The sequence below is a fragment of the Scyliorhinus torazame genome, chromosome 8 (assembly GCF_047496885.1).
Source record: "Scyliorhinus torazame isolate Kashiwa2021f chromosome 8, sScyTor2.1, whole genome shotgun sequence".
In the NCBI taxonomy this organism is placed as follows: Eukaryota; Metazoa; Chordata; class Chondrichthyes; order Carcharhiniformes; family Scyliorhinidae; genus Scyliorhinus; species Scyliorhinus torazame.
This window is the reverse complement of record NC_092714.1, coordinates 187,013,723-187,157,901: the sequence shown is the minus strand read 5'-3', so window position 1 is coordinate 187,157,901 and position 144,179 is coordinate 187,013,723. Positions and strand designations below refer to the sequence as shown.

The 144,179-nt window shown below is 45.4% G+C and overlaps 2 protein-coding genes and 1 long non-coding RNA gene across 12 annotated transcripts; 1 reads left to right on the top strand and 2 right to left on the bottom strand.

Moving 5' to 3' along the window:
• Positions 1-33,720: 33,720 nt before the first annotated feature.
• LOC140428302 (uncharacterized) lies at positions 33,721-45,606 on the bottom strand. Its single transcript, XR_011948747.1, has 3 exons — positions 45,458-45,606; positions 42,803-43,031; positions 33,721-35,704 (listed from the first exon to the last, which is right to left on the bottom strand). It is a non-coding gene; the product is annotated as an uncharacterized lncRNA (long non-coding RNA).
• Positions 45,452-101,338, top strand: snx21 (sorting nexin family member 21). 7 transcript variants are annotated; one of them, XM_072514619.1, is made up of 5 exons: positions 45,452-45,579; positions 53,606-53,870; positions 73,048-73,199; positions 75,124-75,309; positions 93,008-101,338. In XM_072514619.1, exons 1-5 carry the CDS (start codon positions 45,466-45,468, stop codon positions 93,677-93,679), a joined length of 1,389 nt encoding a protein of 462 aa, XP_072370720.1. In that variant the 5' UTR covers positions 45,452-45,465; the 3' UTR covers positions 93,680-101,338. The 7 variants fall into 7 exon arrangements, with proteins under 7 accessions (XP_072370720.1, XP_072370727.1, XP_072370721.1 ...); XM_072514620.1 differs by lacking the exon at positions 45,452-45,579 and adding an exon at positions 45,929-46,385; XM_072514625.1 differs by lacking the exon at positions 45,452-45,579 and adding an exon at positions 45,930-46,274.
• Positions 100,929-137,483, bottom strand: acot8 (acyl-CoA thioesterase 8). 4 transcript variants are annotated; one of them, XM_072514629.1, is made up of 7 exons: positions 137,235-137,483; positions 132,436-132,572; positions 127,535-127,760; positions 126,205-126,362; positions 105,400-105,591; positions 104,501-104,656; positions 100,929-103,125 (listed from the first exon to the last, which is right to left on the bottom strand). In XM_072514629.1, exons 1-6 carry the CDS (start codon positions 137,465-137,467, stop codon positions 104,538-104,540), a joined length of 1,065 nt encoding a protein of 354 aa, XP_072370730.1. In that variant the 5' UTR covers positions 137,468-137,483; the 3' UTR covers positions 100,929-103,125; positions 104,501-104,537. The 4 variants fall into 4 exon arrangements, with proteins under 4 accessions (XP_072370730.1, XP_072370729.1, XP_072370731.1 ...); XM_072514628.1 differs by having other exon boundaries at positions 100,929-101,551; XM_072514630.1 differs by having other exon boundaries at positions 100,929-101,247.
• Between the last annotated feature and the right edge of the window lie 6,696 nt (positions 137,484-144,179).

The window sequence follows — 144,179 nt, the reverse complement described above, 5'->3', positions numbered from 1 at the left end:
CAAATTGGGAACAACACCAAATTAGCAACATTTACTGGCGACATCTGACGGGACCAGATTTAGAAGTGGCCTAACCACTCCGAGAGAACCCAAATTTGAATTGAGAATCCAATTGGAAACAGAAAAACCACAAGCGTAAGAACAGTACTGATTCAGCCTCTGAGATTCGGAAGTGTGTTAATGTATGCGTACTAACAGGCATATAATTGGGGCAGCACGGTAGCATTGTGGATAGCACAAATGCTTCACAGCTCCAGGGTCCCAGGTTCGTTTTGGCTTGGGTCACTGTCTGTGTGGAGTCTGCACATCCTCCCCGTGTGTGCGTGGGTTTCCTCCGGGTGCTCTGGTTTCCTCCCACAGTCCAAAGATGTACAGGTTAGGTGGATTGGCCATGATAAATTGCCCTTACTGTCCAAAATTGCCCTTAGTGTTGGGTGAGGTTACTGGGTTATGGGGATAGAATGGAGGTGTTGACCTTGGGTAGGGTGCTCTTTCCAAGAGCCGGTGCAGACTCGATGGGCCGAATGGCCTCCTTCTGCACTGTAAATTCTATGAAATTCTATGATTCTATGATAATGTAAACCTGAGAGATTTTGTTGCGTAAAACTGTCGGGAGTTTTGTAGGCCGGAAATTAGCGTAAGCCGTACCCGTGTTTACATCACCACTTTATCACCCACTGTTCCAAATTCAGTCGAGAACCTGGACAGAGAAAATGGCAATGAAGGCAATGGAACGCCTTATGAACCCCCAGGAATTCGAGGTCGCAGCGACCAATAGAGTAGGAGAGTGTCCCGTTTGGGAAGATGAGATCAGGAAGTATCTCAAAGGGAAAGGACGGCCCCTTTGGAGTGAATTCTGCGCTAATGAGGAAACAGGTCCCGGGAGTATAGGACATACTTGGTGGGAGAACCTGTCAGAGATCCACAAGAAGAGCTTAGGGAAAGCTTGCAAGCCAATGGCAATCATGTCCTGTTTGGCACAATTGCGAGGCACAGAGGAGGTCGTTAGGATGCTCCGTAGAGAGATACAGGAGAGAGACAGAAGTAGTGAGGTAGACGTGAGCGAGGTAGAGAAGGAGAATCGAGATTTCAAAGAGCAGTTAGCAGCAAGGGACAGAGAGGTGGATGATGCCAAGAGGGGCACATCAGTCTTGTCTTGCGCAGTTGAACAGTTTTCAGACGCAATATGATAAGGCAGACCAGGACACGCAACGTGCGGTCTTGGTAAGACAAGAGACAGAACAGCAAGTGGTGAAATTGCAGAAACAGTGCAATGATCTGATAGCAGCCCTACGAGCACTCCATACTTCCACGACGGAACAAAGGTAGAGCTCAGTAGACCACCCAAAGTGCCGGAAGCAAATTGCAGAATTGCAATCTCTGCTTTCCGTTCAAAATGGGTTTCAAAGCACATTTGGACCACAGTTAGATCAAGAAAATGATCAAGAAGATTGGCAGGAATTGAACGAGACTGCCCATAGATACGTACATGGGACATGTATGCAGGAACAACCCCAGAAAATGAAAGCACCCCAACCGAACAGGCAGAACACACCCCCATGAACCATGTAACCACACACCGCAGGGCCACAGCAGAAGGAGAAGCAGATTTCCTTTACCCAATTACGGGACGCGTGTGGACAAATTACACCGTTCCTTCCCACTTCAGACCCCCACCAATTTTTCGCTAAAGTTAAACAGCAGGCTACCATGTACGGCCTGGATGAAAAGGAGCAAGTTAAGCTCACAGCTTTAAGCCTCGACCCTTCAGTCGTGGCAGCCCTTCCCGACCCACAGAATGTAGGAGGAGGCACACTCCAAAAGCTGCACACAGTGATCCTTGATGCGATCGGCTTTAACAGAAGAGACCCCGTAGAAGGCCTAAATAAATGTAGGCAAAACAAGACAGAGCACCCCACAGCGTTTGCTGGACGCTTGTGGATTCACTTCACAGCAGTCTTTGGAGAGTTAGCCCGCGCCCATTTGTCCCCAGATAATATGGCCAAATGGACCCGAATTCTAGTCTCCCACGCCACAGAAGCAGGACGAAAAGCTTGCGCAAATTATGACCCCTCAGATGAGGCCCACAATGAACAATGGGTTTTGAAGAGATTGTCCCGTCTTGGGAGCAATCAATAGCAGGAAAAACCGGATTTATAACACCCGGTGAAGAGCAGGCAGAGATGAACCCAGTTAAAGCGCACCAGAAACCCGCATGGGTAAATGAGGGCAGGACAGCCCACCCCAGCCCAAAGCTCAGGAATGCTACCACTGTGGACAGCTAGGATACTTTGCACGAGAGTGCAACGCTCCCCAGAAGCAGCAAAGAAGTCACCAGACAGGCACCTTAAACAGGAATAGGGCAAAGCCGATCCATAGCATTAGCGCCCATTCAGGGAATGCAGAAATGAACGGCACCGACTGACGGTGTTCGGGCTCCCCAACTTGGGTCTGCGCCACCCTTTGGGACAAGTCCGGTACACCGGTAGTGGCAGGCAAAGTTCGGGGACAACTCGTAGAATTTCTTTGGGACACAGGAGGGTCCCGCACCACACTCAATTCCTCCACAATGTTTCAGCGAGACACGTGGCCCACAACAGACACCATCACACTCAGCGGTTTACAACAGGGACACATCACAGCCCCTGTAGCGATACAAATAGGGAACATTACAACTAAGCACCCCGTAGTTTTGGTTGATCTGCCCCAGACAGCAGAACATATCCTTGGGATCGATTTCATGAGCTCCCATAACCTTTCTTTTGACCCAGATAACAACTGTGTTTGGAAAATGGCAAAGGCAGCACGTGCCCCCGCCACGCTCACAGTAGGAGAGTACGTAAACAGGATTAGCTCAGTAGGAGACTTCTGGTTCGCCCCTCGAGCCATTAGTGCCGACAAGCAAGTTAGGGCAGTCCTGCAGGAACATAAAGCAGCATTCGCACAGCACAAGAACGACTGTGGCAATTTGGCTGGCTTTGTGAACATTACAGGTCCCGACCCCAAACCCCAGAAGCAGTACGGATTTCCCCAGAAAGCAAAGAGAACAAAGAACGAAGAAAATTACACCACAGGAACAGGCCCTTCGGCCCTCCCAGCCTGCGCCGATCCAGATCCTTTATCTAAACCTGTCACCTACTTTCCAAGGATCTACTTCCCTCTGTTCCCCGCCCGTTCATATATCAGTCTAGATGCATCTTAAATTATGCTATTGTGCCCGCCTCTACCATCTCCGTTGGCAAAGCATTCCAGGCACCCACCATCCTCTGTGTAAAAAACTTTCCACGCACATCTCCCTTAAACTTTCCCCCTCTCACCTTGAAATCGTGACCCATTGTGATTGACACCCTCACTCTTGGGAAAAGCTTGTTGCTATCAACCTGTCCATACCTCTCATAATTTTGTAGATCTCAATCAGGTCCCCCCTCGACCTCCGTCTTTCCAACAAAAACAATCCTAATCTACTCAACCCTTCTTCATAGCTATCACCCTCCATACCAGGCAACATCCTGGTGAACCTCCTCTGCACCCTCTCTAAAGCATCCACATCCTTCTGGTAATGTGGCAATCAGAACTGCACGCAGTATTCCAAATGTGGCCTAACCAAAGTCCTATACAACTGTAACATGACCTGCCGACTCCTGTACTCAATACCCGGTCTGATGAAGGCAAGCATGCTGTATGCCTTCTTGACCACTCTGTCGACCTGCGTTGCCACCTTCAGGGTACAATGGACCTGAACTCACAGATCTCTCTGTACATCAATTTTCCCAGGACTCTTCCATTGACCGTATAGTCTGCTCTTGAATTAGATCTTCCAAAATGCATCACCTCGCATTTGCCTGGATTGAACTCCATCTGCCATTTCCCTGCCCATCTCTCCAATCTATTTATATTTTGCTGTATTCTCTGACAGTCCTCCTCGCTATCTGCAACTCCACCAATCTTAGTATCATCTGCAAACTTGCTAATCAGACCACCTATACCTTCGTCCAGATCATTTATGTATATCACAAACAACAGTGGTCCGAGCACAGATCCCTGTGGAACAACTAGTCACCTTTCTCCATTTTGAGGCACTCCCTTCCACCACTACTCTCTGTCTCCTGTTGCCCAGCCAGTTCTTTATCCATCTAGCTAGTACACCCTGAACCCCATACGACTTCACTTTTTCCATCAACCTGCCATGGGAAACTTTATCAAAAGCCTTACTCAAGTCCATGTATATGACATCTACAGCCCTTCCCTCATCAATTAACGTTGTCATTTCCTCAAAGAATTCTATTAGGTTAGTAAGACATGACCTTCCCTGCACAAAACCATGCTGCCTATCACTGATAAGTCTATTTTCTTCCAAATGTGAATAGATCCTATCCCTCAGTATCTTCTCCAACAGTTTGCCTACCACTGACGTCAAGCTCACAGGTCTATAATTCCCTGGATTATCCCTGCTACCCTTCTTAAACAAAGGGACAACATTAGCAATTCTCCAGTCCTCCGGGACCTCACCCGTGCTCAAGGATTCTGCAAAGATATCTGTTAAGGCCCCAGCTATTTCTTCCCTCGCTTCCCTCAATAACCTGGGATAGATCCCATCCGGACCTGGGGACTTGTCCACCTTAATGCCTTTTAGAATACCCAAAACCTCCCCCTTCCTTATGCCGACTTGACCTAGAGTATTTAAACATCCATCCCTAGCCTCAACATCCGTCATGTCCCTCTCCTTGGTGAATACTGATGCAAAGTACTCATTACGAATCTCACCCATTTCCTCTGACTCCATGCATAAATTCCCTCTTTTGTCTTTGAGTGGGCCAATCCTTTCTCTACTTACCCTCTTGCTCCTTATATACGAATAAAAGGCTTTGGGATTTTCCTTAACCCTGTTAGCCAAGGATATTTCATGACCCCTTTTAGCCCTCTTTATTGCGCGTTTGAGATTTGTCCTACTTTCCCGATATTCCTCCAAAGCTTCATCAGATGTAAGTCGCTTAGATCTTATGTATGCTTCCTTTTTCATCTTAGCTAGTCTCACAATTCCACCCGTCATCCATGGTTCCCTAATCTTGCCATTTCTATCCCTCATTTTCACAGGGACATGTCTGTCCTGCACTCTAATCAACCTTTCCTTAAAAGACTCCCACATTTGAAATGTGGATTTACCCTTAAAAAGCTGCTCCCAATCCACGTTCCCTAGCTCCTGCCGAATCTTGTTATACTTGGCCTTTCCCCAATTTAACACTCTTTCTTTAAGACCACTCTCGTCTTTGTCCATGAGTATTCTAAAACTTACGGAATTGTGATCGCTATTCGCAAAGTAATCACCGACTGAAACTTTAACCACCTGGCCGGGATCATTCCCCAATACCAGGTCCAGTATGGCCCCTTCCCGAGTTGGACTATTTACATACTGCTCTAAAAAACTCTCCTGGATGCTCCTGACAAATTCTGCTCCATCTACGCCTCCAACAGTACATGAGTCCCATTCAATGTTGGGGAAGTTAAAATCTCCCATCACGACCACCCTATTGCTCCTACATCTTTCTATAATCTGTCTACATATTTGTACCTCTACTTCACGCTCGCTTTTGGGAGGCCTGTAGTAAAGTCCCAACAATGTCAGTGCACCCTTCCTATTTCTTAGCTCTACCCATATTGCCTCGGTGCTCGAATCCTCCATCGTGTCCTCCTTAATCATAGCTGTGATATAATCTCTGACCAGTAATGCAACTCCTCCACCCCTTTTACCTTCCTCTCTATCCCTCCTGAAGGATCTATACCCTGGGATATTTAGTTGTCAGTCTTGCCCTTCCCTCAACCAAGTCTCTGTAATACCAATAACATCATATTCCCAGGTACATTCCCAAGCCCTAAGTTCATCTGCCTCACATGCTACACTTCTCGCATTGAAACAAATGCACCTCAGACCACCTGTCCCTTTGCGTTCATCATCTCTTCCCTGTCTACTCTTCCCCTTAGTCACATTGAGTTTAGTATCTAGTACCTTACTGGCTTTAGTTGCTGCCTCTTTACTGACCTCTGACTTCCTAATCTTGTTTCCATCCCCCTGCCACATTTGTTTAAAACCTCTCCAACAGTGTTAGCAAAAGTACCCCCTAGGACATTGGTTCCAGTCCTGCCCAGGTGGAGATCATCCGATTTGTAATGGTCCCACCGCCCACAGAACCGGTTCCAATATCCCCAAAATCTGAAGGAGAATTCTCCAAAGTCATAGAGAGTTTGTTGGATCAAGGCATACTCAGATCAGTAGCATCCACAAACAACGAACCAATCTGGCCCGTCAGGAAACCGGATGGAGCATGGTGACTGACCATTGATTACAGGGAACTGAACAAAGTAACTCCAGCAGCAACTCCCACTGTAGCCACGAGTCCCGAGACCATGCTCAAACAAGGGCTCCAGTCAAAAGAATTTCCGGTTTTGGACATTATTAACGGCTTTTGGTAATCAATGGTCAGTCGCCATGATCCATCGGGTTTCCTGATGGGTCAAATTGGTGCATTATTCATGGAGGGTACTGATTGGTGTATGCCTTGGTCAAGCAAACTCTGTATCACTTTTGAGATTTCTCCCTTTGCTTCTTGGGGAAAACCGTACTGCTTTTGGGGTCTGGGGTCGGGACCTGTATTATTTACCAAGCCAGCGATCTTGCCACAGTCGTGCTTGTGCTGTGCAAATGCTGCTGTGTGTTGCTGCAGGATTGCCCTAACTTGTTTGTCCTGACTAATGGCTCGGGTGTCGAACCAGAGGTCTCCTACTGCACTGATCCTATTTTCATACTCTCCAACTGTGAGCGTGGCGGGGGCTCATGCTGCCTTTGCCATTCTCCACACACATTTATTGACTGGATCAAATGAGAGATTATGGGAGCTCATAAAGTCAATTCCTAAGATGTGTTCGGCTGTCTGGAGTAGATCGACCAGAACTATGGGGTGTTTGGTTTTAATGTTCCCTATCTGGATTGCTACAGGGGCTGTGATGTGTCCCTGCTGTAAATGCCCTGTAAAACCGCTGAGTGTAAAGGCATCTGTCGTGGGCCACGTGTCTCGCTGAAACATCATGGAGGAATTGAGCGTGGTGCAGGACCCTCCTGTGTCCCAAAGGAATTCTACGGGGTGTCCCGGACTGTGCCTGCCACTACCGGTCTACCGGTCCCAAAGGGTGTCGCAGACCCAAGTTGGGGAGCCCGAACACCGTCAGTCGGTGCCGTTCATATCTGTGCTGTCCGCACGGGAGCTAATACTGTGAATTAGGTTTGCCCTATTCTTATTTAGGGTGCCTGTCTGCTGGTTTCTCTGCTGCTTCTGGGGCGCATTGCATTCTCGTGCATAGTGTCCTAATTGTCCACAATTATAACACTCCTGGGATTTGGTTTGCCATAGGCTGTTTCTTCCCTCATTTACCCATGCGAGGTTCTGGTGTGTCCTAACTGGATGCATGTCTGCCTGCTCTTCCTCTGCTTTAATAAATGCGGTTTTGCCTTGGATGGACTGTTCCCAAGCACGGGACAATCTGTTCAAAACCCATTTCTTGTTGTGGGCCTCGTCTGAGGGATCGTAATTTGTGCAAGCTCTCTGACCTGCCTCTGTCGCATGAGAGACTAAGATGCGGGTCCATTTGGCCATATTATCTGGGGACAAATGAGCGCGGGCTACCTCTCCAAACACTGCAGTAAAATGTATCCACAAGTGTCCTGCAAACACTGTGGGGTGCTCTGTTTTCTTTTGCCTACACTTATTTAGGCCTTCTACGGGGTCTCCTTTGTTATAGCCGATCACATCTAGGATCGCTGTATGCATTTCTTGGAGTGTGCCTCCTCCTACATTTTGTTGGTCGGAAAGGGCTGCCACGACTGAAGGGTCGAGGCTTAAAACTGTGAGCTTCACTTGCTCCTTTTCATCCAGGCCGTACATGGTCGCCTGCTGTTTTGCCCTTGTAAAGAACTGGTGGGAGTCCTATGTGGGGAGGAATGGTGTTATTTTATCACATGCGTCCCGTAATTGAGTGACGGCTAATGGGGTAGTGTATAGGAAATCTGGGTCTCCTTCTGTTGTGGCCCTGCGCTGTGTGGTTACAGGATTCATGGAGGGGTGTTCTGCCTGTGCGGTCGGGGGTTGAGACGCTTTTCGTTTCTGGGGTCTGTCCTGTGTACATGTCCCATGTACATATCTGTGGGCAGTCTCATTTAACTCCTGCCAATCGGGGCCATTTTCTTGGTCTAACTGGGGTCCAAACGTGCTCTGAAACCCATTCTGAACAGAAAGCAGAGATTGCAATTCTGCAATTTGCTTCCGGTACTTTGCATGATCTACCGAACTCTGCCTTTGTTCCATTGTGGAAGTGTGGAGTGCTCGTAGGGCTGCCTTTAAGTTGTTGCACTGTTTCTGCAACTGCTCGACCTGTTGTTCTGTTTCCTGTCTTACCAACACCGCGCGTTGCGTGTCTTGGTAGGCTTTGTCATATTGGGACTGAAAGCTGCTCAAATGGGCGAGACAAGATTGGTGTGCCTGCTTGGCATCAGCCATCTCCTTGTCCCTCACCGCTAACTGCTCTCTCAGCTCCCTGTTCTCTCTCTCATATCCACTCACATCTCCTTCACTACTCTTGTCTCTCTCCTCAACCTCTCTATGGAGCGTCCTCACGACCTCCTCTGTGCCTCGCAATTGTGCCAAGCAGGACACGATTGCCATCGGCTTGCGAGCTTTCCCGAAGCACTTCTTATGGATCTCTGACAGGTTCTCCCACCAAGTATTCCCTATACTCCCGGGACCTGTTTCTTCATACGCGCAGAATTCACTCCAAAGGGGCCAACCTTTCCCTTTGAAATATTTTCTGATCTCTTCTTCCCATACGGGACACTGTCCTACTCTACTGGTCGCTGCAACCTCGAATTCTTGGGGGTTCATAAGGCGTTCCATTGCCTTAATTGCCATTTTTCTCGATATCGCTGTGGTCTCTAACGAATTTGGAACAGGGGTGCTAATTTCCGGCCTACAAAACTCCCGACAGTTTTACGCAACAAAATCTCTCAGGTTTACCTTATATCCCTGTTAGTACGCATGCAGATAACACACTTCCGAATCTTGGAGGTTTGATCAGTATTGTTCTTACACTTGTGGTTTTTCTGTTTCCAATTGGATTCCAATTCAAATTTGGGTTCTCTCTGAGTGACTAGGCCACTTCTAGGTCAAGTCCCATCAGATGTCGCCAGTAAATGTTGCTCTCTTTATTTGGTTCTAAATATGGCGGTCAATATGGTCGCCTTCCTTAATCCTAATTAGGTTTGCTTTGGAGTCGCCAGGTATCTTTCGATACCGCCACAAGGTTCAAATCCGAATACTGATCAAAGAGCCGATACACCAGTTAGTTAGTTCAAAGTCAATACTATTTATTTACACACACAGTAATATCTACTAATGCACAAAATACTACAAACTAAACGATCTCTAACGCTAACGCCTATACTTAGCTTCGGGTGCCGACTCAGTCAGAGGAACAATGGCCGTTGTTCGGATCTGAGGCTGCTGGGGTCAAAGTGGTACAGGAGAACAGCTAAGGTCATCCATCTGGTAGCGAGCATTGACCTTGGACTTACTTGCTTCTGGTGTAACTGGTGGAAGGGTCTCTCCGCTTTGAGAGCCGATTCCAAGAGAGTGATTCCCTTTCGGGGCCTTCTTCTTCTTATACCCGAAGGTGTTTCGCGCGCTTTTGGGCGGGCCTTGAACTTGGCCCCAATCAATTGGGCCGTATCTTGATCACTCGTATTGATCTTGACCAATAAAGGGTAGGTGCCCTGATGGCTGGGCGTGTCCTAGGTGGCCGTTGGCCTGGCTTTGTTTGTGCTTTCGGTTTGGGGAACTGGCGCCGCGAGGCCTGGAGCCAGATCGGTTACTTGAGTATCTCCCCTTTGTTCCCGGAGATGGGCCATCAATATGCTAATAGACCTACAGTTTCAGTCTCGTCTGGGAGCTGCGGTCCCAATACACGTACAGGCTCTGTGCCTGCTTGTTTTCTTAGCATTGTCTATAGTTCCCTGCAATCTTTGCAAACATCCATTTTGTATTCTGGAAGTGGCCATCCCAGATGGCTACACTCCCACAATCTAAAAATATGTGCAGGGTAGGTGGATTGGCATGCTAAATTTCCCCTTAATTGGAAAAAAGAATTGGGTACTCTAAATTTATATTAACAGAAATAAAACCCTAGTAAGAAATAACTTTTACAGACAGACCTGGCTCCTCCCCTTAATTATATCATCTGTACCCAAAGCATGAGATGCTCTTCCATTTCCTCCCACTAAATGTCCCATGCCCTTTTTACTCAGGACCAAACACAATACCCCTCAACAATTATCTACATCCTGGTTGTCATTTAAATGTAAATAATATTTCATGCGCTATCTGCAAATAAGTAAATGGTTCTCAAATCTATTAGCAGAACAAAACTTCACATGCAAAATCAATAATTACAGCACTCACAACCCTTTAGTTACAGCTTTAGCAGACATATTGCCTGTATGCAACTTAACCCAGGTTTTAATAACATTACTGAAAAAAATATATAAATATGACAGTTTCTTACATTCATCACAATCTGTACCAGCCCACTCAACTACACACCCCTAAATTATTCCTCAAAACGTAACCAATAGTTTTCCCAATTATACTTTACAATTTCTTCATCATTGCTGTCCTGCATTCCAAGGAAATTTAACATTCTTTGTCCCAGGGCCATCTTTCCTCATGGACAAAATCACCATACATACCCATAATCTCATTTCTCAGGGCTCAGACACATTTAGGCTCAATATTCAAAAGTCCATTTAAAAAGTGAAATTGTGTGCCCAGTAAACCAACAGCACTGACCTATAATGATGTTCTCTCCCCCTGTACCTCATTGTAGGTGTTGGCAATTCCATGTTTGTTCAGATCCCCTATTCAACGGTCCTCTGACTGGATAGTAGCCTAAACTTGCACAATCTTCTATTTGTTTTATTCTGCAAATAGCATAATTCTGTGGTTATGTCCCTGGCAGCACGGTAGCATTGTGGATAGCACAAATGCTTCACAGCTCCAGGGTCCCAGGTTCGATTCCGGCTTGGGTCACTGTCTGTGCGGAGTCTGCACATCCTCCCCGTGTGTGTGTGGGTTTCCTCCGGGTGCTCCGGTTTCCTCCCACAGTCCAAAGATGTGCAGGTTAGGTGGATTGGCCATGCTAAATTGCCCATAGTGTCCAAAATTGCCCTTAGTGTTGGGTGGGGTTACTGGGTTATGGGGATAGGGTGGAGGTGTGGACCTTGGGTAGGGTGCTCTTTCCAAGAGCCGGTGCAGACTCGATGGGCCGAATAGCCTCCTTCTGCACTGTAAATTCTATGATTCTTAACGGATCTCTCCCTGGCTTTAACAGGTCTCTCCTTGGTTCTCATGGATCTGTCCCTGGCTCTCACGGATCGGCTCCAAATTTAGTTTTTGTTCACTGGAAATAGTAGAATTTGCAGATCATTAAAGAGAAAGGAAATAGCTGAAAAAGATTTGTGAGTAACAGAAACATGTATGTATAGGAAGGAGTAGCCAGTAACAAGGCTGGGTAAGGAACTAGAGCAGTTCTTTATGAGGGGCCCAACCTCTTGGCATGGTCATATATTCAGAGTGACTCAAGTCAAAGGAATGGTGACCTCTCCTCCAATCTTCCATTATTCCTGGGCCCAAAGCACAAACTGCTCCTGAGCAGTGCCAATAGAACAACGTTAGTAAAACCAATCTGACATCAGCTTATCAGTCCTGAGAGTCACCCACTCAGTCTCAGGCTTCCATTGAATGATAAGCACCTGCATAGCATTGATAAGAAATAAAGCAATATAATTAGCTGACTCTAGGTAATGTGTAGAATTTTGCCTTCATGTGAATACACACTAAAGTAAATCATTGTACTTGCCATTGCTTTTGCTCTGAACCTTTTGCAGGCACTTCCCAAACTGTGGGTCACAGCCCGCATTGGGGACACAAGAAGAAATGTTGTGGCTGTGAGCTCCAAGGCAGCAATGACTGCCTACCACCCAGTGTTAACAACTGCGAGGCCTCGTTAAATTTTTGTGTTCTATTCAATGATGGGTGCAACCTAACAGATCCTGTTCCAAAATTCCAGTGAAAAGGTAGGTGTTCTTACTTAAAAAGCCTGCAGTTTAAACAAACCCCTGCCCTCACAACACCTGACCACCCCCTCACTTTCACAGCTCTTCACCTCCTCCGCTGCTCGCACAGCTCTCCATCCCTCCCCTCACAGCTCTGCCCCCTCCCCCCACATGGCTCAGTTATAGCAATTGTCAAGCTTCAAAATGGGGTCACAGTGGGAAAGAATGGGAAGCACTGACTTATCATAAGTTAGAGCGCCAGAATATTGCTGCACCTTCTGTAGAAGATTTGCAACCAGTGTCAACAGAGCACACATCTGTGTAACCAATCAGACTGAAGACACGTGAATAAGCAGCATACAGCATGCACCAGGTGTCAGCTAGAAATTGTATTCAATGTCAATTCAGGTATGGAAAGCAAAATAAAGAAAATGAAAATCGGACTAAGAGAAATGATACAAAAAGGAAAAATAAGAAACTAAAAAAAAATCTTCAACAATAATCAAATGTTAAGAAATGAGCCTCCACACTTGTAAAAATAATATTCACTGCCAGAAAGATTGTTTGTCAGTCATGGAAAATTAAAAATATTTACACTGGAATGGACAACTCCTAAGATCTTCAGGTGAATGTATGTGATATTATTACAGCAACATGACACTGTTTCATATATTTGAATTATGAGTTGGTTGCTCAGTGAGCCACAATTAAAGCACATATTCTGGAAGAGCATTTCATCTCGGACTCTCCCGTTCTGATTTCCGTCCATGTAAGTATAGAAACATCTGCCCTTTTAACACTTTAAAAATAGTGAACACAGGCCAGCACAGTGGCACAGTGGTTAGCACTGCTGCCTCATGGGGCCGAGGACCCAGGTTCAATCCTGGCCCGGGTCACTGTCTGTGTGGAGTTTGCACATTCTACCCATGTCTGTATGCGCCTCACCCCCACAACCCAAAAGATGTGCCGGGTAGGTGGATTGGCCACGCTAAATTGCCCCTTAATTAGAAAAAATAAGATTGGCTACTCTAAATTTATAGAAAAAAAAACTGAACACAATTAGCCACGCCATTAATGCTGCAGAAGAATCTGGCCTAATATGCAAAGAAATTAGTAAATCTTATGCCTTGTCTCCCACAGCAGTTGTTGTGGGTGGGATGAACAATTTCACGGACCATTGAAAGATGCATTGACCTCAGCTGGGAATTTTCAGTCCGGGGCAGTTCAGTTGGCTCAGTTGGCTGGACAGCTGGTTCATGATGCAGAGTGACACTAACAGCATTCGTTCAATTCCCCTACCGACTGAGCCTATGCATAAAGTCCCAGCCTTATCAACCTTAACTTTTGCCTTAGGTGATCCTCAGGTTAAATCCCCACCAGTTAGCACTCTTTCGTTCTCAACAAAGGGAGCCTAAGCTATAGTCCTCTCGACCACGGTGACTTCCACTCGCTTTATTGGCAATGTTGCTGGCTTCATTAATGATGCCTTCATCCTCAGAATGAGTTTGAAGAGACTATAATTCAAGGTTATGGCCGATTGCATCAAATTTCCCTGTACTTAAAATTATACAATATAAACTGATTATACCAGTGACACTTCAAAAATGCCTTATTGGGATCTCGGGATCCTGAAAATTGCAAGTTTCTTTGATGATCATGAATATTTTTGAAGTCGTGCCAATTTTATAAGTCCTCCTCCAACATCTGGAATCACTGCATTTTATGTTTGTTTTAGTCTTTTAAGGACTCATATACCAAGCTGTAAGCTGTGGCTGAGTTGTAGCACTCTTACCCTCAAAGCCTCTTGCACCCACTGTGGGAGAATCTGCCGGCCAGGGATAGGCCTGAGAGTCTGCACCTGATGAGAAGAAAAATGCAACTTTCCAAACAAATTTTTGTCTGTGAAGGAATGAGATGAAGGAAAGTGAAGGGAGATTTAAGAAACCTATAAGTCAGAGGATTACAGGTTCAAATAACTCAGCAGATAAATAAGATCAGCTGGGGGCTTTAAGCTGAGGCTTTCTACCCTCCCTCATGGGTTTAAAATATCCATGGCATGAATGGAAGAGATCATGGATTGGCCATGCTAAATTGCAATTTAGTGTCCAAAGATGTGCAGGTTAGGTGGGGTTATGGTGCTAGAGCAGGGGAGTGGGCCTCGCTAAGGTGCTCTTTCAGAGGGTCGGTGCAGATACAATGGACTGAATGGCTTCTTTCTGCACTGTAGGTATTCTACGAATTCTCCTGACTGTGCTGGCTAATATCTACCCCTCAACTAATATAATTGAAACACATTATCAGGGCATTATGTTATTGTGTGCAAATTTCTTTTTCTCTACATTTGAAATATATTTGCCTGTTAAGTGTTTTTGGGATGTCCTGAACATTTCTGATCGACTATCGTTGACCTAAAACGCCTTTCTCTCCCCACACATAATGCCTGGCGTGTTGGCTCTTTCCGCACTTCCAGCATCATTTACTGTTAATATGCCTTGCATTTCTGTATATGTTTCCTGTGTGTTCTCACCTTTACTCTTTTGTCATAAATATAAATGAAAATCAATAAAAATTAACTTTTTAAAAAATTCCAGCATTGGCATGCATTTTGCTTTTGCGAAAATAATGAGTTTACTTGGTGGTATTTATTTCAGCAATACCCTGGAGCCAAATCCATGACAGGGAACTGTGAATTGTTAGGTTTACTCCGCTACAGAGGGCAGCACGGTGGCGCAGTCGCTAGCACTGCTGCCTCACTGCGCCGAGGTCCCAGGTTCGATTCTGGGTCACTGTCTGTGGGGAGTTTGCACATTCTCCCCAGTGTTTGCGTGGGTTTCGCCTCCACAACCCAAAAGATGTGCAGGATAGCTGGATTGGCCACACTGAATTGCCCCTTAATTGGAAAAATGAATTGGGTACTCAAAATTTTTTTTAAAAAAGTGTACTCCGCTACAGAGTCAGATTGCGAGACGCTTAATTTCCGAACACGTGAGCTTCCCTGAATTGTTGAATGCCGCCTGGACGAGTTTCTGCATCAGTGCTGATTGAATTGGTGGAGAGGAATTGTTTACTCCACTGTAACCAACACTGCCCCTCCCCCACCCCAACCCCTTCCAATTTTACTCTGTCGCCGTCCTTGTTCAGTGAAACATTCAGTGAAAGTCAAGACCAGCATCAAAGCTCATTTAACCTCCTTTCGTGGGAGGACATTTCACTTGATCACTGGAACCCTTTTCGGTGGAGTTTCTATGGGTAACGTTTGTTAACATTTGTTTCACACGAACAACGTTATTTGTTTTTTTTAAACAACATGTTCACGCAAGAGAAGGTGCTGCCTAAGCAGAAACGACATATGCAGCTTATTTATTTTTAACTGAAGGTCCTCCTGCGTTACCATTTAGGGAGGCAGGCCGAGGGCAATGACATCTGCAGACACCGATCCTGAGATACTATGTAACATTCGAGCCTCCTGCAGACGCCTTCAAGATCCACAAATCTCATCTTACACATTCCCAAATAGGAAGACATCTGCACTAGTGGCTTAAGACGCAGTGATCCTTTGCAATTCGGGCCCCACTGCTGGAACTTCGCCTTCTTGAGATGCATCTAATTGGACTAATTCTAACTCGAGGCACACCTATTCCGATAATTAGAACAGGAAGAAGTCTTACAACACCAGTTTAAAGTCCAACAGGTTTGTTTCAAACACTAGCTTCCGGAGCACTGCTCCTTCCTCAGGTGAATGAAGAGGTGGGTTCCAGAAACATATATATAGACAAAGTCAATGATGCAAGACAATGCTTAGAATGCGAGCATTTGCAGGTAATTAAGTCTTTACAGATCCAGAGATAGGGGTAACCCCAGGTTAAAGAGGTGTGAATTGTCTCAAGACAGGACAGTTGATAGGATTTTGCAAGCCTAGGTCAGATGGTGGGGGATGAATATAATGCAACATGAATCCCAGTCCCGGTTGAGGTTCATGTCTGGTCCCTCCCCCCGCCCCCATTGTTTGAACCACTCACCTTTTAATTGTCTCTTTAAACACCTCCTTTACAACAGCTACTGCCCTAAAAAGAGACCGTTTCTTACCTCTTTGCGCCCCAGTTACTCCACACCAGTGCAGCCAGGTGCACGCTTCCCTTCTCCTGTCTCACCCAGGAAGGTTCGTTGAGCCAGGGGCTTCAGAATCCCAGTGAAGCTAAGTCCATCAAAGTGGAACTCCACTGGAGATTGCCTTTCTGCGGAGGTTACGGTGTGTTCAAAATCCTGTGTACTTGCTTTGTTCTTAAGCTAATATGTGCTCCCACGCACTGTGTGCACAGGTTTATTCTACAAAATGAAAGCTGAGCAGATATTTTATTAACTTATTACACTTATTACATTAAAATAACATTTTGGAGACATATTATTCACAGCATCCCTGAAACATCATGGTGGGGCGGCGGGGGGGGGGGGGGGAGCACCACATATTCCTTTTCCAAGGACACCATGGATGAGGGGCAGACAGATGGGTCTACTGTCTCTTTATATATGCTAAAGGAATTAACTAATGACTGCCACCACCCCCCCCCCCCCCCAACCCCACCCAACCTGTGCACACTTAACCTTAGGTATGCATATTTGTAAATGTTAATTTGCGCAAGGTTGGTGCAAAATTAAGTTTGTCCATACACACTTTGTAGATATGCCAAATTCCACAGATGGAACTTGACGCCTGGGTGTTGAATGATATTAGACCATGTTTTCATACTGGGACTCGATGAAATTTCATCTGCAGTCAGATGCTTTTAACAGACATCCTACCAATTACATGATTGGCATATTAACTGTGACCTTTATGATCGATCTCCTTCTTAAAACAGGTTTAAAGAGACTTTACATTTAAATCAAACTTAGCAACAGTGCATCCAGTTCCTTCTTCCAGATCATTAATGTATATTGTGATCTGTGATCCCAGCACAGACCCATGAGGCACACCACTAGTCACCAGCTTCCATCTTGAAAGAGACCCCTTTATCTCCACTCTCTGCCTTCTGCCAGTCAGCCAATCCTCTATCCATGCCAGGATCTTACCCTTAACACCATAGGCTCTTAACTTATTTAACAATCTCATATGTGGCAACTTGTCAAAGTCCTTCTGGAAATCTAAATAAATCACGTCCACTGGTTCTCCTTTAATCTAACCTCCTTGATACCTCCTCAAAGAACTCCACCAGATTTGTCAGACATGACCTCCCTTTGACAAGGCCGTGTGACTCAGTCCTATTTTACATGCACTTCCAAGGACTCCGCGATCTCATCTTTAATAACATCTAAAATCTTAACAATGACCGAAGTCAGGCGAACCGGCCTATAATTCCCCATCTTCTGCCTCCCTCCCGTCTTAAACAGTTGTGTTACATTAGCCACTTTCCAGTCCTCTGGGACCCTTCCTGCCTCCAGTGATTCCTGAAAGATCATCACCAATGCCTCCACAATCTCCTCAGCTATCTCTTTTAGGACCCCAAGGTGTAGTCCATCTGGTCCAGGTGACTTATCCACCTTCAGACCTTTCAGTTTCCCCAGAATCTTGTACTTAGTGATCGCCACTGCACTCACCTCTGCCCCCTGATTCTCCTGGAACTCTGACGTCCCACTGGTGTCTTCCACCGAGAAAACTGATGCAAACTAACTATCCAGTTCATCTGCCATTTCTTTGTTTCCTATCATTACTTCTCCAGCCACGTTTTCCAGTGGTCCAATGTCTATTTTTGCCTCTCTCCTACCTTTTGTATATTGAAAGAAACTCTTCCTATCTTATCTTATATTACTAGCTAGCTTGCACTCATATTTCATCTTCTCTCCCCTTATTGATTTTTTAGTTGTCCCCTGCTCACTTTTGAAGGACTCACAATCCTCTGGCTTCCCACTAATCCTTGCCACTTTGTCTGCTTTTTCTTTAGCTTTTATGCTATCTTTGACTTCCCTCATCAACCATGGATGCCTTGTCCTCCCCTTAGCATATTTCCTCCTCCTTGGGATGAATTTCTGCTGTGCCTCCCGAATAACCCCAATAAACCCTGTCATTGCTGTTCCACTGTCTTCCCTGCTAGGCTCCTTTTCCAATCAACTCTGGCCAGCTCCACCCTCATGTCTTTGTAGTCACCTTTATTTAATTGTAATACCGTTACATCTGACTCCAGCTTCTCCCTCTCAAACTGCAGGGTAAATTCTATCATATTGTGGTCACTGCTCCCTAAGGTTTCCTTCACCTTAAGATCCCTAATCAAGGTTGCCTCATTACACATCGCATCACATTCCTTCCTTCCTTCTTCCCTTCCTCCCCTTAGTGGTGTGAGTTTCCTCTCTGCCACTTTAAACCTGATCTCAAATCAAAGAGATGTCTTGGCTTGGTGCAACAGAACTATCAGCCAGCAGGTAATCAACCAATCAAGTTGAAGTATTCATGCATATCTAAGCAGGAGTTAAAAGCACTTGATATCCTTCACTTTTAGATTATATTTATTTCGTTCTGAAATTTTATTGATAAGAAGATTCAGAGGCTGAATGATGGTGAATTCTGACATTAATACAATAACTGCTGAGCCAATATTTTAATGTGTGTGTGTGGGGTAGGGGGGAGCACAATTCTTCATTTAAAAATTTCTTGAACATCAGATTTTCAGAGTGAATCACCTAGTCACTCTCATCCACTTCCTAGTGGTAGGTTATGAAATGTTCTGGGCAAGAGCAATGAGAGCAAATATCAGAAAGAAAGACTTGTAAAATGCAGCCAGTTATATCTGCAGAACGTTTTTCTTTAAATGATGAAGTACATTGTAGAGGGAATTTGGATTCTGGGTCCAGACAAATATGTCTCAATTTTTCCCAGCATTTCACATACTGATGCATTCATGCTGAGTGAAATAATATCTTTGACTGGAAGAATGATCCATATATTACTCGAAGATATTTCTATTTCTGCTCAGCCATTCTTTACGCACTTATGTGAAAAAGTATCCACCTGGAGAACTTTCATCAGCTATAGTTCATTGGTAACACTCTTGCCTCTGAGTCAGAAGGTGTAGGTTCAAATCCTACACCATGGACTGCAGAACTTCAAGAAGGCGGCTCAGCACCACCTTCTCAAGGACAATTGGGCATGTGCGACAAATGCTGGCCTAGCTAATGATGCCTACATTCCATGAATTAATATATATATAAGGTAAGAGTTCTTCCTGTTTATTTCCTTTGTTCCCATTACTTTTATGTTATTTTATTATTTTGGGCTGTGGACCCATAATCGGAGTGTGCCTTTAAGCAGGAGACTCAAGGTTGAAGCAGCCTGCTTGTCAGGGCACTGTGTTCACAGGTTTTGTTTTTAGCCAGACTCCTCAGCACTGAGTGGATCTCAGGAAACAGGTTTGGAGGGAGTCGGATCAATTGGTTGGCTGGCAACCAGTGGGTTGGCCAGGGACAATGTTCAGTCTGACAACAGTTAGCGAATGATTCCCGCATGATGCTTCTGAGAGAACTGGGCAGAATTGTTAGACCTTGGAAGTAAAAGGTACTCTCTCTCTCTCTCTCTCTCCTGCGTGCTGAGGTGAAAGAGCTGCTTTATTGTTCTGAAAGAAATGTGTGCCTGGCACATCTTTGCTGTAAACTTGGAATGATGCTCAGTCTGCAAAGGAAGCAGACAACCTTGCCAGAGAAAACCATCTCAAACCAAGAAGGAAGAAGTATCGAAACGAAAGCTGAACTTCAGAAAGACACTGATTAGAAGTTATCCCAGTGCATCAAAGGTCTTTATCCTTTCATTTTTATTCATATGTGTGAATAGAGAGTGGGGGTAGTCAGGAAGGGTGGAGGGGGGTTTGGAAAGGGGTAGTAGATAGTCAGTTACATTTTCTCTTTGCCAGAGTCATCCAGACTCGAAATATTAGCTCCCTTCTCTCTCGACAGATGCTGTCAGACCTGCTGAGATTGTGTGGTATTTTCTGTTTTCGTTTTGCATTCCAACATCCGCAGTAATTTGCTTTTTTCGTAGTTACATTTTTTGTCCGTTCAGTTATAATACTGTACATAATAAAAGGTGTTAAAGCTAAAAGCCTGGTGACTGCAGTTTATTGGGATTAACCAAGGACATCGGGTATTTAAAATAAAATCTTATTTCCCCTGTGGTGCAACTGTGTGTCAAGTGGGACTGTGCACAAGCCCAGGGTGGTCATGACAGTAAAAACTAGAGGCTCCAGCACAAAATCTACCCTGACACTTCAGTGGAACACTAAAGGAATTGCTGTCTGTCAGTTGAGGCATCAAATTGAAACCTGGCCTACCCTCTCTAGTGGCTATAAAATATCTCATGACCCTATTTTGAAGTAGAATGGGGCAGCTTTACCCCGGTGTTGATGCCAATGTTTATACCTCATTGAACACAGTGAAGATTATCTGGTCACTTTAAAAGTACTTCTGTGGCTGCAAAATGGTTTGGGGTGTCCTGAGGTGGTGGAAGATGCTATAGAAATGTAAGTCTATTTTGGTGATTGAGTCGCATGCCCCAATTTTGGTATAAAACACCTGACATACTCGAACACAATATAGGTAAATGTACTTCACACATGTATTAACTTCATCAATAGTTTAATTCCGAACTGGTCCGAGGAGACAGAAGAGCTCTTACGTGACTGCTTAGAGACAGTGGACTGGTCCATGTTTAAGAACTCAGCGACCAACTTAAATGAGTATGCCGCCACCGTCATAGACTTCATCAGCAAATGTGTGGAAGACTGCGTGCCAAAGAAAGCAGTACGTGCGTTCACCAACCGGAATCCATGGCTCAATCGCGAGATTGACTCCCTACTGAAGGACAGATCTGAGGCGTTCAAGGCAGATGACCCTGACCTATACAAGAAATCCAGGTACGACCTCCGCAAAGCCATCCGGAATGCCAAGAGAGAATATCAAACCAAGCTAGAGTCACAGACAGACTCTCGGCGGTTGTGGCAAGGACTAAACAACATAACGGGCTACAAAGCGAAGCCGAACAGTATCACTGGCAGCAGCGCACCCCTCCCCGATTAACTCAATGCATTCTATGCTCGGTTTGAGCAGGTAACCAACAATCCGCTGGCGAGTGCCCCAGCAACCCATAATTCACCCATACCCACCATCACAGCTTCCGAAGTCAGATTGGCCTTCCTGAAAGTGAACCCTCGGAAGGCGACGGGCTCAGACGGGATCCCTGGTTGTGCACTCAGAGCCTGCGCGGACCAGCTGGCAGAGGTATTCACGGACATCTTTAACCTGTCCCTACTCCACTCCGAGGTCCCCACCTGCTTCAAGAAGACCACCATCATACCGGTACCAAAGAAGAACCAGGCAACGTGCCTCAATGACTACCGACCAGTGGCCCTGACTTCAGTCGTAATGAAGTGCTTCGAGAGGTTGATCATGAAGCGCATCACCTCCATACTCCCAGAACGCCTTGATCCACTACAATTCGCATACCGCTGCAACCGGTCCACATCAGACACCATTTCCCTGGCCCTACACTCATCCCTAGAGCATCTCGAAAACAAGGACTCCTACATTAGACCCCTATTTATTGACTACAGCTCCGCCTTCAACACCATAATCCCAGCCAAGCTCATATCAAAGCTCCAAAACCTAGGACTTGGCTCCCCACTCTGCAACTGGATCCTCGATTTTCTGACCAACAGACCACAATCAGTAAGAATGCACAACAACACCTCCTCCACAATAGTCCTCAACACCGGCGCCCCGCAAGGCTGCGTAATTAGCCCCCTACTCTAATCCCTGTACACACACGACTGTGTGGCAAAACTTGGTTCCAACTCCATCTACAAGTTTGCTGACGATACGACCATAGTGGGCCGGATCTCGAATAACGATGCGTCCGAATACAGGAGGGAGATAGAGAACCTAGTGGAGTGGTGTAGCGACAACAATCTCTCCCTCAATGCCAGCAAAACTAAAGAGCTGGTCATTGACTTCAGGAAGCAAAGTACTGTACACACCTATGTCAGCATTAACGGGGCGGAGGTGGAGATGGTTAGCAGTTTCAAATTCCTAGGGGTGCACATCTCCAAAAATCTGTCCTGGTCCACCCACGTCGACGCTACCACCAAGAAAGCACAACAGCGCCTATACTTCCTCAGGAAACTAAGGAAATTCGGCATGTCCACATTGACTCTTACCAACTTTTACAGATGCACCATAGAAAGCATCCTATCAGGCTGCATCACAACCTGGTATGGCAACTGCTCGGCCCAGGACCGCAAGAAACTTCAGAGAGTCGTGAACACCGCCCAGTCCATTACACGAACCTGCCTCCCATCCATTGACTCCATCTACACCTCCCGCTGCCTGGGGAAAGCGGGCAGTATAATCAAAGATCCCTCCCACCCGGCTCACTCACTCTTCCAACTTCTTCCATCGGGCAGGAGATACAGAAGTCTGAGAACCCGCACGAACAGACTCAAAAACAGCTTCTTCCCCACTGTCACCAGACTCCTAAATGACCCTCTTATGGACTGATTTCATTAACACTACACCCTGTATGCTTCATCCGATGCCAGTGCTTATGTAGTTACATTGTATATGTTGTGTTGCCCTATTATGTATTTTCTTTTATTCCATTTTCTTCTCATGTACTTAATGATCTGTTGAGCTGCTCGCAGAAAAATACTTTTCACTGTACCTCGGTACACGTGACAATAAACAAATCCAATCCAATCCAACCCAATCCATTCAGTCGTCAAGGAATTAATGCTCACACAATGAGCAAAATGCACTCAATTTTTTTTATCTTACCGTGCAACAAGGGTGAAAGTTCACACAGGCCTCGTGAATGTAAATATTAACATGCCCAAGGACAGGGTCTAGTGCTCAGTTTTAATTCATTGAAAAACAAATGCAATATCCACATCTGGATTCCCAGTCCCCGAAATGTGGCTGAGGTGGGGTTGGGGGGGGGGGGGGGGGGGGGGAATAATAATCTATTGGACAATCCATAAGGTGGGGCAACAAAATAATTGGCTACAAGTTAGAACCACCACTAGATGGCAGCAATAACATTTATTTTGTGAGAAAGGTTGGGTGTAATGAGCAACACAAGTATTTGTAACCAATCACATAACTGCGTCACCTCGATCCTCATTGTGCAAAACTACGAATAAAAACACGTTTGGCCACTTATCGAGGTTTTGTACCGGTCGACGGCAATTCTGCTTTCAGCTTAACACAAAATATGCAACATGACACCGATATGCATTTACTGAGCTGGCGGTACCTTGCATTCTAGTGAGTGTTGGGAGATTGATCACCTTGAGGAGATAATTGCACACCATTGTACACAGATACTTAGCTGCTTAAAGGCGACTGCCAACCAGGCACAAACTGCGCTCAAAATTGTGCTGGGATTTAGAACAAAGAAGCATGCAGCACAGGAAAAGGCCCTTCGGCCCTCCAAGCCTGCACCGACCATGCTGCCCGTCTAACCTAAAGCCTTTTACACTTTGGAGCCCGTATTCCTATATTCCCATCCTATTCATGTATTTGTCAAGACGCCCCTTAGATGTCACTATTGTCCCTGCTTCCACCACCTCCTCTGGCAGCGAGTTCCAGGCTACCACCACCCTTGTGTAAAAAACTTTCCTCGCACGTCTCCTCTAAACTTTGCCCCTCGACCTTAAACCTATGTCCCCTAATAATTGACTCTTCCTCCCTGGGAAAAAGCTTCTGACTATCCACTCTGTCATTGCCCCTCATAATCCTGTAGACTTCTATCAGGTCGCACTCATACGCCGTCGTTCCAGTGAGAACAAACCAGTTTCTCCAACCTCTCCATACCAGGCAGTATTCTGGTAAACCTCTTCTGTACCCTCTCCAAAGCCTCCACATCCTTCTGGGGATTTTCACAGTAACTTCATTGGGCAGCACGGTAGCACAGTGGTTAGCACTGTGGCTTCACAGCGCCAGGGTCCCAGGTTCGATTGGCCGCTGGGTCACTGTCTGTGCGGAGTCTGCATGTTCTCCCCGTGTCTGTGTCGGTTTCCTCCAGGTGCTCTGGTTTCCTCCCACAGTCCAAAGACGTGCAGATTGGACATGCAAAATTGCCTTAGTGTCCAAAAAAGGTTAGGAGGGGTTATTGGGTTACGGGGGTAGGGTGGAAGTGAGGGTTTAAAGTGGGTGCAGACTCGATGGGCCAAATGGCCACCTTCTGCACTGTATGCTCTATGTTCTGGTAGTGTGGCAAAACAGAATTGAACACATATTCCAACTGTGGCATAACTAAGGTTCTATACAGCTGCAGCATGACTTGGCAATTTTTATACTCAATGCCCCTTGTGATGAAGGCAAGCATGCTGTATGCCCTCTTGACTATCTTCTCCAGCGGCATTGCCACTTTCAGTGACCTGTGGACCTGTACAGCCAGATCCCTCTGCCTGTCAATACTCATAAGGGTTCTGCCATTTACTGTATATTTCCCACTTTATATTAGACCTTCCAAAATGCATTACCTCACATTTGTCCGAATTAAACTCCGTTGCCATCTCCTCGCCCGAGTCTCTAAATGATCTAAATCCTGCTGTATCCTCTGACAACCACCAACCTTTGTGTTGTCCACAAACTTACTGGATATTTTCACAGTAACTTCATTGCAGTGTTAATGTAATCCTACTTTCCCAGGTTCGATTCCCACTTGGGTCACTGTCTGTGAGGAGTCTGCACATTCTCCCCGTGATTTTGTTGGTTTTCTCCGGGTGCTCCGGTTTCCTCCCACAAATCCCTAAAGATGTGCTGTTAGATGAATTGAACATTCTGAATTCTCCCTTTGTGTACCTGAACAGGCGCCAGCGTGTGGTGACTAGAGGATTTTCACAGTAACTTCATTGAAGTGTTAATGTAAGCCTACTTGTGACAATTATAAAGATTCTTATTATTGTTTTGACACTAATAAAGATTATTATTATTAATCAGACCAGTTACATTTTCCTCCAAATCATTTGTATGGACTACAAACAGCAAAGGTCCCAGGACTGATCCTTGTGGATCCATTAGTCACAGCCCTTTTAAGAAATGACTTTTTTTCTCTCATTGTTTATGCCCCAACTCATTTGCCTGTCATCGAACATTCAAGTTGCCCCGAATGAGTGCAATCGAGCCGCATTTTAGAACATCATTTTTTTTTTACACTTGCCAAAATGACTGGTAACCCGTTACCATCTGATTCAAATTTTGCATATTGAATCAGTCCCAATTTTAAATAGCTGAAAATTACAGAACTTTTTACGGGTTATATCAATGTGCAGCAGTCAATTGCTTAGTAAATTTGTATATATATATATGTTTTCAAATGAGCCAATTCATCTCTTTTTGCCTGAGTAGTTATTTTAAGACATCTGCGAACGGACTTGATCATCTGGATTCGAAATGTTAGCTCTGTTGTCTCACCACAGATGCTGTCAGACCTGTTGAAATTTCCCAGCATTTTCTGTTTCCTCGATCTGTCCTGTAAGTTATTTATGCTATTAGGAAAAAATATGCCATATTTTTGCACTGGCTTTGCTGGTTTCTGGTGAAATGTGCTGAGAAAACCAACTAAGCCTTCAGTTTAAGCACAGAGGAATGGGTACTTCGGGAGGGAGGGCTGTAGGTGTCAGGGAAGCGATACACTAACTGAAGCCAATTGCAATGACGAATAACATTCCTTCAGCTGTACCAAAAGGTCAAGGAAATTGTCAATAACATCAAAATCGTTTAAAAAGCCATCTATTTTCCAAATGGGGCACTATACCGGCGTTAAGTGACAGATTTTGTTCAATGGTAACACTCTTGCCTCTGGGTCAGAAGACTTTGGGTTCAAAGCGAATTCAAGAAATGTAGTATAATCAGTGCTGAGGGAGCGCTGCAATGTCAGAGATACTGGGCACGGTTTAACCACAGCATTGCGCCTGGTGTGGATCTGGGCATGCCGGTTAAATAATGGGAAAGGCCAAAATCGAGATTCGCGTGAACAGGCCGGCTGCCAATGGCGAGTTCCAGGCCTCACCCAAACATGGCAAGAGTGACGATAACTCTCTGTAGCCATCTGGGATGGCCACTTCCAGAATACAAAATGGACGTTCACAAAGAATGTAGGGAAATGTGGACAATGCTAAACAAGCAGGCACAGAGCCTGAATGTATATTTGGGAAGCAGTTACCAGATGGAATCAAAACTCTGGGTCGATTAGCAAATTGATGGCCCATCTCTGAGGAACAAAGGACTAACTACTCAGGTAGTTGATACTGTTACAGACATCCTGGCGCCAGAAAGACACAAACAAAGCAAGGCCAATGGCCACCTAAGACACGCCCAGCCATCAGGGCACCGTACCCTTTATTAGTAAGATCGATAACAATGATCGAGAAGCGGCCCAATTAACTGGGACCAAGTTTAAGGCCTGCCTAAAAGCGCACAAAGCCCCTCCAAGTATAAGAAGGAACCCCCATGAGAGATTCGCTCTCTTGGATTCGGCTCTCAAAGCAGAGAGACCCATCCACCAGCATCACCAGAAGCAAGTAAGTTCAAGGTCAACACTTGCTACCAGACGGACAACCTTAGCTGTTCTCCTGTATCTCTTCGAACCCAACAGCCTCAGATCCGAACAACGGCCATTGTTCCTCTGACTAAGTGGGCACCCGAAGCTAAGTGTAGGCGTTAGCGTTAGAGATAGTTTAGTTTGTAGTACTGTTGTGCATGAGTAGATCTTACTGTGTGAGTAAATAAATAGTATTGACTTTGAACTAACTAACTGGTGTATTGGCTCTTTGACCGGTATTCGGGTTGAACCTTGTGGCGGTATCGAGAGACACCGGGCGACTCTGAAAGTAGAAACATAATTAGGATTAAGGAAGGCGACCATATTGAACGCCATATTTATAACCAGATAAACAGAGCAACATTACAGGCGATATCTGACGGGACTCGACCTAGAAGTGGCTTTGTTACTCCGAGAGAACCCAAATTTGAATTAGAAATCCAATTGGAAAAAGAAAGACCACAAGCGTAAGACCAATACCGATCAAACTTCCAAGATTCGGAAGTGTGTTATTTGCATGCGTACTAACAGGGATATAAGGTAAACCTGAGAGATTTTGTTGCGTAAAACTGTCGGGAGTTTTATAGGCCGGAAAATAGCGTAAGCCGTACCCGTGTTTACATCACCACTTTATTTCCCCCCTGTTCCAAATTTGGTAGAAACCCCAGAGATAGCGATAGAAATGGCAATGAAGGCAATGGAACACCTTATGAACCCCCAGGAATTTGAGGTCGCAGCGACCAGTATGGGAAGAGAAAATCAGAAAATATCTCAAAGGGAAAGGATGGCCCCCTTGGAGTGAATTTTGTGCGAACGATGAAACAGATCGCGGAGGTATAGGGCATACCTGGTGGGAGAACCTGACAGAGATCCATAAGAAGAGCTTAGGGAAAGCTCGTAAGCCGATGGCAATAGGGTCCTGCTTGGCACAATTGTGAGGCACAGAGGAGGTCGTGAGGACGCTCCGCAGAGAGATTGAAGAGAGAGATAAGAATAGTGAGGGAGACGTGAGTGAGTACGAGAAAGTTAACAGGGAACTAAGAGAGCAGTTAGCAGCAAGGAGATGGCAGGCACAGTCTGGGGACACCCCATAGAATTTCTTTGGGACACAGGAGGCCCCCGCACCACGCTCAACTCCTGCACAATGTTTCAACGAGACACATGGCCCACCACAGACACCATTACTCTCAGTGGTTTTACAGGGTACTTGCAGCAGGGACACATCATAGCCCCTGTAGCGATTCAAATAGGGAACATTAAAACTAAACACCCCGTAGTTCTAGTCGATCTACCCCAGTCAGCCGGACACCTTTTAGGTATAGATTTTATGAGCTCCCACAATCTATCGTTCGACCCCGTAAAGAAATGTGTGTGGAGAATGGCAAAGGCAGCACGAGCCCCCGGCTCATTCACAGCTGGAGACCACGCACACAGAATTAGCGCAGTAGGAGACTTCTGGTTGGACCCTCGATCCATTAGTCAGGACAGAGAGGTTAGAGACGTTTTGCAGCGACACAAAGCAGCTTTTGCCCAGCACAAGCATGACTGTGGCAAGATCACTGGCTTAGTAAACATTACAGGTCCCGACCCCAAACCCCAAAAGCAGTACGGTTTTCCCCAAGAAGCAGAGGGAGAAATCTCAAAGGTTATCCAGAGTCTGCTTGAGTAGCCTCAAGCACGGTAGCCTCAGTAGCCTCAACGAACAATGCCCCAATTTGGCCCGTCAGGAAACCTGATGGATCATGGCGACTGACCATCGATTACCGGGAACTAAACATAAGTAACCCCAGTAGCAGCCCCCACTGTAGCCACGGGTCCAGAGACAATGCTAAAACAGGGACTCCAGTCAATTTTTTTTCTCGGTTTTGGACATTAGCAATGGCTTTTGGTCCATTCCATTGGATAAAGCGTGCCAATACAAATTTGCTTTCACCTTCCAGGGACAGCAATATAGATGGACTTGCCTTCCACAACTCCATTTTCCACCGACAGCTGGCAAATGGTTTAGTCAAATTTTCCCGACCCGATTGCCTTGTCCAGTATGTAGGTGACTTGCTTCTACAGACAGACACGAAGGGAGAGCACATTTCGCTTCTCGCCGAACTATTAGGACTCCTTCAATAAATTGGATGTAAAGTGAACCCCAAAAAGGCCTAAATTCTACAAGAAAAAGTAATTTATTTAGGAACAGTCATCACCCATGGCAAACGCGAGATCGAGCAGAAACGCATCGACTCCATTGTCAAATTACCCCTGCCCCATAATGTCACAGCCCTCCGGTCATTCCTAGGACTGGCTGGCTACTGTAGGAATCACATCAACGGTTTTGCCACAAAGGCAGCGCCCCTTTCCGAACTCCTAAAGAAGCAAGCACCATGGGAACGGCTTCCACAGCACACGGATGCCGTGGATGCATTAAAACGAGCCCTCAGCACAGCACCCGCATTACAGGTCCCAGATCCACTCTCCCCATACACAATTGAGGTTGCAACCACCGACCGAACCCTTTCCGCCGTGCTCCTCCAAGAAAGTCATGATCGTTTAGGCCCCATAGCATACGCCTCACGAGTACTTGATCCAGTCGAGCTAGGATTTTCTGCCTGCGAAAGGCACCTGCTCACAGTTTTTTGGGCAGTTCAATACTTTGCCTACATAACAGGACTCAACCCCATCACCATTTTAACTGAGCACACCCAACACAACTTCTCCTGGATGGTCGACTAAAGGACGACACAGTCAGCCAAATTCGCGCCGCCCGATGGACCCTTATCTTATAGGGACGGGACATAACAATGAAGAGGACAAAAACACACACTTTCCTCGCAGACAATTTACACTATGCCGGCACTCCACATGAATGTGAAATCATCTCCACCAAACACAACACTGTACCAAAGTCAGCTGCCCCGAAACCAGGTACTCCACCCTGGAGACACCAGCCCACAGACATAGGCGCACCCCTAAAGATTTATGTGAATAGCTCCTCCACAGTTTTGAACAGTAAAAGGATTACCGGTTGCGGTATATATGTAGAGGACGCGCAGGGACACGCGTTAGAGGAGATATCTTTGAAATTGCCCGGACATTTAGGCTCACAGGCAACAGAACTAGCAGCCGTAGCGTCTATTGTAGAACACCCCGACTCGTTCCCGACTCCAGCCGACATATATTCCGACAGTCTATATGTCTGTAATAGTTCAACAGAATTCCTACCCCTGTGGGAATCTAGAGGTTTTGTCTCCGCAGATGGAAAACCCCTACCCTCAGCTCCATTACTCCAGCATATTCTAAGGACAGCTAAAGATCGGAAATATGGTATTATTAAAGTTCGTAGCCACCATCGTTCTTCCCCCCCGGTAACGTTAAGGCAGACGCCCTAGCAAAGGCAGGTTCCAGATACGGTCACTTTTGGAATCCTCCCGAGAGTGCCCCAGTACACACGGTTCTGGTCTCACAGGCCAACATTCAGGATTTAGCGCAGGCCCAAAAAGAAGATGAACAGCTTAGGAAAATTTTAAAAGGCAACTTCCCAGCCCCCTACGATAAATACAAGAACAAGTTGACGACACATGGCGGTATAATTTTAAAAGAAGGTATTTATGTGGTCCCCACTCAGGACAGAAACCAAATTATTTGTCAATTCCATGACAAACATGGACATCAAGGCATAGAAGCAACCGTCGCCCACCTCAGACCTCTCTGCTGGTGGCCCAATTTAAAATCCAATGTAACGCACTACATTGAAAACTGTTTAATCTGCGCCCAGAATAATCCGGACAGATATGTAAGGAAAGGTCAGCTTAGTCACACCTGCCCCGTTAATGGCCCCTGGACGAATTTGCAGATTGATTATATAGGACCCCTACCCCCCCCTGCAAGAATGGTTTTAAATATGTGTTGGTGGTCATCGACACCTTCACAAAATGGGTGGAAGCTTTTCCATCCAGAATGAACACGGCTAAAGCGTCAGCGACAGCCAAGATCCTCACTTAGCACATCTTTACAAGATGGGGTCTTCCCCGCAGCATAGAGTCCGACCAAGGCTCACATTTTACAGGACAAGTGATGAAAAACGTCCTCACAATTTTCGGAATCAAACAAAAATTCCACATTGCATATCACCCCCAATCAAGCGGAATAGTAGAGAGAATGAATAGGACTCTCAAAGCAACCCTAAGGAAAATGGTGCAACAGCACAATAGCACCTGGGACACAGTTCTCCCCTTTGCACTAATGTTCATAAGGAACACGATATCGACATGATACACCCCCCACACCTTCATGACCGGACGACCCATGAAGGGGACAGAATATTTGTTAAGACTCGATTTGGCCAGCCCCACAGTCACCGCCCTCACCCATGAGAAAGCAGTTCAGCAGATTGTCGAGAAAAGCAACCCAGCTCGCAGCAGCTGTTAGGCTTGGGACACGGAAGAAGCAAAGTAAAGTTTGCTTCGACAAAACAGTACACGCCACAGAATTTGTAGTAGGGCAGCAGGTCATGCTATCCCTATACAACCCCAGCTCATTCCTCTCTGCCAAACTTGCAGGACCGTACTCCATTTCTGATAAAGTCAGCCCCTCCGTATATAAAATCACTTATCCCAATGGCAAGTCTGCATGGTTTCACATAAACCAGCTTAAGGCTTATGGCACACAGAACCATTCACACCACATCTCACTTGCAGCAGCAGATGAACACGTCCCACCCACGGACGACCTATTCCTACCCTCCCCCAACCAGTCCAGCCCATCCTCAGACACTACTTCGACTCCACCCCCAGAGGCACGACTCCGCCTCTCCCTTCATTCAACCAGCAGCGACAGCGACAACCCATAGCACCGCGACACGATTACACCCCTGCACCGGCCCCACTCCCAGCGACTCCGAACAAGATTCCAGCGACCCCTTTGAGACCACGTACATTAAAGCCCCTGATCCAGACCCACCGCCCGACGACTATGGATTGCCCCCTACCACCTCCAACCTCGACACGAAACACTGGCACCGAGACAATTCGTACAGACTCATCCGGAATGATGAGATGGACCCCAATTCGCCCCAAGCAGCTTTGGCACAACTACTCCAGTCACGGGTATGGCAACCGGGAGAAGATGATGACTTAGAGTCTGACTCCCACCAGACAAACCCCTTTGCGACTCTGTTTGCTATAGAGCAATGAGGTATCCAGATGATGGTAAAAAGGAACCGATGGAGATTTACGGTGTCCTTCCTGATGGAACCTGCACGATTTTTGTTATGCTAGTTTGTTGCTTTAAATGTTTGTTACTGTACATGTTGAATGTTGTTTGTTCACTTAAAGTTTTCATGGCCCCACGCCACCACTCTTTTAACGCCCACTGGCAGTTAAAGGAACTAGTTTGTCGGCAGACAACTGATCATTGCTACTCTTCTGCTTCGAAGGTAATCACAAGAGGCAACATCCACGGCGAACACAAATTCTTTCCGTTCTTGTCCAGTTGCTCAGGTAGTGGAGAAACAGCACTGGTCCCTGCCCTGCCTGAGGACCCCCATCTGGTCAGCTACACTCGGGTAGTGCACATACGGCACTGGTCAATGTCCTACCCGGGGATTCCACCCATTCTTGCCCCGCCGCGGCCCATACGCACCCCATTCGGAACTTTTGGTTCAAAACTCTGTTGTATGTTTTCCAGCGACCCTTAGGTTGCTCTCCATATGCTATTTACATCCTCAAACACTGGGATGGTACACTCACTGCATCGATCGCACAGGCTGCGAGACTGCTCGTACTGTGACAGTATTTTCTTCTTGGATCTCTTGTCGCAAAATATTTGGTTTAAAAAAAAATGAGGGAGTCACAGATGGTGACCAATTACAATGGGTAATTGGTAATAAAAGGACAGACAGACATATGAGATCTTAAGCAAGATAATTACAGATATTATGCTTGTGTCTACAGAAATCCAGAACCACAGAAGCCACAGGAAGACGACGGAAGAGAACATGAAGACAGACATCATTGTCTACATTTGGATCTTCGCGGGATCCCTACAGTTGCGCGCGGACGCGACCCCCCCTGACCCTTACCTCACAGGCCGTGAATGTTTCCCATCCCTGCCATACATTACACCCAGAGACAGCAACTGATACACCAACCTGGTGTGACAAGTTCATCACCTGGTATTCCCTGTCCTACATTGTAGAAGCACTGTTAGTCATTGCAATACTCTGTAGTGTCATCCAGGCACTGAGACTTAGGAAATGGCGACGGAAAGCCTCCCGCACTCTGGTATATACCTTCAGACCCCCTATTTTCAGACTTCAGCAAACCCCCCACTCTCTTTAAGTGAATTAAAGTGCAACGACTTTTTTTGTTTGTTTGTTCTAATAAAAAGATGTAAAACTCTGTACTTGACAGCCAAGCTACAGAGACTGTATTGCTGCTACTGTATAGTTTATACTGTTGTAAATTCTTTTTAAGTGACTAAGGATAGTTTAGATAAGAATAGTTAGAGGCCCCGTGTTTAAGTGTGATACATGCCTGAATGTCATACGCCACGTAGAATTTTATAATAATGTGTGCATATAAAACAATTTAGGTAAAGTTCCAATCCATAGGACAGAGTAGAGTAGAGCCGGTCCTTGATTGTGGGTGCTCGACTTAGGCAGAGAACAAAGAAGATGCAGTAATATGATCCTTCACGCTTCGCATTGATGATCACAAGGAGGGAGTGTAGCCATCTGGGATGGCCACTTCCAGAATACAAAATGGACACTCACAAAGAACATAGGGAAATGTGAACAATGCTAGACAACAAGCAGGCACAGTGCCTGAATGTATATTTGGGAAGCAGTTACCAGACGGAATTGAAACTCTGGGTCAATTAGCATATTGATGTCCCATCTCCGAGGAACAAAGCACTAACACTCAGGTAGTTGATACTGTTACAGCAAGGCCAATGGCCACCTAAGACACGTCAGCCATCAGGGCACTCACCCCTTTATTGGTTAAGATCGATAACAATGATCGCGAAGCGGCCCAATTAATTGGGACCAAGTTTAAGGCCCGCCTAAAAGCGCGCAAAGCCCCTCCAAGTATAAGCAGGAACCCGCACGAGAGATTCGTTCTCTTGGATTTGGCTCTCAGGCAGAGACCCATCCACCAGCACCACCAGGAGCAAGTAAGTTCAAGGTCAACGCTCGCTACCAGGCGACGACTTTAGCTGTTCTCCTGTATCTCTTCGAACCCAACAGCCTCAGATCCGAACAACGGCCATTGTTCCTCTGACTAAGTGGGCACCCGAAGTTAAGTATAGGTGTTAGCGTTAGAGATAGTTTAGTTTGTAGTACTATTGTGCATGAGTAGATCTTACTGTGTGTGTAAATAAATAGTATTGACTTTGAACTAACTAACTGGTGTATTGGCTCTTTGATCAGTATTCGGGTTGAACCTTGTGGCGGTACGGAGAGATATCTGGTGACTCTGAAAGTAGAAACATAATTAGGAGTAAGGAAGGTGACCATATTGACCGCCATAGTTATAACCAGATAAACAGAGCAACACCTCAGTTTATGCCAAAGTCTGACTCCTGTCTTTCTGCTGGCAGTGTGCTCACACCCATCCTCTGAAAAGGGTCCACATCGGGGCCGTTGGATCCTGGACCGCTATGCCCAAGGAGCAGGGGTTGGGGGGAGCAGAGGGCAATGGGGTGAGGATGCTGGTAGGCTTGCTGTGAAGATTAACATGACAGAGGTTTCACATGTATCAGGTGTGACATGTTTTAATAGTGAACATTGGACATTCCCTCTAGCAACAGATTGTGACCCCCCAATCAGTGAACCTCAATCTTCTTGATCTTAGGTGGTCAACTGCTACATCTAAGTGTGTCCCCAGGATGCACATGAATGATGCAGGCAGCCTGCTGCTATTCACGTCCTGTAGCCTTAGTGGAGGACCTCTGGAGGGCCTGGAACCGAAGGGCCCCACAGCATCGCTGAACCACCCTGTTCTGCCTGCTGTCCTTGAGATGTGCTGCTGTCAGGAGGGGGGGATTCTGAAGAACTGGAGACTGCCGTAGCCGCCTTGTTGGCAGGCCCCAGGTTGACCTGCAGTACTTTGTCCTCCCTGACGATGCTCATAGAGCCCTGGGTGTCTCCCTGGGATGGAGGGGCAGCTGTAGTGAGCTCCAGAGGTGTCTGTGTCTTCTGGCTCTGCCAGTCCTGGCATCTTCCCATTGTCTGCACCATGGTGTTGACGCCCTCAGCTGTGCTCCTCAGTGACTGGGCCACGTTCTGCAGAGCCCCGGCAATGCTCACTCGCATCTGGGATACTTTCATCAGTGACTGGGTCATGCTCTGGATTGCCTCAGCAATATCCACCTGCATCTGGAACACCTCCCGTAGCGACTGGGACATGATGTCGAGGCCCGCAGCCATGGCCATCACAGACTGAGCCATACGTTGGACACCACCACTCAAAACACTGACATCATGCTCCAGGCTTTTCACTGCGGTCGCCACCCTAGCAGTGCTAGCCTCAGTGCCACGCATTGTCGGCATCAACTCCTGCGCTCATAGCCTTTGGGACTCCTCCAATCATCTATGCAATCTCGTTAACATCCCTTCCTTCATCTCATGGCCGTGTCCAAGCATCTGCATCTTTTCTGGGATAACCTTGTCCAGATGCTCGGCATCTGACAGGGGCTCAGGGAGCTCTGGGATCCAGCACACCTCCGACTGTTGACTCCGTTGGATATTCCTTCCTCTGCCTGGTGTGCATCAGCAACTGAGTGGTGCTCACCAGATTGTGCCCCAGCAGCCTGTCCACGAATGTTGCCCAGCAAGGTGTGTGTCTCTGTGCTGGTGGAAGGTGGGGGTGATAGCTGTGACACATAGCCGGTGGTCTCCTCGGAGCTCTCCTCTGAGGTGGTCTCTTGGGTGGTGGGTAGGGGAATGACTCCAGATGGTCCAGCCCCATCAGATGGAGATCCTGCGAAAGAACGGAGATGTGCTCAGTGAGAGGGAAGAATCATTTTGTCTGACACGAACAACTCACTTAAGGCAGGTTATCTGGGTGAAGGAGCAGTGGATCCTCACCACTGCGATGCCAACCTTGCTGTCAATGACAGCTCTCTCCAGTCAACCTCGCAATCTTCAGAGCCCGTTTCGCGTAGGGGGTGAGGACTTGGATCTCTGGTAATCCCCCCCTTGTCTTGGCCCTTTCCCACTCATTATGGGATATCTCCTCCTGTGGGGACAAAGAGAGGGCTTAGAAAGTTGCGTGCTTGATGGATCAGAGGCTCTATAGCAGATGGTATGTGTGGGCACCACAAGTGGACATGAAGGAGCTGTGCTAGTGGGTGCCAGGGGGTACTGAGAAGCAAGCACAAAGATCAAATGTGTGGAGGGTGCAAGGTGTCAGCCAGTGATTTGGATGGGAAAGGCTGGGGATTGAGATTTTGAGGGATGCCAGGCAGAACTGATGCGAGGAGTGAGGTGATAACTTATCCATGCAGCTCATTTGTCTTCTTCCTGTATTGGATGATGGTCCTCCTGGTCATGCTGCCTGCACTGACAGCCACTGCCACTGACTCCCAGACAGTATTGATTACCCTGCCGCTGGCCCTCTGACCCCCTCGGGGGTGCAGGATGTCCCGCCTCGCATCCACAACATCAAGAAGCCTGACCAGGTTGGCATACCCAAAATGAGGAGCAGGTTTACGCCCTGCTATGCTTGTGTGTTGACTGGAGTGAGTGATGAGGGAGCCTTTCAAAGCAGCAATCCCTTGTTAGTGATGAGATACTGAGGCGCGAGTCTGGCGAATCAGGTGGTGAGACAGCCAGCAATGACGAGAGGCACGTGGGGTTCATTTTTGGTACTCACTGTTAACCATGGGCCATGATCTTGCCAATGCTGCCATTGAGAAACACTCGCCAAATAACACTTAGAAATGTTCCTGTTAAATCGTGCCCACTGTCTTTCAGATCAAGATAAAAGCTGTCCTCTTGGGCGGATGCAAAAGATTCCACTGCACTATTTGAAGAAGGGCAGTGTCAAATTGGTATATATTTGCCCATTAACCAACACCCAGTAGCACAATTGCTCTGACTGCTGATACTGGGCTAAATTCTCTGCCCCTCAACACCAGAAACGCTAGCCGCGACTGGGCAGAGAATTGAGCATTCGGCCGAAATTGAGGTTCACGCCCAGTGCCAAACCATTCGCAATGCTCCGGTCCCTCGCTGATGGCAATAGTGAGGACCACGGCCATCACCAGCACTCCTCAGTTCACTAACAGAAGTGTTGCCACACTGCATGGGGATAGCTGAGCTCACCATAAATAAAGGGACATGGCCACGTACCGTGGCCTTTAACACTCTCCCTGGCACACTTCCCTTCTCAGGGCAGAGGCCTCACCAGTCACACTATCAGCTAGCCCACTCCACTGGACCACCAGCTTTCTCCAAGCCCTGCCTGTCCATTACGCTCCTGCTCCCATCCATCCTGCCCCCGGTCAGGTTGTCATAACCTGTGTCACACCCAGGACCCACATCACACAGTAGTTAAACTCTCAACAGACGCACACCTCCCTGCCTCACCCCCATCTTTATGACTGGCACACACACAAGCCTCTAAACATGGAAGCGATTGGTGGGGCACCATGACCCCCTCCACCACACAACCAGGTGCGAACCTGCTGTTGGGATAACACACAGTCCACCCAATGAGGACACCCACAGTAGACCCCACTAGGAAGACAGGATAAGGGCCACAGAGGCCATTGCAGTGACTGGTTGCAGCAGCCACCGGTATCTATGCTGCACAGGTGTGCAGTGTGGACGGCCATATATTGGGGGGAAACGGCTGAGAAGTGGGGGCTGGTTTAGGGCGGACATGTTGGATTTTGATGGGCAAAGGAATACTCATCTTGCTAATATGTCTTCTCTTCCCCCCCCCCCCCCCCCCCGCCCCCCCCGCAGTGAATGAATTTCAGAGTTCAACACAGAATGCTAGCCATTTACTTTGCCGCAGCCGTGTTCGCGGATGCAAAGAGGCTAGAGGCACAGGCCTGCTCTGGGAGGACCCTGCACAGGAAGAGCCTACCCCAAGAGAGCTGGAGAGGCGGCCATCCAACAGACCGAGGAGGAGTTGCTGTTTGTACATCCACATCTGTCATTCGAGCACCTGCTGGACCGTGCGTGCTGTTAGATAGCTGTCAGGCTAACCAGGGAGACTGTGTGCCATCTGTGCCAGATGGTGGCGCATCTGGTCCTGCAGGGGTATGGAGGAGGATATCCACTTCCTGTGGCCGTCAAGTTGACGGTCGCCCTGAACCACTTTGCCTCGGGGTCTTTCCAGGGGCCAAGCGGGGTCCTGGCTGGAATATCTGTCATGGATGCCCCATTTGACCGGGCAGCGGACTATATCACTGCCAGCCCGGACCAAGCTCACCAGGATGTCCAGGCAACAGGACTCACCAGCATTGCTGGCATGCTCCAGGTCCAAGAAGTGAGGGCAGCTCGGTAGCACAAGTGGATAGCACCGTGGCTTCACAGCGCTAGGGTCCCAGGTTCGATTCCCCGCTGGGTCACTGTCTGTGTGGAGTCTGCATGTTCTCCCTGTGTCTGCATGGGTTTCCTCCGGGTGCTCCGGTTTCCTCCCAAGGTCTAAAGACGTGCAGGTTAGGTGGATTGGCCATGATAAATTGCCCTTAGTGACCAAAAAGATTAGGAGGGGGTTTTGGGTTACGGGGATAGGGTGGAAGTGAGGGCTTAAGCGGGTGGGTGCAGACTCGATGGGCTGAATGGCCTCCTTCTGCACTGTATGTTCTATGTTCTATGATAGATGGGACACATGTCCCCCTACGGGCACCCCATGATGGGCACCGGCTCATCATGGGGTGCCCTTCATAAATAGGAAGGGGTTCCACTCCCTCAATGTGCAATTAGTGTTCAACCATCATCCATGTCTGCACTCAATACCCAGGAAGCACCTACGACTCGTGCATCCTGATGCCATCGTCAGTTCCCGCCACCTTCGAGGCATTCCCTCAGGTGATGGCTTGGCTGTTGGCTGACAAGGCTTACCCGCTGAAGTCATGGCTAATAACACCTGTCTGGATTCCATCTCATAGGCCCATATATATTGGCGGGGAGGGAGCGTTGGGAGGGGGTGGGGGTGGGGGTTATGGAGATGGTGAGCGGTGATGGGTCACTCACTGGATAAACTGTCCTACAAGGCGGCCTCACACCTCTGACCCCCATCCCCTGCCATCTCTGAGAGTCACCCCAGGTGGACCATCCAATTGTCCTGGGGGCCCTGTCCTGTCCATCCTCCAGCACCCCCGCCCATGCACCCTCTCCACCCAGTTCATCCCTCCCACCCTTTAGACAGAGAATTGAGGCGGGTTATAATTTTGGTGCAAATGTGTTTAACAGTGACTACTTACAGTATTGCACCTTGACTCCATTCTCTAACCTATGTGCTTAACTCAACAACTTAACTGGTGTCTAACCTTTTTATCTTATGTGGCCTACCACTCCTTTGAGGGGTGAAGCCCAGACAGCACATCAGACATAGAGACAACCTGCAGCATATCCTGTCCTGTGGTGCCTTTGGTGGCCTGGACCTGGATGGTCCGGACGACTTTTGGTTAAAGGTTACGAAGTGTCACCCTGTTCTGCCTGCTGCCCATCAGATGTGCCAGTGTAACGTGAGGGGGATTCAGAAGCGCTGAGGTGTTCCAGCGCCTCCCCTGTAAGAGGCACCGGCACAAAGGTGCACGATGGCCCCAGGCTACTCCATGGGATGGAGGTGAGGCTGGAGTGAGGTCTGGAGGTTCCACCGTCACCTGGCACTGACAGTCCAGGAGGCCCACTCTGGTCTCAACCAGGGTCTCGATGCCCTCAGCCATGGAGCACTGGGACATGTCCCTCAGCGAGCGAGAAATGTGACTCACTGCCTTGGTCATGTCCCTCTGGCCCCATGGCAGGACTACCTGTGCCTGGCCCAGTTCAGTCAGTGCCCGGCCAATGCTCTTGATGCTCTCAGCCATGACTCTTTATGACTGGGCCTAGCTCTGGAAATCCCCAGCAATGGCCATGTAAGCCTGGTACATGTCTGCCTGTGACTATGCTCCTCTGTCCTGTGCTTCAGCCATCTACTGCACAGTGGGCCCCAACACTTGGACGTCTTGATCCTTGGCTGTGATTTTTTTCAGCTAAGGTTTTCACCGCGGTTGCAACCCGTTCAGTGTTTGCCTAGGTGCCACGCATTGTTGGCACTGTCTCCTGCACCTGGAGGCGGTTGGACTCCTTCAACTGCATTTGCAGGTGCTGAAAGATTGCTGACACCCCCTTCTGTAGGTACCGGTTCTGTGTCTGCATCTCCACCAGTGATGGGATCACTCTTTCCAGAAGCACGATACCTGTCTGGACTACAGCTGGTTCCTGTGGTCAGGCAGCCCTCCAACTGTCCGCTCCCTCACCTGATGAGTTGGAGGACAAATACCGGCCATTAATTGGGACCGAATGGCCAGTCAAGATAACAGCCACAGTCACGGGAAAAGAAGGTACAGCCAATTTTGTTACAATACCACCACATTTATGGCCACAGTCAGCTTCTGTAGGCCCTCATGTTACACGTCAGGTCCACGACCAGTACCATGCCAAGGATCTGGGGCCTATGGTAAGGAGGGCAGTGGATCATAGAATTACATAGAATTAACAGTGCAAAAGGAGGCCATGCGGCCCATCGATTCTGCACTGGCTCTTGGAAAGAGCACCCTACCCAAGTCCACACCTCCATCCTATCCCCATAACCCAGTAACCACACCCAGAACTAAGGGCAATTTTGGACACTAAGGGCAATTTAGCTTGGCCAATCCACCTAACCTGCACATCTTTGGACTGTGGGAGGAAACCGGAGCACCCAGAGGAAACCCACACAGACACGAGAAGAACGTGCAGACTCCGCACAGACAGTGACCCAGCGGGGAATCGAACCTGGGACCCTGGCCCTGTGAAGTAATTGTGCTAACCACCATGCTGCCCAGTGTCCAGTGATCATTCAGACCCAACAGAGTACGCACTTCAAGTCATGCCAGACGGCACTTCCATAAAATATTTTGAGGCCCTGAAATGATTAACACTCGACTTCAGCATCACCTCGGACGTGATGTTTTGGGATATGTCAACCCACAGCTCTGGAAGAATAGGGGATTCCTTACCTCGGCCGGCACGGAAATATCCCACCGGGGTTTAGTTAATGACCTACTGCAGGCCCTCCTTATACCCGCGCAGATTTCCATCATTAAATGCGCTGCCCATACAAACGGTAAGACCCCAGTTGACGTTGGTAATGAATGAGCAGATTGTGCAGCGCGGACAGCTGTGCAAATTCAGCAAGTGATGGTGCCTCAAATGTTAAGTCAGACTAAACGTTCTGCAATAAATAGGTCTGCCTCTGACAAGCCAATGCCAACCATCCAAGACATCATAAGGTTACAGGAGGACGCTCCTGAGAGTGATAAACAAATGTGGAAATGGTTAGGTTGTACATATGATTCTGTTTCCTCTTTATGGACCACGCCAGCACATCAGACTTGTATGTCTGAGGTACTGGCTTTATGGGTCATCGAATGTGTACACTTTGCAACTCATTGTGGGGCTCGGGGGACTAGTGATTTGTTGCTGGACACTTGGTGGCACCCTAACATGCAGGGGCAGGCCCGAGTATCAGTAATCGGTGTTTGATTTGTCAGCAATATAACACCGGCAAAGGTATCCCTTGTGGTATGGGGCAAACCCTGTTGCCCAGTGGTCCCTTTGAGACGCGCTAAATGGATTACATTGAATTGGAAAGGTGTCAATGTTATAAATATGTTTTGGTCATTGTGGATGTGTTCAGCAGATGGGTTGAGGCATTTCCGACTCCCGGTATGGCATAGCAGCTCAGTTAAGTTCTGATAATGGGCCTCATTTTATTGGACAGATTAACCTGCCTCCTTCCCCAGCGCTGTTTTACAGGTGTGGAGCATGATGGGGTGGCTATGCACCACCTGTGTAATCTTAGGCTTCGCCTCGCTTGGAGTGACATAGGCGACGGAAATGGAAAAGGGAAAATATCATCTACATCTGTAACCCCAACCAAACTACAAGCACATTTCACTTATGCAGAGGTGACGTCCCCATATACGAGGACATGGTATCGACTCATGGACGGTCATTAGGTTAACGGACAATGCAGGATTCATGAAGCAATTGCACCGGTCCCGGCGATAGGAAGGGAACATTGCAGGGACATTGCCTTGTTTTTGGAGTAGATGTAAATTTGATTTTGGGTGTGTTAAGATTGGTGCAATAACGGTAAATTCAGACCGTGAGGAGAGGGTAGGAAGAGGTTGTGAGAGAGAGAGCGGGACTAGAGAGAGGATGGAGCGTGTGAGAAGGGGAGTACAACTAGAATGTAGGTTATCAGGAGATATACTTAATTCATTTAGGACTGACGGAAACTTGGGTAAAATGCAGGGTGCACTGGAACAGATAGACGCCCCTAGAATCTTGGCTGTTTGGATCCACGAGGGTGCAGCGGATGACGGTGTGCTGCAACAGGAATTGGAAATGCAGCGACAAATCTTCTTAGCTGAGGGGCCGTAGCTACGGGTTGGACAGATAGGTTATCATGAAATGATAAAAGGGGGGAATGAGGAATTGAACAAACAAATGTGATATAAAATAGTTAGTTCAAATATTAGTTACAGGAATGTAGATAATAGTGAGTTCACAAAGGACAAAGGAATTCAGAAAGCATGGCAAGGAGGATGGGGAAAAGGATGCTGGGTAACAAGAGGCCCAGGGTTAAGGAATGCGAAGTGAGCCAATCAGGATATATGGCCAGGTCAGGAGGTGTATAGGATGACCTATGGGAATCTTGTATGTGAAACTTGATGCCATTTGAATGTATTTGCAGAGATTTCTTTGTCTCCGACCTCACTCGGTTCTGTGGTTCCTGGAGACAGCTTCTGTGTTCTGAATCTCTGTGGAGCAAGCCTGCCTTGCAAGTTGGTTAAAATAAATAATACTATACCTACAAATCCATCTTGAGTTTTATTGAGGCCAGACTGACGGGTAAAGAGTTCAATATTGTCATCTTCACTAAAATGTCGCACTGAGGTGATAGTCTCTGCGATGGCGGAGGGTGTAGGTTAAAGCAGTGCCGGGAAGCCAGTGTTGTCCCTGGACTGGCCATCAGAGGTGTACTGGGGCTGTGGCTGGGCGGTGGAAGCCAGATGTGGCCGTTTCTTCTGATGGTGATCCTGCAAGGCAAAATACAAGACACATAATGGTGGACTCACTTGATCTAGGGCCATCGCCTTGCATTAGTAGCTCACTTGGTTATCCCATTCTGATCTCCACCTGGGAGGTACCCCTCTCTTCTCCAGCTACCTCCATCGCCCTCTGCTCAGTTTCCATTCAAAGAATGGCCCATGTGGACTCAAAGGGGTTAAAGTTAGAGGTGTGAAACAATAAACAATAGATGGTTCTCCACTAGTTGCAAAATAGAACCAAGGGGTGTGGTAAGATTGCCATTTGCCCCTTTAGTGGTATAAGTTAAGGTTGCAAAGCAACTGGTAAACAAAGGAAGGTCTTCACATATCTGTATACTTTTCTAACAAAGGACAGGTTTGGGAATTGTGGATCATTTGCTTGAATTGCTACCTGTGCATCCCAGGTATGCCTCATTACCAAGGGATAGATTGCAGGCAGGAATTTTGAATTTTTGGTTGAATTTTATGGGCCTGTTTTCTCATAGAAGCAGGCAGTTTTATGCTTGGAGCAGGAACAGTGTGGAAATAGACAGAAAATATAGTTGCCCGGTGTAACTACAAATTTGGAGGCAGCGAAACTCATGCTTGATCTGGGGTATCCACAATCATGAGGTGATTGAGAAGATTTGGCAGGTCACCTCCTTCCCAATAAATCTCAGACCTCAGAGAATAGCAGGAACTTTGATGAGAATCAAAGTGAATTCCAGAAAACTATGGTACACCTTAGTTTGTTCACAGGATAAGTGAAGAAACCCTCAAGACCCTCAAGAAAGTATAGGGGAACCAGTGGGTGGAAATATAAATAGAACATGGAGTGACCCATTGAGATTTCAAAGCTTAAAGAATACGGTTTGATGAAATACAATGTTAAGTTAATAGCGCCTTATTTAATTCATGTAATTTCCCCCCTTTAAAACCTGAAACATCTTGGCATAATTCTTTCAATTAATAACTGGGAGTTAAATTTTCATTTAAAAAAAGTTAATGGTCTCCCTAAAGATCAAAATAACACTGTAGATTTTCTGCTGTGGTAGCCTCTCGCGCCTTGTGCATTACTACAAATATAATCCCTACTTCACCCTCAAACAAATGAACTCCTTGGAGTAGTGGAAAAAATAGATAAAATGCTTGGGCCAAATATTGGTTAAGAAACTTCCTTCTCGACCACGATTGAGGATCCAAAGTAGTCCAGGAAGCCTCAGGCCCTGATAATTGTTATTATGGAATACTTATACTTACTTATCCCCATGCAACAAAGATTCCAGCTCCCACTTGAAGGAATCTAGTGAATCAAGGTCCACACACAAGAAGACAATCTGTACAAGAATCCCATTATTCTCCGGGGGTAAGAAGAACCTCTTGACATTTAACCTAGATCTGGTCTTGCACAACTTAGAATTAGGATCCCTGGTTCTCTCTAATCTGTTTAAATTGAACAGACTGCCAATTGGAACACAACCTATTTGTGGCATCATTTTGTGCAGCTCATTCAGATCATCCATAAATCTACACTTGGTAAAGTGTGATCCCAATTCTGTTAGCCTATCTTGATAACTAATATCGTTTATACTGGGCATTATTTTAGCACCCCTCCTCCCACCCGTTCCCAAGCCTCCATATCAGCCACAATGCGAGGAGGATCAAGCGCGGGCACACTGCAATACTCTAATTCAGGGCAATCATCAAAGTCCACTTTTTATTTCAAAAGAACACTTATTGGATCATTTTAAAGAACATGGACACAAAGGATGTTCCTGAAGACCTGCATTTTGATCAGCGAAAAATGATTCATCAAGTTTACCCTTCTTACTATTGAGCAGGGTAATAATAATAATCTTTATTGTCACAAGTAGGCTTACATTAACACTGCAATGAAGTTACTGTGAAAAGCCCCTAGTCGCCACATTCCAGTGCCTGTTCGGGTACACAGAGAGAGAATTCAGAATGTCCAAATGACCTAACAGCACGTCTTTCGGGACTTGTGGGTGAAACCGGAGCACCTGGAGGAAACCCACGCAGACACAGGGAGAACATGGAAACTCCGCACAGACAGTAATCCAAGCCAAGAATCGAACCTGGGATCCTGGGGCTGTGAAGCAACAGTGTTACCCACTGTACTACCGGATAAAATAATGCCACGGCACGAAGGACTAACACATATCCACAGCTTGGAATCTGTGCTTCAGAGATTTTGCTAGTCAGGCTCTGCTTATCCTTCTGTTTGTTTTATTCCAATTGCCATATTATTCTACAGTTATTTGAAACGTTTTAGTAGTTCTGATTGGTTTGGGAAAGCTAATTTCCAAATCCTTTCCTTCCTTCCTTTCCCACCATCGAGAGTCGAAGAAAAATTCCCGCAAACGTGTCAAGAGCAAGCCCAGTCACAGAGCACGTCCATTAAACGGCATCCTTACTTGTATACATGCATTTCACCATTAATAATCCGAGTTGGCACCAGACTTTACCAGCCCACACAAACTGCGGGGCTGGTCCACACAACGCTCGGGCGGATCTGTCAGCGAACTTCAGACACAAGGTAAAAGGAACACCATTTGAACTATTTTTTGCTTCTTCATATTGGAACGAGTGGTATATAATCTACAGCCCCCCCCCCCCAGTTTATTGTTAATAAACTCGCTCTGCACTAGACACTTGCACTTCACCCCGATTTCCATCACTGTTTGATTACAATTGCGGATTGATTTTTCCTCCACGTTAAATTATCTTCCCCGGTGAGCTCTCTCTCTCGCTCCTGTTTTCCAGTCCTCCCGTCTTTCCCCCCTTTTCTGGGTGGGTTGTACTCAGTTCCATTCCTGCCCTGCCACCCGGGGGTGAGTGGGTGTCAGCGCAAGGGGAGGGAGAGAGAGAGAGAGAGAGGAGAGGAGAGTGAGTAAGAGAGAGCAGCGGGAAGAGGGAACAGCCCCGTCCCGGGGACCGAGAGTCACAGCAACACCCGCCGAAAGTTGTGTTGGAAAACACCCTGCCGTGTCTGCCCAGCGCCGCCAGACCAGCCAAAAGTTACTTGCCGCCACTTTCAAATGTTTTCGCTGGCCAGTGGGAAGGATTAGTTGCTCTCTCTCGCTCCCCCTCTGCAAATCTCTGCTGATTTTTGGCGGAGCTGACACTGAACACTGAACCGCTTTGTAGTTTTGTGCAGTGCGAGCGGGCCCGGGAACCTGGGAAAGGCGCCGTCGAGCCGCAGCAGCGGTGATTCCCCCGCAGGAGCTCCAGGTTGGGCTCGGCTTCACCAAACTCAGGCTCCTCCAACCCTTACCGTCCGAGGGCCTCACTATTCTCATGGATGTTGGGCAACCTGTCATGTATGTGGAGAGCCAACGCCATGTCAGTAAACCCGGCGCACTGATTGTTTATTTACAACTTCAGGTCAAAGGACACAGCAGCGTCTTGACGGAATGTGTGTGGGTGTGTGTGTGTGGGGGGTCGGTTGGAGAGAGGAGTTTGTGTCATGTTTACTGTTCCAATCTGTTAGCCTGGGGATTTGGCTCACTTGTACTCACACCTGTGAATGACAAATATCAACAGGCTTTCTGGCAGCTCCTCTCCGCCCCTCAAAGTCGTGTTTTTATTTTTGAAAGTAAGATTTCGCGGCTCCATGACCGAGGATTTGGTTCTCCGAATGCGTCGGTGAGGGAAGGGCTGATCTCAACCGGGCCAGTGTCCATTGACATTGGACACGGAAATGGTTCTCAGCCCTGATTGATCACCAGGCTACCTGATTTGATGTGCATGTCCCCAGGGTAGTGTTATGCTACTGTAGAACCTCCTCCCCGCCCATCAAGTGCAGTGCGGTTTTAAAAACATTCACAGGCTGTGGGTGTGCTGGCTAGGTCAGCATTTATTGCCCATCCCTAATTGCTCTTGCGAAGGTAATGTAGAACGCTGCAGGCTGTGAAGTGGAGTTGCACCCACAGTGCTGTCAGGGAGGAAGTTCCAGGATTTTGACCCAGCGACAGTGAAGGCAAAGCGATATGGTTCCAAGTCAGGATGGTGAGTAACTTGGAGGCAGTCCTGTTCCCACACATCTGCTGCCCTTGTCTTTGATATGGAGATGCCGTTGGACTGGGGTGAGCACAGTAAGAAGTCTGACAACACCAGGTTAAAGTCCCACAGGTTTGTTTCGAATCACTAGCTTTCGGAGCGCAGTTCCTTCCTCAGATGAGGAAGGAGTAGTGTTCCGAAAGCTAGTGATTTGAAACAAACCTGTTGGACTTTAACTTGGTGTTGTCAGACTTCTTCCTGTGCCCTTGTCTTTCTCAGTGGTAGAGGTTGCAGGTTTGGAAGGTGGTGCTGAAGGATATTTTACTATGATTCTGAGCACCCCGCACAACTCCATCCCAGGGTAGCAGGGTGACAATGTGTTACTGTGATTTCTTCCTCCCCCCCCCCCCCCCCAAGCTAGTACAATAGGTTATTGTTAGTGACCCCCATATTTGAGGGATGTGGGCATCACTGGTTATACCAGCATTTATTGCCCATTCCGAGTTGCCCTACAGAAGCTGGTGGCGAGTTGCCTTCTTGAACTGTTGCATTCTCTATGGTATAGGTGCACCCACATGTGCTGTTAGGGAGAAAATTCCAGGATTTTGACCCAGCGACAGTGAAGGAATGGCAGAGTTTTCCAAGTTGGGGTGGTGAGAACTTGGAGGGGAATCTCCATGTCGTGGGGTCCCAGGTATCTGCTGCTCTTGTCCTTCTAGATGGTAGTGGCCGTGTGTTTGGAAGGTGCTGCCTAAGGAACGTTGGTGAGTTACTGCAGTGCATCTGGTAGATTATACACACGGCTGCCACTTTATGTCGGTGGTGGAGGGACTGAATGTTTGTGGAAGGGGGAGCATTCAGGCGGGTTGCTTCGTCCTGGATGGTGTTGAGCGCCTTGAGTGTTGTTGGAGCTGCACTCAACCAGGCAAGTGGAGCGTATTCCATTACACTCTTGACTTGTGCCTTGTAGATGGTGGACAGTCTTTGGGGGATCAGGAAGTGAGTTACTCGCTGCAGTATTCCTAGTATTTGACCCGCTCTGGTAACCACAATATTAATATGGCTGGTCCAGTTCAGTTTCTGATCAATGGTATCTGATTGTGGGGGATTCAGTGATGGTAATGCCATTGAATGTCAAGGGGTGATTGTTAAATCCTGTCTTGTAGGAGATGGTCATTGCATGGCACTTGAGTGGCATGAATGTCACTTGTACTGTATATTACTGTGATTCCTCTCGCACATTCCAGGGTTTTATGATATGCAGCTGTGCCCCAAAGGTAGTATTGTATGTGCCGGTTAGCTCAGTTGGCTGGACACCTGGTTTGCGATACAGAGCGAGGCCAACATTGTAGGTCCAATTCCCTTACTGGCTGAGGTTATTCATGGAAGGCCCAGCTTCTCAACCTTGCCCCCTGTCTGAGGTGTGGTGATCCTCAGGTTAAAATCACCACCAGCCAGCTCTCCCTCTCAAGGGGGAAAGCAGCCTATGATCATCTGGGACTATGGCGATTTTACTGTTTACTTTATGGTATGACAATATGATTCCCCACGATACTACGTATGTTAGTGTGATTCATCCCAGGGTAGTGTGGTATGTTACTGAGATTCCCTACGGTGATAAATATGTTATTCTGATTCTCAAGGATAGTGGGGTATGTGCCTGTGATAAACCAAGGTAGAATGGTATGTTGTAATTCTCCCAGCGTAGTACGGTATGTTACTGTGATTCACTAAGGTAGTATGGTATGTTACTGTGATTCCCCAGGGTTGTGCAGTATGTTACTGTGAGGTTATTCATGAAGGTCTGCCTTGTTAACCTTGCTCCTCGCTTGATACGTGCTGATCCTCAGATTAAATCACCACCAGTCAACTCTCCCCTCTAAGGGAAAAAGCAGCCTATGGTCATCTGGGACTACGGCGACTTTACCTTACCTTATGGTATGTCATTGCAATTCATCCCAGGGTATCATGCTATATTCTTGTGACTCCCCAGGGAAGTACAAAATGCTTCATTGATTCTCCAAAGTAGTACTGTTTGTTACCGTGATTGTCCAGATTAGTAAGGTATACGACTATGATACTCAAGAATATTATATGTTGCTAGGGTGGTATCTTACTGTCATTCAATCCCACCTTTATATGTTTCCCCAGGTTAATACCTTATGTCACTGTGATTCTCCAGGGTAGTATGGTATGTTACTGCGATTCCCCAAGGTAGTACAGTCTGTTACTTTAATCTCCCAGGTAGTATGTTATGTCACAGTGATCCCCCAAGGTAATAAGGTTTGTTCCTGTGATTGTCCAGGTTAATAACATATGTTACTATGATTCTCCCGGATAGTACAGTATGTTACTCTGATTCCCCCAGGGTAGATGGTATGTAACATTGATTCCCCCCAGGGTATAACAGAATGTTACTGTCATTTCCCCCTAGGGTAGTACGGTCATTTCCCCCCATGGTAGTACGGTATGTTACTGTGATCCCCAAGGTAGTATGGTATGTTACGGGGATTCCCCACAGTAATATGGTACGTTACAGTGATTGAACCCGGGTAGAACTGCAGGTTATCATGATTCCCCAGGGTAATGGGGTCTGTTGATGTGATGCCCTGGGTATTATTGTATGTTGCTGCAAATCTGCCCAGGGTAGTAAGGTATGCTACTGTGATTCTCTAGTGTAGTATGGTATATTACTGTGATTCACCCCATGTTCGTATGGTATGTTGCTGTTAATCTCCCCAGGATAGTATGGCATGTTACTGTGATTCACCCCATGATAGTACGGTATGTTACTATGATGCCTCCGAGCAATATATGTTACTGTGATTCTCGGGATAATACGGTATGTTGCTGTGAAACTGCATGGCAGTACAGTTTGTTACTGTGATTCTGCAGGGTAGTACGGTATGTTACTGTGATTCCCCAGGTTAATACAGTCACTTAACTGTGATTCGCCAGAGTAGTAAGGTTTTTCCTGTGATTCTCTGGGGAAGTACAGTATGTTACTGTGATTCTGCAGGGTAGTAAGGTATGTTACTGTGATGCCCCAGGATATTACTATATGTTACTGTGATTCCTCAGGGCAGTACAGTATGTTACCATGATTCCTCAGGGTAATATGGAATGTTACTGTGTTTCCCCAGGGTTCTCTGGTATGCTACTGTGATTCCTCAGGATAGTACAGTATGTTACTGTGATTCTGCATGGTAGTACAGTATGTTACTGTGATTCTGCATTGTAGTATGGTATGTTACTGTGATACCCCAGGGTAGTAAGGCATGTTGCTGTGATACCCCAGGGTAGTAAGGCATGTTGCTGTGATTCCCCAGGGTAGCACAATATGTTACTGTGATACCCCAGAGTAGTACTATATATTACTGTGATTCCTCGGGGTACTACGGTATATTTATGTGATTACCCAGGGTAGTATGGCATGTTACTGTGATTCCTCGGGGTACTCTGGTCTCTTGCTGTGATTTCCTTGGATAGTATCATATGTTATTGTGATTCTGAATTGTAGTATGATACGTTACTGTTATTCTGCTGGGTAGTAAGGTACGTTACTGTGATTCCCCAGGGTAGTACGGTGTGTTCCTGTGATTCTGCAGGATAAAGTGTTATGTTACTGTGATTCTGCAACATAGTATGGCAAATTCCTGTGATCCCCCAGGGTTGTATGGTATGTTGCTGTTTTTCTGCATGGTAGTACAGTATGTCGCAAGATTCTGCAGAGCAATACAATATGTGTACATAAGGTCTAAGCAACTAAAAACAGACAAAGCTTTTGAAGAATATACGGAAAGTAGGAACAAACACAATCGGTGAGTCAGGAGGGCTACAAGAGGCCATGAAATGTCATTGAAAAGCAAGGTCAAAGAAAATCCAAAGGCCTTTTATACATATATAAGGAGCAAAAGGGTAGCTAGGGAAAGAGGGCCCACTCAAGGACAAAGGAGGGAAGTTATGCATGGAGTCCGAGAAGTGGGTGAGATCCTTAATGAGTACTTTGCATCGGTATTCACCAAGGAGAGGGACATGACGGATGTTGAGGTTGGGGATGGGTGTGTGAATACTCTAGGATATGTCAGAATAATGAAGGAGGAAGTGTTGGATATCTTAAAATGCATTAAGGTAGACAAGTCCCCTGGGCCGAATGGGATATATCCCAGGTTACTGTGGGAGGCAAATGAGGAAATAGGTGGGGGCTTAACAGATATTTTTGCATCTTCTTGGTGAGGTTCCAGATGACTGGAGAAGAGCCAATGTTGTCCCTTTGTTTAAGAAGGGAAGCGGGTTAATCCAAGTGATTATAGGCCAGTGAGCCTGAAATCAGTGGTGGAGAAGATACTGAGGGGTAGGATTTATTCACATTTGGAAGTGAATGGACTTGTTAGTGATGGGCAACATGGTTTTGTGCGAGGAAGGTCATGTCTTACCAACTTGATAGAATTTTCTGAGGAGGTGACAAAATTGATTGATGAGGGAAAGGCTGTGGATGTCGTCCACATGAACTTTAATAAGCCGTTTGACAAGGTCTCTTATGGCAGACTGGTGCAAAAGGTGAAGACGCATGGGATTCGGGGTGTGCTAGCTAGATGGATAAAGAACTGGCTTGGCAACAGGAGACGGGGCAACAGGAGACGGAGTAACAGGGGAAGGGAGTTTATCAGAATGGAGATCTGTAACTAGTGGTGTTCCACGGGGATCAGTGCTGGGACTACTGTTGTTTGTAATATATATAAATGATCTGGAGGAAAATGTAGATGGTCTGATTATCAAGTTTGCAGATGCCACTATGATAGGTGGAGTTGCAGATAAAGAAGAGGACTGTCAGAGAATATAGCAGAATATAGATAAAATTGGAGAGTTGGGCAGAGAAATGGCAGATGGAGTTCAATCCGGAAAAATGCGAGGTGATGCATTTTGGAAGATCAAATGCAGGTGTGAATTATACAGAAAATGGCACAACCCTTAGGAGCGTTGACATACAGAGGGACCTGGGCGTTCAGGCCTATAGTTCCATGAAAGTGGCAATGCAAGTGGATAAGGTGGTCAAGAAGGCAAACGGAATGCTTGCCTTCATCGGCCAGGACATTGAGTACAAGAGTCGGCAGGTCATGTTACAGCTGTATAAAACTTCAGTTAGGCCACATTTGGAATATTGTGGGCAGTTCTGGTCCCCACACTACCAGAAGGAGTGAATGCTTTGGAGAGAATGCAAAGAAGGTTTACAGGATGTTGCCTGGTCTGGCGGCACTAACTGAGGAGAGCTTGAATAAACTCGGATTGTTTTCATTGGAAAGACGAAGCCTGAAGGGAGACCTGATTGAGATCTACAAAATTACGAGAGGTATAGACAGGGTGACCGGTCAGAAGATTTTCCCAGGGTGGAAGACTCAATTGCAAGGGGGCACAGGTTCAAGGTGAGAGGGGGAAAGTTTTTCACGCAAAGAGTGGTGGGTGCCTGGAACGCGTTGCCAAAGGTGGAGGCAGGCACGATAGCAACATTTAAGATGTACTTTGATGGACGCATGAACGGGCGGGGAATGGAGGGATACAGATCATTTGGGCAAAAAGTAGTATGTCTAAATAAAGAATCTGGATCGGCACTGGGCCAAAGAGTCTGTTCCTGTGCTATAATGTTCTTTGCAGGATAGTACGATCTGTTATATGATTCTCCAGGGTAATATGTATGTTACTGTGATTTTGCATTGTGGTACAGTATGTTACTGTGATTTACCCCCAGGGTAATGTGGTATGTTCTGTGATTTACTGCTAGGGTAGTTTGGTAGATCCCCCCCCCACCAAGGTTAGCATGGTCCATTACTGTTATTCCGCAGGGTGTGTGGTATGTTTGTGTGATTCGCCAGGGTAATATGATATTTTGCTGTAATTCACCCCCAGGATAGTACGGCATGTTACTCTGATTCCCCAAGGTGATGTGGTATGTTACTGTGATTTCCTTGGGTAGTACGGTCTCTTACTTTGATTCTCCAGAGTAGTATGCTATGTTACTATGATTCCTCAGGCTAGTGCAGTATGTTACTGTGATTCCCCAGGGTCGTACGGTATGTTACTGTGATTCCGCAGGGTAGCACAGTATGTTTCTGGGAGTCCCTAGGGTAGTATCGTATGGTTGCCCCGTGTAGTACAGTGTACTACGTGATTCCCCAGGGTAGTATGATATGTTACTGTGATTCCCCAGGTTAGTACGGCATGTTACTGTGATTCTGCATGGTAGTATGGTTTGTTACTGTGATTCCCCCAGGTTAGTAAGGCATGTTGCTGTGATTCCCCAGGGTAGCACAATATGTTAGTGTGATGCCCCCAGGGTATTACAGTTTTGTTCTATTTGCCCACATGTTTTTACAATGTCGTTATCCAGTCATCGAAGCTTATCATATTCTCACTGAGTTCCATGTTACAATATACCTTCTCATGGGTCAGTGCTTTTCCTGTTTACTCTCCATTGTTGATTTAATTGACTTCACCTTTAATGTACTGCGATGCTTTGTAACCTGTCGGCTGGAGATTGTTGCTTTTCTTTTTAATGTACCTTACAGAGTGTGGTGTCTGGCATGGCGTCAAAAATCATACGCAAGCTTCGAACGACGGTTAGAAAAGTCAACACAACTGAGGAATCAGTGGAAGACTTCCCTGAAAGATCAGAACTTGATGATGACACAGAGGGATTCTCTGCACGCCTGAGTGGGACCCTGAGTTTTGGAGACGCAGGTTTGGCAGATGAGGACTGTTGTGAAACAGCTGCAATGAACAGTGGCCCTGAGTTTTTACAAAGTTTTGAGAGTGATGGGATTGATTATACAGGTAAATGTTCCTTTTAAAAATGTAGGCATAAGTTCTTAAAATTCCAATTTTTCATGCCGCTATTATGGTTACTATGAAAGAATATGACCACATACGCTGTTCACATCAAGATTTTATTACTTGCATTTAAACTTAGCACTGTGAACCAAAGTACTACTGGATGGTATTATTACTTAAAAAAAAGTTTCATAAATTTAGTGGGCCTACTAGGTCTCAAATGGGGACAAATTTTGAAAGTATCTATTCAACTTTTTAAAAATTGAATGACATCGCATCTTCATATGGTGGAACTGATCTGAATGGCAGATTGGAACATTATTTTTTGCAATGGGAACAATGCTGAAGCCCTTATATGGAGTAATATATGGAGTAATATGGAGTAAATCAGTAAGCAGCCTCTAGCATTTGCACAAAAGTAGTTAAATCAAGAAGTTGCTGCCCAAATTGTTCTATGCCTCCACAAGCTTTGTTACTCTGGAACCTCGCTGAAAGAGTCAGCATGAAAATGTTTATCCTCATCCGCCTTCATGTTTTTTTGCTAGTTATGAACATTTATGTTTTCATTCACCTTTTCAAAAATGTTTAAAGGAAACAGCTGCAGAAATTGAAATCTAGCATTTGGAAAATGTGCATTAAAATGTGAACAGAAATAACATATTTGGTGTAAATATAAAGTTTTAAAAAATAAATTTAGAGTACCCAATTCTTTTTTTTTCAATTAAGGGGCAACTTAGCCTGGCCAATTCACCTACCCTGCACATCTTTTGCTTGCGGGGGTGAGACCCACGCAGACACGGGGAGAATGTGCAAACTCTACACGGACAGTGACCTGGGGCCGAACCGAGGTCCGCATCGCCGTGAGGCAGCAGTGCTAACCACCGCGCTGCCCGGTAGATACAAAGTTAGATACTTGTTTCCAGGAACGTCACAAACAAAGTTGACAATCCATGCTCATGACTGTCACCATATCAGAATGGTACACATGCTGCACTTTCACATCATGCAAGGCCAGAGTGAAGCACAATTCAACAAACACACCTTGAGGAAAATGGGGAAATGATTCAATGAGGGATCAATCCCGCATGAACATCCCAGTTGAATATTTCATCCAAATTTCAAGACTTATGCCTTAGAAACACAGCCTACCACAGCTGAGCTAACACACTGTTCACTGCTTACTTCACCCTGATCTACCCAACAGCAGAATACTCTCTTCCTCTTCACTCCCTTCTTAACCAAGCCCTTTTTATTAGCTCACCTCATGCTGTGTATTCATGATATCCTTTGATCTTCCAAGCTCTCATTTTGTACGTCCTCTTCCATTACATTCACCTTGATGCTCATGTATTTTGTCAGGATATATATTATTGTTCATCACTGTACAGCTAGCTTCTACCACCTTCCCAAGATCCATAAACAGGCCTGCCCTGGTAGACCTATAATGTCAGGCGGCAGCAGCGTCGCGCAGGCTGGAGGCGGCACCCCATGTACAGCGCCACCCATCAGGCTTAGGAGGAACCCAAAGGAGGAGGCCTGCGACAGCCCAAGGTGTACAGGCATCGTTGGTCTTTCAATGAAATGACCGACAGCATGTGCCGCAGGAGACAGTGCGGCACCTGTGCCCCTTTCTCATGGACTTGGAACTCCCTGGAGGAGAAGGAAACCTGCTCCCACTGGCCATGAATGTTACTGCAGCCCTGCACTTTTATGCAACCGGATCATTCTAGGTCTCAAGCGGGGGTTGTGTGCCATTTCCAAAGCTACAGCCCACGAGTGCATTTGTGAGATCACGGATGCTCTATATGCCCGGGTATCAGACTGTATCAACTTTGAGCTGGACCAGGCCCAACAAGCTGCCTGGGCTGCAGGATTCTCCGCCATCGCCGGGATACCTCCGGTCCAGGGGGCAATAAGTGGTACCCATGTTGCCCTGCGTGCACCAGGGCAGGAAGAGGTTCTACTCCCTGAATGCTCAACTCGTGTGTGGCCTCTGCCTCCGGATCATGCACGGATATGCACTCTTCCCAGGAGGGTGCGTGGCAGCCAAATTCTGGGGCACGTGGAGATCCCTGGTGTCTTCGAGGACCACCCCAGGATGACGGGTCGACTCTTGGGGGAAATGGGTACCTGCTGAGGTCCTGGCTGATGATGCCAGTGCGGAGGCCGGAGACCAAGACAGAGACCCGATAAAATGAGGTCCATGTTGCCACCCGTGCTGTCATTGAGCAGTGCATCAGACTGCTCAAAATGCAGTTCTGTTGATTGGACCACTCTGGTGGTGCACGGCAGTACACCCCACAAAGGGTCTCCAGCTTTGTGGTGATCTGCTGTGCCCTCCACAATCTGGCACAGCAGCAGGGCGACATGCTGGAGGAGGAGGAACATGCACCCGGGGGAGGGGGTGTTAGGCCTGCTGTGAAGATTAACTTGACGGAGGCTTGTCATATATCAGGTGTAACATGATTTAGTAGTGCATATTTGACATTTCCATTCCCCCGAGCTACAGATAGTAACAACCATGCCCACTGTGATCCTCTCTCTTCTTCATCTTTGTGATCTCGTGTTACGTCTAGGTGTGACCCCAGGATGCACATTAGAGTTGGGGGCAGCCTGCTGCTTTCCTCACCCTGAGTCCCTTAATGCCTTTGGCAGACATCCTCTGGAAGGCCTGGAGCAGGGATGGCCTGGCTGACGTACTTGTGTGGCAGGCGTCGCCGTGACACTCTGCTCTGCCCGCTGCCCTTGAGATCTGCAGGTGTTAGAGTGGGGGATTCGGAAGAACTGGAGGCTGTTGTTGTTTCCTTGATGGCAGGTCCCAGGTTGGCCTCCAGAACTTTCTCCTCCCTGATGGTGCCTGTGTGGCCCTGGGGTCTCCATGGGACGGAGTGGGAAGGGGGCAGCTGGAGTGAGCTCCAGAGGCCTCTGAGTCATCTGGCTCTGCCAGTCCTGGAAGCTCCCCATTGTCTGAACACATGATGATGATAGCACACAGCCGTGAGAATCAGGACACCCTCAGCAATGCTCCTTCTCTGCAGTGCATCGGCAATGTCCACTTGCATCTGTGACATTACCCTTGGTGACTGGTTCATGATGTTGAGGCCCTCAGCCATGGTCATTACAGACTGAGCCATGCCTTGGACACCACCACTCAAGATTCAGACGTTGTTCTCCAGGCTTTCCACTGCAGTTGCCACCCTAGCAGTGTTGGCCTGGGTGCCACGCATTGTCGGCATCATCTCCAGTGCCCGGAGCCTTTGGGACTCCCCAATCGGCTATGCACTCGCTGGAATGTTGCTGACATCCCCTCCTGAATCTCAGAGCTGTGTGCTATCATCTGCATCAACTCTGTGGTAACCTTGTCCTGATGCTCGGCACCAGAATCCAGCAGACCTCCAACAGTTGTCTCCCTTGGATGTTCCTTCCTTCAGCTGTTGTGCGTCAGCAATTGTGTGGTGTTCACCAGATTTGCCCCAGAAGCCTAACCACCGATGTCGCCCACCGAGGTGTAGCCACTTAAAATGGCCAACTCCCAATTCAAAATGGCGAACGGCAAAGGCTGATGGGAAAGTCAGCCAACAAGACAAAAACCAGCAGCTGCAGGTTGGCTGCGTATTTACCTCTGGAAAGGCCAGACAATATTGATACCAGCAACCATCAGCATAACAAAACAACAGCCATCTGCATACTAATGAGCAATCCCTGGGAACAATAAGCAACATTTAGACACACAAAGCAAAACCAGACTCTTCGGCGCCAGCAGGAGCCTACACAAAAGGAGGTGGACGAGCACCTCAAGACCGCCCATCGATCAGGGAACCGCTCCAGCATTGGAGAAAATCGAACCAAGCGATTGGGACAAAGTCCAATCACTTGGGACCAGGTACAGGGTCTGCCCCGAAAGGCGCGAAGCCCCTGGGGACTATAAGAATTGAGCCCCAAGTTCAAATCGCTCTTCTTCTCCACCTCTTCGCGCTCTTTGTCCTGCCCGGGTCACCCAGCAACAACGAACCAACATTGACCGTGACCGGTGCAGTGACTCCAGTGATCATCAAACTCCTAAGTCTTAATTCAACGCTCACTACGAGATAGGCGCTCCTAGCTATCCATCTGTACCAACTTCGAATCCTGCAGGCTCAGAACCCGAACGAAAGGCCATTTGTTTCCCTGACCTGGTGGGCCAGTTCCAAGTTAAGTATAGGCCTGTTAGTTGTAGAAGTAGCTTAAACATAGAATTTGTGCATGAGTAGTGATCACTGTGTATAATAAATGTGCTTTGATTTAAATCTTACTAATCGATGTATTGGATTATTGATCATTACTCGGACTTGAACAACGTGGCGGTATCATAAAGATACCTAGCGACTCAAGAGCAAAGGGGACAAAACAGAGAAATTAAACCAAGGAGAAAATTAGCAACAAAGGTGTGTGTCTCAATGCTGGTGGAAGGGGGGATGATGGCTGTGATGCATCGATCGTGGTCTCTTCGGACCTCTCCTCCTCGGATCTCTTGAGGGTGGGGGTGGCAGTAGGGAGAGGGAAACCGACACCGGATGGCCTGGCCCCATCAGATGGATAGGCGGTCAGTGAGGGGGAAGGATCATTTTGTCTGACATGAACAACTCACTTGAGACAGGTCATCTGAGTGAAGGGGCAGTGGATCCTCGCCTTGGTGGCGCAGCACAACTCGATGTCAGTGACTGCTCTCTCCTCGGACAACCCCTCGATCTCCTGGGTCCATTCCTCATGGGTGTGAGGACTTGAATCTCTGGTGTTTTGCTCCCCTGTTTTGCCCTTTCTGGCTTATGATGGGCTATCTTCTTCTGCAGGAACAAAGAGAGGGCATTGTGAGCCACATACTTGATGGGTGGGGGGTCTATAGCAGGTGGCATGTTTGGGCACTATACCATACATGAAGGGGCTGTGCTTTTTGGTGCCAGGGGGTTCTGTGGAGCTGGCATGAAGATTGGATTGGGGAGGGTGCGAGGTGTCAGCCAGTGATTTGTGGGGGAGGGGGGTTGGGAATTTGAGGAGTAGCAGGCAGAAGTGATGCCAGGAGAGAGGTGGTAACTTACCCTGTGATATTCTTTGCTCTGTTGGTGTGGGATCAGACCTGGATTAAATCCCGATGTCAGGGTCCCGGCCGGAAGTGGAAAATCTTGCCCGGGGGATTAGGGGCGGTGTTGGCGGTGGTGGTCAGGAGGACAATAATCTCTTGGGTTCATCTTCTATCTAATTTCGAGTTGAGCTGCTTTTAAAATTTGTTTGGAATCCAGAAGTTCTGTTGGTTTCTGTAGCTCAGGGGCAGACTACATAAATCAGATTTAACATGGTAAAGCAACTGACCCATGCAGAATCTCAATAAAAGAAAGACCAACGGAGACCTGTTGATACTGAGAGCAGCATTCTTCTTTCCGCACTTGATCTACAAGGGTCTAAAATCTGCTAGGTTCTTAGTCAAAGAGATTGAAAGGATTTTTAATGGCTTCCTGTTTTTTGTAGTTTGAAAGTGAATATTAATGTGTTCACTGAGTCAGTTTTACATCCTCCTATTACCTAATACAAACGTTGCCAGAGATTGGTTAATGACATGAATCCTTGGATACAGTACGTAGGCGTGCCAAAAGAATGATTGCATAGGGATGTACAAAAAATTGTTAGAAGCAGAATGTAATTCAGAATATTTATGGTCCATTGTTTACATCATTGTGACACATGTTCATTTTTCCCCCCCTCAAGCAAGGAATGGTGCTACCAGTTGTAACTTGCTTAACGTTCATTGTCAATGTGCATTCAGCATATCTGATGTTGATAAGACATTGCCAGAGCTCGATGGAAGAAATAATCTGTAGATGATAATCATACACAGAGACCCCTGATAAATACGAGTGATCTCACCGAGGCTCATGTGAGGTTATCAATCATGTGAGTTAATCGGACATGAACCACGTGGCAGTATCATAAAGATACCTGGCGACTCGAGCAAAGGGGACAAAACAGAGAAATTAAACCAAGGAGAAAATTAGCAACAAAGATGTGTGTCTCAATGCTGGTGGAAGGGGAGATGATGGCTGTGATGGCATCGATCGTGGTCTCTTCGGACCTCTCCTCCTCAGATCTCTTGAGGGTGGGGGTGGCAGTAGGGAGAGGGAAACCGACACCGGATGGCCTGGCCCCATCAGATGGATAGGCGGTCAGTGAGGGGGGGAAGGATCATTTTGTCTGACATGAACAACTCACTTGAGACAGGTCATCTGAGTGAAGGGGCAGTGGATCCTCGCCTTGGTGGCGCAGCACAACTCGATGTCAGTGACTGCTCTTTCCTCGGACAACCCCTCGATCTCCTGGGTCCATTCCTCATGGGTGTGAGGACTTGAATCTCTGGTGTTTTGCTCCCCTGTTTTGCCCTCCTGTTTTGCCCTTTCTGGCTTATGATGGGCTATCTTCTCCTGCAGGAACAAAAAGAGGGCATTGTGAGCCACATACTTGATGGGTGGGGGGTCTATAGCAGGTGGCATGTGTGGGCACTACACCATACATGAAGGGGCTGTGCTTTTTGGTGCCAGGGGTTTCTGTGGAGCTGGCATGAAGATTGGATTGGGGAGGGTGCGAGGTGTCAGCCAGTGATTTGTGGGGGAGGGGGGTTGGGAATTTGAGGAGTAGCAGGCAGAAGTGATGCCAGGAGAGAGGTGGTAACTTACCCTTGCAGCTCGGTGGAGATCGCTGGTCATCTTCCAATATTGGACGACAATCCTCCTGGGCATGATGCCCAAAGTGAAAGCTGCTGCCAGCAATGAAGCTCGTTGGGGCTAATTTCCGGCACTAAGTGTGGTTGAATATGGGCTGCGATCTCAGCAATGTGGCTGTTGAGAAACACCCCACCAATGGTGCCCAAAATTACACTGGGATATTTTACAGTTAAATCGTTCCTATTATTGTGGACTCTTTTCCAAAGAAGATTTTGAGTTCAAGGAGTAATAATGTGCCATAAAAATAATTTATTGTTGCTTTAACAAGGTTGGGAGCCATTTGACTTAACAGCAGTCAGCATACATTAACTTCAAAGCCAATAATTAACACATTGCAACGTTATGTGGATGTAACCACAAAACAACTCTGCTTTGTATTTGAATGTTACATGTTAAATGATGACTTTTTAACAATTTTTAATTAAACTTTTGGTTTTTATTTCTTTGTCCCCAATTCTATATTTCAGCCTCCTGTGCTTGGTACACAATGCTGTTTCTTCCCGTGTTCAGTGAATCATTCCAAAGGAATTGCCTTGTGTTTAAACTCCATTTTGTCATTCTCGAGTATGTTTTGGATGATTGTGGTTTTTAAAATTATATTAGATTTGCAATGGAAATGAGGGCGGGCAACAAAATTACTCTGAATCACCTCCAATCGAGGGTTTTCGCCTCTGAATACTAGATCAATGCATTGATTTACAATTCTGAGTTTAGACCAGTATGGCTTGTATATGGTCTGGCATGATTCAGTTAATTGTTAACAACGTCCTGGGGCTAACTTTTTCTTTGCTTCATTGATTATACCAGTTAAACCAGTTTCCTGTGTTTTATTAAATAAATTGCATAGAATACAAGAGGAACAAGGAGGTTATGCTGAACTTATACATGGCACTAGTTAGCTGGGGTATTGTGCACAGTTGTGGGCGCCACTCTAGGAAGGATGTGAACACCTAGAGTGCAGAAGACGTCAGAATGGTTCCAGGCATGAGAAACTTAAGTTGTGAGGGTAGATTGGAAAGATTTGGACTGTTCTATAGAACATAGAAAAATACAGCACAGAACAGGCCCTTCGGCCCACGATGTTGTGCCGAACCTTTGTCCTATATTAATCATAGACTATCATAGAATTTACAGTGCAGAAGGAGACCATTCGGCCCATCGAGTCTGCACCGGCTCTTGGAAAGAGCACCCTACCCAAGGTCAACACCTCCACCCTATCCCCATAACCCAGCAACCCCACCCAACACTAAGGGCAATTTTGGACACTAAGGGCAATTTATCATGGCCAATCCACCTAACCTGCACATCTTTGGACTGTGGGAGGAAACCGGAGCACCTGGAGGAAACCCACGCACACATTGGGAGGACGTACAGACTACGCACAGACAGTGACCCAAGCCGGAATCGAACCTGGGACCCTGGAGCTGTGAAGCAATTGTGCTATCCACAATGCTACCGTGCTGCTCCTAGAAGTAAATAATATTGTAGCCAACACAGCTGGCGGAATAGTTCAAAAAATGACTTAAGTGTCATTTTTGGATGTGAAAATCAGTGCGAATTGTGCCAGCTGTTCCGGCATGATTCCTATCCTGATCCTCCCGCAATTAAGTAATTTTTTCCTAGGGGACGTGATAAATACTTACCCAACTGTAATTGTACTCAAAGGATCACCGACCGTATTCAAAGGATCACCTCATTCCCTCCTTACCAAAATTCCTCAGTCACTAAACTCCATTAAGCATTCCACTGCAGCCCAAACCACCACTCCATTGCTTTCCAAATATATATGCAAATGAGAGATTCTGCTCGTATCTGCAGTTAGCCGTTGACCATTCCTAACTTTTTATAATATCTGCAAAGCACTCCTATCACACAGCCTTCAGCTTGTTTCTGAAAAATAGCTGTCAGTAGATCTGAGTAAAGTAACTGGATGAAAAGTAATTTGATAATAAGGATCAGTGAGTCAGTAGCACTGAGGTAAAATGTTATCCTATATGCCTGACCAAGGATGTGGCAATGTCAGGAAGATCATTCCACAACACCAACAAAGAAATGTTTATCGAAGCATTCAAGGAAATAAATTCTATTTGATGCTACCTTAATACTTCAGCTACCAGCAGCACCTATTTTAGAGTAGGCTAAGCTGGCAGTTATACCACTGGTTATGTCTGCTCTTGTATACTTTGATTAAAATAAAACAAAGTGCCAAAAATACTAGGGTGTGCAGATAGCATCTGTGGAGGAAGAAATGGAGTTCAAATTTCAAATAATGACCTCTTATCAGTACTCGTGATTGGATTGGAAACAATCTCAAGATGACCTGCAAATGCAAGTGAAACACTTGAGTCAAGAGCTGACTGGTCACTTGGCACTAACAGCAAGAGGTGATTTTCATGGGCCACACTAGAATTTTTTGAACGATAAGTTTCTTTTTCTTCGTACCAGTGCTCTCGTATCCAAGCATCCAGACTTGACTTTTGTGACATTCTTTGCTCTGTTGGTGTGGGATCAGACCTGGATTAAATCCCGATGTCAGGGTCCCGACCGGAAGTGGAAAATCTTGCCCGGGGGGATAGGGGCGGTGGTGGTCAGGAGGACAATAATCTCTTGGGTTCATCTTCTATCTAATTTCGAGTTGAGCTGCTTTTAAAATTTGTTTGGAATCCAGAAGTTCTGTTGGTTTCTGTAGCTCATGGGCAGACTACATAAATCAGATTTAACATGGTAAAGCAACTGACCCATGCAGAATCTCAATAAAAGAAAGACCAACGGAGACCTGTTGATACTGAGAGCAGCATTCTTCTTTCCGCACTTGATCTACAAGGGTCTAAAATCTGCATGGTTCTTAGTCAAAGAGATTGAAAGGATTTTTAATGGTTTCCTGTTTTTTGTAGTTTGAAAGTGAATATTGATGTGTTCACTGAGTCAGTTTTACATCCTCCTATTACCTAATACAAACGTTGCCAGAGATTGGTTAATGACATTAATCCTTGGATACAGTACGTAGGCGTGCCAAAAGAATGATTGCATAGGGATGTACAAAAAATTGTTAGAATCAGAATGTAATTCAGAATATTTATGGTCCATTGTTTACATCCTTGTGACACATGTTCATTTTTCCCCCCATCAAGCAAGGAATGGTGCTACCAGTTGTAACTTGCTTAACGTTCATTGTCGATGTGCATTCAGCATATCTGATGTTGATAAGACATTGCCAGAGCTTGATGGAAGGAATAATCTGTAGATGATAATCATACATAGAGACCCCTGATAAATACGAGTGATCTCACCGAGGCTCATGTGAGGTTATCAATCATGTGAGTTAATCTGGTGAGATTGGTGGATTCCTACCATCTGAACTACAAAAAAGAACTTGCATTGAATCAGCACCCCATAAGATCTCCAGGCATCACAGCCAGTTATATATTCTTTTGAAGTGTTTTTATCTTGGCCACTGTTATGTTAGCATGAGTTAATTTGCCACAGAGGTACTGGCAATGAAGGTTATGTGCCAGGATCATCGATACCTTTTGCAAATACTACCCTGAATTACTACTCTTCTGCATTTGAAAGTAGATACACAATAAGGTTGACCATCTTATTGGAAAGGTTAGATTTATAAAGAGGCTACAGTTACATAGCATTTTATTAAATATATAGTAACCTTTTTGTACAGGCAAATTCCAGAGATAGTTTACCCACAATAAGCTCCCATAGGCAGCAAATGAGATAAATGCTAATCTATTTTTCTGCTGTTGATCAAGGAATGGATGTTGGCTAGGTTATGGAAGAATTGCTATCCTTCACGGGACCTTTTAATATTCACCGGAACTACAGGAAGAAGATTTTAGGACCCTTTCACCACCAATGCATCACTACATTGAACTACACTGCATTGCTGGTCGAGATTTTGTGCACATTTCCCAGAAGGAGGAGGTGGAGGCTTGAACCCACAAGCAACTGATTTAGGATTGAAAGCTACCAACTGAGCAAGTTCCCAATAATAAATTAGCACTGTCACAATACATACATTATATGGAGCTCAGTGGGTTTACATAAAAAGCAGCTCAGTGATGCACAGCAAGTTGCCTGGTTTGATCCCTGGTCTGTACTGCATTAAATAATCCAAGCCAGGGTATCTACTGGAGTATTACAGTTGGGCAAATTGGAGAGTTCCGACTCTAGATTGTGCACTCGTTCTCCTTGTTGAAATGTGTGTACATGGACACTAATGTGGCGGCATTGGACTCAATAATGATCGTCTCCTTTTCTACCACACGATTCAGCATCCTGCTGACACTTGCTGCCAAAGCATGCAGGAATGTCGTCAACTTGGACAGAGCAGGAGAGAACATGATATGTATCTGGACGATATCCCAACATGGGATAGTGAGTTCAGAAAGGGAGGGAAAAATGATTAGAAGTTTTCTTTTTTTTTACTGCATTATTACATATTGAAGGTTCATGGTGAACAACTTTGGTCCAGTTTGGATCCTTTGTTCTGATTATGGTGCACATTGTTTTTATTTCATTTGTAGAGACCACCAATGGCAGCAGGTTAAACTAGAATTTTCAAATTTTGAGCTTTTGGGTTGTAGCAGAAAGAGGAAGCAAGGCAACAAACCGTGCATAAAAGGTGAAGTAATAAAGGGTCTTGGGTTCTGCAGCTCATCACTACTTTATAAACCAGTTCCGATATATGAAGTTCTACTTAATATGTAAGAGTGAGATGCACAGTTTCCTCAATCGAGGAGGAAGTCTTGCAGTAAAGGAGGAAGTGTACTAAGCTTTGTGAAGCTGTATGAAGTAGCCTGTTCCCAGTGTTTATGTATTGTTCTGAGATGCCAATTTGGGCATATGGCGAGAATTTGTATTACAATATAAATTTGGATCAGAGCACCCCTGGATTTTTGAGTTGCTGTTTGTATTTACACACAAAGTCCCTTGAGGAGAAGGGGAAGGATTGTGTTTCAATGTGATATAATATTTTCTTTACTGACAAAATTAATTATGTTTGGCATTGCTTGCAGACAGTTATCTTTTGTTGTTTAAATCAATTTCTTTGTCATATGTCAGCATAAGATATGTTTCTCCCAAGGAATTGTTAAGTTTTTTGCTGTCAGCATAGAATCACAGAATTTACAGTGCAGAAGTGGCCATTCGGCCCATCGACTCTGCACCGGCCCTTGGAAAGAGCACCCTACTTGAGCATATACCTCCACCCTATCCCCATAACCCAGTAACCCCACTAATCTTTTTGGACACTAAGGGCAATTTAGCATGGCCAATCAACCTAACCCACACATCTTTGGACTGTGGGAGGAAACCGGAGCACCTGGAGGAAACCCCCAGCAGACACTGGGAGAACGTGCAGACTTCGTACAGACAGTGACTCAAGCCGGGAATCAAACCTGGGACCCTGGAGCTGTGAAGCAACTGTGCTAACCACTGTGCTACCTTGCTGTCCTTTATATTTCTCTTATTTTCACGTTGAGACTGTCCACTTTTTATCTGACTGGTGTTTCCAGGTGTTTGTTTCTGTTAGATGCTCTCTTGCCCCTGAGTTAAGAGGTTGTGGATTCAAGCATCAGTACACATTCTACTGACCGAGCAGTGCTGAGAGAATACTACTCTGTCTGAGATCATCTTCTGTTCGCTCAGTTGATTATAGAAGATTCCACAACACGACTTGCAGAAGGTGCCCAGGCCAAAATCTCCCTTTCAAACAAAACAGATGATCTGGTTCTCCCCATTCTCCACGTGTCTGTGTGGGTTTCCTCGAGTGCTCCAGTTTCTTCCCACAGTCCAAAGAAGTGCAGGGTAGGAGGATTGACCATGCTAAATTGCTCCTTGTGTCCAACGGTTAGATGGGGTTACGGGGATAGATCAGGGGAGTGGGTCGGTGCAGACTAGGTAGGATGCTCTTTTGGAGAGGTAGTGCAGACTTGATGGGCCCAATGGTTTCCTTCTGCACTGTAGGGATTCTATTGTCATTCAATAAAATGCTGTTTGTGGGAAGTGCAGTGTACAATTTTGCTTATTTAACAGTGATTCCATAACCAAGTTTTTGGTTATCTGGCCTTTGGGGGCTTATTGTCAAATTCTGTCTTAAAGGACCTGCCAGGCACCTTGGGATGTAATATTACATTAATGATGCTGCATAAATGCAAGTTGTTGTTGTTGTTGTTGACTAGATCTATTGGCTTTAAAATACCTTGAGACACAAATAGGCACAACATAAATTAAGTTTTCTTAAAACACTGTTGGATTCTGACTTCTTCAATAAAATCGCACAATCTGTATCTGAATCAGATTTGATAAGTTTATTCAAAGTTTGTCTTTTGCATGAAAACATTTTTTAGAGAAAGAAACCGAGCAAAGGGCAGGATTTTAGTTTGGAGGCAAATTGCATGTGAATTTGCGTGGAGGGGTTGGCTAATGGCTGTTGTGAGGTTGGGAAATCTGGAAGAGCATATTTCCTGAATTTGCTGCAGATTTTAACCGTGGAGCTCCTGCCCACAAGTAGTATGACAGGCTGGAGGCCTTTTGAGTGGCCAATTTGCTTCACAGGACCCCAAAGCCTATGACAGCAGGAGAGTGAGAGAGATGTGTCCAGGTGGTTTCAGAATCCAGGCTGGGATGGTTGATGGCCAGGACGATCCAGATCATTGGGAGGGGGCTGGATTGTTGGAGGAGGTTTGAATGCTGGTACGGAGTGGGGGGTGCGTGGGGTCTACTCATGTGTTGATGGAGTCTGGAGAGTGGGGGGGTGAGGTGCAGGGTGGGAGGGAGTGGCCATGGAGAAGGGGATGGTGATTGCTAGGCAGCTTGTTGCTCCTGAAAGAAATGTTCTGCTCCTCCTGGCCCACAAGCAGCAGTGTAAAGGCACTTACTTCATGTATTCAGCTGCTGTGTTTTCCAAATCATTGGGAACTCGGCTGCCTGCATTTTTTTTTTAAAATTAAGAGTACCCACTTATTTTCTTTTCCAATTAAGGGGCAATTTAGTGTAACCAATCCACCTACCCTACATATCTTTGGTTTGTGGGGGTGAAACCCACGCCGACACGGGGAAAATGTGCAAACTCCACATGGACAGTGACCCAGGGCCGGGTTTGAACCTGGGTCCTCAGCGCAGTAGGCAGCAGTGCTAACCACTGTGCCACCGTGCCGCACTAGGCTGCCTGTGTTTAATAGGAGGATAACTATTGAAATAAAGGGACACAGTCTCATAATAAATTCCCATGAATGGAATAGTCCCTCAGCCCTTGTCCCGCCTCTGTATAAACAGGAAATACGCTGGTTCAGGTGGCATCAGCTCTGTTCCAGAGTTTTAAAATTTCAACCTCTGGCACTCCAGTTTTTGGGAGTTGAGATCCAGTCAGAGTGTCTGAGATTGATCTGTAGGGTTGTGGGTATGTTTGATACAGATCTGACTTAGTCGTTTTAACATGTTTAACCTGTTTTAACCTGAACATCTCTTAAAGGGACAAAGTTGACTGAAATATTGATAGGACCTAAGATATCTGCGGAAAGGTTCTTCCTAAGTGAATTTAAAGGCAGAGTCGTGGAGTGAAGTATCACCTGTGGCTGAGGGCGGGAGTACAGTGTGGTTGCTAATAACAGCTAATATTGGGCGAGACCTGAGTCTCTTGTTTGCGTGGGTGAGCAATGTTGGAATTGAGAGGGGAGGTGCTGATCTGGGATGCTTGGTGTGCAAGGACAGAGTGAGTGAGTAACTGGGACAGGAGGAAGAAGGATTCAGGTGGGTGGAGGTTGGAATCCGGGAGGTGGTATGGATTTGTTGGGGGGGAATGCGCATGGCGTGATAGAACGGTTGGAAAATAATTCTTCTGGAGAAGAATTTGGGCTGGTGCATGAGGAATAGAGAGCGAGATAAATGGAAAATCAGGATGCCAAGTAAAATGCAAACCTTGCAAAGAAAACATTTTTCAAGGAATTAGAAGGTGATGGAAATAAGGCTATGACTAAGGATAAGCAATTTCTTTATAATCTGTAAAAAAAAAAAAAATAGGCCTGCCTTAGACCTCTAACGACCTGGAGCTTAAATTTTAATTTAATTGACCTCAGGAATTTCTAAGCAAATATAATTACCCTGATTCCCACAAGGAATGTTCAGACCGTAACCTTGAAAGGGTCAGGCCATTTTAGCAGCCAGCATGATGGCTGTTCTCCAGATCATAGATTGCTCATTAGATTTGCCACAGGAGGTCTGCCAGTAGTTTATTAAAAGGAAAAACATTTATTCTACAGAAAAACACAAGCTTATTGATTGACTGGAACCCTGCCAGTGGCTTGTCATGTTGATCTCCGAGCGTGAGGAAAATGCTCAGTTGGCATTTATGGCTGATGAATCAGTAGATTTGTTGTGTGAGTGCAGATCAACATCCTTTCCAGTCCCACACTTGGAATAAAGTGGAATGTAATTTAGGACTCCAAAGAGTGTGATATGCTGACCCAAATGTTATTGGCCAGTAAATTCTCTGCTATCTCCTCAACCTTGTTTTGATTAGTTATATTTTCGTGATTTTTTTTAATGAGCTGAAACAGATAATTTTATCTGTCACATGAAAGAATATTCCCTTTTTTAGACAATGTAGTCACCACTGGAGTTTAAAGATTGCTTCCTATTTGCTATCAATTCTTGTTTTTCTTCCATGTTTGATTCTCATCACCATACCGGAATAAATATTTTAGAAAAATAAAATCCCAACATTGTGGTTTCAATCTGTTACCAAAACAGGGATTGACTCAGAGCTCTGAATAATGTTAAAGTCATCATTCGTCAAAGGTTTAACTCGGGCATAATGATCCTCACAAAAGTTCTAACACCTGCTGCATTATAAATGTTAATAGATGCATTTGCAACCCCCCCCCCCCCCCTCCCCCCTTACATCTCCTCCTCTATTAATGGAACAGCATGGATACAGAATTGGCTTAATAACAGGAAACAGATAATAGTGGCTAACGGATGTTTTTCGTGCTGGAGGAAAGTTTGTAGTCTAGTTCCCCAGAGGTCAGTGATGGAACTCTTGTCTTTCTGGCATATATTAATGATCAAGACCTTGGTGTGCAAGGCACAGTTTCAAAGTTTATGGATGGTACAAAACTTGGGAGTATGGGTGAACTGTGAGAAGGACAATGTAGAACTTCAAAAGGACATAAACCAATTGGTGGAATGGGCGGACGGGTGGTATATGAGGTTTAATGAAGAGAAATATGAAATAATTTGTTTTGGTAGAAAGAACATGGAGAGGCAGTAGAAATGAAGCTGTACAACCCTCTGGGTTCAGGAGCAGAGGGACCTGGCTGTATATGTGCGTAAAACACTGAAGCTGTCAGGACAGGTTGGGAGAGTAGTTGATAATAGGGATAGAGAATGCAAGGCAAAGAGGTGATGTGGAACTTGCATAAGACACTAGTTCCGCCTCATCTGACTTATTGGGCGAAATTCTCTGGAAACGGCGCGATGTCCGCCGACTGGCGCCCAAAACGGCGCAAATCAGATGGGCATCGCGCCGCCCCAAAGGTGCGGAATGCTCCGCATCTTTGGGGGCCGAGCCCCAACCTTGAGGGGCTAGGCCGGTGCCGGACGAATTTCCGCCCCGCCAGCTGGCGGAAAAGGCCTTTGGTACCCCGCCAGCTGGCGCGGAAATGACATCTCCGGGCGGCGCATGCGCGGGAGCGTTAGCGGCCGCTGACGGCATTCCCGCACATGCGCAGTGGAGGGAGTCTCTTCCGCCTCCGCCATGGTGGATATCGGTGGGCCCTGATCGCGGGCCAGGCCACCGTGGGGGCACCCTCCGGGACCCCGGAGCCTGCCTACGCCACCTTGTCCCGCCGGTAAGGTAGGTGATTTAATATACGCCGGCGGGACAGGCATTTTAGCGTCGGGACTTCGGCCCATCCTGGCCGGAGAATCGAGCGGGGGGGCCCGCCAACCGGCGCGGCGCGATTCCCGCCCCCGCCGAATATCCGGTGCCGGAGACTTCGGCAACCAGCGGGGGCGGGATTCACGCCAGCCACCGCCGATTCTCCGACCCGGCGGAGGTCGGAGAATTTTGCCCAGTCTGTCTATTTGAGGGTGCCACATTTTACGAATGATGTGAAGGCATCGGAGGGAGCACAGAAAAGATTCATGATGATGGTTCCAGGGATGAGGAATTTCAGCTTTGAAAATGGATTCGAGAAGCTGGGACTATTTTCCTCAGAGAAGAGAAGCCTGAGAGAAGATTTGTTGGAAGTTTTCAAAATCATGAGCGGTCTGGACAGTGTAGATAGAAACTGATCCCCCACATGAAAGGATCGAGAATAAGACGGTGAAGAATTAAACTAATTGGTAAAATAAGCAAAGGCGCTATGAGGGGAAACTTCTTCACACGGCGACTGGTTGGGAACTAGAATGCTCTGCCTGAGTGTAGTGGGGGCAGTTTCAAGTGAAGCATTCAAAAAAGAATTAGACTCTTACTGAAAAGGAAGAATCTGCAGGGTTATGGGGAGAAGGTGGGAGAACGGGATTAGGTAAATTACGCATTCACCGAGCCAGTGCAGACACGATGAACCGAATGGTCTCCTTCTGGACTTGATGCTGAATTCTTTGCAGTAGGCTGACCTGCCAACTCGCTGAGTGCTCAAAGCCACCGGTCTACCGTTGGTGTTGGTCTTCTTGAAGTAAGATTCATTCAGTACTCACAGGCAGTAGGGTTTCCTCTGGAAAGAGACTTTAGCCTTTATTAAACTGGGCATTCAACTCAAAGATCCACCCTTGAGACAACCTCTCTCATAAAACACTTGATGTGGAGATGCCGGCGTTGGACTGGGGTGAGCACAGTACCAAGTCTTACAACACCAAGTTAAAGTCCAACAGGTTTGTTTCGATGTCACTAGCTTTCGGAGCGCTGCTCCTTCCTCAGGTGAATGAAGAGGTATGTTCCAGAAACATATATATAGACAAATTCAAAGATGCCAAACAATGCTTGGAATTCATGTCGCATTACATTCATCCCCCACCATCTGGCCTGCGAAATCCTACCAACTGTCCTGGCTTGATACAATTCACACCTCTTTAACCTGGGGTTACCCCATCTCTGGATCTGTAAAGATTTAATCACCTGCTAATGGTCGCATTCCAAGCATTGTTTGGCATCTTTGAATTTGTCTATATATATGTTTCTGGAACATACCTCTTCATTCACCTGAGGAAGGAGCAGCGCTCCGAAAGCTAGTGACATCGAAACAAACCTGTTGGACTTTAACCTGGTGTTGTAAGACTTCGTACCATAAAACACTTGGTCTCACATCAAACTGAGCTTCCAGCCCGAGGTTTAATCTCAATCCTTTGCAGCTTCACTAAAATGACATCCAGCCTTACTGAGGAAATTAAAGAGTTCTTACACGGGATTTCTTTAGAGAGACGTTATTATATCTTTGAGAGAGAAAATCAGAGATGCTTCTTCCAGCTTCAGAACAGAAAGCGAAACTAGAAAAACAACCATGTGACTCAAAAGCACCTCAGGAAAAATATCCAATCCCCGCCTGGTTACCGGAAAAGCTCAGCATTTCAAGCTAGCTCATTGGCCGGCAGCCAAGTCATCAAAGAGCCATCATTGATCTCTCCAGCCAGTTTTAATTAAAGACAAGGGGTGGGATTCTCCGTCAGGCTCTCCCCTGCCGGCAGCGGGATTGTCCATCCCGCCAGCTGATTAATGGGGTTTCCGATTGTGGGATCCCCATGCCATCGGGAAGTCCCCGGGCGTGGGTGTGCTGCCGGCACAATGGAGAATCCCGCCAGCGGAGAATCCAGCCCAAAGTCTGCATTATAGACTCTGCCCATTAATTGTCCATGCATAAAAATTGTAATAGCAAAAAAATAGAAAGGGGAAAACAGGGAGCAAACAAAAGGATCCTAACAACATAAACAGAGGAACATTCTGATTATAATGTGAGAGCACTGAGTATTAATATTTGACTGCTCTGCTATTTAATTTTTAAAAGGGTTGGTTAGAACAATAAAGCCCCTTTAAAAATGCTTGCTTTGAGGTTATGACTCATCTTCTTTTGTTTATTTGTTATATCTGTTCTGGAGTGCAGAATTCCTTATCCTCAACTCTCTCTTCCTGAATCACCTCTTGTTCCCTCTCCAAGCCTTGTACTTTAAAGTTGAAGCAGGCAGAACAGGCAACCTGCATGCTGGTCAATGGAGCTCTTTAGTTAACAACTAGGAGGCACACAATTGTGCAGTTTCTCACCCATCCACGTGCGAATAAAGAAAGAAATTTCTGCATTGAGGCTACAACACAGACCGAAACAGACGACAGCCACATTACCCACCTATGCCCAGAGCTATACCGAACGACATTATCTATTGTATTGATTTTGTGGGGACTGCCATTCATCTTATGTGTTTTATAGAGAGTCCCTTGGGTGAGTTGAAACCCAGCAACATGCTCACTACACAGCTCCAGGAAAATTGGAACAAATCCAGAAGGAACCTCATCGTAGAGAAGTTGGTTTTTGAGGTTACCAGTGCCAATGTGGTCCATGACTCATCTTCCAAATATGTGGTGAGTGTTTATTGTTGTCGAAGTTTGTCTTTGTTGAACTCAAATAACTTATTGTTTTCATGGGTGGGAAGCATTTGTGTCTTGAAAATGCACCTTATTATATTCTAGTTGTTGAGGTGGATAGCATAGATATATTTAAAGGAAACTAGAAAAACACAAGAGAAAGGAACAGAAGGAGTTGTCATTAAGGTAACATGAAGTAAGGTGGGATAAGGCTGATGTAGGGACTTGCCACTCTCATAGACCAGTTGGGCTAAATGGAAAAGAATATGTAATTTTACTTTCTCTTTAACTCTCCCCAAAACCCTTCTGCGGGATTCTCCGTTGGCGGGATCCTTCATTTCGCCGGGAGCGCATCTACGCCCGTGGGTTTCCCGACGGCATGGGAAACCCCATTGGCCGGCTGCCAGAACAGAGGATCCTGCTGCTGGTGGGGGCATGCCACACTGGAAAAGGGGGCTGGTAGGACGAAGAATTCCTCTCCTTAAATTTGACATTACACATCCTCTGATCTTCAACCTAGAATCCATCAATAAAAGCTCCCAAAATGCACAGCGCCTGAATTTAAAAAAACTTGACCAGTTGCAAGCAAACCAAAACACCCCCAAAAGACATAGGAGACATAGCCCATCAAGTCTGATCCACCATTCAATGAGATCATGGCTGATCCATGATAAAACCCTTAATTCCCATACTGATTAAAATGTCTGTCTCAGCCTTGAACATACTTAATGACCCAGCCCTCTGTGGTGAAGAATTCCACAGATTCACTACCCTCTTGAGAGAAGAAATTCCTCCTCATCTTTGTTTTAAATGGGCAACTATTTACTCTGAGATTATACCTCTGGTCATATACTCCCCCACAAGGGGAAATAACCTGTTGACATCTATCCTGTCAAGCCCCCTGAGAATCCTATGGGTGGAATCTTCTCACAAAATGGCAAAGTGTCAGTTCCGGTGAGAAAAACGATATGATTTCCATTGGCACCGGTGGAAAATCTCACAGAATATTGAGCCTCTTAAATAATCATTTTTTGTTTTCTTCACGTGAGTCATGCCACGCTCGTGGCAGCATCCTCCGGATTTGCTCACCCCAGGGTAAGTTAATCACTGCAATAGTTGGGGGCTCCATTTAAATGCCCCCCAGCACTTGTTCCAGGTCCAACCAAGAAGATCTCAGCCAGGAATCCTGGTCCAAGACTCTCGGAGGGAGCCCTCACCAGACTCCTGGATGGAGTGCAACAGAGCCAGGACCTCCTATACCCATGTTCCAGACGGCATCCATCCAGCAAGGTGACCAGCCCGCCTGGGAGGCAGTGGCCGCATTAGTAAGTGGCAGCTCCCTGCAGAGGAGGACGGGGCAGCAGTGCCGGAAAAACATGACCTTGTTGGCGTGGCCAGGGTAAGTCTGCCACCTGCAGTATCTCGCTGCGCATTCCTTGCACCAGCAGGGTGATCGCTCACCCAGCCACCTCGCGGGTTGCCCACCTGTCACGAGGCCTTCTTCCCCCATCGCCCACCAATCCCCATGGTTGCTCCCCATGTTTTTACCCAGCTCCTCACATCCCCATTCCCACTCAGTCCCCCGCATGCCACTCCTCGACCATCTGAACTGGCAGGACTCCCACCTACAATCTCCCCATCTGTCTCTCCACAGGACAGAATTGAGCACAACAGGCGTGAGAGAGCACAGCCACACACAGTCATGCGAGAGCTCGCGTCCTCGCCCCATATGAGAAATGAGCCCTTCAGCTGGCCAGGGAGAGGCAGGACTACACCCGTGTGGATGGCAAAGTGGGAGCTCCGAGCAAAAGTGTGAATCCTAAAAAGACCCAGTCATTCCTTAAGCCTCACATAAATAAAGACCTTGGTTCATTTACCCCTATGATTGTGATGTACTAATGCCATGTCCCTTCCCTTGCAGGGCAATCACGCAAGCAGCCCAAACCATCCTCGTGCCCTCTGGACACTGACCCGAGCAACTCAGAGAGTTAATACTCAGACATCATCATCAAAGAGGCGTCACATCCAGCATCGGCACCCTCCACCAGAGCAGATACTCACACCTCGGTGGGATTTACTCCTAGGCAGGTTTTTGGGTCACTCAGTGGTGAGTACCTCACAGCGAATGACCCACAGCAGGTGGAGATAGGGACATCCCAGGGATCCAGCATGCGGAAGGATGCCAGAGCTCAGGACACTGTTAAGCCCCTGGCCAATAATATGCCCCTAGGCCCAGTCATCCCAGAGCTGCTGGAACTGCAAAGGCAGAGTCATGAGAATCAAGAAGGGATGACAGTATCCCTCCTTGGACTGCAAGGCTGATTGGAGGAGTCCCATTGGAGGAGGTGGTGCTGTCACTCCTACACAGAGGTCAACACTGCAAGGGTGGCATCTGCAGTGGTAACCTGGTGCAGGAGGTGCTCTCCATGGTGGGGAGGTTGGTCCATTGTTTAGCTCATGACCTTTAAGACTGAGGGCATGAGCTCCATGGTGCAGGGCTTCAACTGCATGGTGTGGGCACAATTGGGAATCCACGAGTGTCAGCGTCAGAGGACAGTGGGCCGTCTGGATCTCAATGCAGCTGCCCCTCTATCCCATGGATGAGCACAGGGGCCACTGGGCACCCGGATGGAATAAGATTAGCAGGAGCGCAGTCCAGGACCCTCCACCCAGGGAACCGTGGGGCTGATGGTGAGAGGAGCATTGCTCTGTCCTCAATGCAAGTCATTATCATTCTCCCGCGGAGTCCGGCTAATGGCTTTAGTTGAACCTATCTGTATTCCCTGCGTCCTCTCTGGTGCACCCCCTGCAGCGGAGACCCTGGAGAATTATGGCTTCCTGAGCGCTGACCTCCAAAATGCCCCTCTGAGGTGAGAACGCCTGGTTCATGTTTGTGTAAACCTGTTCTAAATGGTAGCAGCGTGATGTCACACCAACGCTTGCTGAATATTCAGCCGGGGATGGAGGGGGGGATCTGGTGTGAGTTCTCGCTAATTACATGCTGATGTGTTAAAATGAGGTTCACGGTGTTGCTGCTAACTTTAGCCTTAGTTTAATTGCTTTGTTCTATCACCTTTGCTCTTGAGTCGCCAGGTATCTTTCTGATACCGCCACATGGTTCAAGTCCGAGTAATGATCAATAATCCAACACACCCCTTAGTAAGAGTTAAATCAACGCACATTTATTATATACAGTAATCAATACTCATGCATAAATTCTACTTCCAAGCTACTTCCTACAACTAACAGGCCAATACTTAACTTTGGAAATGGCCTACCAGGTTAGGGAAACGAATGGCCTTTCATTTGGGTTCTGAGCCTGCGGGATTCGAAGCTGGTACAGATCAATAGCTACGAGCCCCTATCTCGTAGCGAGCGTTGAAGTAAGACTTATGATTTGAGCGGCTGTTGCAGAAGGCAGCAGGGGTTGCAGCAGGATGAAGAAGGGTCGATTTGAACTTGGACTCTATACTTATAGTCCCCAGGGGCTTCCCGCCTTTCGGGGCGGACCCTGTACCTGGTTCCAAGTGATTGGACTTCGTCCCAATCACTTGGTTCGATATTCTCCAATGCTGGAGCGATTCCTTGATCGATTGGCGGTTTTGGGGTGGTCGTTCACCTCTCTTTGTGTAGGCTCCTGTTGGCGCCGGAATGTCTAGGTTTTACTTTGTGTGTCTAATTTGTTGCACATTGTTCCCGGGGATTGCTAATTAATATTCAGATGGCTGGTGTTTTGTTGTGCTGATGGCTGCAGGTATCGATCCTGTCTGGCCTCCCCAGAGGCGAATACACAGTTTTACCTGCAGCTGCTTGTTTTAGTCCTGTTGGCTGATTTTCCCATCAGCCTTTTCCGTTCGCCATTTTAAATCGGGGTTGGCCATTCTAAATCGGGAGTTAGCCATTTTAATTGGCTACAACGGGCTCCCGCGGCATATTTTGCATTACTTCACCGGTGACTTGCTGTGGGGGGGGGGGGGGGGGGGGGTGAATCGGAAATTCCAATCATGCCAGTGACAATCGGGTTTTCTGGTTCTTTCTGGACTTTGAGCTGCCTTTCTCACTGATGGTTAGTGCAGGCTCAAAATCACCCCCATCTTGTCTCAATAGGTCGCCTCCCATTCCTATAAACTCCAATAAGTATAGGCCCAACCTACTCAATCTTTCCTCATAAGGAAATCCCTCCATACTCGGGTCCGACCTAGTAAACCTTCGCTGGACTGCCTCCAATGCCAGTATATCTTCCCTTAAATAAAGAACCAACCCAGGCATCTTCGAACTGGGAATTGGCAACGAGGGTCTTGCTGTTCTGTCCACTTGCACCACTGAGACTTAATCTCTTTACCTGATTGGATAGGGAGTGAAACATGTTCTTGCAAACTCATTAGGGGTTCAGCCAGAATCTGAATGAATGAACAGTTGGGCATTCATTTACATTGGAATGGAATAGATTTGCATTCGGTGTATGTTCACTTCACTGCTGCTGATGATTGTCATGGTAATTCGCACACGCTTACACAAGCACAGTTGAATATTTGTGCCTGGTAATCCACATATTCTCATTCAGAATTAGTAGCTGCACCAATCTCCTTTTGATAGTGGCACCAATACTGCTTGTTTAAAGGGAGCTGTATCTGTGAGAATGAGTTCTCAAATGTTTTCTTTGAGGAAATTGATGGGTTGTTTCTTGATTTGGCAAAGTGACATTTGCATTTATTTCTTGTCCTTCACCTTCCACTTCTGAGCAAATGGGAGGAGCTTTGCTGGCCATAGACTTTAGTGACCGTTTTATCTTCATTTTTCTTTATACTTTCAAAAGAACACCTAAAGATGGGACTTGTTCTTCAAATCTCATTCAAGCATTTGTTCATGAATAACAAAAACTGCAAGAAAATCAGATTTACATTTTTTGATTGACTAATGTCCCGAAGCAAAAATATTTTGGCAGCAATAATCCACTCCAAGTGAGTCCATTTTATTCTTTTTAACAATTTGATTATAGGCATATTCTTATAAACAATTGAAGTTTTCAGACCTTGTAAGAGTAAGAACAGCTTGTGAGCTAACATGCTTCCCATGATTCACCCATCAACCTTTTAGGTAACTTATTTTAAAGAATCCATTCTCACCGAATGTGACACTTACTAGTGTAATCCGTAATTATATATGGAGCACCTGCCGTTCTCCAAGCAGTTTCCTGTGTCAAAGTTTTTGTCATATTCTCTAGGCAACAGTCCCACATGTTGATTGAGGCACAAATGACAAATTACATAATGCTGTATCAATTCAGCTTCCCCTTTAAAAAAAATACAGATGGTGTTTCCTGCACCCTTTAACAGTACTAGATTTGTTCATTTAAAAACGCCAGGGATTGGAGATATAATGTTACTTTAAATGATTCACTGTCATTCCGCAGTTCCAAGTCAGGAGCAGTTTAAAGAAGAACGATTGCCAGTAGTACCAGGACTTCTAAGATTCCAGATATGACACAGAGGCTATTTATAGTAAACTGGACAAATCTATTAATACATAAAATGACAAATCAGTGGCACGTGTTCAAAAAAAGATTTTAATATCGTGCAGGACCAGCTTATGCCCTTAAGGAGCAAGAGCTCGACTTGTGAAAGAAAAATCAGCCATGGACAACTTTTCTTGAATATAAATTTAGTGTACGCAATTCTATTTTTAACAGTTAAGGGGCAATTTAGTGTGGCCAATCCACCTAACCTCCACATCTTTGGGTTGTGGGGGCGAAACCCACGCAGACACGATGGGAATGTGCAAGCTCCACACGAACCGTGACCCAGGGCCAGGATTCGAACCCGGGTCCCCAGCGCCGTAGGCAGCAGTACTCACCACTGTGCCGCGTGCCGCCCTAGCCATGGACAACTAAAGAAGTCAGGGACAACATAAATTAAAGGAAAAAAGTAGAAAAAATGCACAAAATAGTACAAGCTCTGGGGAAAGGGAATGTGCAAAGAACAGCAAAATGCACTAAAACAATCAGTAAGAGCTACAAAAAAGAGCAGGTATAGAAACTTGCAAGGGATCTCAAAATCAATGCAATTGTTTTAAAATTCTATTAGGAAAAGAGGATGTTCAAGAGAAATATACATTTAGCAAAACTGACAATGGTGATGTTGTAATGGTACTAAAGAATGACAAATCCCCAGTTTCTATTCCAGGGCATTCAAGAAGTAGTTGAAAAGATCTCTGCTCCCTAATTATAGTCTTCTGAAATTCTCTGTTCATGCACTGTGAGATCAGAAAATTGCATGTGCTACTCAACCACTGCAGAAAGGTTAGAGGGGGAAACCAGGGAATTATTGCATAGTCAGCCTAGCATCTGTTGCTGGGAAATGACTCGTGTCCATAATTGACAAAAAAGCGACTAAACACTTTGAAAATTTTCAGCTGCCCAGAAAGAGCCAGCATAAATTTGTAAAGGGTAGGTCAGCCTGATGTGCCTGATTGAACGTTTTGAAGGACTAAAGGGGTTGGCATGAGAATGCCTAAGGATTTTATTTTTATGGATTCCCCGAGGCCTTCAGAAGAGAAGCTGAGCTAAAGTTGAAACCGTTGAAAATCAAGCGAATTAGTAACCTGGCTAGGATATTGGCTGAGTGACAGGATGTGATTAGTGATGCAGCTCAAACTATATACTCTATTAATGATTTGGATGACGAAATAGATATCTATATTTCCAAGTTCGCCAATGACACAAAGACAGGTGTCATGGTAAACAGGGTAGATGGAAGTGTAAAATTAGAGAGATTAATTAATGAAATGAGCAAAATTGTGCTGAATAGATTTCAATGTGAGTAAGTGAGGTTACCAACTCGAGGCCATAAAAAAGATCAGAATGGTCAATGGTGGAAGGTGAGAATCAGTGCCAGTTCAAAGTGAGCTTGTGGGTCCACATATTAGATCATTAAAATGTCATGGACAAGGTCAAAAAATAATCAAAAAAGCTAATGCAGTGCTGGCTTTCACAGCTAGAAGAATAGAATGCAAGGGGGTAGAAGTAATGCCTTAGGTCCTTCAGCGAGAAAGACCGCAGTCTAGTGGCCATGCTACCCACAGCCTAAATCCTGTAATGACTGCTAAATCACACAAGGGAGTCCAAGCAAATTTTACCCTGGCAAGATCTCCGTTTGAGATCTTCTCCGCCCCCTGCTGGTGACATGATTTCCATACATTTTAATAAATTAACATGTACTTACCAGCCTTGATGCGATTTTATCCTCCCACCCAATTGGCGTGATGTCACGCTGGCACAAATCACTACTGGTTTTCAAAAACGAGACCCAGTCATGATGATCACGGTGTGGGGGGGGGGGGGGGGGGGGGGCAGGTGGTATGGTCAGGTCAGGCAGTGCCCTGACTCCACCTCCTGGCCCACCGGTTCTGCTTGCGGAAGGCCCTTTGGGCTGCCCTGTTGGGGGTTTCCCCTTATCTGGGGGAGGGGTGGCTGGAGATGAGGGGAGAGCTCCGATGCCTGTGAGGGTGGAGGGTGATGGCGTTGAGGTCGGGGAGAGGGGGATACCCCGATGCTTGAGGTGGGCCCGATTTCCTGGGGAGGAAGGCCTTTTATTTAAGTTTTGCTGGCGTCTTTAGGTCCTACCCCTCCAGTTGGTGGTGAGAATCTCGCTTCTTTTAAAATGCGCAGTGTTGTTCAATACAGCGAGAAAAGCAGACTGTGCAGCCTGCAAGCTTCACACCGGGTTTTACACCTGAGCCAAATCTGTGCATTTTTGGGAAGATTCCATCCTAAAGTTATTTGGTGCGTGAGAATGAGGTAGGTTTATCGAGTTTCAATGTATTACAGGAATGGTAGGACATGGTATTTGTTTTTTTGTTTCCTCTGTTGTCAGTTCTTGGACATGGCTGTATTATCAGGAGAGGTGAGTGAAAACCTGAGCACTTCATTAAGTTAAAGAGAAGCAGTAGAATGTGTTCAATAGGGAGCAGATGTATTCGTGCCTCGTACTTTTGATTGTGATCTGTCTTTGAAACCATATGAGATCTGAACAAAGGGAAAGTACAAGGTCACATGTCACCAATATCAGGCACAGCAGAGCGCGACAATGCCTACGCGACAATGCCTACGCTGTGGCAGGCTTGGCCACTATGCTGCCTGCTGTCGAGCATCTCAGGCTGCCAACTCGCAACAGTTTAACCAGCCTCGCAGAAATGTTCGGGCAATTCTACCCACGTTCACCGAGTCCGATCCTGACATCACACAGACCAGTGACACGGAGGACAGGGAGCCTTTCTGCATTGCTATCATCAACAAGAACAAGCTGTCCCCGAGTCGAACGCACCAGCCGCTGTCGGTGCACAGCATTGATCCGGACGACGAGTGGTGTGCCACCCTGACGGTCAACCGATCCCAGATCACATTCCGCCTGGACACTGGTGCTTCCGCAAATCTCCTCGCATGGTCAGCACTTCAAACCCTGAGGGTCAAGCCAGCAATTGTTCCATCCATCTGTCAGCTGGTCGACTATAATGGCAACGTCATCCCCGCCACGGGGTCGTGCCGACTCGAAGTGACGCACAACTCGCGTAAAGCCGTCCTACCCTTCGAGATCGTGGGCTCTTCAAAGGACTCTCTGCTAGGCGCACAGGCGTGCAAACTCCTCCACGTCGTTCAGCGAGTACACTCTCTCTCTCTCTCTCTCTCCAGAAGGCACGTCTGACTTCCAAGATGCGGAATTCAGGGCGCAACTAAACTCAATCCTCTCTCAGAACCAGGATGCTTTCGAGGGCATGGGTACACTGCCCTACACATACAAAATCCTGCTCAAACAGGATGCCACGCCGGTGGTTCATGCACCTCGTAGAGTCCCAGCACCCCTCAAGGACCGCTTCCAGCAGCAGCTGCAGGACCTTCAGGACCAAGGAGTGCTTTCCCGGGTGACGGAGCCAACTGCATGGGTCAGCTCCATGGTGTGTGTCAAGAAGCCTTCCGGCGAGCCGGGTCTGTATTGACCCGAAATACTTAAATCGCAATATAATGAGGGAACATTACCCTATACCCAAACGTGAGGAGATCACGTGCGAGATGGCTCGGCCAAAATATTCACCAAGCTTGATGCCTCAAACGGCTTCTGGCAGATTCAATTGGATCAGTCCAGCAGGAAGCTGTGCACCTTCAACACTCCATTTGGTAGATACTGCTACAATAGGATGCCATTTGGAATCATATCGGCCTCTGAAGTGTTCCATCGCATCATGGGACAGATGATGGAGGGCATCGAAGGTGTGCGCGTCTATGTGGACGATATCATTATTTGGTCTACCACACCGCAGGAGCATATCAGTCGCCTCCAATGCGTCTTTCAACGGATACAGGACCAGAGCCTGTGCCTCAACAGAGCCAAATGTTCTTTTGGCCAAACAGAGCTCAAGTTCTTGGGGGACCACATCTCCCGGTTGGGTGTGCGGCTGGATGCCGCCAAGGTGGCAGCCATCACGGCGATGCAGAAGCCGACAGACAAGAAGGCGGTGCTACGCTCCCTAGGAATGGTCAACTTCCTGGGAAAATCCATCCCTAACCTCGCTTCTCACACCACAGTTCTCCGGCACCTTGTCAGGAAGACAACTGAATTCCAGTGGCTTCCCACCCACCAGCGTGAATGGGAGGAGCTCAAGGTCAAGCTCACCACCGCCCCGGTACTGGCGTTCTTCGCTCCTGCATTGGAGACGAAGATCTCAACTGATGCCAGCCAATCCGGCATTGGGGTGGTCCTCCTGCAACGCGATGACGCCTCATCATGGGCCCCTGTCGCCTATGCGTCACGTGCCGTGACCCCCACAGACTGGCGTTGACAAGTTCCACGACAATGTGTATGGCCTTCCCCAGTTCACTGTGGAGACCGACCATCGCCCGCTGGTTGGCATCATCCAAAAGGACCTTAATGACATGACCCCTCGCCTCCAGCGCATTCTGCTCAAACTCCGGAGGTACGACTTCCAACTTGTATACACCCGGGTAAGGACCTGATCATAGCAGACGCTCTGTCCAGGGCAGTCGACACTCCGTCCGACCCAGAGGGGTTCATTGGCCAAGTCGACGCACATGTAGCCTTCACCTCTGCCAATCTGCCGGCCACTGACGAATGCCTTGCCTACATTCGCCGTGGGACTGCGGCTGACCCCCTTCTTCAACGTGTGATGCGCCACATGATGGACGGGTGGCTCAAGGGACAATACCCACAGTTTTACAACATTTGGGATGACTTGGCAGTCGTTGATGGTGTCCTCCTGAAGCTAGACAGCATTGTGATTCCACACAGCATGCACCGGCTTGTCTTAGAACAGCTGCACGAAGGCCATCTCGGTGTGGAGAAGTGCCGACGGAGGGCCCGAGAGGCTGTATACTGGCCGGGAATAAATGAGGACATTGCCAACGCTGTGCTCAATTGCCCCACCTGTCAGCGGTTCCAGCCGGCACAACCACGTGAGACCCTTCAGCCCCATGAGTTGGTCACATCCCCCTGGTCGAAGGTGGGCGTGGACCTGTTCCATGCGCTCGGCAGGGACTACATCATCATCATCGACTACCTTTCCAGCTATCCTGAGGTAATATGCCTGCACGACACCACGTCATCGGCTGTTATCCGAGCCTGTAAGGAGACCATTGCTCACCACGGCATTCCGCTCACCGTGATGTCAGAAAATGGCCCCTGCTTCATGAGTCAGGAATGGTCTTCCTTCGCTAGTGCATCAACTTTGCACACGTGACGACCAGTCCCCTGCACCCTCAGTCAAATGGCAAAGCAGAGAAGGGCGTCCACATTGTAAAACGGCTCCTCTGCAAGGCTGCTGATGCACAATCTGACTTCTGCCTCGCCTTGCTGGCCTATCGCTCGGCCCCACTGTCCACGGGCCTATCGCCGGCCCAACTGCTTATGGGTCGCACCCTCAGGACCACTGTGCCATCCATTCACGTCCCAGACCTCGACCATGCTCCGGTACTTCAGCGGATGCAACAAGAGCGTGAGCAACACAAGGCGGCTCATGATGCTCGGGCGACTGATCTTCCTGCCCTGGTGCCTGGAGATCATGTCCGCATACATCTTCCGGAGGGTGGCTGGTCGGCAACCGCTGAGGTTCTTAGACAGGTGGCTCCCCGCTCGTTTCTGGTTCGTTTGCCTGATGGCTCCATTCGCCGCCGCAATCGGCGTGCCCTTCGTCTGGTTCCACGCTCGCTACGAAATTCTGCACCGGTGCCACGCCCTCCTGTTGTCCCTGACATGGACTTTGTTGAGCTTCCAGATACCCTGCATCCTCCTCACTCGACCGTGGCCCGGCCCATTCCTCAGCCGGTGGATCCTGAACCACACTTGAGGCGGTCAACCCGAATTCGTCACCCACCCCAAAGACTTGATTTATAAACCTTGCACTATTGGACTCACTGACTTGTTCTGCCGTACTGTTTAAGAGCTTTTCATCGTTTGTTAATAGCATTTGTTTTGTTCTTGGTGTAACATAGTTTTCCTCTGCACCTAGTACCTTCCCGTGTATATAGCATAGCCACATGTACATATTGATGTAAATAATGCCCACACGTGATCAGACACACTCACTACACTTTATTTATTCTCATGTAGGCACATATTCTTTGCGAAAAGGGGGGGATGTCATGATATACATCAGCATATCATGGTGCAATCACACACACACTGACACACTGATGGACATACAGTAGGACCAATCAGCATACACAACATCGCAGCACATCACCAGTGAGAGCACACGCACTATAAAGACAGGGGACAGGAGAGTTCCCGCTCATTCTAGCAGCAGCCAGCTCAGAGCACAGAGCTCACAGCCTGCCTCTCAGACATTCACCATGTGCTGAGTGCCTCACCTAGATAGTGATAGGACAGGGTCCACAGGTAAGCTGGTAATGCACGTACCCAAGCTTACAGTATGTTGTTACAGTTGAGTTGTTAATAAAATAGAGTTACACCATCTCCTGCCGTGTTGATCTGTTTGTAGACCAGAACATCCAACACGACAGGTTGGTGCGTGACCTCAAACTTTGGTATCTTTTTCCTTGCGGAAGAAGGTGGAAGAGAGTATGTCCGGGGTGCATGGGGTCCTTAATTATGCTGGCTGCCTTGCTGAGGCAGCGGGAATTATAGATAGTGTCAATGGATGGGAGGCTGGTTTGCGTGATGGACTGGGCTACATTCACGACCATTTGTAGTTTCCTGCGGTCTTGGCACAGCAGGCTCATACCAAGCTGTGATACAGCCAGAAAGAATGCTTTCTATGGTGCATCTGTAGAAGTTGGTGAGGGTCGAAGCTGACATGCCAAATTTCCTTAGTCTTCCGAGAATGTAGAGTCGTTGGTGGGCTTTCTTAACTATAGTGTAAGCATGGGGGGACCAAGACAGGCTGTTGATGATCTGTACACCTAAAAACTTGAAGCTCTCGACCCTTTCTACTTCGTTTCCATTGATGTAGACAGGGGCATATTCTCCACTACGCTTCCTGAAGTCAGGGGCATGTTCTCCACTACGCTTCCTGAAGTCGATGATAATCTTCTTCGTTTTGTTGACATTGAGGGAGAGATTACTGTCGTCGCACCAGTTCACCAGATTCTCTATCTCATTCCTATACACTGTCTCATCATTGTTTGAAATCCGACCCACTACGGTGGTGTCATCAGCAAATTTGAAAATCGAGTTGGAGGGGAATTTGGCCACAGAGTCATAGGTGTATAAGCAGTATAGTAGGGGGCTGAGGACACAGCCTTGTGGGGCACCGGTGTTGAGGATTATCGTGGAGGAGGTGTTGTTGCCTATCTTTACTGATTGTGGCCTGTGGGTTAGACAGTTCAGGATCCAGTCACACATGGAGGTGCCGAGGCCAAGGCCACGGAGTTTGGAGATGAGTTTCGTAGGAATGATGGTCTTGCAACCTGAGCTGTAATTGATAAATAGGAGTCTGACTTGGATGTCTTTGTTATCTAGGTGTTCCAGGGTAGAGTGCAGAGCCATGGAGATGGCGTCTGCTGTGGACCTGTTGCAGCGGTAGGCAAACTGTAGTGGATCAAGGCTATCTGGGAGGCTGGAATTGATTCTTTATCATAGAATTTACAGTGCAGAAGGAGGCCATTCGGCCCATCGAGTCTGCACCGGCTTTTGGAAAGAGCACCCTACCCAAGGTTAACACCTCCACCCTATCCCCATAACCCAGTAACCTCACCCAACACTAAGGGCAATTTTGGACACTAAGGTCAATTAATCACAGCCAATCCACCTAACCTGCACATCTTTGGACTGTGGGAGGAAACCGGAGCACCCGGAGGAAACCCACACACACACACACGGGGAGGATGTGCAGACTCCGCACAGACAGTGACCCAAGCCGGAATCGAACCTGGGACCCTGGAGCTGTGAAGCAATTGTGCTATCCACAATGCTACCGTGCTTCCCATTCGTGCCATGACTAACCTTTCGAAGCACTTCATGATGATGGATGTCAGAGCCACTGAACGACAGTCATTAAGGCATGCTGTTTGACTTTTTTTGGTACAGGGATGATGGTCGTCTTTTTGAAGCAGATAGGGACCTCAGATTGTTGTAAGGAGAGATTGTTGTTGAGAAAAGCTTGGGTGTGTGTTTTTTTGGTTTTGTTTTCAGCGTTGGAGCTGAAGCCAGACAAAGGTGTACTGCTGTTTTCTCTGCCATGAAAAGACTATCTCTTGATCATTTGATGAATTCAGAATTATAAATGTACTCCGTAGTGAATGTAAACCTGATGTGCTTCTGTTAAAATGTGCTTCATTCGTCTTCTGGATGTTATTTGGGAAGTTATTAAGGATTACGTGGGTGTTGTATTCTTTAGGGGTTATATTTGAATTGATGGTTGCTAAGATGTTCACTCTATGTTTTAAAAAGGTTAACTTGAGTTCATAGAATAAACATTGTTTTGCTTTAAAAAATACTTTTCCATTTCTGCTGTACCACACCTGTAGAGTGGGCCGTGCGCTCCCCATACCACAATCTATTAATAGTTGTGGGTCAGGTGAACTCCATGATACACTTTGGGGTTCTCTAACCCCTGGCCCATAACAAATTGGGGGCTCGAGGGGGATAAAAGTCTATCTATTGGATTGGCTTAGTGAACTTAAAGACAGTGAGGGGTGAGCATATTGTGGTTGCTTTTCAGGGGTGGTATTTTAGTTTAAGTGGGGAGTGTGATGTGGACAATGGCTCTTTCAGAGGCTCTGACGTTTTTGGGGGTGGAGACGGTCACACGCAGTACCTTACGGACAGAGACTAAAAACAGACTGTTAGATTTGGCAAAAACATTGCAGTTAACATTAACTGACAAAATGTGAAAAGGTGAGGTAATTATGGCGGTGGTCAAGCATTTAAAGTTGCCTGAGATACAGTTTGACTCATTGGAAATGGCAAAAATTCAGTTACAATTTAAACAAATGGAACGTGAGAAAGAATTAAAACAGCTTGAATACGAAAGAGAGGAAAAAGAAAAGGAGAGAGAAGAAAGGAGAAAAGAAAGAATAGTCCTAGCAGAACAAAAAGAAAGAGAAAGGGAGATACAGATCAGGGAAAAAGATAAAGAGAGAGAGTTTGAACTTCAGAAAATGGCCATGAAACATGACATCAGTTAAAATTGGCAGACGTAAAGGGAAATGTACAGTTGGAGGATAGTGATAAGGATAGTGAGAAAGAGCTTCATAGTCGAAGGCTTGGTGGGAATCTATTTAAATATGTCCAAGCATTGCCAAGGTTTGACGAGAAGGAAGTGGAAGCCTTTTTCATTTCATTTGAGAAGGTCGCTAAACACATGAAATGGCAACAAGACATGTGGGTATTACTGATTCAAACAAAACTGGTAGGTAGGGCTAGTGAAGTGTTTGCATCACTACCAGAGGAGGTATCTGGGACGTATGAGGAGGTGAAAAAATCCATCTTGGGTGCATATGAACTAGTGCCTGAAGCCTACAGACAAAGGTTTAGAAATTTAAGGAAAGAATTTGGTCAAAAATACATGGAGTTTGAAAGGATCAAACAGAGTAATTTTGATAGGTGGATAAGGGCATTGAAAATCGACCAAACGTATGAAGCTCTCCGAGAAATTATACTTTTGGAGGAGTTTAAAAATTCAATTCCTTATGTAGTGAGAACTCATGTGGAAGAGCAAAGGGTTAAAACTGCGAGATTAGCAGCAGAAATGGCAGATGATTATGAATTAGTTCATAAATCAAAGCTTGGTTTCCGACATCAGTTTCAGCCTGTGAGGGATAGAAACTGGGGACATGAGAAATACTCAAGTGGTAGAGGCAAAGGTTGATCTGGTGGGAGATAATAAGGGGAGTGTACCTCAGACTAAAAATGAAATCCAGGAGGGTGGAAAAAAATAAAGTTTCAAATGTTTTCACTGTAATAAACTAGACCATGTAAAGTCACAGTGTTGGTGGTTGAAGAAAAGCACTGGGAAGGCTGATGTGGTAAAACAGGATAAGACAGTGGGGTTTGTGAAAGTGGTAAAGGAAAGCCCAAGTGAAGTGAAGGAGGTGCAAAAGATTGTACAGCCTGATCAAGAGGGGAGGGATACGAAGGTGCCAGATGTCTTTAAAGAATTTACTTGTGTGGGTAAAGTTTACTCGTGTGTATCAGGAGGAACAGGTAAAGAAGTCACAATTGTCAGAGATACAGGGGCTAGTCAATATTTAATGGTAAGAGATGAGGAATTATGTAGTCTGGGAAGCATGTTGCCAGAAAAGGTGGTAATATGTGGAATTCAGGGTGAGAGGAGTAGTGTCAATTATATAAGGTAAGGTTGGAAAATCCAGTGAAGAGTGGTGAAGTGATAGGAGTAGTAATAGAGAAACTATCTTGTCCACGAATACAGTTTATCTTGGGTAATGATATAGTTGGATCGGAAGTGGGAGTGATACCTACTGTGGTTGATAAGCAAGTGGAAAATCAGATAACTGAAGTGTTGAAGGACGAATATCCTGGAATTTTTCCGGATTGTGTAGTAACAAGGTCGCAAAGTCACAGGTTAAGACAAGAGGATCAATCAAAGTGTGAAGATGAAGTTGGAGTGCAATTAACAGAAACGATTTTTGATCAGATGGTTGAAAAAGAACAGGTGGAGGATGAGGCGGATATGTTTCGTTCAGGAAAATTGGCCGAGTTACAACAGAAAGATGTAGAAATAAACCGGATGTATCAGAAAGCATGCACAGAAGAGGAATCTGAGTGTATACCAGAGTGTTATTACTGTAAAAGTGATGTCTTAATAAGGAAATGGAAACCTTAACATATGCAGGCGGATGAAAAGTGGGCAGAAGTTCATCAAGTAGTATTGCCGGTAGGGTATGGAAAGGAGGTGTTGCGAGTTGCACATGAGGTACCAGTGGGAGGTCATTTGGGAATAAGGAAAACTCAAGCTAAAATACAAAAACATTTTTATTGGCCTGGACTACATAAAGGTGTAATTAAATTTTGTCGATCATGTCACACATGTCAAGTGATAGGGAAACCGCAAGCAGTGATAAAACCAGCGCCCTTAATACCCATTCCAGCATTTGAGGAACCTTTTACAAGGGTCCTAATTGATTGCGTAGCATCGCTTCCTAAAACAAAAAGTGGGAATCAATATCTTTTGACGATAATGGATGTGTCTACTAGGTTTCCAGAGGCCATTCCAGTATGTAATATTACAGCTAAAAAGGATTGTGGAGGAGTTACTTGAATTTACTAGATATGAACGACCCACAGAAATCGGATCAAGGATCAAATTTTACCTCTAGGTTATTCAAAGAAGTTATGGATTGTTTAGGAATAAAACAATTTAAATCAACTGCGTACCATCCAGAATCGCAGGGAGCGTTCGAAAGGTGGCATCAGACATTAAAGACAATGTTGAGGGCTTATTGTCAAGATTATTCAGAGGATTGAGATAATGGAATTCCATTCGGACTGTTTGCAATTAGAGATGCACCTAATGTGTCAACCAAATTCAGTCCTTTTGAACTCATTGATGGTCATGAGGTAAGAGGACCACTTAAATTGATTAAGGAAAAATTGGTGACTAAGAAATCGGAAATTACATTATTGGATTAGGTGTCAAATTTTAGGGAACGATTAAATAGAACAGGTGAATTGGTCAGAGAACATTTAAAAGTTGCACAAAATGTAATGAAATGGGTAGCGGACAAGAAATCCAAAGTTCGTAGTTTTGCCAGTGGAGATAAAGTTTTAGTGTTGTTACCAGTGGTAGGGGAGCCTTTAAAAACTTGGTTTTGTGGACCTTATCAGATTGAAAGGAAATTAAGTCAGGTGAATTATGTGGTAAAACACCAGATAGAAGGAGACTCACCGAGTGTGTAATGTGAATATGCTTAAAGGTACTTTGAAAGGGAAGGAGAGAAAAAGGAGGTTTTAATGATTCTAACTCAAAAGTGACGAACCAAATCCAGATGACTGTGAATTTGACATACCTCAAATTAAATTGGGAAATGAGGATGTTCTTAAAAATTGGGATAAATTGTTGAGTTATCTTCCTGAGGAAAAACAGACTGACCTGAAAGAGTTATTGATATCACATGGACATATTTGTCAAGATAAATTGGGAAGTACTAAGATGGCTATACATGATGTAGATGTGGGAAATACTATTCCAATCAAGCAACTTCCATACAGACTTAACCCTTTAAAATTGGCACAGGTTAACAAAACGATTGAGAGTATGCTTAAAAAATTACATAATTGTAGTGGGTTGCAGCCAATGGAGCTCACCCACAGTGATGGTACTTAAACCGGACGGTACCCAACGGTTGTGTGTGGACTATAGAAAGGTTAATGCAGTTACAAGAACGGACTCTTATCCTAGCCCATGTTTGGAGGTTTGCATTGAGAAAGTGGGACAGTCCGCTTTTATTTCCAAACTGGATTTACTTAAAAGTTACTGGCAGGTACCTTTATCCGAAAGGGCGAAGGAGATTTCAGCTTTTGTGACTCCAGATGGTATATACCAATTCAAAGTTATGCCATTTGGCACGAAAAACGCCACAGCCACATTTCAACGGTTAACGTAACAAAGTTGTTTCAGGATTACCCAATTGTGCGGTATACATCGACAATCTGGTAATTTTCAGCCAGACATGGAAAGAACATTTTAAAACATCTGATGGAGTTATTCGATTGACTTCAGGAGGTGGATTTGGTGGTAAACCTCGCCAAAAGTGAATTTGGAAAAGCCCAAGTCACTTTCCTTGAGTTTCGATACCCTCGAGACAAAGGGAAATAATGCGATTTCTTGGCATGATTTGATCAAACATTTGTGCAAAGGTTTTGTAGCGTGGTTGCTCCACTGATGGACTTGCTGAAGAAACGTCGAAAATTTCAATGGACAGCGGAGTTTCAACAGGCATTTGACTGCCTGAAAGCTGTGATAACCAATGCTCATGTGTTGGGGAATTGCAAGGGACTCTGTGATCAGATTGAACTGAAGTACCTGACTTTAAAGAGAAATGCCGAGGCATAGAGAAATGGACGGATTGTGCAGAGACCTTCTTATTCAAAGAGACTCAATCAAGAAGGATTTCAGTTGGAGGAGGAAGAGCAAAAAAAAAATGGACTATATTATACCTGTTTGCGTGTGTTGCTTTTTGAAACTAGGACGTATATTTAATGTGTGCATTTCTTAAAGGATAGTGAAAAGGTGAAAAATGAAACCATCTTGCAGTCGATGGGTTTTTCTTTCTTGGGCGGAGGTGTCATGAAAATGTCACTTTAAGAAATGTCTGTCTGCTCATGTTACTGCAGTGATGTCAGAGTGTGGGTGGAGCTGAGCTCTGGCTCTGCTTTTTAGTTTCACTTTGAGAAAAGCTTGGGTGTGTCTGTGTTTTTCTGGTTTCGTTTTCAGTGTTGGAGCTGAAGCCAGACAAAGCAGGCGTACTGCTGTTGTCTCTGCCATGAAAAGACTATCTCTTGATCATTTGGTGAATTAAGTATTATAAATGTAGTGAATGTAAACCTGATATGCTTCTGTTAAAAGGTGTTTCTTTTGTCTTCTGGATGTTATTTGGGAAGTTATTAAGGATTACTTAGTGTTGTATTCTTTGGGGGTTATATTTGAATTGATGGTTGCTAAGATGTTCACTCTATGTTTTAAAAAGGTTAACTTGAGTTCATAGAATAAACATTGTTTTGCTTTAAAAAATACTTTTCCATTTCTGCTGTACCACGCCTGTAGAGTGGGCCATGTTCTCTCCATACCACAATCTATTAAAAGTTGTGGGTCAGGTGAACTCCATGATACACTTTGGGGTTCTCTAAACCCTGGCCCATAACACAATGAAGTACTTTTATCGTATGTCATGAATGGCATGGGACATGGCACCCAATTTTCACACAGCAGTACCCTATATTGACCAAATAATCTGTTTGAGCTATTGATTGAAGGATAAATATTGACCAAGACACCAGGAGAATTTCCCTTCAAAGTAGTACCTTGCACCCTCTTCCATCTACTTGAAGAGGCAGAAGAGGTATTAATGTGCCATCTTGAAAACTGTAGGGACAACACTCAGTGCTGCACTGCAGAGCCAACATAGATTTTGTGTGCAAAATTTTTAACTCTGAGGCAAGAGTGTCACCAATAGCAATAAAGAGTGATTATAGTTCCCGTATGCCGGGGAAAGGCATTGCAAGCATACCTTATACATTGCAAACATATTCTGCATTGTTAAAGATTGTAGCATGTGCCTTTTAAGAATACAGTTAACAAATTTTCTCCCTTTCCCACAGGCCTATACCATACATGTTATAAAGTCGGGCAGCTTTGATGATAACAAGGCATTGATTATTCGGCGATACACAGACTTTGCAAAATTGAATGTGGAACTCCACAAACATTTCAAAGAGGAAATGGGTAACGTGGTGTTTCCAAAGAAGATAATCCGGAGAAACTTCACACATGAAACCATAGCCAAACGCAGCCGGGCGTTTGAACAGTACCTCCAGCACATCCACTCAATTGCGGACATTTGCAAGTCCAAAGTTTTCCTGGAGTTCTTTTATCTCCGAGATTTAAAAGCGGGCCAGGGATTATTGCGTGGGGGTATGTGTGAGGATGCTCTGGAGACACTGGTCAATGCTTTTCACCTGCAGCAGAAGCTGTGCTCCTTGGACACTGAGCACTTACTTTTCACTCAAGCTTCTATTTCGGTTTGTTACCAAGAACTGGATCGCTTGGACGAGGCCCAGACATACTGTGAACAGGCCTTACAGACCATAAACAACCAGGAAAATCATCCATTACTCGTGCCTTTACTTCATTCCAATATCAGACTCTCCTGGAAAATAGCTAAGGATAAACGTGAGTCTGAAGCCAAACTTCAGCAAATCCAAGAAGCAGGGATAGATGTTTTAAATCAACCTAGTCTTAAAGAACATCTTATTAAAGATTTTTTAGAGTGAATTGGATACAGCTTGATGCTACATGACGGATGGAGGGGGCTTCTCTGGCAAAATTTCAGCAGTTTTATTAAAATGTTTTGTTTCATATCTGCAAGAACTTTAAAAGGAATCAAAGTTTAGTCAAACCAGCTCCACTTTATTGTGTATTGTATGCAGCATCTCTGAATAGTATCACAGAAAATAGTCACATCGGGGAGCTATGGTATAATATAGGTGGTGTAAATCATCTTCAATGGAAGATCTGCTTGTGACTCACCTATAATAATGTGATTCTAATCTCTCCTGGTTCAAAAGACACATTTGACAGTGCACCCCAGGCTGATGTAAATGTAACATGATGTCTATGTTCTTTAGAAATTAAATGGGTTAAGCTTGCAATGCTGGGTGAATTCCTGACAAAGTTCCAGCGCTATTGCAATATTGGGACCTGTTCAGTAACATTTCTTGCATCTCTTTTGCAGTGATTTGGAGCTCATCGTCAATTGATTGATGTGCCTTGTTTCTAAACCTTGCTTCTAATTCTTAATACTTACTGTACATTATTTGCTCTTCATATTGAACAAAACTACTCCAGGGTTTTCTACAGTCAAATCGGGCTGGCTGGGCAGAGGGGAACGAGTGCTATATTTGAAGTTGTTATTTCCTGAAAAAGTAAATAAAGATACGTACTGCTACTGAGCAATATTGACTTAGGATGGCACCATGATTCACCTCCCATCTGCATGGAGTAGCTGTTCTCAGCTGGGGCCACAATTGGCCTTAATGTCATCTGTAGACATTGGATAAGGAGAGGATCGGCTGCTGGTAACACCCTCACTGTCAACACTCAATGGGTTAAGCCCACCGAAACAAATTGCCCCTTGGGTGAAGTAATGAAAAGCTGCTACAGCCTGTGGAGCTACAGCCCAAACATGGGGGAATTGAGAAAAGCAGATAAGTGCCCTTTGAGCTTGTTTCAGTCGACTGTGACGAATATGAATTACAACCTGCGAAGTGAAGACAACTTCGACCAGGTTTAAATACGTACAGAGAGAGGCAGAAAGAAAATCAGAGTTCTTCACAATGGAAGAGCGAACAGTAAAAAGGAGCAGGTCCACTTAGACACCATATATCCAACTGCTAAACCTGAACTATCTGCAGAATATCAGAAAGAGGATATTTTCTTTACAGCAGGCAACATATGGCATTTTTATATGGAGATATTGCAGTTTGAGTGTTTATAATGAGAAGCCAGTCAATTGAATGATGGAAAAGAATTTGTAAGTATTTATATTGTATTCTGACTTCCTTTTATTGCATTGTAATCTGTAGTGGACCCACCTTTTGCAATTTGTATGTACAAGTAGGGTTCAAGAAGGTGACGAGTTATAAACGCTTATTCTTGACAGATAGGATTCCCAGCCCTGTGCAGACAGGCTTGCCCCGCCACAACCTTTCAGTGGGGGTGGGGATGCGGTTAATGTCACTGTGCAAAATTCCAGCCATCAATTAGGCTGGTGATTTTCACAGCTAAATGGTTATAATTGAATGACTATCAGAAAGCTATTTGACACTAGGTGGCATCAAAATTAAGCCTAATTTCATCCTCCACAGACCATCCTTTTCACCAGGTCCATGGGGTAATGATCAGAAGAATTGGCTTATTTTTAAACTAAGCCCCCCCCCCCCCCCCCTTCCTGTGAGACTAGGCTAATGTGCAGTTCTCCACCTGCTGTACTGACTGAAGGCAGCTAAACCAATGCAAACCAGCAATGGGTCCATGTTTATTAGTGAATTGGGTCATTTATTTTCATGGAGCAATTTGGAAAGTTCCTTTCCTGGAGCAGAAATGCTTGACCCCTGAACTGTACCTAGCCACGATGACAAATCTGCAATATGGAGGAACATTGGTTATAGAGTTTCATTATGTGGAAGATTGCTCATCAATTGATTATGCAGTTCTGAAATCAACTTCCTTTGAGAAACTGAATAATTGAAAACCTGGGCTCCTGCTTCAACACTTTATAGGGCCAGTTTAGAAGTTAAAAAACATTGTTGTTATTCACTAGAAAAAGTTTAAAGTTCTTGAAATCATTAAACTCTGAGCTAAATTTGTCTATAGCTATGTCCATGCACTGAAAGCGGATTGGTATTCATTAAGAGCTGTGGAGTTTGAGTCATGAGTGTGTGTGTCATAAGTATTTAAAGTCTGGCTCTTGCAAAGGGAGTTAATGGGAAAATAGATGTTTTGATATTAAAACACTAACTAAAAGGCAACAAGCCATTCCTCCTCATCCAGGTACAGTGCCCCAAGAGGGTGTCACCGACCATGCACTTCCATTGGATTAGTCCATAATTGTAATTGTCAAATACTGAAGAGATTTGAATAGGTCATTACATCTTTAAAAAATTGTTATTAATTCTAATCTTGTGTTTTTCTGAGAAGATTTTTCCCTTTTCCCCACCCAAAATACGAACTGCATTAGTTATATTGTGGAGGATGGAAGGCAATCTCATAAACCTCTAGTTCTTTATCTCTAAAATGTTCTTTTCTCATAAAAGTCCATGAAATAAGCATCTTAAAGTCTGCATCAAGCAGGTTAGACCAGTCCATTGTTTGGCAGATGGGTAGGTTCCAGCCCCTACTCCCTCCACAACTCTCCGCTTATTTTATTTTTCTGCTCTCCAAGGACCACAGTCATTTAAATGCTGAGACACTGTCCATCACTTGGGTGAACTATGATATTAAATTCCTCAGTATGGCAAGCTCATAGTCAGGATTTATTCCTGTTGTTTGAGGTATGATCACTCTGTCTTTGTTATCCTATTTACAAGGGAATATTTTCTTGCCTTCTCCAGTTTTTGCCCTTTGCTCTTTCTTTGCCTACATGCTGTGAACCCTTTGACTACACTTGTGTGAAGTTCTACAGTATGTTTATTACAGTTGGGTAGCCTTGCCTATTGCCCTTGGACATGCACTTCCAACAACAGTGACTAGAAGCAGGAACCTTTGCTGCCTCCATTTGTCCTACTGTCTGGACTCGCACTCCTGCCACTGATGAGACCAGCCTACCACATGGCACACCCTCAATTAAAGTCTAGATGTATTTTGGCCTGTATTCCATTATTGGGCGAAAAGAGGGAATCCTCTTTTCAGCTTCTTGGTTCAGTTCCTGGAATTGTTGGTGAGGTGCCTAAAAAAATAAATAGGTTATGAAACTGATAACCATTTAGAAGCAGTAATTGTTACCAAAAGCCTTTGGCTTATTATGCTTAATAGTTACCACCCCCTAACCTGGCCACATGTGGCAAGAGTGGAATTGGTACAGTGCAAGCTAACTGCAGGTGGCAATGAAGCACGACCTGAAGTAATTACCTGACCCTGACAAATGTAGTTTATTTATTATTTAGAACTAGTGGCTCATTGCTTGTACGGAATATGACTGCATTTTATTTCTGTGCCATTGCATAAAATATATATCAAAGCCGTTCTTTCAATTGAATCATATGTCAGAACGTGGCAAATATATATGTGTGCTTTGAGAAGTGAATATTTGAATGTAAAACAATTGTCCATCAATGAGAATAGTTGAGTTTGAGACTGTACATTCACCATTGATCGTCAGTTTTATACATGCGCAGATACTTCTGCAAATTGAGGGCCAACATATCTAAATGAACTGTTATTATTTGTATATTGTTTTAAAAAAAAACATTGGGCTGTGGTCAAACTGCACATCAGTAGTGGGGATCATGCACTCCTAAATATACTTCACAGCTGGATCATTATACAGTTTATGTTACTAACCTTGTGTTAAGAAATCCGCTGATGTTATCTGCTGTCTCGAACCCATGAAGGATAACTTGAAACACTGATTCTTAGTGATGTTTGGAATAATGTGAGGAACGAACAACGTACAATCCAATGAGGAAACAGACCAGTCGTTGTGTAAACAATTACTACAAAATATTTATTAACGTGAAAGGAAAAAAACACATGACGAAGGATTAATATGCACTATTACACTTAAGTATATTAATAACTAAACACACCATTTTATCTCTTGTTGCCAAAGTATACCCACGCTTCCTGAACTGACTCATCCCTTTTTCCAAGCAACATCCAATTTTAGTAAATCTCTAGGTCAAATCCAACGGATAGTTCCTACACTATACCACTTTGGTGACCAAGTCTTTAAACATCTCATCTTGGTTCTGCATCTTTTACTGGCTCTTAAAAAAAACTGTTATATGGAAGAGGCTTCTGTGACTTGGATCATAGATGGAACTGGCCTATCTGACTGTTGGTTGGAGAACTAGTCTGCTACTCCAATGAGGGTGCTCGCAGTTAGTGTTAAGTCTCATTGCTATCCCTGCCGATTCAGCTGTCATAAACATTTATACCCCCACTGATCTTTGGTAAACAATGTTCCTGATCTGGCTATTTGTACCTCAATGACTCTGGATGTCTGTTAATCTTGTTATTGGGTAAATCACATCTCATTATTCTGCGAGACGCCTGTAAGTGTTGTTACTTGTCTGTTAATTTGTTTGCATCTCAAATTCGCTGTTAACCTTGTTAATTGCCCAAATTCCTAACACCTTGCTTTCGTGAACAGTCTTTTATAATTAAAATTTTTTTGAAGATCAGACCCAGTTCCAGTCTAACAGCCAAAACAGTACATTGTATAAATCCTGTACTAGTGAAAACATGATCTGGAAAATTATGAGGCAATTTCTTTTGTTTAAAAGGCCAAATTGAACTTTAGATTATGAGAAAGCTTCTTGTATAAAATCATGAAATATGGTCACGTTCAAAGCATGCATCATTCCATGTTCTTAATTTAACTGTAAAGTTCGGATTATTTTTCAATTTAACATATCATTGTGTCATGAATCTTGGCAGTTGAACTTTTGTGTTCGAGATTTACCAATTGTTTACAAAAAAGTGTGCTTTAAGTTTCTAATACCATGAAGCCGTAGATCAACAATGAGTTTGCAGTGAGAGCATATTAAACATATCCTGAAAGCTGCGCAATAAGACCTTAAAAGTTGATGGTTTTTCTACTGCACTGCATTATCAGACTGACTTGCAAAAATGGTCCCAAATAGCAGTCTGAGCTTAGTGTGAAGTTTTTGTCAGAGATCAAGCTTCCAATTAACTGAACGATCTCTTACAAGGTAGGTTTTGTTACTTCTAGTAAAACACTGTACATCTTCGAATAAAGTCCCTTCAATTGTAATTCTAATCTTGCATCTTTGCCAAGGTTACATAAAGTCAGAGAAAATTCTCCCTTAAAAGCAATAGTGAAAACTTCTACCAGTAAAGTTGGATAGCAACATGCAGTTTATACAAAAATTAAATCCTCGCTTGTCTCTCTGCCCAGCTACTTATTCCGAAGAGTTTCTCATGAGTTATAAATTTAAAAAGTGATTTTTGATTTGTTCTGGTAATTTGGTTGATCAATGGGTGAAAAAGGGAGTCATTAGTGGGATGAGTTTCGTTTTTGAGTTAACCACAGAATTGCAGACGATTAGTTTTCCTGGCTCTTTTACATCAACTCCTTTCTTGTATTTGAGCTACACTAGATTCACTAAAGTAAAGTATCTCGCTTTCAATCCAGTCCTTAAAAGTGACACCCTCAAATATTGTCAATTATTAAAGAACACAGCACATTTTAAACCATCCATGGCCAGTAGTCATTTCCTTCAAAATGTTAAAACTAAGTTATGGTACAACTATCTGTCTCTGGTATTGTTTGTAGCACGTTATACTCAGGCAGGTGACATGGGGTAAACAGTGAGCTGGGTCAGTCAAGTCAGTTGCAATGCATCTAGATGAATATATGACATTTCACACCAAGTGACTCACTTTTCATGCCTGAGGTGCACAGACGAAGTTCTAAATTATTAGTAATGTGCTTTTTGAAATTCCCAAAAGGATAAACAAATCACCTGGACACTTCTTAAATGTTGATTTGCACTGAGTGGGAATTATGCTGCAGTTGATGCGAGTTCAAATACCAAGTTAACTTTCCAGAGAGCCTAAAATTGTGTTTCATGCTTTCATAAATCACTTCTGTTTTGATGTGCACACACACACTTTTCATTGACGCAAAAACAACTGTATAACTGCACTCAATATACAGATCCATTCCACTATGCTAACTGAATATATTTGCATATATGGTTACATTTGATGCAATACATAGTATTGTGTAGCTGCTGTTATTTTAATGACCATTAAAATTATAAAGGGCTGGTCACAGGAGGGTAGGACACGGTTTAGACCTTTTGATTCATTTTTATCTTCCTACCTTTACTGTTTAAAGAAATTTTGGCGCACACTTTTTTTGCTATCCCCAAGATATTTTTCTCTCCTACAATTCCACTTTGTGTGGCAATGACATTTTCTGTGCTGCCAGTTTCATTTTGGCTGGATGGGTTTTCCCGTTTAAGACTCAATATGCCGGTCTCCAATGTCAGCAAAGAATCTGACTAATTAACAACAGCTATGAACAAGAATGCAAACAATTCAGCAAAATTGCAGTTAAGAGCTGGACATTAAAATGTCCATTGCATTGGACATCAAGGGAATTCTGGCTAATATTTATTCCTCAGCCAAAAACAAAAATAGGTGATTGCATTCAGTTCATCGTTTGTGGGACCTTACTGTGAGCAAAAACACTTTTGCATTTCCCTAAGTGTTTGGCACATCCTGAATGGGCACATGGCGATATATAAATGCAAATTATTTCCTTCTATGAACATAGAACATAGTGCAGAAGGAGGCCATTCAGCCCATCAAGTCTGCACTGATCCACTTAAGCCCTCACTTCCACCCTATCCCTGTAACCCAATAACCCCTCGTAACCTTTTTGGTCACTAAGGGCAATTTATCACGGCCAATCACCTCACCTGCACGTCTTTGGACTGTGGGAGGAAACCGGAGGAAACCCACGCAGACACGGGGAGAACGTGCAGACTCCGCACAGACAGTGACCCAGCTGGGAATCAAACCTGGGACCCTGGCGCTGTGAAGCCACAGTGCTACCCAAGAAGACATATTTTGTGTTTCTCTAGCACTTGACTTTTAAGCACATGTATGTTCTCCTGCCTACCTTTAGCTTTTTTCAAAACATTTTAAACTGAATATCACACTAGGGCTTATCACGCCTATTTCTGGGAACCATGTTTGAAACGCACTTTAATAGTTTTATTAAGTCTCAAATGTAGTAGATTTTAATGATTCATACAAAAAGTCTCAAAATATTTTGCTATATTTTATTAGACATTGAATAACTTTTGTCATCAACAATTACAATTTTCTTTTCATTAAATATCAGGAATCGTATGTGTCTAGGAGCATATTAGAACAATTTAGAAAAGGCAAGTGGAAATTGAGTTGAACCAAGGTACAAATTGAAAATCCCTGTATGTTGGTTCATCTCCTGTTTCTCAGTGTTAAATTTTTTTGTTTGGACTTTTCTGTGCCTCGAGTACCCTGTATCCAGTATTTTCTGTATGCCAAACTAACAGTTGTTAGTCTTTGAGTTTTATATTCCACACGTCCTGTGTCTCTGATATATCTGCATTTGTTTAAATAGATATATACTATTAAATATCTGTATGATGCTTTGATGTATAAAGATGGCAAAAATAAAGTGGAGGAAAAAAGTTCCAAGTAGTTATTTAATACATGAATTCACATAGAATGTAATAGAATGTAAATTTGGCTATTGGCTTTATAATGCAGAAAATTCAAGATTGAATTGGAGATGATCTTGTTCCAGCTATTAATGCTGAATTCGGTGGTTACCCAGACACCACAGTTATTAAAGCTTATCTTAGTCTCACAATTTGAAAAACATCCCTTTTCAATCAGCACGCAATCTTGAATGGGAGAGAGAAAAATGTAAATGTTAATATTTTGGGTTAGATTAGAGACAGTGCAAATAATGCAGTACAGACATTCAATTTTCTAACGCCACAGGAAAAAAAATGTTGGGGAGGCAGAACTGTCAAAAGCAACTGATGAGTCAAAGGCTGTGCCAGGTGTAATAATAATATAACCACAAAAGATGGGTGTTCAGCACTAATCCATCCTGAATGAGTGTGGCAGAGGCAAATTAGTTAGTTACGTTCAAACCGGAAATGGCTGTGCAAAGGAAAAATCTGCAATGCTATGAGGAAAGAACAGAGGACTGCTAATTATATAGTCTCACTTTCCTCCCCCCGCAAGGCAGGTTAGGTGCAGAAGCTTTAATAGAAATTAATCCAACACTTCATGCTCCTACCAGGTATACTTAACAACCTTAAGAGGCATGGAAAGAAATGAAAGATGTAAGAAAGCAAAACATAAATGCATCGATTCCCCCACCCCTGTGCAGAACACACAGCATTGAGGGGGAAAGTTCATACATGTTTTCAGAATTCTGAAAGGTTTTATGAGTAAACAATAGATTACTTCTGTATTGGTGGGCAAAAGCAACAAGAGGACATAATAAGGATCATCACAAACACAAGAGGAAGTCAGATGCACTATCCCTCACCTAGAATCATTTAAAAATAATTATCCAGTTTCATTTTAAGTATTAGTATTAAATAGGGAAAAGGAATTATGAGTTTGTTAAAGAGCTTGCAACAGCATATTAAAGAATGGATTGAATGGCTTTGTGCTGTAATTGCAAAATATGTGCTAAAACATCATGGCAAAATCATTGGTGAAATAACTCAATTTATTTTTATATATCTTCCACATCATTTGCACAAAGAACATTGGTCCGGAAAACAGGAACTGTGTTTTGTGCTGACAATTGATGAATTGAAACTGCAAAAGCCAGAAACAGGCTCTAGATATATTTAAGCTGAGCAGATCTGACACTGCACATTGACTATTCACAAAAAGAATACAATAAAGCCACAACCAGCACAGGCACTTTTTAAAATAAAAACATCATTTAACAATGTATGTTAAAGATTTTTGAAGAATAAAGGGATTAAGGGTTATGGTGTTCGGGCCGGAAAGTGGAGTTGAGTCCACAAAAGATCAGCCATGATCTCATTGAATGGCGGAGCAGGCTCGAGGGGCCAGATGGCCTCCTCCTGCTCCTAGTTCTTATGTCTTGCAGTGGGATTCTTTACATGGAATGTACAAACATACATGCTGCTCAAATGATTTAGTTACAAGGAGATTCAAAATTCATCCTCTAGATTTAATAATTTTTCTGAATCCTTTGCTGAATGAATTGTTGAATCATAGCTAAACCACAATAACTAGTCTATAAAATACCCCAGTAGACTGAAGACCTTTATGCATTAACATTACTAAGCCATACAGACTGAGAGACTAGAGATGCATTTCTTGACCTGTGTTGTTAGCTGATCACAGGCAAGGCCATTTGGGCCCACATGCTGAGGGTTTTGATAGCGGCGGTAGGCAAATTCCTATTCCTTCTCGTGTCCAGCTGCAAAGTGCACATAAGGGTATATCAAGCACAGGCTTGGGTTTGGACATGGCTTTTTCCCCCAGTCAAATAGCTTGCACAGTCACTGTCCAAGCTTACACACAAGAAACAATCATTTACCAATTACCAGAGGGCAGCTGATAGCTATGCAATTACAACCCAACACCTTCAAGAGAGGAAAAATAAATTTGCCAATGGCTATGGTTCCACGTGGCATTCTGCATTTAACTAGCTTGCTGCTCATGGCAATACACGCAAGTAATAGGACCCAAATATAACCTGTAGGTAATGCGAGGAGGCAAAGATGTAATTTGTATCTTAGTTAATGTCATAAAATTTGCATGTCTTTGATCCCAGAGTAAATGCTGGAATTGGGGAACCTCTTCTGGGTTATGTAGTGTTGGGGAAATGTTCCTTGGTTTGAGAGACACTGGCAGATGCCTCTGCCACTATGGGCTGATCTCAGTCTCCCAAAAGAGCAAGTGACTGTGACCAGGGACTCATGAAGTCTACAGCCGCCTAGCTATAACAGAATGCTGCAAGGCTGATCAGCCCCTTGGAACAATTTATATTAAAATTTTAACATTAAAAAAATCTCAAGGTGTGTCATAGGAATATTACAAAACAAAATATGGCATCTAGCCACATATGAGATATTAGGACAGGTGACAAAAGGTCTGGTTAAAGGAGTAGTTTTAAGGACTTTCTTAAAAGACAAGGTAGAGGCACGGATTTCAAGAGCTCGGGGCCTAGGCAGCAGGTCAGTAGTCAGTAACATGGCCTGACTGGATACGAAAGCAGGCTTAAGTCTTTGGGAAACCATTACTAGATACCTATTGGGCTCTGTATTGGTCAGCTGGGAGGCCAGATTGCCTTTCACTGTATTGACTGCTGACACCGCACAAGTTGGAGCCAAAAACAATTCCAGACACCCCTCCACCGGCTGTGATCCTTCAGGTGCATGGGACCATGTTCGGGGTGGACTGAAGTTCTTCTTTCAGAAACATGATGGATGGCAGGACCTGGCACATTAAGTCACAGCTTAATTCATGTGCCTTTATCTGTACCCTCAGCACCAGAATGCATCACAAGTCCCACACATTTTTTGCACCCTCAACCTTAATCTGTAGCACTCAATTTTAAATCACAGTTTATATCACATTTGGGAATTAGAGGAGTTTATTTGCTGTACAGGCTGAATAGGGAAATGGGTCAAATTGCCAACACTGGCAAAAGGATACAGTTACAATGTAATTATTTTACATAGGCACTTTTCATTGTAAATGTGGATATAGGAATTAATGCAGAACATGCGAACACAGGATTTTTAATATATTACAGATGTTATAATACCGCGTGACAAATTACACAGTACCTGAGATTGAAGACATGCTGCAAATGCATGACATTTGTCACAACTTGCTTTCACTGGGAGTTGGTTTCACGTAAAATACTCCTTCTTGAGCACAAGAAACTGCCAAGACTCCATTTTGCTTCCAGAGACGACCCTGTACCAGACCTCTGCAACCACCTATACACGAGTGAGAAGATCATAAGCTAGGCAGAAATCACCTGGTGCCACTGTTTTTAGAATTTCTGAGCACCAAGAGACAAATCCTTCTCTCGCTCCCACCAGCCTATTCTCTCCAGGGCCCTAGAATCTTCATGAGGGAGCCCAGGTGGATCACAAGGCATCAGACTTGTGTAGTCTTGTGTTGATTTCCTGTTTTGCTTTTTGTTGCAATATACTACACTGTTTCACACTGTCCATTGTTTCCATTTGGTCAGTAGACACTGATAATCATAAATTAGGACAGGCCTCCCGAGAGTGTTTCCATATTTGCAGGTGTCTTTTGTGACTCCTGCACAATAAACAAAAACTGGAAGATCACAGCCACACATACACAATGCCCAGCTACAGGATAGGCAAACACCTGCTCCTATACATTGCCAATGCTACTCATGCAACAATTGCAAGCAGAAGCATGAGAATTGCTCAGTTTTTAAATCATTAGGTGGCAAGGGAACTCTCCGGCCCATGCCCAGCATGGCTAAGTAGGATCAAGAACTAATCCCTTAGGGAATGGAATGCTGCACAAAGCTCATCCCACCATGCTGAAGCAGAGGGTATCCTTGCACAGAATGTGCAGTGTACACACTGACATTTTCTCCCCCAGCTCCAAAGGTTATTTCGACATTAGCTTTAAATAGTTAATGAAGCATACTGTCCAGTTCTGTGCAAATGGAACTGTCAAATAAAATGTAAAAACTTACCAGACCAGGGACTCTCACATTCGTATAACATCCACTCATCAGACCGGAATGGGACATGGAACCACATGGAATGGTCAAGGGATGCCATGAACTTCACCCTGTACTGTAAGTGCGGCAGTAACGCAGTTCTCAGGAAGGAGTAATCTGAGATGTAGGCAGCAACACAGCAATGCAACTTCATGTTCCCATCACCTACAAAGCACAGTTCAAAAGAAACAATTCTGTACTTGTGTATCACGAGGTTGGCATGTGTAGAATAATGGTGGCAAAGTATAAAGAGCTTGCATTTGTATAGAACCTTTCACATCCTAGCAACACCAGAGAACATCCAACAGTCAATGAATTACTTTTGAACTGCAGCCATTTGTTCTGCAGGCAAATGTGGCAGTCAATGTACACACAATGCACAACAAACTATAATGAGGGGTATGACAAGTTCAATTGTTTTGCTGGTTTTGGTTACAGACCATTGTTGGCCAGTTCAAGAGACTGCTCCTGTTGTTCTGAGTTCTTTGGGATCTTTTACATTCACCAGAGTTGGAGGGCCCGAATTTTCATGCCATTGTCCGAGTAGGATTTCTTTTGGGGGGGGGGGGGGGGGGGGGAGAATTAAAAATGCAGGGCATGAAGGGATTATATGTCTTTGATGTGGTTAGTGAAATCTTGTGTTTGTTTTTACAACAGCATGCCCACCTGAGGGGATTTATTTTTCCAATTAGGTTTTATTAAGGAGAGGTTCTTTCCACATAGGGACTATGTTTGAGATTAGATTGTTCATCTCCATTTCAAAAAAATGGTTCCTGAGGTCTGCCCATGGATACGGAGCAAGTGGCTATAAGAACATAAGAACTGGGAGCAGGAGTAGGCCATCTGGCCCCTCGGTCCTGCTCTGCCATTCAATGAGATCATGGCTGATCTTTTGTGGACTCAGCTCCACTTTCCGGCCCGAACACCTTAATCCCTTTATTCTTCAAAAAACTATCTATCTTTATCTTAAAAACATTTAATGAAGGCGCCTCAACTGCTTCACTGGGCAAGGAATTCCATAGATTCACAACCCTTTGGGTGATGAAGTTCCTCCTAAGCTCAGTCCTAAATCTACTTCCCCTTATTTTGAGGCTATGCCCCCTATGGAGGATACATGCCCATTGGGGCCAGACTACAGGATGGGTGGGAACCTGCATTATGGGGTGGGGGACGGGTTTGATGTCCTGACATTCACCGTTAAACTGGGCCAATGTCCCAGTAAATGTAGTGGGGTTCTAGCTTGCTGGCCTCGTCTTTATGCCCATTTCCACTGCTGCCTCACACTGTCTCTGGAGGCAGGAGGTTTGACACGAAAATACAACAGCTGGAGACTTCTCCGACACGAAAATATGGCCGGCAGGGATTCCTTTTTAAAGGAAACGGGTCTGCCAGGTCAGTATGTTTTCTGACATGATCTTCCCGCATCCTCCATGAAAATCTGACCCAAGGTTTCAATTTGAAATCTCAGCGAATAGGAAGCATCTCTAAAAATGCAGCACTCTGTCGCTAGCCTAGATTTCGGATTGGGTATGAGGAATGCGGTATCTTGCAGGTGCCATCTTGGATGAGTCTTCACACCAGGGCCCCACCTGCTCTCAGACTGTAAAAGATTCATTACATCTGCGCAGATAAACAAGTGATTCCAGTGCCCTTACAGTTATGTCTCAATCAACATCAAAAACAGATCTAATAATTTCTATCTTTGTAGATCACTTGCTGTGCCCCAATTGGCTGCTGTAATTCTCTAAATTGCAATAATTATATTTCATTATCTGTAAAGCACCTTGGGATGTCCTGAAGTTGAGAAAGGTACAGGAAAGATAAAATACTTATTGCACATTTCCAAGTTGGTATAGGAGGTCCTGTCCTTATTTATCCAGTCCATTAAGGAGATTTAGTTTGCAATGTCTACAGAACCAACTTGCAAGTAAAGTTTGGTGGTGAGGTGAATAGTTAATTATATATTACTCCACACTAATCAAAGATTTCTTTCATTCCAACCCCAAATCCTTGGATTTGAAATGTTTATCCAAGTTTTCATCCATTTTTTCCGTTTGCTGCAATGATTCCAAACAGATAACCACAATTAATTTGAATGCAGTCACTTAATGGTGCAAGACAGGACAATGCTGACTGACAGTTCAAAACTATTCAAAGAAAAAATTCAAGATGAAAACAGAGGTGCCAGTTGGCTTATGGTGCTTGTTCTAGTTCTTTGGTAAAGCTATCCATTTAGTGTCACAGTGTGCTCTTTGCTCACAGTCCTGCAAAAGTCCTCCATGCAAGCATTTATCTAGTTCCCTTTTGAAAGTGGTTACTTAATCTGCTTCCATCCACCTTCCATAGTGTAATTCCAAATCATAACAACTCGCTGTGTTCAAACTGTTTCCTACACCATTTTTACTAATCACTTTATATCAGTGTCCTCTAATTACTGACACTTAGGCCACTGGAAAGTGCTCCTTATTTACTCTATCAAAAAGACTCATGAACAAAAACAGCTTCTCCAAATAACTGTATTTTTCCATCTTTGGCACCATTCCAGTAAATCTAGTGTGGTGCCCCGAATTGAACGTGCAATACTCCAGCAAAGGTTAAAAAAGGGTTCTCAATCTTTCTGTTTGAGGTTCCTCTCCCATGTTACAAACATTCTACAACATTCTTTACACATTTCTTTGGTAGAATTACACACATATCTATTATTTTCCTAACAAGGGAGTAAAACTAAAATAAAGGTAGTTTAAGGGATTTATATTTGTATTGGTAAATACTAGAAATAAGGTATAGTTTAAAGTTGTGTTATGGGTCAGGGTTTAGAGAACCCCAATGTGCATCATGGAGTTCACCTGACCCACAACTATTAATAGATTGTGGTATGGGGAGCACACAGCCCACTCTACAGGTGTGGTACAGCAGAAATGGAAAAGTATTTTTAAAAAGCAAAACAATATTTATTCTATGAACTCAAGTTAACTTTTTTGAAACAAACTGAATATCTTAGCAACCATTAATTCAAAGATAACCCCCAAAGAATACAGCACTAAGTAATCCTTTAAGCTGTCCTTTTAACATCCAAAAGACTTAACAACCTTTAAACAGAAGCACATCAGGGTTTACATTCAATATTGAAAACATTTAAATTTCTGAATTCACCAAATGATCAAGAGATGGTCCTTCATGGCAGAGAGATCAACAGTACAGCTGCTTTGGCTGACTTCAGCTGCAACACACTGAAAAACGAAACCAAAAAAGACAGACACACCCAAACTTTTCTCAAAGTGAAACTAAAAAGCAGAACCAGAGCTCAGCTCCACCCACACTCTGACATCACTGCAGTAACACGAGCAGCCAAACATTTCTCAAAGCGACATTCTCATGACACCTCTCCCCAAGAAAAAAAATAAACCATCAACTTCAAGATGGTTTCATTTTTCACCTTTTCACCATCCTTCAAGAAATGCACACAGTAAATATACTTTATCGTTGCAAATAACACACGCAAACAGGTAGAATAATATGGTCCATTTTTTTTTCGTTCTTCTTCCTCCAACTGAAATCTTTCTTGATTGACAGACTCTTTGAACAAGAAGTTCGTTGCACGATCCGTCCATTGCTCTACGCCTCGGCATTTCTCTTTAAAGTCAGATACTTTAGTTCAATCTGATCACCGAGTCCCTTGCAATTCTCCAACATAGGAGCATTGGTTATCACAGCTTTCAGGCCGTCAAATGCCTGTTGAAAGTCTGCTGTCCATTGAAATTTGCGACGTTTCTTCAGCAAGTCCATCAGTGGAGCAATCACACTACAAAACCTTTGCACAAATGTTCAATCAAATCCATTCATGCCAAGAAATCGCATTATTTCCCTTCGTCTCGAGGGTATCGAAACTCCAAGGAAAGTGACTTGGGCTTTTCCAAATTCACTTTTGGCTAGGTTTCTCACCAAACCTGGTGTCTGGAAAATGGCAAAGGCAGCACGAGCTACCGCCACACTCTCAGTAGGAGAGTATGTAAACAGGATTAGCTCAGTTGGAGACTTCTGGTTCGACCCTCGAACCATTAGTGCAGCCAAACAGGTTAGGGCAGTCTTGCAGGAACATAAAGCAGCATTTGCACAGCACAAGCACGACTGTGGCAATTTAGCTGGCTTTGTGAACATTACAGGTCCCGACCCTAAACCCCCAAAGCAGTACAGATTTCCCCAGGAAGCAGAGGGAGAAATCTCCAAAGTAATAGAGAGTTTGTTGGATCAAGGCGTACTCAGATCAGTAGCGTCCACAAACAACACACCAATTTGGCCCGTCAGGAAACCGGATGGACCATGGCGACTGACCATTGATTACCGGGAACTGAACAAAGTAACCCCAGCAGCAGCCCCCACCGTAGCCACGAGTCCTGAGACCATGCTCAAACAGGGACACCAGTCAAAGTTTTTTTCAGTTTGGACATTAGTAACGGCTTTTGGTCCATTCCATAGGCTAAAGCGTGCCAGTACAAATTCGCCTTTACATTCCAAGGGCAACAGTACACGTGGACGTGCCTTCCCCAAGGCTTCCACAACTCCCCCTCCATTTTCCAACGACAGCTGGCAAATGGATTAGCAAAATTTTCCCACCCCTATTGTCTGGTCCAGTATGTAGACGACTTGTTACTACAGACAGACACAAAGGGAGAGCACATTTCGCTTCTCGCCGAACTCCTAGGACACCTAAAAGAAATTGGTTGTAAAGTCAACCCCAAGAAGGCCTACATTTTGAAAGAAAAAGTGATTTACTTGGGAACAGTGATCACACATGGTAAACGCGAGATCGAGCAAAAGAGAATTGGCTCGATGTCAAATTGCCCCTTCCCCACAATGTCTCAGCCCTCCGGTCATTTTTAGGACTTGTCGGCTACTGCCAAAACCATATTGACGGTTTCGCCACTAAAGCAGCGCCCCTTTCCGAACTTCTCAAGAAGCATACAGATGCCGTGGATGCTTTAAAAAGAGCACTCAGCACAGCCCCCGCATTACAGGTCCCAGATCCACTTTCCCCATACGCAATCGAAGTTGCAAGCACCGACCGAACCCTTTCGGCTGTGCTCCTCCAGGAACGCCAGGACCAATTATGCACCGTAGCATACGCCTCACGCGTGTTAGACCCCGTAGAGCAAGGATTTTCTGCCTGTGAAAGGCACCTGCTCGCAGTTTTTTGGGCAATACAACACTTCACCTACATTACAGGACTCAACCCCATCACCATCCTCACAGAACACACCCCGACACAGCTATTGTTGAGCGGCCAACTTAAAGATAGCACAGTCAGCCAAATCCGCACAGCCCGTTGGACCCTGTTGCTGATTTTCTCCTTGGTTCAATTGCTCTGTTTTATTACCTTTACTCTCGAGTCGCCAGGTATCTTTATGATACCGCCACGAGGTTCAAGTCCGAGTAATGATCAATAACTCAATACACCGATTAGTAAGATTTAAATTAAAGCACATTTAGTATACACCGTAATCGCTACTCATGCACAAATTCTACGTCTAAGCTACTTCTACAACTAACAGGCCTATACTTAACTTCGGACTGGCCCACCAGGTCAGGGGAACAAATGGCCTTTCGTTCGGGTTCTGAGTCTGCGGGATTCGAAGTTGGTACGGATTGGTAGCTAGGATCGCCTATCTCGTAGCGAGCGTTGAATTAAGACTTAATTCTGTCGGTCGTCACTGCACCGGTCACGGTCAATGTTGGTTCATGTTGCTAGGTGACCCGGGCAGGACGCAGAGGTGAAGAGAGCGATTTGAACTTGGGGCTCAACTCTTATAGTCCCCAGGGGATTCGACCTTTCGGAGCGGACCCTGTACCTGGTCCCAAGTGATTGGACTTTGTCCCAATCACTTGGTTCGATTTTCTCCAGTGCTGGAGCGGTTCCCTGATCGATGGGCGGTCTTGAGGTGCTCGTTCACCTCCTTTGTGTTGGCTCCTGCTGGCGCCGAGGAGTCTGGCTTTGCTTTGTTTGTCCAAAATGTTACTTATTGTTCCCGGGGATTGCTCATCAGTATGCAGATGGCTGCTATTTTGTTATGCTGATGGCCGCTGGTATCGATGTTGTCTGGCCTTTGCAGAGGTAAATACACAGCAAACCTGCAGCTGCTGGTTTCTGTCTTGTTGGCTGACTTTCCCATCAGCCTTTGTCGTTCGCCATTTTAAATCGGGAGTTGGCCAATTTAGGTGGCTACAACCCTTCTTTTACAGGGACGGGACATCACAGTAAAACGAACCAAGATCCACACCTTCCTTGCCGATAATTTGCAGTATGCAGGCATCCCTCATGAGTGTGAGATCATCACCACAAAACAGAACAGAGGCCCATCTATTCCTAGAACACCTCCCAGGAAAACAGTAGTACACCCCAGAGACCCCAGCCCACAGACACGTGCGCACCCCTGAAGATATATGTGGATGGCTCCTCCAGTGTTAAATGGAAAGAGAATTACCGGTTGCGGTATTTACGTAGAGGATGGGCAGGGACACGCCCTAGATGAGATTGCATTAAAGTTGCCAGGACACTTAGGCTGACAGGCAGCAGAGCTGGCAGCAATCGCTTATATTGTAGACCACCTCGACTTGTTCCCGACCCCAGCAGACATCTATTCAGACAGCTTGTATGTATGTAATAGTTTGACGAAATTCCTACCTCTGTGGGAAACGAGAGAATTTGTTTCCGCGGACGGTAAACGGTAAACCCCTACCCTCAGCCCCATTACTCCGCCAAAGCTTAGAGACAGTGAAGGATAGGAAATGCGGAATAATTAAGGTTCGCAGTCATCACCGTTCTTCCCCTCCTGGTAACATTGAAGCAGACGCCCTAGCGAAGGCAAGCTCCAGGCATGGTTATTCTTTGAACCCCCCCGAAAGCACCCCAGTACAAAGTTCAGGTCTCACAGACCAACATTCAGGATCTAGCGAAGGCACAGAAAGAGGACGAGAAACTCAGGGAAATTTTAAAGGAACCTTCCCAGCCCCGTATGATAAACACAAAAACGCAATCACCACACACGACGGTGTGATTTTAAAAGATGGCATTTGTATAGTTCCCAGCCAGGACAGGAACCAGATCATTTGTCAGTTCCATGACAATCGTGGACACCAAGGTATTGAACCCACCCTAGCCCACCTCAGACCGCTCTGTTGGTGGCCTGATTTAAAAACCGATGTAACGCACTACGTAGAGAATTGCTTAATCTGTGCCCAGAACAATCCGGACAGACATTGGAAAAAGGCTCAACTTAGTCATACCCGCCCCGTTAATGGACCCTGGACAAATCTCCAGATAGATTATATAGGATCCCTACCCCCTTGCAGAAATGATTACAAGTATGTGTTGGTGGTCATAGACACCTTCACAAAATGGGTGGAGGCATTTCCATTGCAAACTACACGGCCAAGACAACGGCTAAAATATTAACACACCACATCTTTACAAGATGGGGCCTCCCCCGCAGTATAGAATCCGATCAAGGATTTCACAGGATGTGTAATGAAAGACGTCCTCACGATTTTCGGCATTCAACAAAAGTTTCACATTGCATACCTCCCACAGGCATGTGGTATTGTAGAGAGGATGAATAGGACATTAAAAGCCACCCTCAGGAAAATAGTTCAGCAGCATAACAGCACCTGGGATTCAGTTCTCCCATTTGCTCCCATAAGAAACACTGTATCCACGTCCACAGGCTACACCCCCACACCCTCATGACCGGACGCCCCATGAAAGGCACTGTGTGTATATTAGGACTGGATTTGGCCCGCCCCGCAGTTACAGCCCTCATGCATGAAAATGCAGTTTAACAATTGTTAGAGAACATAAAGGCAGCCCAACTCGCAGCAGCTGTGAGACTTGGAACCAGGAAGAAACAGAGCAAGGCTTGTTTTGACAAAACAGTACATGCCACTGAGTTTACAGTAGGGCAACAAGTTATGCTTTCCCTTTACAACCCCAGTTCATTCATTTCTCCAAAGTTTTCCGGACCATACTCCATTTCGGACAAGTCAGCCCCTCAGTATACAAAATAACCTATCACACAGGGCTAAATCGCTGGCTTTGAAAGCAGACCAAAGTAGGCCAGCAGCACGGTTCAATTCCCGTATCAGCCTCCCCGAACAGGCGCCGGAATGTGGCGACTAGGGGCTTTTCACAGTAACTTCATTTGAAGCCTACTTGTGACAATAAGCGATTTTCATTTCATTTCAAGTCTGCGTGGTTTCATATAAACCAGATCAAGGCTTATGGCTCGCACAATAACCCCACACACCACATCCTGCTCGCAGCAGCAGACGAGCATGCCCCGCCCACAGAAGATGTTTTCCCACCCTCCCCCACCCAGTCCAGCACGCCCTCAGACACAACTTCAACTCCGCCCTCAGAGGCACGACTCCGCCTCTCCCTTCCTTCAACCAGCAGTGACAGTGATAGCGATCACGATGACGATAGCCATAGCACACCACGCTACGACTATACCCCTGCACCAGGCTCCACTCCCAATGAATCCGAGCATGATTCCACTGACCTCTTTGAGATTACATATCTCAATGCCCCTGACCCAGACCCACCGCCCGACGATTACGGATTGAAGCATAGTAGCTCCAACCTCGACACACAATTCTGGCACCGAGACAATTAGTTCAGGCTCATCGGGAATGATGAGGTGGACCCCAACTCGCCCCGAGCAGCTTTAGCACGGTTACTACAGTCAAGAGTTTGGCAGCCGGGAGAAGATGATGACAGAGTCTGACTCCCACCAAACAAATCCCTTTGCGACCCTGTTCACTATTGAGAAGTGAGGTGTCCAAATTATGAAAAAAAAGGAACCTCTGGAGAGACACGGTGTCCTTTCTGATGGAACCTGCACCATGTTTGTTGTATGTTTGTTCGTTAGTGTTAACGTTAAGTGTTGTTCGTAAACTCAAAAGTTTTCACGGCCCCTCATCACCACACCTTTGACGCCCAATGCCTGTTAATGGAACAAGTTTGTCCCCAGACAATAGTTCAGAGGAACTAGTTTGGCAACAGAAACCAGTTTAAAGGTACAAGTTTGTCGCCAGACAACCGTTCAGAGGAACTAGTTTGTCGACAGAACACGACTCACAGCTACTCTACTGATTCGAGGGGAAGCCCCCACGACGACCACATTCTTACCCGTTCTTGCCGGTTGCTCAGGCAGTGGATAAATATCATTGGTCCCCGCCCTGCCTGAGGACCCCCCCTCTGGTCAACTATGCTCGGGTAGAGCACATACGGCATTGATCACCGTCCTACCCGGGGATTCCACCCATTTCTTACCCGCCGCGGCCCTTACGCACCCCATTTTGGCTCGTTACGTTCAAAATTCTTTTGTTTGGGTTTGGCAACCCTTAGGTTGCTTCCGTATACTATTTACATCCTCAAACATTGGGATGGTATATCACACAGGCTGCGAGACGGCTCGGAGTATGGCAGCATTTTTCTTAGATATCTTGTCCCTTCATTTGGTTTTTAAAAAAAAGGAGTCACAGATGGTGACCAATTATAAAGGGAAATTTGCAATAAAGGACAGACAGACAGACATACGAGATCTTAAGCAAGATAATAACAGAAATTATGCTTGTGTTCACAGAACTGCGGAACCTCAGGAACCCCCGAGGAAGACAAAGAAGTAGACCGACAAAGATGAAGACGGCCTTCGTGTTCACATGGATCTTAGCGGGATCCCTTCAGTTGCGTGCGGACGCTACCCCCCCCATGACCCCTACCACACAAGCCATGAATGATCCCACCCCTGCAATACACGGGACCCCGAGATAAGTAGCCCTGCGACAGCTAGCAATACCCCGACCTGGTGTGATAAGTTTATCACCTGGTACTCACTCTCATATGTAGTCGAAGCACTCTTAGTGCTGGCGATACTTTGCAGTGTCGTGCAAATATTTAGAGTTAGGCGAAAGAGAGCATATCGCTCTCGCACCCCGGTATACAGGTTTAGGTCCCCCATTTTCAATTTCACCAGACCCCCAAACCCATTGGGACGGATTAAAGCGCATCCATTTTTCTTTATGTATTCTGTGGAATAAAGAGATGTAAACCTCTGTGTCTGACTGCCAGGCCAGAGAAATTTGTGGCTGCTATTTTGTACAGTTTAAGATGTTGTAGATTTTTGGATTGTTTGGATGAGGATAGTTTATTGAGAATAGTTAGAGGTTCCAGTTTTTTTTACTTTTCTGTAATGCATGTCTTAATGTCATAGCACCCCGTAGAGTTTTATGATAATGATGTATTTAAAATGATTTAGGTAAAATTGTGGTGCATAGGATAGGACAGTGTAGAGCCGAAGTATGGGTGCCCCATTTGGTCAGAGGATGAAGACGACGTAGTAATGTGATCGTTCACGCTTTGCGTTGAGGATCACAAGGAGGGAGTATAGTCATCTGGGATGGCCACGTCCCGATTACAAAATGGACACTTGCTAAGAATGCAGGGAAAATTGGACAATACTGAGAAACAAGCAAGTGCAAGGTCTGTCTGCCCCAATTAATTAAGGCCAAGTTCAAGGCCCGCCCAAAGGTGCGCGAAGCCCTTTTAGGTATAAAAAGTATTCCCCAAGAGAGAATCCTTCTTCTTTGGCCTTGGCTCTAGCAGCTACGCCAGACCAAGTAAGTTCCAAGTCAACGCACGCTACAAGATAGACGCTCCTAGTTGCTAACCTGTAAACAGCTCAACCCAGCAGCCTCAGAACCGAGTAACAGCCATTGTTCCTCTGACTGAGTGGCCACCCAAAGCGAAGTATAGGCTTTAGTAATAGTGATAGTTTAGTTTGTAGAGTTTATGCACGAGTAGATTTGACTGTGTAAATAAATGACCATTGCTTTTGAACTTACTAACTGGTGTATCGAGTCTGTGATCAGTATTCGGTTCTGAACCCTGTGGCGGTGTCAAAAGATATCTGACGACTCTTGAGCAAACGTAATTAAACAGAGCCAAATTAAGAGACAACAGCAAAGAGAGCAACAGGATAAGAGTCCGTTCTTGTAACTGCATTAACCTTTCTATAGTCCACACACAAACGTTGGGTACGGTCTGGTTTAGGTACCATCACTATGGGTGGGCTCCATTGGCTGCAACCCACTTCAATTATGCCATTTTTAAGCATGCTCTCAATCTCTTTGTTAACCTGTGCCAATTTTAAAGGATTAAGTCCATATGGATGTTGTTTGATTGGAACAGCATTTCCCACATCTACATCATGTATAGCCATTTAATACTTCCCAATTTATCTCCACAAACATGCCCATGTGATATCAATAACTCTTTCAGGTCAGTTTTTTTTTTCCTCTGGAAAGTAACTCAACAATTTATCCCAATTTTTAAGAACATCCTCAGTTTCCAATTTAATTTGAGATGTGTCAAATTCACAGTAATCTGGATTTGGTTTGTCGCTTTGAGTTAGAATCATTAAAACCTCCTAATGGGTATTAAGGGCGTTGGTTTTATCACTGCTTGAGGTTTCCCTATCACTTGACATGTGTGACATGATTGGCAAAATTTAACTGCATCTTTATGTAGTCCAGGCCAATAAAAATGTTTCTGGATTTTAGCTTGAGTTTTCCTTATCCCCAAATGACCTCCCACTGGTACCTCATGTGCAACTCGCAACACCTCCTTTCTATACCCTACTGGCAATACTACTTGATGAACTTCTGCCCACTTTTCATCCGCCTGCATACGTAAAGATCTCCATTTTCTCATCGAGACATTACTTTTATGGTAATAACACTCTGGTATACACGCAGATTTCTCTTCCGTGTATGCTTTCTGATACATCCGTTTTATTTCTATATCTTTTTGTTGTAACTGTGCCAATTTTCCTGAACTAAAAATATCCGCCTCATCCTCCACCTGTTCTTGTTCTTTTCCAACCATCTCATCAAAAATTGTTTCTAATAATTGCACTTCAACTTCATCTTCACTCGTTGATTTCTCCTCTTGTCTTAACCTGTGACTTTGCGACCTTGTTACTTCACAATCCAGAAAAAGCCCAGGATATTCGTCATTCAACACTTCAGTTGTCTGATTTTCCACTGGCTTATCAACCCCACAGTAGGCATCACTCCGACCTGTGATCTAGCTATATCATTACCCAAGATAAACTGTATTCCTGGACAAGATAATTTCTCCATTACTCCTACTACCACTTCACCACTCTTCACTGGACTTTCCAACCTTACCTTATATAATGGAACACTACTCCTGTCACCCTGAATTCCACATATTACCACCTTTTCTGGCAACATTCTTCTCAAACTACATAACTCCTCATCTCTTACCATGAAAGATTGACTAGCTCCCGTATCTCTTAAAATTGTGATTTCTTTACCTACTCCTCCTGATACACACGAGTAAACTTTACCCACACATGTAAATTCTTTAAAGAGATCTGGCGCCTTCCCAGTGCTTTTCTTCAACCACCAACACTGTGACTTTACATGGCCTAGTTTATTACAGTGAAAACATTTGAAACTTTTCATTTCTTTTCCACCCTCCTGGATTTCGTTTTTAATCTGAGGTACACTCTCCTTTTTATCTCCCATCAGATCACCTTTGCCTCGACCACTTGAGTATTTCTCGTCTCCAGTTTCTATTCCCCACAGGCTGAAACTGATGTCGGAAACTAAGCTTTGATTTATGAACTAATTCATAATCATCTGCCATTTCTGCAGCTAAGCTCGCAGTTTTGACCCTCTGCTCTTCCACATGAGTTCTCACTACATCAGGAATTGAATTTTTAAACTCCTCCAAAAGTATAATTTCTCTGAGAGCTTCATACGTTTGGTCTATTTTCAAAGCCGTACCAGCCTCCCCGAACAGGCGCCGGAATGTGGCGACTACGGCTTTTCACAGAAACTTCACTGAAGCCTACTCGTGACAATAAGCGATTTTCATTTCAAAGCCCTTACCCACCTATCAAAATTACGCTGTTTGATCCTTTCAAACTCCATGTATGTTTGACCAAATTCTTTCCTTACATTTCTAAATCTTTGTCTGTAGGCTTCAGGCACTGGTTCATATGCACCCAAGATGGATTTTTTTCACCTCCTCCTACGTCCCAGCTACTTCCTCCGGTAGTGATGCAAACACTTCACTAGCTCTACCTACCAGCTTTGTCTGAATCAGTAATACCCACATGTCCTGTGGTCATTTCATTTGTTTAGCTACCTTCTCAAATCAAATGAAAAAGGCTTCTACCCCCTTCTCGTCAAACCTTGGCAATGCTTGGACATATTTAAATAGATTCCCACCAAGCCTTCAACTTTGATGCTCTTTCTCACTATCCTCATCACTATCATCCAACTGTACGTTTCCCTTTACGCCTGCCAATTTTAACTGACGGTCATGTTTCAAGGCCATTTTCTGAAGTTCAAACTCTCTCTCTTTATCCCTGATCTGTATCTCCCTTTCTTTTTCTTTTTGTTCTGCTAGGGCTATTCTTTCTTCTCTCTCCTTTTCTTTTTCTCTCTTTGCATATTCAAGCTACTTTAATTCTTTTTCATGTTCAAGGAGCTTAATCTGCAACTGGATCTTTGCCATTTCTAATGAGTCAGACTGTATCTCAGGCAACTTTAAATGCTTAACCACCGCATTTTGTCAGGTAACATGAACTGCAATGTTTTTGCCAAATCTAAGTCTGCTTTTAGTCTCTTTCAGTGCTTCTGAAAGAGCCATTGTCCACATCACACTCCCCACTTAAACTAAAATGCCACACCTGAAAAGCAACCACAATATGCTCACCCCTCACTGTCTTTAAGTTCACTAAACCAATCCAATAGATAGACTTTTATCCCCGAGTCCCCAATTGTTATGGGTCAGGGTTTAGAGAACCCCAAAGTGTATCATGGAGTTCACCTGACCCACAACTATTAATAGATTGTGGTATGTGGAGCAAATGGCCCACTCTACAGGCGTGGTACAGCAGAAATGGAAAAGTATTTTTTAAAGCAAAACAATGTTTATTCTATGAACTCAAGTCAACCTTTTTAAAACATACAGTGAATATCTTAGCAACCATTAATTCAAAGATAACCCCCAAAGAATACAACACTAAGTAATCGTAAAAGACTTAACAACCTTTAAACAGAAGCACATCAGGGTTTACATTCAATACTGAAAACATTTAAATTTCTGAATTCACCAAATGATCAAGAGATAGTCCTTCATGGCAGAGAGCTCAACAGTACAGCTGCTTTGGCTGACTTCAGCTGCAACACACTGAAAAATGAAACCAAAAAAGACAGACACACCCAAGCTTTTCTCAAAGTGAAACTAAAAAGCAGAACCAGAGCTCAGCTCCACCCACACTCTGACATCACTGCAGTAACACGAGCAGCCAAACATTTCTTAAAGCGACATTCTCATGACAGTGGGATTAATTTAATATTTCTGTGCCTGGATAAAACCTATAGTTAGATTCATATTGGACAAAGGGGTTTGTCTGTGTGGGGGTTGGTTAGGTTCCAACAGTGTTTCTATTGTGTTTAGATCGCTATGGGATGAAGGATAAATAAACCAGCTGCGGTTGCTTAGCAACTGGGACGTGCAAGGTAGAAAGTTTTAGTTAAATTTGTGGGCAGTTGGGGACAAGGCACCGGGGAGTTAACAGCTCCCAACTCTGTTAGAAGCTGGACAGGACAAGGGAGTTGCAAAGATGCACGCTTCCAAAGGAACAATATACAATCCAGATACCCAGGGAACTGTGACAGAAAGCACGTTTAAGACTCCTGAAGGTAAGCGGACTGAGACCAAGGTATTGTTCAGAAGAATTCAAGGAAGAGTAAACAAAGTTCAAAGTTAAAGGGACAATTGCAGTAACTAGATTTAAAGTGGGACAGCAGACTTCAGAGGAAATGGTTGATGTCATTTTAATACTGTCAGGAAATCAAGAGTTATGTGAGCAATTTGCTCAGCAGTCAAGACAAAAAAATCCTAAAGCAGTTGGTATAAAATCCTGCACTGGATTCTCCATTAGAAGTGGAGTGGAAGCTTTGTTTAAAAGTGTAATTTGTAAAACCCTGGACTAGTTTTGGGAATGCAAACCACTAAGGGAAAGAATGAGAGAGGATTTTAAAAACATGTTTTTGGGAGTGGAGTTTAGAAACTCATGTGATTATCATCTGGGGAAATTCAGAGAAGAAATCCACAGACACCAACTTGGATTCAAGAAGAAGTGCGTCTACTTGACCACAGTAATACTTCGTAATCCTTGTTAATCTTTAAATCTGTTTTTTTTGTTCAATTAAGGGGAGAGTAATGGAGTATTGTATAATAATCCAACTTTTCATGTTTAATAAATGCTTTTTTTCTTGTTGTTGAAACTAATTGGCAGTCCTGTGACTCCATTCCTCCACGTTTAATGACTAAAAATTAAAAGATATGGGGCTATGTTCCCACGCCGGTGTACAAACGCTGGAGCTTTACTTCAGAGATTCCTAGAAAAAAGATGAACAAATTCAATGGTCTGCAGGGGGCTAGCAGGGACCCGGAATGATTCTAGCCGCTTTAGCTGTAATACAGGCCCTCACACTTCCAGGTTGGAGTCCAGCAGCCACGCCGAGCTCTATGGCAGACTCATACTGCGGAGGCAGACGCAGAAATTAGACCCCCACCCCCCCCAATCATCTAACTGCGCGGATCTAACTCCTGGCCGCCTACAAGTCTCCACCCCCCCCCCCACACCGATGTCCGATTCCCCCCTCCCCGCCCACCAGGGAGGCTGCGGACTGAGTCTGCAGCCGCCACGCCAGCACCCCAACCGGCAATAGGTGGTTAGTTTCACGCCGTCGGAATCTCAGCCGGTCAGGAGCGGAGGATCGCTGGGAGGGCCTCTGTCAATGGGCCCACAGCCGCGTGGTGTACCCTGCGATCACACCGATTTTCGGGTCCCGGAAAATCACCAGACTGGCGCCAGGTCCGATTTTGGCGCGAAAGTGCATTCTCCGCGTTCTGCGCAGGGCTGCGGAGAATCCAGCCCATGGTCTTTTGAGCCACGGTTCCATTCTGGGATCTTCCCATGTGTTATAACATCAACTGGAATCATAACACACTTAATGTGAAACTACATGGGGCCAATACTGAATGTTTGAAAATCAGTACCATCATTCTCAACAAGCTCAAAGCATACCTGCTGGGTCAAAGTCTGCACTGGGAAAACAAAACCCTTGTGTGAAAAACCGAGTGGCTTTTCTGGCAATGACTACAATACCAGTGATACAGCTGCCTTGCCTCCGTGACAAGATACAAAGAGTTTCTGGGAGCTCCAGTTGTGGCCAATGTTTAAAATACCCCAGACATCTGTGGTAGCTGCATGCGCCAAGTGCTCAAATATTCCCAGCACAGCTCCATATCATGTTATGATGTGATGCGTATTCTGGTGGGACAGCTCGACTGCCTATCAAAGGGAGCATCGGACCTTCATCTCCTTCCCTTTTCTATTTGGGCTCAAGGTTTCTTCACATCAGACCTGCTTATATTTAAAACTGCTTTAGTGTCATTTCAAAAGATGTTAAATTTCACTCAAAGCCCACAATGCGTTATTTTTGATCCCAAACATTGCCACTCAAGTAGGAGAGATGATGATGGTGATTACCCAGCAGTGTTGCTCTCCTTTCCTATACCTGACAAAATTCTGGAGTATATGGACAACCAATAGTGAATCAGCAACAGAGGGTGCCAATCCCGACCACGTGGCTCTGCTTCAGCTGCACATTGCAGATAGAAGTCCTGGCTATCGCAACATTACTGTCACAGTCTGGGTCCAGTGAGTGGAGCAGATCCTGTCTTGGCACAGCGACTGTGAAGGCTCTTTCTGCATGAAAGTTTTAGTATGGACCCCTAGGGGGCAGTAGACTCCCAAATTAGAATCCTGAATAAAAACGTTTCTACTCTATTAATAAAGCCAAGAATCCCATGTTTCTTTTTAGATCTTCTCATCTTGTCCTGCCATCTTCACAGCTTTGTGTATATACACCTCCAGGTCTCTGTTCCTGTTGCCCCTTAACAGTGTAGCATTTTGTTTTGCTTCTCCCGATTTTTCCTACCAAAATGTTTCACTTTGCAATTCTCGGCATTAAATTTCACCGACCATGTGTTTTGATCATTTTACCAATTAATGTCCTCCTAAATCCTCCTGACTCATTATTCGCTGCTTTTTGGAGTTGTATCACCTGCAAAATTTGAAATTATATCCTGTGTACCCAAGTCCATGCTATTAATATACATATGAAAATGATCAGTGATCCTGATGCCAACTTGCAGGGAACATTGCCATATACTTCCCTGCAGTCTGAAAAATAACTGCCACTCCACGCTACATTCTGCACCCTAACTAATGTTGCATCCATTCTGACACAGAATCCCTACAGTGCAGAAGGAGTCATTCGGCCCACTGAGTCTACACCAACCTTCCGAAAGAGCACTCTACCCAGGTCCACTCCCTGCCCCATCCTGTAACTCCACCTAACCGTTGGACATTAAGGGGCAATTTAGAATGGCCAATCCACCTAACCTGCACATATTTGTGACTGTGGGAGGAAACCGGAGCACCCAGAGGAAACCCACACAGACATGGGTGACTGTCGGTGTGGATTCTCCCCAAAGTTAGAATCGAACCCGGGTCCCTGGCGGAGGCAACAGTGCTAATCACTGGTCACCAAAGCACTTTTAATACCTTGGGCACTTAATTTTGTCAAAGCATCTATTACGTGATAGGTGAATACTAGGTGAATAGGTCCATGAGCTTACAACATCAACCTGTTCATTCTGGTTTACAAAAGTCACAGTATCTAGTTTCCCCAATGAGCATCTTTAGTAAGTCTAGAACTATGGCTCCCTCTCATAGTAAATCAGGTCATTTTGCAATGATCACAGAGCTCTGCATAATACTGTATACATTCAGTTTTTCCGAGTGTCACAAGTATCTTTCCGCCCACTCTTTCCACAGGCCGAGAGTGAAATCCAATAAATGATGGTAGTACTGAATAAGGCAGGGTGGAGACCCATTGCTCTGGAGACCTGAAGAATAAGCAATATGGACAGCTTGAGGAGCAAGTGGTGGGTGTTAGAATAAATTTGGGACTCTCATCTTTGCTGAACCATCAATAAGTATTGAACTGGGTAAACTGCCCATTAGGAATAAAAAGTGTCTTGGGAACAGTGGAACTCCTAACTCGGCAGACAGATCAGTCATGATGTGACATTGAACCAATTAGATAGCCAAGACATAGAATGTTTTGGTTTGCGCAGACCTATGTAGATCAGGAGATGTGATTCTAAAACTTGATTGAGAAATATTACATCTTTTTTAAAAAAAAATTTTTTTATTCTCCATTTTCATTTTCTTCAGAATTTACATCCCACCAACAAACAGTAAACGGTAACGAATACAGTGTCAATCCCCTTATTAACAACAACGATCCCATCCTCCCACCATCCCCCAAACAACGGCCCACCTGACAACATAAGCATCAAATAAAACGAAATCTCCCACGGAGGAAAAAAAGGAAAAAAGAAAAAGGAGTCAGGAATCACCTATGGTCACCATTAACACATACAGTCCCCCCCCCCCAAATATTCAACGCCATCCAACCCTGAAAGAGTACCATGAATGACACCAATGAATTGTAGACACCCCCCCTCCAAGACTCCTCCCATCCACTTCCTCTTGTAAACTCCTCCCCCCAACCTCGGTTCCTTCCCCAACTTTTCACCCCGGCTGGACTCACCGAAACCTGTTCTACCAGGCTCCAATGGCCGTAGCCCCTCCCCCCACTTCACACCCGTTCACTGACCGGCTTAATCCGGCCAGCGTGGAGGCCCCCGCCCGGATCTCCTTTCCCCTTGCCCGGTCCCAGGAAAACCAAGAAATCCTCTTCAGCACATAACCCCAGCATACACACCCAAGCCCCAAAGAACCATCATTGCAAATGAAAGTCCCAACTCTTCTGTTGTCCAAATATACAGCGTCGACTCATTTAGTACATACACCAACATGCAGTGAAAAAATAAAGTTACATGAGGCTACATCGGTCCTCCATCGCTTCCGCCGTCCCAAAATAAAAGTCCTTGGATTTGTCGGTCACCCTCAACTTAGCTGGATATACTATGCCGCACTGCACCTTGCTGATGTACAGTGCCTTCTTCACCTGGCTGAAGGCGGCCCGCCTCCTCGCCAGCTCCACCGTAAAGTCCTGGTATATGCGTATACCAGCTCCAGCCCACTGCACCACCCTCTTCTACTTTGCCCAGCACAGGACCTTCTCCTTCACGCTATACCTACGGAAACACACAGTTATTACTCTTGGCGGCTCACTCGCCTTTGATATAAGCCTCCATGACTGATGAGCCCGATCTAGTTCATATCAAGGGGAATAGTCCCCCTCCCCCAATAGCTTCGCCAACATCGTGGCAAAATACTCCGTCGGCCTCGGGCCTTCCACCCCTTCGGGCAGACCCACGATCCTCAGATTCTGCCGCCTGAATCGGTTTTCCAGGTCTTCAATTTTGGCTCGCAGACCCTTGGTCTCTATCACCCTCCGCAACTCCTTCCCCATCGAGGTGAGTTGATCACTATGCTGCGACAATGCCTCTTCCACTTCTTTCATAGTCACATCTTGCTCCCGCACCTCTGCCACTGCGCTCGACACCACCGCCCTCACCGGGGCAATCGCCTCCTCCACCAGCACTTTCAATACCTCCCCCATCTCCTTCTTCATCACTTCCATGTGCTTTGTGAACTGTTTTTCAAAGTTCCACAGCCATCACCTTGGTCATATCTTCTGCTGTGAGCAATGCGGCCTCCCCTGGTGCCCCAGCCTCTTCTTTCCTTACAGTTCCTGTGCTGACTTTTCCACTCACCGGCGGACTTTCATTAACCCCTTTTTCACGGCTGTTTTTTCCCCAGACTTGGATATTTCTTCTCCCTGTGCCTTCTTACAGCTTTTTCAGCCTCCGTTGCCCCCGGGACCGGGCGTTAAAACCCTGAAATTTCAATTCCCGAGCAGGAGCCCTCCAGTGTGCGGCAGCCTCCCGCCCACCGTCACTCGAAGTCTCAGAAATATTACAGCTTAAGCTTGTTATAGTCTCTTGCACGCCCATAATCCTTGACATTGGCAACTGTGCCCAGGGCAAGGCTCCAATCCCGTGAAGAAGTCCAAGAGCAACCAGGCATTAAGACTAGCCGGTTATGAAGACAAAGCAATAAAAAAATACCAGGTTGAAATTCTTGGCAGGGGAGCAAAAAAGACTTCAATGCACTTTGCTAGATGATCAGAGTACCATTTCTCTTTGTTTGATTTATTATTTTGTACTAAGCCTTAAAACTTTGGATTTCTCGTATGAATGTGGTGGAACTGGATCAGAATGGGAAGCTGACATATTTACAATGAGCATTTGGATTTGTGAGAATTATGATCAAATGATGGATTCTGACTGTATCTTGTTTTTCCACAGTGGATAACTTTTATGGGACAATCGTGTACACTGGCTGATTCATGCTCTGCCCGATATTGATCCCTTTTTTAAATTAAAGCTCCCTGCAGCTCTTACAGGTAGACCTCATGGTACAGTGACAAGCATCACATAATCTCATCACGGGGTCTTCCTTTCAAACTTGGTGGTGTCCAGCAGATTAGACTTGAAAGAAAAGGGACCCAATTTTACTCTCCAAACTCACGTAAACAGAAATAATCCTGAAAGCAAATTCGGAATCCTACCTATGTAACCACGTGCTCGGACCCAGAAACGCTGTACAGGCTCCTTGGCTACACGTTTGAAGTAATCTGGTGGATTTATGGGTTTGATTTCAATTGGAACCTCTTCAGCTAATAGTTTGGTCAGACCCATTTTATAATTCTCCGCTAAATCTGGATCTCTAAAAGGAAAAGAATCCAAAACTGTAAAAAAAAACTTATGGAACAATGTAATCATATCAATGCATACTGTGAATTACTTTTAATCACAGTGATTCGCATTGGCAATGTAGAACAAGGGGTCATTAATAATTAAGAGACTACTGCTTTTTGGTGGTGCCAGCTGGACATTGACCAGGATGTCAATAAATATTCCCGCTCGTTAAGTTGTGGCATGGAATCGCTGAACCTCAAAGGAAGATAGGACTTCAGTTTCAACTTATTTGAAGGACAGCACCTCAAATAACACAGCGATACACTAATTAGATTAAGAGTCAAAGTCCTGAGAAATAAAATGTAAATCTCAATTTGGAAGGTAAATCAACTCACTTCTGGAAACTATCTTAGTATCATCCAAGAGAGCAGTGTTATATAAAAAACAGAATTGTAATAAATGAGGTATGGTTCTATAGTGCTAACACCCCAGCCGTACCTTACCTTCTTTGAGAGTCGCCAGGTAATAAGTGTTGGAAACCCTTGTGGCTTTTCACAGTAACTTCATTGAAGCCTACTTGTGACAATAAGCGATTATTATTATTAAGTATGAAGGGGCTTGCAGCCTAGCTTGGTTTTGGGCTCGTTGGACTGGCTTGCAAGCATAGTTTCCAGCGGAGTAATGGAAGAGAAGTCAGGAGAATGGACCTTACTTCCTTTTACCCTTCCTTTGGCCACACGTTCGCAGCCAATTGAGAGTACATCCAACTGTTTACCGGTTGATACCAGATTAGCTCAATACAGACCAGGAATTGAGCATGGAACCTTTTGGTCTACCTACTTTAGTACAGTGCAGCAATCAACATTGGCTATTCATTCAAGGCTACCAACTCATAACAACAATTTGTAAAAGTTTCTTTAAACAAATTACAATGCCTACCTAATAAACCATTCCTAACTAACGGAAGATACTTGCATTGAACTGTCATTACCTGTGAAACTATGAGTATATTTCATGCAGAAAATGCTTAGATGAAAAGTTAATAAATTGTTATCTATTTAAAAATATAGCAACTTCTCTTTAGACTACTGTATTTTGGAGTTATAGAAAGTGTATTCTACAAAGGGCATGATGTTCAGAATCATTAGTACATGATATTATAAATAACATGTCTTATCTCAGTGCTAGTTATTACTATACCTCAGGTATTTTTCAATGAGTTCCTCCTGGGTCAATACATTTTCAGGGGCAGGAACCACAGGCATGGTAAATTGGTGCTGAATTGGGCTCTCCATTTTCTTCTGGAAAGAGGCTTGGCAAATTAGGATCGGGTACCCATGTTGGATGGCCTTCACCGAACGGACAGAAAAGCTCTTACCATCCCGAGTACGATCCACTCTGTATACAACTGGCACATTGGGATCGCCTGCAGTATCAAAACACAATGTCAAGGGTTAGGGCCTAACAGTACACAGCAAAACTAGTGTAATAAAGGACAATCCTTTTCACAGAACTCTGTGTTTTCTACATTTAGGAGCAATTTGTAATGAATGGATTGTTGGACAACATTTTTTCTTTATTCTTTCTTGGGATGTGTGCTGAACAGTGAAGAAGAGGGTCATAGATTACACAAAATACAGATGTGTTGGTCAGATCAGTGGCAGATGGTAATTAACCCTGATAAGTGTGAGGTGATGCACTTTGGATGTAATGAATAGTCGAACACCAGGAAGCTCAGAGGAACAGATGGATCTTGGGGTACTTGTTCCTGGAAGGTGGCAGAGCAGGTGAATAGGGTAGTTAAGAAGGCATGTGGGACACTTGCCTTTTTCAGTTGTGGCATAGAATATAAAAGCAAGGCGGTTATGTTGGAGCCATACAGAACGTTGGTTAGGCCACAGCTGGAGTATTGTGTGCAGTCTGGTCTAAAGACAGAAGAGAGTATGTATTTAACACCCCAGCAATGTTCTGCGGCTTCATGCATAGATTTCCCCTTTGGTCTCTAACGGACCCTACCCTTTCCCTGGTTAACTGCTGCTCCTTAATATATTTATAGAATATCATAGGGTCAGTTAAGAGTCAACCACATTGCTGTGGTTCTGGAATCACATGTAGGCCAGACCAGGTAAGGATGACAGGTTTCTTTCCCAAGAGGACACAGGTGAAACAAATGCTTTTTACGACAACCAATGAGATTTTCATGGTCACTATTACCGAGACTAGCTTTCAAATCAAGGTTTATTAATTTAATTGAGTTTAAATTTAACTACCTGCCAATGTGGGATTTGAACCGTGTCCCCACAACATTACCCTGGACGACCTCTGCATTACTTCCAGTGACAATATCATATGCCTCCATCTCCCCAGAGATGTGTAAAATTTAGTTCCTTTATTACTGGCAGTTAAAAGATTGTATATACTAAAAGGAAGGAATGTTTTAGGAGAATATTCAAACATTTGTGAGCAGTCCCATCTGAAACTTTAGTCTACAGACAGACTTGATGTGTACTTACAAAATCTATTTCCTTTTTATCACAATGTTTAGTAAGAAAGTCGTCCAACAGAACTTTGGGTGTTACTTAGTCACTTTTCACCACTAAACGTTACTTACAACTGCAAACTGCGTAAAATGTTCTTAACAGGCTGGACAAACAAGGATAGTGGGCAGGATATTCCGCAGCCCCGCGCTGAAATTGTGTTTGGCGTGGGAGCGGAAAATTGATCTTTACGCGGGAGACGTAGCCGGCGCCGCTACCACAATTCTCCGGTGCCCGGAGAATCGCTCGCATGCGGATTACATGGCGCGGCTGGGGGGGCCATTGACAGAGGCCACCCCAACGATTCTCCGGGCAAAACTGGCCGAGCGCCCAACGGCGTGGTTCTAACCACGTATTGCCGGTCGGGAACCTCGGGTGATGGTTGCGGACTCTGTCCGCGGCCGCCCTGGTAGGGGGCGGGGGGATCGAGCACCGGGGGAGGTGCTCGAGGCCTTATGGGTGGCCAGGGCAGCGATCGGGCGGCTCGGATCCGCGGGCGTGCGCCATCTCGGGGGGGGGGGGGCTATGTTGTCGATGTCAGTCCGCGGTCCGAGTCTGCCATGGCGCATGGCACAGCTGCTGCGGGCCGCCATCGTGCGCATGCGCGGACTCCCGACCGGAAGTGCGGGGGCCCGTATCCGCAGCCAGAGCTGCAAGAAGCACTCCGGGGCCCTGCCAGCCCCCTACAGGTAGAGGAATCACTGTAAATTTTTTATATGGAAAGTCTGGCGTGAAATGCCAGCATCTTTACGCCAGCGTGGGGACATAGCCCCATTTTTGGAGAATCCAGCCCAGAGTCACCAACACCAGTTTGGAAATGTGTAACACACGCTTCATCCTACCTGAACAAACCATGAAAGTAAATAGGAGAGATTCAAAATAGCCAATCTAATTGCTCAGAAGAAAACTATCACTTGCCGTAGAGAGCAAATCTTAGCCAACTAATGTTAATTTCAAACGCTGGATGGCAGCAATGCTGGATGGCAGCTATTACATGCAAAGTGGGGAGGTGATAAATACATATCTTTCCTCTACATGCTGTTATCCCTTGCAAGGTGCTTGCCACTACTTGGAAATTCCCTCTTTAAACGGGCCAATATGAAATACAGAGGTGACCAAGCTATGTAGCAATCACACTTTTCGTCACAAAATATAAAGCTTCAATTTTAGCAAGTTCTCTGGATTTGGAACTGCAGGACAGCATTGGATGACACCACTTCCAGGAATCTCAAAACAGGCAAGTTGCAGACAACAGCTCTCCCCTCTTTATTGCTCTGATTTATTTCTGGGATCAGCAATTGCTTCTATTTATATTGCGATTTTAACGTAAAGATACCTTAAAGCACACAACAGGAGGAATAAGGAAAATGGACACAAATGTCAGGGGGCATGGATGTTGGGTTAAAGAGATGAGCTTTAAGGGGGGGGGGGGGGAAAGAGGTGATCACCACATACCATGTGTGCAAAAGCAAATGTGTGCATACTGGTAAACTAGATACTTCAGACAGACAATTAGTTGGAGGAGTCATCACAGAGTGTGCAGCATTAAATCATAGCAGGTAGGGAAATTAAAAGTCCTTACACTAATTGAACAATGTTTGTGTGTGCCAGGACATTTTGCACTGAGAATTAAATCACCTTTAAACACCTTTGCCTGGAATTTTCTGGAATGGGGTAAGAACAGCTCTATCTACATCTATGTGTGGTTGTAGTAGATCTTCCTAAGTTATGGCAGTCAATCAGGGGTGCCGCAGACTCCTAGCGGTTTATTGATCTCTCTCCCTCACCCTGACTGATTTGAGAGCACCACAAATGCATTCATGACTAACCTCTGACGGAGGTGGAAAGATTAGTTAAATAATGTATGACCTGCTGGGTCAGCTCACATGGCTGCTGTTTATCAAAAATAATAAAATTTACGCTGGTTTCATTTCAATTTATATTAAAAACAACACACCAGGAATATCCTCCCATTCCAAAAAGAATGTCTGTCCTCCCTTCTCTTTTCCCTGTGCCCTCTTCCCCACCACCAGCAACAAGGATGTCAGCTTTGTCCTCCTGTATAAACAGATCAGAGAGCCAGTTTTGAAGCCTTGAATGGAGTCATCTTTTATGGAGCACGAGAGCCAATTTTTGGTACATAGCATTAGATTGTCTTCCTATTTGGCTTGTAATGCAGAACAAGACCAGCAGTGCGGATTCAATTCCCGTTCCAGCCTCCCCGAACAGGCGCCGGAATGTGGCGACTAGGGTTTTTCACAGTAACTTCATTGAAGCCTACGCGTGACAATAAGTTATTATTATTATTACATAGTCTTCGGAATGTTGCCCAACTGCAACTTATTATAGATTTTATTTTACAAAACCAAGTTATGTTTCACACAATTGTTACAGTATTGAATGAGGATGAGGCCATTCAGTTCATCGTGTCTACACTGGCTCTCCAAATGAGCATTATGATTTAGTGTAATTCCCTTGCCTTTTCCCCAAAACCTTGCATATTATTTCTATTCAAATAATCTTCTAATGCCCGATTGAATGCCTCAATCGAGCCTGCCTCCACCACATTTTCAGGCAGTCCATTCCAGACGCGAACCACTCGTTGTGTGAAAAATGTTTTTTTCACATCACATTGCCTTCTTATGCGAATCACTTTAAAACTGTGCCCTCTTGTTCTGGACCCTTTCATGAGTGGAAAGTTTTGCCCTATCTACTCTGTCCAGCTCCCTCATGGTTTTGAACATCTCTATCAAATCTCCTTTTAGTCTTCTTCTCGCCAACGAGATGAGTCCCAACCTCTCCAATCTATCCTCATAACTGCAACCCTGAAACCATTCTTGTAGACCTTTTCTGCACTCTCTCCATTGCATTCACCTCCTTCCTAAAGTGTGGCACCCAGACTGTACACAACACTCCAGGCTAGTGTCTTGTAAAAGTTCAGCACATAACCTCCTATTACTAAGGCCCAAAACACTGTGCTTTATTAACTGCTCACTCCACCTGTCCTGCTACCTTCAATGATTTATACACATATATACCCATATCCCTCTGCACCTGCTCTTAGAATTGCACCTCTCCATGTTCTTCCTACCAAAATGCAGCATCTCATCTTTCAGCTACACAAACGGTCAGCTACTGCATATAAACAGGTCAGTCAGCCCTTGTCCAGGTTAGCATTTATCCCACACAAGGAGGAATCCTACATCCACGCATCTATCCTTTTGTTTCCCTTCCATTGCCATTCATCTCTTGTTCAGTAAGATATCTGCAAATTTGGACAACATAGCCTCCAACCCTTTATCAACAAGGGGAAATATGAATGATTACTTCAGTGAGTGAAACATCAGGAATTACAACTAGGATGACAGATAATGGCAACGGTATTTTGGAGTTTTCAGGTATCAGCAAACTGAGGTGCAGGTTTTATCTTCTTGGCGGCAATGGGACAAATATGCCATTGCTCAATATAATAGCAGAAGATGTTAATGATGCAGACTGGGGGGTGGGGGGGGGGGGGGGGGTGCGGTGGAAAGAAACTAACCAGTGGAGAAGTTCACATCTTACCTGCTCGCACAAAATAACAGTGCAATGAATGAACAAAAACATTCTCAGATACAGACATTGCAGCAGCTACTAGCGACTGGCCCACAATCTGCCCGCCAAATAACATGCGACTCCTCGGGATCCAGTGATGTGTTCCTCTTTAAAAAAAAAAAGAGCATTGAGAGTGGATGATGCAATTAGAATTTAAATAAAAAATCATGAATAGCTTTTGAAAGTATCACAGAATACCTAATTATCAAAGTGCTCACCACAGACACATTCTTTCAGGAACACCATGATAGAATATGTGGAAAATTGTACCATGTGGTCGCCGCTGTTATATTTCCACAAACTACATTCAATCGATTTGGGAATTCAATCATAGCTCAAACTGTATGAAACTTAGCAGCCTCAAAGTTGGAGTTTGAGGCCAGTACAGAACTAAACAACATACACTATCATCGATTGCAATTTCCTATACTCGATTCTTCACTTTCATTCATCACCAATTTTTCCTTTGCTAAGCTTCCTCAGGCTTTTAAAGTTTCAATGGTTTTTATACCTATTGTGGTTCAAAATCTCTTCCACCCTGCTAGACTTGTGTTTTTCCCTCCTTCTCTCCTGAATATAATGTTTTGTTGGAATTGGTTCACCTGTTCTGTCTCAGATGAGGGTGCTAGCAATTGAGTCATAACTGTCTACAAGAGAGAAGAAAAGTTTCACTATTAAATATAACAAGGAATGGAGCAGTGAGTGTGACAACTGTTAAATGCATTTGGTATAGCACTAACTAAAATGCACAAATGAACATATACAAATATACACGGAGAGAGCCATTGCATTTATAAGTGAATGGAGACTTCATGCCCAGTGTGTGGATACATTTGTGCAATTTTTACTTTTTCTAATATTCATTCTTGGGATGTGAGCACAGTTGGTAAAGCCAGTGTGTATTGTCCATCCCTAATTATACCTGAAAGGTGGTCATGGGTCGTCTACTTGAACTGCTCTGCTATACATTCAAAAAGCCATGACAGTGAAAAAATAGTCATTGTTTCAGATAATGAATAAACTATTGAACTTTGGTGTCATGTCTGTAGAAGTATAGACATTGTTTCAGTGAATGTTTCATATAATGAATTGACTACAGTATAATGTATCAGTTAACGTTTCATAAAATGAAAAGACTTAGTAATAAAAATGTATCAATTAATTAGTTACATCAAGGTCTGTGGTCAGCAGTGGCGTAAGAAACTTATTCTCAGGAGACTGCCCTGAATTAACTTTAATGGACATCCGTCAATCTTAAGTAATGGTCAATATTTGATTAATAAATCGTCCTCTAAGTAACCGACATCTATTTGAACTCAGGGGGGTCTCAGCAGAGAATTAGAAACCAATGAGTGTAAATGAGGGATTAGACCATACTTATGGATTCACTTAAAAGTAAGACCTCGTGGTCGAAGTTTCATCCCTGAATTCGCGCCTTCCTGAATTTTTGAATCATCTATTTGTTCGTGCTTTTTTTGTGTTTAATGCTTTCCTTTGCCATGTATTTAACTAAGTTTATGTATGGTTTGATATTCTGTTTTTAAGTTTTGATTCAGTTCTTATGTAAGTGTGTTAAAGTGACTAATTAGCAATAAAGTTGTATTTTGGACACCTCCAATGAACCGGACAATCGACTCTTATTAGCAGATAGAATAAGAGATCCTACTGCCACTGTCAATTCGCTACTACATTGTGGCCATCCATGTGGGTGTACAGTGGAATTTTTAATACCATGAAGTGCGCTGTGTTGCTGAAAAGGTCGGGAATCACTGGCCATGAATACCACTGGTGCTAGCACTCACTCGTACTGTAGCCATCTGGAATGGCCACTTATAAAGGATCCCAGGAAATATGGCCACCTGCAAAGGACCATGGGAAATATGGTCAACCCAGGACTCAGACGCTCAGAGCTTATGTATATTGGCAAATTAGATAACTAGACACTATCGAAACCCCCAGCTACTTTGCATTCTAGTGGCCCATTTCCCCAGAACAAAAGATCTGTACTCAGGTAACAGATACAGAAACAGACTCATCGGCGCCACTCCCTTTGCACAGGGAGCCCAAAAAGCCAAGGTCAATGACCGTTCAGGACACGCCTCGCCATCAAGGCATCCCCCCTTTATTGGCCAAAATCGAAGGCAGTAATCTAAGCCTGTCGAATTATTGGGTCCAAAGCTAAGGACCGCCCAAAAGAGCGCGAAACCCCAGAAGGATAAAGAGAGACACTGCCATGCGTTCAGTCTCTCTTGGCCCTGACACTGGGTCTCTCTTGGCCCTGACCTACGCCTAAAACCAAGTGTAGCATCACGACCAGAAGACAAGTTCAAGACCAACAATCGCTACCAGATGGATGAACCCAGCAGAAACTAAGTCACTTCTCCAGACCCAGCCACGCAAGATCCGAACAAAAGCCTTGTTCCTCTGCATAAAGCCGGGTGCCTGAAGTTAAGTACAGGTTGTTGTAGTGTCAGGTGTAATTTAGCTTGTAGTGTTTCATGTTGCATGTCGAAGTAATTCTTGTGTGTAAGTAAACTATAATTGAATTGAACTAACTAACTAACTGGTTGTTTGGTCTTTGATCGATATCTGGTAAAACCTGGTGGTGGTATAATTTGATACCTGGCGACTTTGAAAAGCAATATCATCATTAATAATGGTCATATCAGTACCCAGTTAAAAAGAGCAACAGTACCATAACCAAGTGACCATTTTTTAATATATAAACACTTCATGGTGAGTTTCAGCTGGTATTCAACAGTGATAAGCATCATAAATGCACAACCAAAAGAGACTGGTGAGTGACAAAAATTGCAAACCTGATTTGAAGCCCAACTTCAATTTTGATTATTTAAGCAGAAATTCCTGCCAGTGCCCAATATAGAGTTCTACATTGCTGCATCGGATAAAACCGGGAAGGATGGGCAGCACGGTGGTGCAATGGTTAGCACTGCTGCCTCACGGCAGCGAGGTCCCAGGTTTGATCCCCGCCCTGGGTCACTGTATGTGTGGAGTTTGCACATTCTCCCTGTGTTTGCGTGGGTTTCGCCCCCACAACCCAAAGATGTGCAGGGTAGGTGGATTGGCCATGCTAAATTGCCCCTTAATTGGAAAAAATTAATTGGGTACTCTAAAAAAAATTTTAAATCAGGAAGGACGAGAGAGGGGCAGTAACATTTGGGCACTCGACGGTCGCCATAAAATCTGCCCAAGCTTGCACCCTGTATGGACACGCCAGCTTCGCAAAACACAGTTAACCTCCAAGGCACAACCATCATTTCACAAGACAAAAAGCTGACAGGGCAGCTTGAAAACATCATTTTCTTTGTAGGGAATTGCTAACTCGGAATAAGCAACTGTGCCTGAAAATGCCATTATCTGTACTGAGGGATAACAATTGTGATTTGATATTAAATTGAACAGATCCTATCCTAATATATTGGTTAATATTTGATTAATGAAAACAGTATCTGGAGAGTTCACAAAAAGTAATGTTGACTCTTATAGTACACAAATCAAACATGCTGAAAACAGAGTCCGACATGAATATGAAAATAGCCAAATTCCTCCCATTAACATAACACTGGGTGTCTGAATTAGAAGTTATCAAGATCTCAAAACCCAGGCACATAGCACAGCACATGCAGAGTCGACTTTGCCCAACACACTTGCCTCAAGCTTCCTACTTTCCCCCCTTGCTCTCACTTTGCAGTTAATGAGACATGACCATTTGCTCTTTAATTGCTCCAATCATCTTATGCCCCTCATGTTTTGCACTTGTTTAAAGCAAAATATAATACAGCACTCCAAACTTATTATTGAGTTGTCTCTTTATTCAGTCATTTGACCATAATCTCATTCCTTCAGATTAGTCATTAATCTGTGTTTTAGCATACAGTAATTCAAAAGACAGCACATTCAAAGACACAGTCCTCATTTAGGCATCATGCCAATCTAATTACATGGAGTCAAAGAGCTTTACAGCACAGAAAGAGACCCGCTCAGCCCATCACATCTGCACCAGCACCTACCTTTCTGATCCCAATTTTCCAGCACTTGAAAAGGTCCGTAGCCTGATATGCTATCTAAATGCCTCCTAAATGTTGAGAGGGTTTCCGCCACAACCACCCTTTCAGGCAGTGAGTTCCAGATTCCCACCACTCTCTGGATCAAATCCTCTACTACATCTTCTGCCCTTTTCTTAAATTGATGTCCCCTGGTTATGGAATCCTCAAAGCAGGGGTCACTTCCAGTACAAACTTTACGTCCCTCACCATTTTGTAGAACTCAATCAGACCCCCCTCAGCCTTCTCCGTTCCAAGGAAACCAACCCTAGCCTCTCTCTCCATAGCTGAAATGCTCCAGCCCAGGCAGCATTTGGATGAATCTCCTCTGCATCCTCTCCAGTGTAATCACATCCTTTCTACAGTGTTCATGAGTACCCCAGCTGTGACCTAGCCAGCATTTTACACAGCTCTATCATAAACCTCCTACGCTTTTATGTTATGCCTTGGCTAATAAAGACAAGTATCCCATCTGCCTTCTGAACCACCTTATCGACTTGTCCTGCTGCCTTCAGGGATCTATGGACATTCCCCCAAGGTCCCTATGTACCTCCTAGCGTCCTCCCCTTCATTATGTATTCCCTTGCCTGGTTAGTCCTCACAAAATACATCACCCTAAACTTTACCAGTGAGCTGGGCAGTGCCATGTCTCAGGCAGTAATCAACTGATGGAGGGCAGATCACAGATCATTCTGCCTGACCCACCTGTACAGGTCCACCTCCAGTTTCTCCAAATTCAGGACACTAGTAACCAACACACTGCGCAGATCTGCACTGGGAGAGGGCGAGCTCCGGCGAGAGACGGGGCTGCAGGAACGCTGTCCCCCGGTCCTGCTCCCCGAGGCCGGGCTGCCGGAGCGCTGTCCCCCGGTCCTGCTCCCCGAGGCCGGGCTGCCGGAGCGTTGCCGCTGCCCTTCCCCAGGGCCCACAGCCGCCATTCCGCCGGCACCAAGAGCTGACCAACCGGAGCACGAGCCATTTGAGCGACACCCATGTTAACGAATCAGAGACGGAAGCGCCAGCCGTCGCAATGACTTTATTCCACCCAATCAGAGTCATGCGAAGGCGGGTGCATTGGCTCCTAAACTGCCATTCATTGTGGTTGAGGGAAGATCCTGGGCTTCCAGACCCTTTCCAACGTGAGCAGATCACACAATCATCAATCCCTACAGCGCAGAAAAGGCCATTCAGCCCATCAAGCAACCATTCTAATCCCATTTCCCAGCACTTAGCCCATTGCCTTGCATGCCTTGGCATCGCAAGTCCACTTCTAAATACTTCTGAAATGTTATGAGGGCCTCAGTGGCACTGTGGTTAGCACTGTTGCCTCACAATGCCAGGGACCCAGGTTCAATTCCAGCCTTGGGTCACTGTCTTTGAGCGGAGTTTGGAGTTTGTATGTTCTCCCCATGCCTGGATGGGGGTTCCTCCCTATGGGATCTTGTGGTAGTCTCCACTAGCAGTATTATATGTATTACGGTAAGACACGTATAATAGAGGTACATGGGTAAATCCCTGCCTGCTGGCTCCGCCCAGTAGGCGGCGTATAAATGTGTGTGCTCGCCGGTGCTGCAGCCATTCTGGTGGCAGCTACAGGAGGCACAACACCTTTGCTCAATAAAGCCTTGATTATTCCACTACTCTCGTCTTTGTGGTAATTGATAGTGCATAAGATCTCTCATAAGATCTCTCATTTTCTAATAAGAGTTGAGGTCCAGTAGATTGAGATTGAGTTTATTGCAAAACTTGGTTAGTACACTTTCAAATGTAAACAAGAGAAACAAAAGGCCCAGAGAGGCAAAATAAAGGGAACAAAGACGAGAGAGAGAGAACGTGGTGCACAAAAGACCTTATACATGCACGTTTTTGGTACTGCCCCTTCTTTACCTCTCCCCCCCCCCCCCCCCCCCCCCCCGCCCCACATTGGCTTACAAATTCTGAATTGTGCCTCCTGATTAGCACTCCATCTCAGCATTTTAGACTAGCATTTACACTTGTATATAACTTACTGGTTGCGCTTACATTGTCACATTTGTGGTCTGGATTCTGAGAAACTGATGTGTTCCCACAGCATATTTTCCCACAGACTCAATATTTTAAATTGAGTTCCAATATTACCCCACACTCCCACAGTCAAAAAATGTATGGGTTAGGTGGTTTGGCCATGAAAAAATGTCCCTTAGTGTCCAGGGATGTGCAGGTTAGGTTAGGTTATGGGGTTAAGTGGATTGGGCGGGGTGGACGGGTGAGTAGACATGGGTAGAGTGCTCTTTCGAAGGATCGGTGCAGGCTCAATGGGCCAAATGACCTCCTTCAGTACTGTCGGGATTGTGTGTAGGAATTCTATCATTCACCCTTTCAGGCAGTGAGTTCCAGATTCCCACCACACTCTAGGTGAAAAGGTTTTCCCTCACATTCCCCTCTAAACTTCCTGCCCCTCACCTTAAATCTATCCCCCCTGGTTATTGATCCCTCCACCAAGGGGAAACATTTCTTCATGCCTGCTATATCTATGCCCCTCACAATTTTATACATCACAATGATATTTCCCCATCAGTCTCCTTTGCCCCAAGCCCCTCCCGCCTTGCTGACCACTCAATCCTCCTTGAAGAAATCAATGAACGGTTTTCACCTCCGGGTGAACTCATCTACCGACCCCCACAAAGCGAATGTGACTTTCTCCAACCTCAGCAATTCTGCCCGATCACTCACCCACACAATGGCCACTCCGAGTCTCGCCAACACAACAGAATCTGTCTTTGGGCTAGCAGGGGGGCAAAGACCAATACATCGGCCTTTCTTCCCCCAGACACCCGGACCTTCCAACACATCAAATATCGGCACCTCTGGACTCGGGGCCACCCCCACACCAGAACCTCGAACATAACATCCGAGACCCCTGCCAGAACTCCCTCAGTCTTGGACGTGATTCACAACCCCACACACCATCCACACCTGTCTTCCACCCCAGCAAAGAACCTGCTCATCCTTGTCACCGTCATGTGGATCCCATGCACTACTTTAAGCTGGACGAGGCATAATCTCGCACACGACAAGGACACGTTCAGCCTGCGCAAGGCCACCAGCCATGTCCCAGCTCGCTCCTCTCCTCCAAGATCCTCCTCCCACTTGAACTTAATCTCCTCCAAAAGAGTGCCCTCCCTCTCCATCAATTCCTTGTATATATCTGACACCCTCCCCTCCCCTATTTCGTCCTCTGACACTAACTTGTCCTGTAACACTGGAGGTGGCTGTCCCGGGTAGGACGGCACCTCTCTCCTCATGAAGTCCCTCACCTGAAGGTACCTAAAGCCATTCCCTTTGGGCAACTCATTCAATTCCTCCAACTCCTCAGCCCTGCAAATCCGCCCCCGATAAACTATGTCCCTAAAATACTCTATCCCCACCTGCTGCTACCCACAGAAGCTCGCATCCAGCCCCGCCAGCACAAACCCATGGTCAGCATCCACAATGACATGCCCTCCAGCCCAGAATGTTCCGTGCTGTGGCTTCACACCCATAATGCTGAAATTACCCCCAAAATGACCTCTCCTCCACAGCCCATTTCCTCACCATTGCAATATTCGCCATCCAATAGTAATTTACAGATTTGGCAGCGCCAGCACCCCCCCCCCCCCCCCCCCCCCACCACTCACCCCCTCTCTAGGAACACCCATCTCACCCATGGAGTCTTCTCCCCTACCCCAACACAAACCTCAAAATTATCCCGTTAACCTTCCTGAAAAGGGACTTAGGACTTGGGAACAAAGATAGAGAGGTTCTGGAACATGAACAGAAACCTGGGCAGCACCATCATTTTCACCATTTGCATGAACCCAGCCAGCGACAGTGGCAACACATCTTGAAATCCGCCTTCATTCCCTCCACCAATCGTGCCAAGTTCAATTTGTGTAGCTAAGCCCAGCTCCGCTCCACCTGGATTCCTAAATACCTAAAGCTTGCCCCCACTACCCTGAATGGTAAGTCTATTAACCTCCTCTCATGCCCTCTAGCATTGATCGGGAATACCTTGCTCTTTCCCATGTTCAACGTATACCCCGAAAACCGGCCAAATTCTCCCAAAATCTCCATAATCCCTCCAATGCTGCCCACCAGGTCCAAGATATATAACAAATCATCCGCATATCGTAGAACTCTATTCTCAGCAGCACCAACCCCCCCTCCCAATCCCTCGATGCCCTAAGCATCATTGCCTACAGCTCTATCGCCAAGGTGAAAAGCAATGGGGAGAGCAGGCACCCACCCCTGTCTTGTCCGACGATGTAACCTAAATACCCGAAACTCATCCGGTTCATCCAAATGCTTGCCACTAATGCCCTGCACAGCAGCCAAACCCAATCCACAAACCCCTGCTCAAACCAAAATCACCCCAGCACCTCCAGCAAATACGTCTACTTCACCCGATCAAAAGCCTTCTCCGTGCCCATCGCCACCACTACTTCTACCTCCTGCCCCTCCAAGGGCATCATAATTACATTAAGTAGCTTCCGCACATTCGCCGACAACTGCCTTCCCTTCACAAATCCGATCTAATCCTCCCCTATCACCCTGGCACAGTCCTCAATTCACGATGCTAGCTCCTTCACCAACAACTTTGCGTCAATGTTCAGCAGCGATATCGAGCTGTGCAACCCTCATTGCTTCAGGTCCTTATCTTTCTTTAGAATCAGGGAGATGGAATCCTGTGACAATGTAGGGGAGAGCTCCCCGCTCTCCCTCGCCTCATCATACGTCCTCACCAACATTGGCCCCAGCTCCACACCAAACATTTTATAAAACTCTACTGGGAACCCGTCTGGCCCCGGAGCCTTTCCTGCCTGCATTGCAGCCATGTTATCCATCACCTCCCTTTGCCCAATTGGGGCCCCCAGCCCCTGCACTCTCTCTCCCTCCACCTTAGAGAACTCCAACCCATCCAGAAACCGCCGCATCCCCTCCTCCTCGGTCGGGGCTCCGACTCATACAGCCTCCTATAGAAGGCCTCAAATGCCCCATTCACCCCCTCCGGATACCATATGCCTTCTTAACCACTTTACCTACCTGCCCTGCTACTTTAAGGAACCGGTGTATATGCACACCAAGGTCTCTCTGATGCTCGCTGTTTTCAGGGTCCTGCCGTTCATCATGTATTCCCTTTCCTTGTTTTTCCTGCCCAAGTGCATCACTTCACACTTATTTGGGTTGAATTCCATTTGCCAATCGAAGGCTATCCTTCTCACTATTTCCAACCGCACCAATTTTCGTATTATCCGTGAACTTATTGATCAACCCTCCTACATTTGAGTCTAAATCATTATAAAAAGCATAAACAACACGGGCCCCAGCACTGATCTCTGGGGGACCCCATTGGACACAGGCTTCCAGTCAGAAAAACAACCCTCGAACGTCACCCTCTGCTTCCTGCCACTCAGCCAATTTGAGATCCATGTCGCCATCTTCTGCACAGATTCACTGTCATTGAGCAGACTGATGTGTATGTGTGACCAATTCGAATGGCCCTTTGAAGGTAAACCATGGCAAGAACAAGGTCACGTTCCTTTGATGTACATGACGCAAGTCTGGCCCATTCCCCACTCTGTGTCTTGGCCATCACCCGAGACATTTTCCTCTTCATCTGCGGGTTAAAAATGAATTACATGCACAGGAACACAATATACAAACCTCCAGATAAAGGAGGAAAGAAATGTGCCCAACATCACCCTCACATGATGGCACCCTTATATTTTTTTAATTCATTCATGGGATGTGGGCATCATTGGCAAGATCAGCATTTATTGCCCATCCATAAATGTCCTTGAGAAGGTGGCGATGAGCTGCTTTGGGGAACTGATAGCATCCTTTGTATGCAGGACCGAGAGTTCTGCATCGTATGTTGCCTACCCGGTGCCAGGGTGAGGGACATCTCTAATTGGCTTGAAAGGACATTGGAGTGGGAGGGGGAGGATCCAGTTGCTGTGGTCCACATTGGGAGTAACAGCATAGGCAAGACTAGGAAAGAAGACCGGTTTGGGGAATATCAGGAACTAGGAACAAAATTTAAGAACACGTCCACAAGGGTTATAGGCCGGGATTCTCCTAGAATCGCGCCCCGATGCCGGCTTCCCCATTCTCTGGTGCTGTTTTTTGGGCGCCTGTGAGATCACCGCCACACCGGTCGGGGGCCGTTGACAGCGCCACTCCCCGGCGATTCTCCAGGCCCCAATGGGCAGAGTGGCCGACGAGTTTGGCCGAGTCCCGCCGGCATGGATTACTCAGCTCCCACACAGCGGGACCTGGACAGTGAGTGTCCTGGAGAGGGGTGTGGGGGGGGGGGGGGAAATCGGACCCCGGAGGGGGTCCCACGGTGGCCTGGCCCGTGATTGGTACCTACTGACCGGAGGGCGGGCTGGTTCCGTGGGGGCCTACTTTACTCTGCGCCAGGCCCCTGTAGGGCTCCGCCATATTGCCCGGGGGCCAGTGCGGAGAAGGGAACCCCCACGCATGCGGAAATACGCCGCCGTTCTGTGCATGCACAAACTCGCGCGGGCCGTTCCGTGCCGGCTGGAGCTGCAGGGACCACTCCGGCGCCAACCTAGCCCCCTATAAAGGGGCAAATTCCTCACATTCAGGGAGCATTAACGCCGGAGCCGTTGGCGCCAGTTTTCACACCGGCGTGGGACATAACCCCATTATTAGAGAATCCCATCCTAGTCTCTGGATTATTTCCTGAGCCATGTGCAAATTGGCATGGGGATGAAAAAAATAGGGAAGTAAACATGTGGTTAAAGTGTGGTGTGGCAAAGAGGGGTTCCATTTCATGTGGCACTGACATTAGTATTGTGACAGGAGGGATCTGTACCGTTGGGACGGTCTCCACCTGAACCGACTTGGGATCAGAGTTATAGTGGAAAGGATAAATAGGGTGGTCACAAGGCTTTTTAATTAGCAAATTTGGGGGAGGGGCGGCCTCAGGGGAACTCAATACAGTTCCAAAAACAAATACAGGGCACAGAGTAAAGAAATAATCAGGAAGCTAACTTCAGGCACTGCAACTAATGGTAAAACTACAAGGAGTATATTGGTTAAACCAAAAGTGAAAAATAATAAACAAGCAAATAAAACATTAGTGCTGAGGGACAAGTTAGGGGAAATAGCCCAATTTAGAGTTCTATATATACTAATGCATGGAGTGTAAGGAATAACCTAGATGAGCTGCAGTTGCAAATGAAAATTATGATGTAGTTGCTATTACAAAGACATGGCTGCAGGATGGTCGGGACTGGACTAAATACACCTGTTTATAAAATTTGCAGGAGGGACAGGGAATATTGCAGAGGGGGTGAACTGGCCTTACTGATTAGAAATACTCTCACTTCCATGGTGAGGGAGGATTTAATAAGGAGAAAGTATCCAGTGGAGACAGTGTTGTGTATCGATCCCCTTGTAGCAGTTTTGAGGTGCTAGATTGTACAAAAGCAGAAACTAGGCAAGCGTGTAGCAAAGGCAGAGTAGTATTAATGGGGGATTTACCTTACACATAGATTGAGAGAGGCAGACAAGCATCTGTCAAAAAGGTAATGAATTTCTGGAATGTGTCCGAGATAGTTTCCTGCAGCAATATGTTCTAGATGCAACAAGGGGACAGGCAAT

What these genes read in the sequence shown, in the direction of transcription:
- acot8 (XM_072514627.1), bottom strand. Translation starts at nt 137,467, where the DNA reads ATGGCGGCTGTGGGCCCTGGGGAAGGGCAGCGGCAACGCTCCGGCAGC. An exon ending in CTGGAGGTGGACCTGTACAG is followed by an intron (nt 132,573 to 137,234) that starts GTGGGTCAGGCA and finishes TTTTTTTTAAAG; the next exon opens with AGGAACACATCACTGGATCC. An exon ending in CTCATTGAAAAATACCTGAG is followed by an intron (nt 126,363 to 127,534) that starts GTATAGTAATAA and finishes TTTTCCTTTTAG; the next exon opens with AGATCCAGATTTAGCGGAGA.
- snx21 (XM_072514619.1), top strand. Translation starts at nt 45,466, where the DNA reads ATGCATTTCACCATTAATAATCCGAGTTGGCACCAGACTTTACCAGCC. An exon ending in TGATGGGATTGATTATACAG is followed by an intron (nt 53,871 to 73,047) that starts GTAAATGTTCCT and finishes TGTGTTTTATAG; the next exon opens with AGAGTCCCTTGGGTGAGTTG. An exon ending in GGTTTTTGGGTCACTCAGTG is followed by an intron (nt 75,310 to 93,007) that starts GTGAGTACCTCA and finishes CCTTTCCCACAG; the next exon opens with GCCTATACCATACATGTTAT.